Source organism: Mesoplodon mirus, assembly GCF_964341445.2.
Source record: "Mesoplodon mirus genome assembly, chromosome: 6".
Classification (NCBI taxonomy): Eukaryota; Metazoa; Chordata; class Mammalia; order Artiodactyla; family Ziphiidae; genus Mesoplodon; species Mesoplodon mirus.
The window spans coordinates 142944146-143077324 of NC_138982.1; the positions used below are offsets into that span (position 1 = coordinate 142944146).

The 133179-nt window shown below is 45.0% G+C and overlaps 2 protein-coding genes across 2 annotated transcripts; both read left to right on the forward strand.

The window, feature by feature from the left end:
- The first annotated feature begins 21273 nt into the window (after positions 1 to 21273).
- Positions 21274 to 107200, forward strand: BACE2 (beta-secretase 2). Its single transcript, XM_082625671.1, has 9 exons — positions 21274 to 22025; positions 56182 to 56270; positions 72843 to 73059; positions 76620 to 76748; positions 78120 to 78254; positions 80251 to 80352; positions 85336 to 85485; positions 89766 to 89934; positions 106716 to 107200. Exons 1-9 carry the CDS (start codon positions 21726 to 21728, stop codon positions 106967 to 106969), a joined length of 1545 nt encoding a protein of 514 aa, XP_082481797.1. The 5' UTR covers positions 21274 to 21725; the 3' UTR covers positions 106970 to 107200.
- Positions 36886 to 37212, forward strand: LOC309806338 (ATP synthase membrane subunit K, mitochondrial). Its single transcript, XM_082625106.1, has one exon. It carries the CDS (start codon positions 36913 to 36915, stop codon positions 37087 to 37089), a length of 177 nt encoding a protein of 58 aa, XP_082481232.1. The 5' UTR covers positions 36886 to 36912; the 3' UTR covers positions 37090 to 37212.
- Positions 107201 to 133179: the final 25979 nt, after the last annotated feature.

The window sequence follows — 133179 nt, forward strand, 5'->3', positions numbered from 1 at the left end:
CCACCACAGGGCCCCATCTCTCCTCCAGGAATTCACAGTACATGGGCTCTGTGGCGCTCTGAGTGGGCAAGACACGATCGGTGGCCACTGTTCAGTAAAAGGGCTGTATTGTTGAGACAATTGACCACCCGTCTTCAGGTAGGAAAAGCTGTGGTGAGGATTTGCTTCAGTCGCAGAAGTACGTGGCTGCTCACTTTTATTCATCAGGAAAATTGTCCAGAAACCTTCCTTTTCCAGGCCACGAGGCGAGTCTAGCCAGGCCACAATTCTGCAAACTTTGGGCAGCAGCTTTGTCCCCAGCACGATGCCAGGGATAGTGGGGCCATCCAAGACTGTGTTGATGTATCAGCTTCCACGGAGAAACTGGAGAAAAAAATCGTGAAAAACGAGTGAAAGGTGTGTGTGGAGGGTCGGCGAGGGGCCTGTGTTCTGTAGGTCATCAGAGAAACAGACAGAGAAGGAGCATCTCTGAATGGCTGCATTCGGTGTTGGGAGAACATGCACACGTGCATCAACATTTGTTTTTGGTGTCTATACCCAGAAGCCATAACTCTAGGAAGGAAGTTGAGGTCTACAGTAGAAAAAAGTCAGAAAATCTAAAATCCAATCAAAATCTACTAGTTATTGGTGACTCCAAACAATTCATCAACTATATAAGCCTCGGTTTCCTCAAAATGTAAACTAGAAATAATCATTCCTGCCCCCGACCCCTGGAGATTGCTGAGACAATCCAACTGAGTGAGTGAATTGAATGTGGATGTTTATAAACATAAATCACTGTAAAAACGCAAGGTACTTATGCTTCCCCTGAAATAAAGAGAACATTAGCATACTTGGTGTCATTATATTCACTTTCTACTCGTAGGTTTTGTGATGGTGATGATGTGCTGTAGATTGTATGGCCCCCGAAAAGCTTTATTAGACACTGATCAACGACCAAAAAACCTTTTTTCAAATATGTGATGTCTGAAAACAGCAAAATGTTTATTATAAAACCTAATAAATGCCTCTTTAGAAATATAATCCAGGGGCTTCCCTGGTGGCGCAGTGGTTGAGAGTCTGCCTGCTGATGCAGGGGACGCAGGTTCATGCCCTGGTCCGGGAAGATCCCATGTGCCGCAGAGCGGCTGGGCCCGTGAGCCATGGCCCCTGAGCCTGCGCGTCCAGAGCCCGCGCTCCGCAACGGGAGAGGCCACAACAGTGAGAGGCCCACGTACTGCAAAAAAAAAAAAAAAGAAAGATAATCCAGAGTCTACCCATTTTCATGTAGCTATCGTAAGACGCAGAGGACGTGGTGAAGCTGAGACCTTCTCTGAACTCTGGAAAGTTGTTGCTGGTGTCACTGGCCATGTGAACTGGGAAGTGGCACGTGGCCAGTTCTGAGTGCCACTGATTCCAACACCACTGGAGGCTAAGGAATGACAAGGGGTGGGGGGATGGGATGATAGCCATGAGAGGGAGGAAGGTGGAAAGGAGCGACGGGGGCAGAGAGCACAGAGGTTCCCTGGGCAGGAGAGGGCCTCTCCCCGGCCCCTGATGGATACCATTACCTCGCCCCAAAGACTGGACTCCAGCTGCACCTGAGCAGGGCACCCCTGGGCATCGGACAGGAGCAGCTGGCCCCCCCGGCCCAGTGAAGATCATGAAACATAGCATGTTCTGAGACACATGGCCATCCTCAGCGGACACTGTCCAGCCATTAGGTCAAGGTCCTGAGACTAGGTGTTTGCCTGATTTCCTTCCTGATCTTTGAGACCAAAGCGGCTGTCAACCCTTGTCCTGGTTCTCACGTCTGCTTTCCACGTATGCGACTCTGCTGGCTGCATGCAGTTACAGTGTCCCCTTTATGTCCTGGAGCACCTCACCAGGAGAGGATTGCGAAGCAGGTGACACCTGAGAGGGCGGCAGGGACAGCTGACACGCCCCCTGCCCCAGGAGCTGAGGACTTCTGGACACATTCCTGGGCGGGGGGTGGGAAAGGCTGCCAGGGCTCCCCGGAGCGGGTGTCTCTCCTGAAGGCACCTGTATTCTTCTTCTCCATCGTGGTCCCGCTGAGCAGGGAGGTCACAGCCCTGGATTATTAATTAATTAGTGTGATAAAACTGGTATTTCCAGATGGCTCTGAGCCAGGTGTTAAACCAAGCAAATGAGGTCTCTGGGAGCAGGGTGTGGACAACACGGGCCCGACGGACCTCATTCCTGCGAACCGTGCTAGGGAATGGCCCCCCAGGGCTGTCCCGTCCCAACTGGCTCCATCCTGAGACGATCTGGAAGTCCCTCTCCTCCAGAAGCAGGTCTCTGAGGACAGAAATTGACCCTAGTAATGAGGAGGTTGGTAGGTCACCGTATGGGGAAAAAAGAAAATAAGCAGCTAAGTAAGAGATGCGGTTTCTTCAACTCCACTCCGTTCTATGGCATTCACTTCCTCAGCCACTTGCTTCTGGGAATATACTCACTAGTCTGGAAATACCCCCTCTCTGTTGTTCCTTGAAAACAAAGAACGGAAACACAAGAAAAATCCTTTCATTACCTGGTACAGTGCTACACACGGACACAAGACAGGGGGAGATCAAAGCCGGGTTTGTAGTAGCGAACAAAGAGGGATTCATTGACTCAGCTGCACACAGGCAGGCACACAGCAGACAGACCAACCTGTGCCTTTTCTTTCTTTTTTTTTTTTCTTTTCAAAATATTCTAGACAGGAAAAAAAAAAGTTTGATTCAGGGAGAGGAAAAATCAACCAGGGACTGAACGGATTCCAATGGATCTGAAATCCACATTTATATTCTTAAAAGGAACCCCGGGCACAATCTCCCTGCCCACATAAGCAGGGGGCCCTGGAGAAAGTGAGCATTTACCCCCAAGGGATTTCCCAAGAGGGACCTGATTATAAACTGGCCCAGGTGTCACTTGAAATGTTTTCAACGATTTCTTCAGTTGTGAAAGTGGATTGCAGATAAGACCCAGGCTAATTCCTTCTGCCCTGGAGCCCAAACCTACATGCTTAAGAGAAGGTGCTGGTGATGGGTGAGAACGGCCAAGCTCGCCGGATCTCCCAAACCTCTGTCAATTGATCAGGAAAGAGAACTATTTGCAGACACAATGTGCTCCCAGGTTTATAAATTCCTATCATGGGATAAGCAACACTGTTCATTTTCCTCACACACAGGGCATTTCACGCAAGTTCCCTGACTGAGCTGCCTTGGCTGGAAGGGGGTGTGTGGAGAGGGGACAGGGGTCAGGGCACAGAGGGGGCTGTGACCGAACCCCTCCTCTGCAGGGCAAATGCACGGCTTCTCAGGGGACTGTCCCTCCAGAGAGCCTGCAGAGTCCCCCAAGATTAGGACCCTTGGGTTCCAAACCAGATCCCCAGTGCCCGGAGACGTTCACGGCAACCCATCTCTGCTGACGCTCTGGGCAGAGCCCTCTTTTTTTGTTCTAGAGGAGTCTGTCCGGAGTCAGAGTGCTGGGCAGGCCCAGGAGAAACCTTCACTCACGAGAGCAGATGCCCAGGGGCTTGTGGCTTATGAGCCATCAATAGGTGGTCTGTTTGCTTGTGTGTGTGTGTGTGTGTAGGGGGGGTGTGTGTGTAGGGTGTGTGTGTGTAGGGTGTGTGTGTGTGTGTGCGCCATATGCGGCGTGTGTGATGGCAGAGGGCAGGGGTCACTGTGGACTGAGGTGGTCTGGGAACCTTCCAAGTGCATTAGGACTTGTTGGTGCTCCCCAAACAGGAGGATGGGCAGAGCGCTGTTTGAACTGCTGTCAGGAAAGCCCACCCAGATCACTCTGGGCAACCAGATGCAGGGAGGTGAATACTGGTTGGTGGGTAACTGACCCCAGATCCCAGATCTCCTCTCCATAAGACACAATGATGTGAGAGTTAGGATGCGTGTAAAGCTCCTGGCAGGCAGCCAGAGCTCCAAAGAGTTGCCAGTGAAGCCCTTCATGATATTGTTAACTGTGGCCTGCAATATTCTTAGTTTAATGTTGTAAAATATTCTTGCAGTAAAATATCTTATTCAGGCATTGGAATAACCTATCCTTCCTCTCCTCTAGAGACGCACAAGTAACAAAGCCCTGAGGCTTCCTTTAGGTTTGTATAGGGCTTTACATTTTGCAAAATACTCTCAGATGAAAAATCATCTCATCCCAGTTACCTACCCACCACTTACTCTCCAGGCTACTGCCCTAACCGTTTTGCACCCTAGTTTCTGCTTCTGTGAAACAGGGTTGATTGTTTATAAACAACTTAATAAAAGTAAAGCGTCTGTACCCGTGTACACAGTGAGTTCCCAGGAAATGGTAACCAGCCTCCCAAGCTGGGCTCCTGGCAGGTTCTCTGCTTTACTTCAGATGCTTGGTCCGGAGGTTCCAGGGTCAGTCAGCCTGGTTGATAGAAGATACCCATGAGAGTGAACCTCAGAAAGCAACAAGTTCAAAAGGAAGAAGGAAGGGAGGGAGGAGGAGAGAGAGACAAAGAGAGAAAGGGAGGGAGGAAGAGAGAGAAAGAGAGGAAGGGAGGGAGGGAGGGAGGAAGAGAGAAAAAGAAAGAGAGAAGGAAAGGAAAGAGAGGGGACCAGCCGGACCATGTATGGAAAAGGTAACCAGGCCACACATGGCTCCAAGTACAAGGTAACATGTTTCCATTTTCCTCTTTGATTTCCTCCCCAGCAGAATTTCCCAGCATATAGAGTTGGGGCCAAATCCAACATCTTACTGTGTTGTCTCTGGCTAGAAGTATAATCGAAAACCATGTACTATGTCCATATCCAGATCTACTCACATTAACACTATTTCAGAGTTTATGAATCTGAACTCCCAAACAACACAGTGACTTCTTTTTTTACTGAAGTATAATTGACTTACAATATTATATTAGTTTCAGATGTACAACATAGTGATTCAAAGTCTTTATAGATTATACTCCATTTAAAGTTGTTATCAAATATTGGCTATGTTCCCTGTGCTGTACAACATACCCTTGTAGTTGATTTATTTTATACATAGTATTTTATACCTCTTAATCCCCTACCCCTATCTTGCCCCTCCTCTCTTCCCTCTCCCCACTGGGAGCCACCGGTTTGTTCTCTATATCTGTGTCTGCTTCTGTTTTGTTATATTCATTTGTTTTATTTTTTTTAGATTCCATTTGTGGTAACATAAGGTATTTGTCTTTCTCTGTCTGACTTATTTTACTAAGCATAATACCCTCTAGGTCCATCCATGTTGTTGTAAATGGCAGAATTTCATTCATTTTTATGGCTGAGTGATATTCCATTGTGTATTTATTTATTTATTTATTTATTTATTTATTTATTTATTTATTCCAGGGATGCAAAGATGGTTCGATATCTGCAAATCAATCAATGTAATACACCACATTTAAAAAAGGAAGGATAAAAACCACATGATCATTTCAATGGACATGGAAAAAGCATTTGACAACATTCAACATCCATTCATGATAAAAACTCTCATTAAAGTTGGTATAGAGGGAACATATCACAGTGACTTTTGTAAAGGCGTTTTAGCGCAAAACTATATAACATGGGAAATAGGTGTAGTAAGAAATAAATGGACTTAAAAGAATCATGCCTTAGAAAAGTGTTTAACATACATATATTCTGGGAATCAACTGGGTTTACATGACATGTGTAAGATGAGTTATATATATCCTAAATATTTAGTGACAGAAATGATGAAAAATAATCTCATCAATCTTTTGCCAAAAATTAGAAGCTTCAGTGCCCACTCACTTGAAAGTGACTTAAACCCCCATGACATCATTTTTAATCAAAGTTTTATTTAGTAGGATATTCTTGTTAATATCAGCAGAAACCAAACAAGAATTTTGGTGTCCTCAGCTTGTTCTTCTAGCCTTTCCTTTAATATTTATTTTTATTGAAGTCTAGTTGATTTACAATGTTGTGTTAGTTTCTGGTATGCCGCAAAGTGATTGCTATACATAGTTTCCATTATAGTTTATTACAAGATATTGAATATAGTTCCCTGTGCCATACAGTAGGACTTTGTTGTTTACTTCTAGCCTTTCCTTGATAGATGTTTCTTTTGGTCTGCACCCGGAGTGTCTCCCGCCCAGGAGAAGATGAAGAGTGGGTTACAACCACATGTCTTGGGCCCAAGGCACCGCCATTTTCATAGCTTAGTAGACAATTCAGCTCAGCTAAGAACTAACACAGCCTCCCACTCACGAGAGCAATATCACTGGAGAGTGGCCAGCAGAGCAGAGGTGACCCCAGCAGTGCACCGAGTGCAGCCCACGGCGGCAGGAACCACATCAGCCAGGAGAATTTTTAAGGGCTACCCAGGCTGTAGGACATGTTGGGACTCTAGGAAGGAAGAGGGGCCCTGGGGGCAATCGTGGGACTCCTTCAATTCTTTCCTCCCTCCTTCCTTCCCTCCTTCCTTCCTTTCTTCCTTCCTTCCTTCCCTCCTCCCTCCCGCAAATACGCACTGAGTACTTACAGCATGCCAACCTCTGTCCTAGGCATTTGAGATGTGTTAACAAACAAAATAGGCAAAGATTGCTGCCCATGTGGCGTTTATGAGCGGTGGGAGGGGGGTACGCAGGGAGATAGACAGTGAGCAGTAACGAGCAAACAGAATGAGTGATTCACTTGTCTGGTTTGTTATAAAGTGACAAGTGCTATGGGAAGAGAGAAAGAAGGAGGAAGGAAGGGAGGGAGGGAAAAGAAAGGAAGGCTGGAAGACAAAAAAGTAGAGGCAGGCAAGGGTCAGGGAGCACCTGGGCCAGTCTGGGAAGAAGTGGGTGGTTGTGACTGGGAATAGAGAGGTAGCCTTGAGCAAGGGCTTGAAGGCAGTGAGGGCGTGCAGCATGAAGCTGTCCAGAGGGAGAACACTCCAGAAGGAACAGGCAACAAAGAGCCCTAAGGGTGTAGCGCATCTGAGCATTCCCTGGAATAGCAATGAGGCCGGATGCCCCGAGGGTTCCAGGAGGAGGGGCCTCCCCAGAGGGCCTCGCAAGTCACTGCAAGACGTGAGCCCCTGGGAACCATTGCAGAGGTTTGCACAGAGGAGTGACATGATGTGACATATTTTAACAAGGTCACTGTGGCAGCTGGGCAGAGAACAGACTACGAGGACAGGTGTGACAGCCAGGAGGCCAGCTGGGAGGCTAGGGCAGGTGGGAGATGATGGTGGCCCAGACCAGGGACCAGTGGAGGAATGCGAAGTGGGCGGTCAGTTTCTCATAAATTTTGAAGGTGGAGTCAGATGATTCCTGATGCGTGCACGTGGGGTGTGAGGGAAAGAAAAATCAAGGGTGTCTCCTGAATTTGTGGGTTTGAACAGCTAGAAGAATGGGTGGGATATTAACTGAGGTGGAGAGCACAGCATGTAGACAGCTTGGGGGAGGGGTGAGGGGAAGGGTAATAAAGCAGAAGTTCACTTTGATCATGTCGAACTTGGGATGTCTATTAAAAATCCCAGTGGATTGTCAAGGAGACAGAGGCTCTAGGGCCCTAGTGTCGGGAGTCGAGGAGAGGTCTGAGCTGGAACTGAAAACACACGTGATATTTCAAGCCACGATCTGGATGAGACCCCACGAACACAGGAGTGGACCAAGGACGGTACCCCGGGATCTCCAACACTAAAGGGTTGGAGAGGGAGGAACCAGAACCTGAGAAGGAGAGAACAGGGAGAATAGAGGAAGAGCAGGGCAGAGATGGCAGAGAGATCAGTAGAAAAAAGAGTGAAGGTGGAAAGGTCAGCCCTGAATCAAACACTTCTGAGGGCCCAGGTCAGATGGGACCTGAGAACTCACCAGCTCCCTTCTGGGGCTCGGAGCCAAAGATCATTTTCATACCCTTGGTTGTCCTTCCTGGGTTGTGCAAGATCGTCCCTAGGGTTCATGCTTGGTTTTCCTCAAGGGACTCCATCAAGTTCAATGTCCAATGTGGTGAAAACAAGACTCAAGGATAGGAGCTTATTTATTTAGCCTTGAGCTTCGAGTACAAAATGCCCCAGCCCAAGGTTATCGCAAAGAGCTCGAAAAAGAAAGCCGTTGCAGCCATCACATCCCCAAGCAGAAAGGCAAGTTCACCACCCTCATTCGTAAATAGAAAGCCACCAGCCTTCAAGACCCGATAAGGCAAGGTTGCTTCCATTTCACGGGGTGGAGGTGGGGAGAGCTTGGCTCCACGACACCCTGATAAACTACAGATGTGTTAACAGTAGTTTCTTTCAAAACTAAATAAAAGCTTCACTCAGATGGAAGTAATCTACAGGTACTGATGAAAGAAAAGCCTAAGGAAATATATTGCCCTCAAATTCTTCCTGAAGCTATGCAGTGAATCTGTTACTCCAGCCTGGGGGCCAACATCCTCTCCACCTGCCATGTGGCAAGTTCCTTAACTTGCCGGGGTCTCCATTGCCTCACCTGTAAACTGGGGGTGATGATATTCGCTGCCCACTGTTGCTGAAGGATTCAATGAGATAAAGTGGGTAAGAGCCTGGCATATGGCAGCTGATGAATAGTAACCATTATAATGGTGATTGTCTGACTTTAAACACTTCCCAAGAAGATAAGTTTCGCCAGAGGTCCTCATCCCCCAAGCCCCCAGGAAGACCAGAAATCCAGTACTGAGGGCTCTGTATCCACCCTCCCTGACCAAAACCCCTGAGTGACTCTTACGGGAGGGTAACCCAGGTGAGAACACCTGGCCCCCAGGTGTGTGGGAGAGGTCGCTCTTGACCTTTTCTCCTCTTCATGCAGGGAAGTAAGGCCCTTTGCAGGAGTCTGGATGGCTGAAGGGAGCTCCTGAGTGCACTGTTGGCTTGTGATTCAAATCCTATTCTTGTGGTTTAAAAACAAATAGTTACCATCTCACTCTGTACACAGGTCCACATCCTGCTCTTTGCCCAGAGACAGAAGTCTCCTGTGACTTTCTTTTTCAGGTGCTTTCTTATTGGCTGTAGGCTCGGCCCCTGTCCACCTGAGGGGGAGAGGCCCCAGCCTCCCAGAAAAAAGCAAACAAACTCCATCCTCAAGACCCAACCCAAGCCAGTCAGCCTGGCCGGGTCCACCTGCCTGGCTCACTCAGGGACAGGGCACCACACCCGCCTGCCCCAGGTCTTTAGAAAGGGATTTCCTCCACAGGACATCATGGGGCACAGGTTTGTCACCAGGGCAGGAGTGTCAATATTCCAAACCCAGAGTATATGTTGAAAGGGTTTCTGATAAGTTTTTATAATGACATAAATGAAGTTCTATGTTTTTAAATTTAAAAAAAAAAGTTTAAACACGGTTGAACCTGTATTTTTCTATCACATCAATAATAATAATCATTGTTATTCATTAAAATAAAAGCTAGTGACTATCAAGCAATTAAAATGTGCTACCTCTGGATGAAGTGATTGGCATTTGTTATGTACTAATTTCATTGTCTCCAGTGAAGTGGGTTTTCTCTCCCATTTTACAAATAAGAAAGGTAAGGCAGTGTGAAGATGGGACACAGTAGAGAATCCTGCATCAGGAGTCAGTCCTTGTTGTGGGACCCGGGGCATCTCCCCTCTCTCCCCAAGTAACCCTTCCCACACCCCCTCCCACCATCCCCACCCTAACCCAGGCTAGACCCCTTCCCCCTCATCCCCGCCCTGCCCCTCCCCGCCTAAATGAAAGAGCTTGGCGAAATAATCAGGACACTGGGTTCTCGGTTGTTGAGCGGTTTTATTTTTTCACATCCTGCCTCCTCTGCTTCGAGAATCCTTCCTCAACAATTGCGTTAAGACTTTCAGTCCTATTCTCAACAGCTGTTCAGATTCAGCTCTGAGTTTTACTGCATCACTGGTCACTGTCTCTTATACACTGCGCCTTCCTTTTCTTGAATTCCTCCTTCTAATTCACTTTTTCCATTTGGTTGATGTATTTCATGAGTAAGATCTTTTTCAGAAGTGGCAAAGGAAGGCACACCACACTCCCCGTTCCCTCCCAAAGGAAAGAGAATCCTGGTGTTACCGACAGACCCAGTTGCTTACCGCTCAAAAATCAATCCTCGAGAGAGGCAAAGGTAGGTAGAAAGGAAGCTTGCTTTTTTTTTCTTTTACGTATTTATTGGAGTATAATTGCTTGACAATGGTGTGTTAGTTTCTGCTTTATAACCAAGTGAATCACTTATACATATACATATGTTCCCACCAGAAAGACAGCAATCTGGGGGGATGGTAGACTCAGTGTCTCCCAAAAACCACCCCTGAAGATTCTGCTCAGTCATGAAAGCTTTTAAAGGGAAACAAGGGGGGACTTCCCTGGTGGTCCAGTGGTTAAGACTTCACCTTCCAATGCAGGGGGTGTGGGTTTGTCCCCTGGTCTGGGAGCTAAGATCCCACATGTCTCGTGGCCAAAAAACCAAAACATAAACCAGAAGCTGTATTGTAACAAATTCAATAAAGACTTTAAAGAATGGTCCACATCAGAAAAAAATATTTTAAAAAAGCGGGGCGGGGCTTCCCTCGTGGCGCAGTGGTTAAGAATCCGCCTGCCAATGAAGGGGACACAGGTTCGAGCCCTGGTCCAGGAAGATCCCACATGCCGTGGAGCAACTAAGCCCGTGAGCCACAACTACTGAGCCCTCGTGCCACAACTACTGAAGCCCACATGCCTAGAGCCCATGCTCCGCAACAAGAGAAGCCACCTCAATGAGAAGCCAGCGCACATCAATGAAGAGTAGACCCCGCTCACCGCAACTAGGGAAAAGCCTGTGCGCAGCAAGGAAGACCCAACGCAGCCAAAAATAAATAAATAAATAAATAAATAAATAAATAAATAAATAAATAAATAAGCGGGGGGGAAACGGAAGTAATCTCAGTTAATCATTGAGATGGGGGGTCAGAGTGATTGCCATCCCCCACTGTGTGCAGGCTTGTTGACTTCTTGTGGTCTTTCTTTAGATGCTACCTTGTTCCTACAGTTTGTTCGTGAGTCTACTGAAGGGGAAGCTAGGGAAGAGATCTGGCCATCTGTTCATTACTTATTCTTCATTTCTACTTCTCTGATCTACAGAAAGAATCCAAAAGTTAGGCAAGGTATTGCGTGAGCAAAAGATTTGAAAAGTGTGCTTCGGTCTAAGATGAGTAGAGTATGGGGGTGCCTAGTTGAAGGTTAGTGACATCATTTCAGTTCTACCTTCCTGAAACTTGTGACATGAAAGTAAAAGTCCCCTAGATCCCCTTCCCCATAAATCTATCCTTTCGTGGTCGCCACCTCCTCATCTCTTTACTCTGGGTCTGCCAACCATTCCCTGACCTACATTGAGCCGCTCTTTTACACCTCAGATTTCAGCTGTGTCCCTTTTGCCATGTACTGCCTCTATGAGTTTTTCTTTTATTCTCAGAAATTATGTTTTTATCTCCAAGAATTCTTTTTTGAGCTCCACTTGCATTTTTTTTTTAACAGTAAAAGCTCTCCTTCCCTTCTTAGAATAGCTCCTGAAATCTCCCTCAGGAACAAAGTCTTAGAATTCTGTGTGAAGTTCTCCACTGCCCCCTCCGATCAGTGGAGCCCCTTCAGCTGCTGGTTCTCCTCGTGTGTCTGGGAACATCTCACTGTCTGCACGTATTGGGAAGTAAAAGCTAAGACTGATGAATCTTGGTAGTAGTACAGGTTCTCTCTGTAGCCAGTTTAGTGGGAGTCCTTGGGAGAGGAGAGAGTGGGATGGGGGCCGGGTGTCAGCTGATGTGCTTCCTCTTGGGGATGGAGCAGGGGCAGGGTGGGCACAGGTGCCCAGACCTAAGAACCAGGGTGCAGGGGGTGGTGCGATTTTGAGCCGGGGATGGGGGATGGGCAGTGCCTAGGGGGTCCTTGAGTTGCAGGCCACAGCTGGACAGTCACCCTATATGTGACGCTCTGGTGGAATTTCTGAGATTTTTAATGAGTTTTCTCCCATAACTGGTCTGGGTTTGCCCACCCCATTTCCAGCGTCTCTGCTGGTGGGATTTTATTGGTGTCTCTGCAGTGTCAAGACAAGGGCCCGGGAGCTCAGGGCAGGGCCCGGGCATGCTTGGGCATTCCACTGCTGCCTGGAGCCCTGCTCCCACCTTTGACAATGGCATCCTACAAGGAAACGCAGCACTGCCCTCTGGGTCCCCACTGTCTGCTAGGACCTTGCCAGACCAGATGTCCCACATCACACAGCAGGCCACCCATGGGGGCAATCTGAGGTCAAGTGCCAGGGTTAGCTGCTCTTTGGAGACAAAGGGCCTTTCTGATTATTTGCCTCTAGGGGTCCTTTGCCTTCACTCCTCCAGCCCCACCCCGATGTCTCACATGGGCTGCTGCACCCTGAGCTTGCGGGGGAGGGCAGTAGGGAGGGCATTCTGTGCCCTGAGCTTGAGAGAGAGGGTGGTTTCTGGGGCCCATGTTGCTTTTTTCTCCTGTGCGAGATGAAGCTGATCTGATTGAAACTGTACCAGCCAGGGGCTCTGAAACTCCACCGGGCACGGGAATCTGCTGGGAGGGGGAGGGGTAGATCATGCGGTTTCCCAGCCATTCCCCACACCCACTGCAGTCTGACTCACATTTTCTCCTGCCCTTTCTTTCTTATTCTTTCTCCTTCACTCCCTCCCTTCTTCATGCTTTTACTCTTTTCCTCCCACAAACTCATAAATCCACATAAAAGACAGTCCCATTCTCTAAATGGCCCCTGTCAAAACAGATGCTTTTGCAGGCGCTAGCTTGAAATTTTCTTCCTCCAGACTTCTACCAGGAAAGAGAAGCGGTTAAGTCTTTCAGACGGTGACCGAAGTAAAAACAGCACATTAAAGAAGACGTTCTTGCAGAGAATGAGTCGGTCTGTGGCCGGCAACCTACTTCTGATTTCACCACTCAAGGACTCTGCCTGCATTGGCACGAATATTAATTAATTACGATGATGTAAAAGTCACCGAACTTGAAGGAGCTCTGAACTCCAGAGCTTCGCTGAATGCAGCAAAGATTCCACCCTCTCACCTGTGCCATCATAACCAAATGAGTCCCGGTCTCTTGAATGAGAAATGGAAACCGGTCCTAGTGCAACGGGAAAAGAGCAGCGAAGTTGCAGAGGGGGAGAGAGGGCATCCCAACCACACCCTAGAGCCGAGTGACAGGAAGGATGACCGTGAAGATGGGCACTCCCCCAAATCCCAGATGTACACAGCCAAGGGGACAGAGTCTTAAAATCCAAGACAATATTTTGCCGGAAGGTACAGCATTTCTTGAGTGGCTACTATGTAGCAAAGACTTCCACAAGTGTTGTCAATTTCACCAACGCTAATCATAGTAAGATACCTCAGCAGAAAGAACCACTATTTCATGCACCACTGAGAAAAAAAAATGTTACCGTTAAATCATTATAGGATACTTTCTTAGCACTTAGGTATTTTAATGCCTAGAAAAGAGGTTTTTGGCCCAATTTAGGTATGGCTATATAAACATAAAATATAGGTGAAATAAGCTGGTAAGTTATTCTTAAAATTTTTCATACTCCAGCCAACTCTCCCGAATCCTTTTTGGACTTAGTCATCAATATCTGTGTTTTTCCCTACAATATCAATCTCTGTGCCATTATGAAGTGATACAGTTTCCTAAGAGTGGTGTGTTAGTTTCCTATTGCTGCTGTAACAAATGACCCCAAACTTGGTGGCTTAAAACAGCATGAATTTTATTATCTTAAACTTCTAAAGGTCAGAGTCTGACTTGGATCCCACTGGGCTAAAATCAAAGCGCCAACAGGGCTGCTTTCCCTTCTGGTGCCTCTGAAGGAGAATATTTCCTTGCCTTTACAACTTTCTCAGGTCACCTGAATTCCTTGGCTTGTGGCTCCCCCCTCCTCCCTCTTCGAAGCTAGCAACATTGCATCTTTCTGACAGTTCTTCTGTAATCATGGCTCCCTCTGACCACAGCTAGGAAATTGGGATAATCCAGGCTGTTCCCCCAAGCTCAAGGGCCTTAATTTAATCAGGTTTGCAAAGTCCCTTCTGTCATATAAGGTAACTTATTCACAGGTTCCAGGGACAAGGACATGGACATCTTTAGGGGACCATTATCCTGCCACCCCAGGGGTTTCCTACTGTGGTCCCCAGGAATCCCCCAGCCCCTGACACCTTTTTGCAAGCATTTATGCTGGGATTTCTGGACGTTAACAACAGAAAGTTTTAGACAATCCCAAGACTCATACACTTTTCTCAAATGATCCTTAAGTGGTCTGGCAACTGAAATGCCAAGGACAGTGGTTTCCACTCACGGCACAGGAATCATAGCCAAATGCATGCCTTCTCAGGTGACTAGCATCTGCATCCTGGCTTTGGAGCGGTTACAACGTGAACAAAGAGAATCAAGGGAACTTAATAAAGCAAGCAAAACCATACCGATACACAACTCCAGGGGGTGCCAATCATGCTGATTCGATGAAAACACACCCTTGGAGGAGGGTGTTTCCTTAGAAACCAAGGCTCAGAGAGCAGAAGAAAGCTGTCTGAGGATGTTCCAGTGGTCTGTGGCAGAAGCGGATCCCAGGTCTCTGGGCGCAGAGTCTTTGTGCCTTCCTTTGGCTGTTACTTCCACATTCATTCAAAGAGCAGGGCTGGCGGTGGACAAACATTTGGAAACCTCCACGAGTTTGGCAGCCTACCTTTCTAGGTAGAGCCTTGCCTAGGTGGAACCCAGCTGATGTAATATAATACTGATGGGCCTTATTTATCCAAGTGATGTGTTCCTGAAAGTGTACATGACTTTCTGTAAAGCCATGACCTGTTGTAAAGGCATGAGGGAAGGTTGGTATAAGGAAGTCGGAAGTGAGCCCTTACTTCCCTGTGTCCCAAGATCTGCCTGATGAGTCATTTTAAGAAGACAATGTATAAAATAATGACATTTGCAGCAACATGGATGGACCTAGAGATTATCATACTAAGCGAAGTAAGTCAGAAAGAGAAAAACAAATACCGTATGATATCACTTATATGTGGAATCTAAAATATGACACAAATGAGCATATCTACAAAACAGAAACAGGCTCACAGACATAGAGAACAGACTTGTGGTCACCAAGGGGGAGGGGGAGGGGGAGGGGGGAGGGAAGGATTGGGAGTTTGGGATTAGCAGATGCAAACTAGTATATATAGAATGGAGAAACAACAAGGGCCTACTGTAGAGCACAGGGAACTATATTCAATATCCTGTGATGAACCATCATGGAACATAATCTTTTTAAAAAATGTATATGTATGTATAACTGAATCACTTTGCTGTACAGCAGAAATGAACACAACATTGTAAATCAATTATACTTCAATAAAATTAAAAAAAAATAAAGAAGGCAACGTGGTTTAGGAAAAAGAGCATAGGCTTGTGCAGTTTATGGACTGGATTCATATCAGGTTGGCTATTTGCTGGCCGTGATCTCAGGCTGACCTTCGACTCTGCCTGGGTGCCCTTCTCCATGGCCTGAGCACAGGATGCCCACCTCGGAGAATAAGTCAGAGGATGTGAGTTAGAGCTAAGAGCATCCAGGATGTGGTGGGAGCTCAGTGCTCCTGTCCCTCAACGTCCCCTCATAAACAGGGACATCCACCACCCCCGCCTCCCACTGTTTGAGGATCAAGGTGAGATGGGATTTGTGGCTCAGCTCTGAAAGTGGACGGGCACCAGCCACGGGCAGACAGAAGCGATGGTAACCCAGATGTCTGTATACAGTGTCCTAACGTGAGCCTATCATCCTTCTTCCCTAGGTTGCGCAGATTTAACTTCTCAACATGAAACGCTAAACTCTCCTTTTCAGTGCCCCTTGCCATCACCCTCATGGACTCCTGCCGTGACCTCCAAATTGGTCTCCGTCTCCAGGCTCACCGCCCCCAACTCTCCTCCACCCAGAAGCTGGAGTGGTGTCTCCAAAAAAGAAGTATATTTACAGTCTGTCTGTGGTCTCTGATGGAAGGGGCTGTCTGGTCTTATCGATCCATGTGGCTCTGGCTGTAATGTGGCATCTGACACAGAGGGACACTCAACGTATGTCTTTTAAAGGCGCGATGTGGATCCGTGGACGCTGTTGGTAGCCTCTCCCCGGCAGGTGTTCCTCTGGAGGTTCTTCCCAGCTCGACCATCCTGTGATCTTCAGAAAATCCACATCAAAGGGGTGGCCCAAGCCCCGTGACGAAGAGCACAGGATCTGAAATCAGAACTCAGATTTTGAAGCTGTGCCTCAGTTGTCATCTGTAAAATGGGAATAATAATGATGCCTGTGGATAGGGTTAGTTATTAGGATTATGTGTTTCACTGAGACCCCTGCCTGGTACTTTCCCCACCAACCCATATTATTTTGAAACAAACCTCATTTCTTTCGTAAACACTGCAGCATATGCCCCCACTAGATGAGAACTACACACACACACACACACACACACACTCAACGCCATTATTACATCTAAAGTGTTGATAATTCCACAACATCATCCAACTAGTGTTCAAATGTCTCTGTCTCATAAGTAACTTTTTCAGTATGTTCAAATCAGGATCCAAATAAAGTCCCTAAATTGCAGTTGATTGATAAGGGTCTTGGGACTCCTGTGATCTAGAGCAGGGTTAGCAGACTTTGTCTATAAAGGGTTAGGCAGTAAATATTTTAGGTTTTAAGGGCCATACAGTCTCTGTTGCAACTACTTCAGCAAATAGGTGTGGCTGTGTTTCAACAAAGCCTTATCTACCAAAACAGGCAGCAGGCCAGATCTGGCTCCCAGGATACGGTTTGCCAACCTGTGGTCTAGAGGCTTAATCAGACTCCGGTTTGATTTTTTGACCAGAACGTTTCACAGGCAGCATGGTGGCCTCGCATCAGGAGGCACAGAATGCTGTGCGGTGTTGTCAGCCGTGTATGCTCAGTGCCCAGATCCATTCATTCTTTAGGGGCTGCAAAAGGACAACAGTCTAATTCAATCATTCCTTCACTTATTAGCTGCAATACTTCTATAAAGAGAAATTTCCCTTCATCAGTTATGTGGTTCCACTGAGGCGTGGTTTGTACAAGAAAGTCAAGATAATAAATGCTCGATTCTTTTCCTCTCTCTGCCAGTTTTTAAAAACAATGAATTGGGTTCCTCAGCATTCTTCAAAGATAAACAATGGACTTTTTAAAAGAACATTATGAACGAATAAGTTTCAACATAATTGAAGTGTTCTGAGACGTTGCAATTACTACTTTTAACGATGTTTAAATTGTTGCAGCTCTGCCCTAGCTCTTGATAGGACCTCAGGAATCTTTGATAACATCCTTACTTTCTGGTATGACAAAATGTCCCAGGGTCACCTTGTTGGGTTTCTGTTCCAAGCCTGGAGTCAGCCTTCTCCAAGGAGGCCTGGTGTAGAGGGAAATGATAGTTAGAAACCCTAATTCAGCCACTGCCGATGCTCATGTTTTCTAGGTCTTTCCAGTCAACACAGCAAGGAATCGTTTTTTTTAAATGTGAAAGACCTCAGGGATGCATACTGAAGTTTCCAAATCAATTCAGGATTATGAGGGCACTCAGCCTCTTCAATCTGACATTTTATCTCATTTCTCCCAGGCTTAAATTCCAGATTCTCCGGGAAGCTTTGAAAACTAGCAATTCTGGAGCCTTGCCTCAAGGCGCAGGCAGGATCCCTAGTGATTCTAGTGAAGAGTCAGGCTTGAAAATGCCAGGCGTGGATGAAGAGCCCAGTGTGCAATGCTGCCAAGGGGGTGGGTAGGGATAAGGCTGGAGAGTTGTCCACAGGGACAGAGCCTGTCAATGTGTGGGCGGAGAGTGGTAGGGGAGGAGTGAGTGGGGGAGGGGAGGAAGTGGGGATGAGCGGTGCAGGCAGCATTTTCAGTGGGAGGGGCATCAGGAGCAGTAGCCGCAGAAGGGCAGGATCGGGACAGGTTTAAAAAGCGAGAGAAGAGGAGCCTTTAACTTCAACTTTCATAAGTTGCTGAGAAGGAGCCTGGGGGCAGGTGGGAAATGAAGCCGCAGGAGAATGAAGAGATAAATCCACAAGCTTCCTCTGGGCTGCAGGTGGCCTGGGTCCCCCTCCTGCTAAATCTGGGGGGGCCGCCGCTAGGATAAAAGAAAGCGCCCCTCGATCTAGTCTGCAAACTTAAGGACCAGCTCTTATTTTGCCTTTTCCGCCCAGTTGTTGACACAGTGCCTGGTACAAAGGACTCTTTATATGTTGAAAAAGACTTAAGATGCAAACATAGAAACCAAAGAAAGCTAGTGCAAAACAACAGTTCTCAAAGTGTGGTCTGACCCTTCAGGGGTTCCTTGAAAAACTCTTTTTATGATAATACAAAAATGTTATTTGCCTTGTTCATGCTCATTCTCTCCTGCCTGTTGGTAGAATTTTCTAGAGACTTCGTAATAGACTGAATGTACCATAGAAGCAGATATGAGAATCCAGCTGACTCCTATTAAGGCAGAGAGGAATTTGCAAAAATGCAAAATAATGTCACTTCTAATTTTTCTCAGAAGTTAGTTTTCATTAAAATGTTATTGACGGGGCTTCCCTGGTGGCACAGTGTTGAGAGTTCGCCTGCCGATGCAGGGGACGCGGGTTCATGCCCCGGTCCGGGAAGATCCCACATGCCGCGGAGTGGCTGGGCCAGTGAGCCATGGCCGCTGAGCCTGCGCATCCGGAGCCTGTGCTCCGCAACGGGAGAGGCCACAGCAGTGAGAGGCCCGTGTACCGCAAAAAAAAAAAAAAAAAAAGTTACTGATATTGCTGTGTGATGGATTTTTACATGAATTACTACATATTGTTAAAATGTCTCAGTTCTATTTCTTCATTTGCTGACTACTGATAGATATGATCCACATAAACAAAAGCTCTTTGGGGTCCTCAATTTTTAAGAGTGTAAAGGGGGCCTGAGACCAAAAAGTCTGAGAACTGCTGTTATAAAAGGAACTCAGAGCTAGTCCTAAGAGCCAGGGAACATCAACATATGCATCGATGACAATCTTTCTGGCCAAGCGCGCCTCGTATTCCTGGAAGGAATCCCTGGTGAGCTCCTTGGGCTGGGGGGGTGAGACCCTTCCTCACTTCCTGCTGTCCAGGGACACGATGATGGTGTTTGCTCTTTGCAAGGAGGGAGGGCCCATCTCACTGTAGGGCTTTGGTTTTCCTGAATGGACCAAGGAAGTGTATGGCTGAAAATGGAGGTGCTCAGGCTGGAGGGGGGAGAGAAGGGGGGAGAAGGAGGAAGGAGGGGGAGGGGAGGAGGGGGAGGCTATGGGTGCGGTGAGGGAGCATGGGCCAGTCTGGAGAGGATGCAGGGCTGCTATCAAGGAGCGAGGGTGTCACCTCCTCCCTCCCCACTGCATGGGTCACCAACACAAAGAAGCCATGGAAAGTGGCTTCTTTCTTGGAGAAGCCCTTCAAGGATGCTGTAAAAGAAACCCGAAGCCAGCCAATGGGAAGACGGCCACACATGATTTCAGTTAAAACACCTGGGAGGTAAAATGATTGTTTCCCAAATCCAGCCAACACCATAGTTCTGAGGAGAGATCGAGAACTCTAAGACCATTCATAGAAACAGAGACCACAAAGGGTACGGTCACGTCCCTTCTGCCTGCATCATTTTCTGACGCGGCAGCTCTGCCCTCCGTTAAAACTGCACAACTTTCTCTGTGACTATACCTTACTGCACTTGACTCAGAAACCTAAACTAGCCCTCTTAAAATGAAAAGCTCATGAATACTCATACTAGATGGAGTCAGGAGTTTCCTGAAGGACAAACCTTAATTAGACTGGGTTTTTAAAAACTTCTCTTGTGCTGTTTAATTACTAGAGCAAATGTCTCTAATGTTGCAACTTACATGTCACGTAGCCTATATGTCAATGTCCTTAATAAATTTCATGGGCTTTTTACAAGGTTACAGTCTTCTGAGAGCTGTCTGGAAACCCCTCAAGACTGGACACTGAGGAGTATAAACAACCATTTTTTAAAAAAAGATTACACTTCTTCTACAACCTTGAATTTGAAATGTGAATATATGAATGTAATAGTTCTGGGATAACTATGCAGATTTATGGGGAATATCAACTTAGGTTATATCACAGGACCCAACCAGGCCTTTCTCTGTGTGGCTGGGGATTTGTTAAAGTTGGGATATAGTTTGGGGAAATGTGATTTATAGTTAAAGCCATCTGAAAATCAATACAGCTGAAGATCTCTGACATAAGGGTCCCTTGCAGAGCTAGACCTGATTCTAAAATTGGGAAGACAGCAATAAAAATCAAATCTTGAGTAGAAGTCACTGGAAACTGCACGGATGAGGGAAGCTTTCCTCCAACCTCCCCGCTGTTTGAAGATGGGCTTGTTTTTTTTAAAAAACAGCCAACGCAATTCAGCTGGAGGAGGTAGAGTTTTCTACTTCGTGTTTCCGTAGAAATCGATGGACTTTAGCTTATGGAATTGTCTCCCCTGTGTTTCGTATCTAAACTAAAATAATAACCCTTGTGGCTCGCATTACTGAATGCAGCTCTGGGTCTTGGTGTCTGTGGCTAAACAAGTATTAATTAGATAATCCGCGGAGAGCCCGGGTAAGTGGGAAGGGGTCGGGGCGGGGGGTGGGAAATGGAAGCAGAGCTGTAAATTCAATGGCCCTGACTTTGGGTGATGACTGCAACTTGCTGGGTGGACTGAGGGAGTCCTGGGGCAGGTGAAGGCGCAGCTACGGGCAGCATCGCATCCGCATTACGGTCGAGCAGGGGGCGGAGAAGCCCAGGCTCAAAGCCAGCTGCGGACGCCACCTCCCCGGCTCAAACGGTGGGAGCAAAGGGAGAACCGAGGCTGGTGCAGCTACAGCAGCCAAGCCCCCTACCTCCCCCGGATTTCTAGAGAGAAGTCTTAAAAGCTCTGGCGTCCTCCCCGGGCTCCCGCAACCCTTGCCTTTCCCAGCCTCCACTCAGACCTCTTCAAAAATCACTCAGGGGCCCCCGAAGTGGGGACGGGGGATGGGCAGGAACGGGGGTGGAGGGGGTGGGTACAGAAGAGGCCCCGAGAAGCAGCAGGACCCCGGGGTGTGTGTGTGGGGGGCTGCAAGGCTGCAGGGATGTACTTGGCGAGGGGAGGCGCAGACTCTTTCACTCCTAGAGATGCTCGCGGCTTTTCTGCGTTTCCCTACGCTTCCCTCTGACCCCCACGTCACCCCTGGAAGTCCCCACCACTAGGGGGCCAGGGAGCACCGGCGGGGCAGCCGGGCGCGCGCGGCCAGGGAGCCGGTTCAGCCCCTCGCTGCCCCTTTAAGGGTTCCCGAAACTTTCCCCCCTGGTATCCGATGAGTCTCGTCACATCCGTTGGCCGTGGCAGCCGGGGCGCGTTCCGAGGAAACTGGGGACTCGAGTTTCCCGGAGAAGAGGCGCGGCCCGAGACGAGCGAGGGTGAACAGGGCAGGCCTGGGTGGACCCGGGCGGACCCCGCGCCTCGCTTTGACCTTGGCCGGGGAGGGGGGAGGGGCCCGGCCCTTGCGGGGCAGCCGCTGCCCGCCAGAGGGGGCAGCGGCGACCAACTTGCTTAACTTGGCGCGGGCTGGAGCGGCTCGGGCGCCTCCTCCCCGGTCCTCCTCCCGTCCGCCGCCGCCGCCGCCGGCCCCGCCGCGCGCCCAGCCCTGCCCCGCAGCCCAGCGCGCCGCAGAGTAGCTGAGCCGCTGTCGCCGGACGGGACGGGCCCGGCCAGGCGCGCCCCCCGAGCCCCGCCGCGGGCATGGGCGCGCTGGCCCGGGCGCTGCTGCTGCCGCTGCTGGCCCAGTGGCTGCTGCGCGCGGCCCCGGCGCCGGCCCCCGCGCCCTTCACGCTGCCTCTCCGGGTGGCATCGGCCAGCAGCCGCGGGGCGGCTCCCACCCCTGGGCCCGGACCCCCCGCCGAGCCCCGCGCGGATGGCCTGGCGCTCGCCCTGGAGCCCGCCGGGGGTGCAGCCAACTTCTTGGCCATGGTGGATAACCTGCAGGGAGACTCTGGCCGCGGCTACTACCTGGAGATGCTGATCGGGACGCCCCCGCAGAAGGTAGGTCGGTACGCGCTCGCCAGCCCGCTCGGACCGGGCGCCCTGCAGCCGGGGGCTCTTGGGGGCGCCCAGGTGTGCCTCCACGCAGCTTAGCGTCGCCCCCAAAACAGCAGCTGTCCCCGGAGAGCAGATCTTGGGGACGCAGAGGGGCTCCGGGCCGGGAGCCGGGGCGCGCGCACTCGGGACGCGGAGCGGTGGCAGTCCTGCCCCGGGCGCAGCCGGGGGTGTGTGCAAGCGCTTCAGAACTTGTTAAGCTCTCCCTCTTCGTGTGGCTGCGAGGCGGGAGACCTGTAACTTGCCTCTAATGGGATTGCCTTCTGGCGAGCGACACGTCTTTTCAGCGAGGAGACCTTGCGGTGGTCCCAGGGAGCGATGCTGCTGTTACCGGGGGAATCACTTAGCGTTAATATTCCCGCCCCCTACCCCCTCGCTGTCTCATCGCTAAGGAGGCTCGTGGACGGCCTCCAAAGGCGCAGTACCCTTTCAAAGGGATTCTTGCTTTATCTCAGCTCAAAGCAACCCTGTCCAAGGAGGCTCGCTCGCTGGCTGCCCGCGGAGGGAGTAGCGTTTCCCCCGCTCCGCTTTCCTCTCTCGGGGTTGGCTGGTCAGCTTCCTCCGGGCTGGCCCTGCTGCTCAGCCCCTCTGCTCCGGTCAAAGAGTCTACACACGTGTGGGGAACGTGTTAAATGCAGTAAAGGGACCGGGAAAAAAAAAAAAAAAAAACGCGCTGAGCCAGGCTTCCGGGGACCAAGAGGTCTCCCAGTGACAAAATAGAAATAAAATCAAACAGCGATCTTATCCTCGTTTTCAATTATTAGCACTTTTTGTAGCAAGAAACAAATGTGCCCAGGCCCGGTCATCTTAAGAAAAACAAAATCCCAGGAGTTGGTTTGGCCCCCTCCTCCTTCCTTCCAAACTACCTAATCTGTGAGTTGAAGTCAAGTTTTTCTTATCCATTGAATACAGTGTCTGAAGATACTTTATTTTTAACATTGTCATTTGGGTTTTAATTCAGCCATGATTCCCCCATAAATAGCACATACTCATGACTTTGGTGTAATTCTAATTAAATTATTCAAGACTTTCTTAAGAGGAAAGACATGCCATGCTAATCTCTTTAAAAAAAGAAACTCTACTGAATAACTTCTATACTTGTTTAATTAGTTTAAAAAAGAAAAGCCTTCAAAAGTGTATTTCGGCTCAAAACTTTGATTCTAGTTGCCTTTCATCTAAGCACTATCTTTGGCATCTCCTCGGGTGGATGGTGGCTGCAGAGCAGGGGGAGGGCCGGGGGGGTGGGGAGAGAGTCAGCTGAGGAAGCTTAACTTGACAAGAGGTTGGAGCTGGTAAAAGCCACCACGTGAGAACACGCGCTGGTGGTGAGAACCTGGTACATTTCACTTTTTCCCAAGATTTCATGAGATAGTATGAACCTCTTTTTGTGGCCTAAGGGTAATCTTTTGGAACAGGCCTTAAATCATTCACCACTTGGGAAATGTGTGCCTTGATGTTTTGAGTGGAAGGGAATTCTCTCAACTAAAGTAAAGTAAATTTGGGCAGTTTGGGTCCTGACGCCCGTCTTCCTCCAGAGAGGAGGGGAAGGGAAAAAAGCATCTAGAAGAATGAGAAAATATTTCTGTTGGGCTTGCAAAAAAACAAACAAAACAACTTTTCTAGATAATAGTTTGTCTTTATTAATTAATCCAATGATCTTTACTCTAAAATAATGAAGTTTAATGAATTAACAAGAATGTATTGAGCATTTTATGCTGATATCTTTACCTTGGCCAAGGAAATAGTTCATTCAAGGTTAGTTCTCAGTGACCCATTCGCATGTTTCCAGGGAGGGCTGTTTTTAACAATCCAGATTTAATTTTTACATTTGACGGGAAGTGAAGTATTCTGTGCCTCCTTCTTGGCCTGCTTTAGTAATAAGCTGCTTTATAGCAGAATTCCTGTGTGCGCTTTCCAAATGGCTACTGTAAACTCTTAGGTGTTAATGACGAGTGCATCAGGATTCATTTCTTGCCTACCTCCCCCTGAAACATCTCCGACCACCAGCCAGGTATTTGCAGCAGGCAAGAGGGGTCAGCCATGGGGTGACTTCTGAACTTGAAGGAAGTTTTTTCCTGCTCTGTTAATCGCCAAGAATCATGCATATGTTCTCTGTTGACTCTCTGAAGCCTAAAATAAAACTTGCTTAGGTGGAGAGAAAAATGGAACTGTACATTCAAGCAGTAAATAATCAAGAATTTTTTGAAAATTAAATAATAGTCATAGCTAGTGTGAAGGGTGCCCCTTGTGGCTAGCACTGTGCTGTGTGACTCATGTGCCATTGCAGGAAATCCTCACAACAGCTCCAAGTTCTTACCCTGATTCAGGGGATGGGACAACTGAAACTTGGAGAGGTTGAATGACTTTCCCAGGGCAGCGGGACAAGGAAAAAGGAAAGCACCAGAAGTTGAACCCAGGCAGCTGAACTCCAGAACCCAAGTTCTCAATGACCTGGCAGATACCTGGTCCCTTCCCTTCCTCCCTTCTGACTTCTTTTCTTTGGTTTTTGGCCTCCTGTCACCCTTTTCAGCCAGAGATCCCTGAACCGTACACCCCAAGGTATTAGGAACTTAACATGTGACACAAACTGGACTCTCCCAGCCCCTGCCGTTCCCTCCATCGAGTCCCCATCCTTCCAGGCAAAGCTCAAGGCTCAGCGTCATGAATAATTGGATCCAGGTGTGCATAGGAGCGACCGTGTGGGAAGATTCAACAGGAACCAGAACCCCACCATCCCTGCTCTCCCATGGGAAAGGCAGCTGTTGGAAATGTGCTCCTTCCCTGAATGCTTTCATCAAGAACAGGGGTCCCTCATTCTCCCTGACACCCTTCAAGACATCACAGTCATGTGCCCCGAGGGCCGTGTGTGAGCAGCCTCACGTTGGCATGGAGATGAGTGCCGGGGCTCTGACACCATTATGTGACTTCTCTCTAACAGTGGAGAACCAGCAGCTGCTTGAACCGTGTAATTTGGTCTTCTTAATAATAATAATGGTGTTCTAAAGTGATTATAATTACAGCCATTTCCATTATCTTTTTTTAAAAAAAGACTTCCACGCTAACACAATAAATCCAACTGAAGAAGCTGAAGGTCCGAGGCTATGTACCTGGTAATGGCTTCAAAAAGTCTTTTGGGGTTTCTGTTGAAAGATTTTCTGTCATCGCCACTAATAGAGATAAAACAGACAGCAAAATGCATCTCGGATTTAAACGCTGGAATGTATGTAAAGAGCTAACGAATTATTTGGGGGGTTCACATTTTAATCATGGCACGTGGGCTTACTTGCTTCTTAGTACACAGTTATCTGGAAGATTTTGGATTGAAGATATGTATCTGTCATATACAATTTAAAAGTTTGTCTTCTTCAGAATAAGCCACCCAGTGCCCTCAAATTACATTAATAAGCTCACTGCGGGGGAGGCTGAAAAAGGGTCAGCAAGAAGAAATTTGATGGAAAAAATTGAGATGGTAAACGACTAAGGACAATGAAGAAAGAATGGATCACTGGGATGGAAAGAGCCAGAAAGTCAAAGCTCGGTTCCCACTAGCTCCTTTCGGCAGGGGAAAGGTGCCCTACCCGAGCTTTGGAGCAATAATTCAACATCAAAGGCTTTATTATGGAGGACTGTGAAAGGCCAAGCCAAGGAATCCGCTCCAAACAACTTGGAGAGACAGAGTCTGAGGAATCGTTAACAACTGTGTATTAATAGCTAAACTTGATTTCAGGCTTATCGGGTTCTGGACACCATGCTAAGCGTTTTGCCTGGATCACTTCATTTTCTCTTCACAACAGCATGTACATGCTGAAGTACGTACGGTTATTTGACTTGGTTTTCAGATGGGGAAACTGAGGCTCAGAGAGGCCAAGTCCTTTGTCCCAAGTCACACTGATGACTGCCTGAGCCGGCTTATCCATCAGGTCTGCCCCGGTCCACAGTCTAAGCACTTCACCGCTCTGCATGCTGCTATTTGAGTCGCAGTGACTTTTTTTCTTCAAGAACCATCTTGATTTACCTGTGAATGACTTGGGGGTAGTGGGAAGCGTCCTGGACCCACTGCAGGGTCCCAGATCCTAGTGGCATTACCTACTTGACGATGGGCAGGTGGCAACCTCCCCATGCTTCCTTTTCCCCATTGGTTGAAGATCTTTTAAGTTCTTCTTAGTTTCCTGCAGCTGCTGTAATAAATGACCACAAACTAGGTGACCTAAAACAATAGAAACATACTCTCTCACAGTTCTGGAAGCCAGGAGTGCAAAGTCAAGGTGTCTGTGGGGCTGCTCTCCCTCTGAAGGCTCTCAGGGAGGCTCCTTCCTGCTTCTTCCAGCTTCTCGTGGCTGCAGGCAGTCCTTGGTGTTCCCTGGTTCTTAGCTGCATCCCTCCCATCTCTTCCTCTGTCTTCCTGTAACATTCTCCCCCCAACCCCATGTTTCTATGTCCAAATTTGCCGCCTCTTAGGAGGACACCAGCCTTTCGATTAGGGCCCGTCATGATCCATTCTGACCTCATCGTGGCTTGACACATCTATCAAGACAGGAACTGGGGTTTAGGACTTCAGCATCCCTTTTTTTTTGGTGGGGTTCGGGGGACACAGTTAACCCATAACAGGTTCATTCTAAGTTTATCATTCTGTGGATTTTTTTTCTTTCATTCTATCCCATCTTTTAATTGCTGATCATTTAAATTTGGAATTCAGGTATAATTTTCATCAAAGGCAGCAGCACATGGTGGTTTTGGTGTTGTGTCGACACAGTCTGTGACAAGATGTTGTGCTGGGGACAGGGCGGCGGTGGGGAGGGGGGTCGGGGAGGGGAGGGTTTGGGTTATTTTCTGTATTTCGGTATCAGTTGCCTCACTAGAGAGTAATCACTTAAATTTTTAAAATGTCTTTTGTCGTGTTGCATTAATTCTAGAGTTGCTGTGATTATTGCATAACCTGGGAAAAGCCCACTTAGACAAGCTCAGATCACTGGTATTTAAATGCCTATGACTCACAAATACTCATGTTGAAAGCTTGTGTTTCATGTTTTAGAGACTTTGTAAGGCATCTGTCACCCCTTTCAGTGGAATCTGTTTGATATGAAATACACGCCTTTTCCCCTCAAGCATCTCCAGCATTTTCTTGACTTCTGCCTGACTTCCTTTGTTGTCGGTAGGTGGCTTGACCTCCTCTGGGCTTCCTGTTTCCTCCTAGAATGATTGCTGACCCCGTTCTAACTAAAACCAAAAGGGAAAGGTCGAGGTGAGCCATTGCGACAGGGATTTCTCCTCCACGGTGGGCTGTGTCAGGCCTGAGGAGAGGAATTCAGAGGCGACATTTTCCCTTCCTCGGGGTGTGGGACAGCATGCCCTGGGATTTATTTTATATCCCAGACACTGAATGGAGCGGGTCAAGCCTGGATTCAGGGTCCACCTGGGCTGAGGATGGGGGTTGGTGGCTGTGGACTCGCGCCCCAGCAGCCCCAAGCAGAGGGCAGCAGGGGTAAGCATTGGGTCCCGTCTGATGCTGAGCAAGGCACTTCTCCCTGGAGCCTAAGAGCCTCCTTTTGGGACTAACAATGGGCCTTCTGCTTACACTTGGCTCCCCTGCCATCTGTCACAGGTTCCTCCTTGCACTCGCTCTGCTTGCCCAGCCCAGGCTGAATGTTGACAGTGGACCTCATTGTTCGTAAGAGACAACGGATACCACCTGGAAAACAGAACCCACCTGTGAGGCAGGTGGATGGCCCACCTCAGCTTCTGTGCCTCGTGCATGGATGCTGAGGGGCACGGTGTGCGTTAGGGTGTGTGTCCCATATTCTGGGCCAGTTTCCCGGGCTGCGGAGAACGTGTGTGCGATGCCTGGTTGGACTGGCTGTCATGTGGCTCTCCTTCATCCTCTCCTGGCCCAGATGGACTATTTGATTTTTTTGCCTGTCGCTACTCAATCAAAAAGTCGCTTTTTTGCTCTTGGAATTCTCAAAGAGGTAAAGAGGCTCCTGGAGAGCCGACATCACCACAGGAAGGAAACAAAACTCGTAGGTTTGTTTCTGAGTTAATGCTTGCTACCCCGCACAGGTCTCAGGTTGGACGTTTCCTAGTTTTATTATAGGGCGCATCCTATACCAGCACCTAGAAACACACAGTCTCAGCCCTGCCATTTTAGGAAGATGAAGAGGACTGTCTACAGTGTAAAGGGGTGATGCCCTGGGCCGGCTTCATCGTGCCCGCGAGCCATAAAGGGCAGTGGAAAACCTCTCCCTCCATTTCACACTAGACTGAGGACACACGGGAGGAGGGTTTACACCCATCCGGCCCTCCTAAGGACCCTGCGCACCTCCAGCCCTCCCCAGCCCCGTGCTGGATGAATGCACTTCTTGGCAGTGGGCTGAGAACGACTTCAGTTTGTCTGCCCTGCAAACCCCCTGCCAGAAACCCAAGAGAACCACCCACAAGGCAGCCCCCTCAGAAGGGGGCACTGTGGGGAAAAAGGGTGGAAACCACGGAATCAAAAAGTTTTCCAGGTGGCCTAGGGAGGGCGGGATAATCAGGTCTGACCCCCTTTCAAGGCAGGATACATCGCCAGAAGGGAAGCTGCTGCTTTGTGAAGGTGGGTGTGGAGTCCAAGCCCCGGAGGGGCATCCAGAGCCCTTTTCGCTACATCCAGCTGCCTCCTGGGGAAATTCATTAGCTTTTCCCAGTCAGACAAGCCACCAAGGAGCAGGCAGATCTGCGGTTTGTCACAGCCTTTGGGAATTAGGCGTTTCTGGTGCTGATCCCAGATGGGCTGCTTGCCAGATATTGATGTGGGCGAGCAAGTTCTTCAGGCTTTCGGGGCCTCGGTTTCCTCGTCTGTAAACAGGGGATTTCACTGGGTAACCTGAGATGCTTCCTAGAAGCTCTGACACTCAGTGATTATAATCCATTTTGTTGGTGAGAGCTTCCAGATAGCCCTAATTTTCAGCAGCTGCAGGCAGGTGCGTCCCCTGGGGGTCTATTAAGATGCAGAATCTGGTTCAGGTCCTGGGGAGCCGGGCGAGGCTGGATGCTGCTGACTCCAAGGGCAGAACTGGAGTCCTTGCTCCGCAAACCATCTGGCTGCAGGGAGGACTAAGCACACCTTGTAGGGCTGGTTACAAATACAGATTCCCAAGACCCAGGCCAGACTGACAGGGCGAGAGAGCCTGCACCGGGGCCTGAGAATCTGCATTTTATCACGCCTCTCAACTCCGTCCGCCACTTAAGCAGCAAGCCTGGCCCCATCCCTTGGACGCTATTTGGAGGCCACGAAGAGGGCTGAGTCTCCTCTGCTGGGTGGTTTCCTGAACGGAGTCGGTAGGTTCTTTCATCTTCCTAAAGGCTGTTGTCTGATTAAGTGTTAACTCTGCCCATTTAGGAAATCTACCTGTAGCAGACTGGGTTCCAGAAGCTTCCTTGCACTTGGCAGGTTGGAAAGGTGGAGTGCGCATTCTCCAGAGGAAGAGCTCTAGGGCCGTGCTGTTCAAAGTCTCTGTGCTGACTGTGTCCTTTTTTTTTTTTTTTTTTTTTTTACCCTTTGTGGTACGCGGACCTCTCACCACCGTGGCCTCTCCCGCCGCCGAGAACAGGCTCCGGACGCGCAGGCTCAGCGGCCACGGCTCATGGGCCCAGCCGCTCCGCGGCATGTGGGATCTTCCCAGACCGAGGCACGAACCCGTTTCCCCTGCATCGGCAGGCGGACTCCCAACCACTGCGCCACCAGGGAAGCCCTGACTGTGTCCTTTTTAAATTTCCAGTCTGTCCCGATCAGTCGTTTGTAAATCAATGAAAATGAATTACTTGGAAAAGGAAAGTTTAAAAGACATACACGTTTAAGAGCCGTATTTTAAATGATTAGATTCAGCGGACATCCCGTGTTCTGTTTGCGCTGATCTCAGAGTTTCCAGGGCTGCCGCCCCCATCCTGTGGTTACCTTGTTGCTGACACGTAACCATTTGTTTGTGGATGGGTGCCACCAGCAGGGCAGTCATGGAGTGCAAGTTAGGAGTTGTTACAGATGGTTCCAGTTACATTTGTTTTGCCCCCTCCTGTCTTTAGCGGGACAGTGGTCATTTTCACTAAAGCAAAAAGGAAATGTGAGTGTTGGGTTCAGGGCTTTCATCCCTCTCAAGAGGGGGTGGGTACAGACCTTTATCCTAGGGGTAGCAAGTAAGTCTAACTCAGCGGTTCCCGATCCAGGGAAATTGTATCCTCCAGGGGGCATCAGGCTCTCTCTGGAGACATTCTTGGTGTCACAGTTTGGGTGGTACCACTGGCATCTGGTGGGTGGAGGCCAGGGATGCTGCTTGACATCCTACAGTGCACAGGACAGAGCCCCTCACCCAACAAAAGATTACCTGTTCCCAAATGTCAGCAGTACCAGGGATCTGAAATCCTGCCCAGAGCAGGGAGGGAGGCTGTCCGTCAGAAGCATCTGTGTGGGCACCAGTGGGGCGGCAACAGGCCCACACCTGTGGGTCTCCGGAGCTTTGCAATCCTGTCTCGTTCCAGTGCCGTGGTTTTTCTTGCCAGATGCAGTAAGGCACTTCTAACTCGAGTGATTGGGCATTAAAGAGGTGAAAGAATTTTGAACTGGACTCAAAGGATGAGCATGCTTTATTCCTTCATTCTGTGTATTTATTAAGCACCTGCTGTATGCCAGGCCCTATCCTAAGCCCAGGGATGCAACAGTCAACTAGACGAAGATGGCCCTTGCTTTTCTAGAACCTGCGTGCTTGTTGGGAAGACAGGTTGTAAAGCAAGTAAACAGAATTTTTGATGGGTACCGAGAGACAGTACAGCCTGGTGATGGGCGTGGGGAAAGGCCCCTTTAGAAAGGGGGACCCATGTTCCAGGATGAAGCCAGGCAGGCAAAGCCTATACCAGGAGGGCATACGGCACCAGCGCAGTGGGCCACGGGAGCCGCTCCGACATGCCCGGCTTCTGGAGCAGTTCCGTATTCATCTGCTTTAAAATTGTGCTTTGAGATTCGAGTTTATTAGAAACAAGGCCTTGCAAAGTATGAAAACATTATGCTACATGCTTCTAGGTCACGTGTGTGCAGGGTGTGAGGAGTTGGGGGAGGGGAGTTAAGTATGGTTGTCAGGGAGAGTTTCTGAATAAGGAAGGAAAGTTAAACTCGGGGTGCCAGGGGCGGTGGGGTGTAGGAGACCACTTAGACTTGTGTCTTGGTTTGGGTTTCCCCAGAAACAGACTGAGACGAGCATGTGAGTTGGACGGTTCACTTGGAAGGGGATGGGGCAGTGAGGGGAGGGGAAGTGTGGGTGAGGAAAAGGTTGCAGGCGTGGGCAGTGGGCTCAGTCCCCTGGGATCTCTGAGAGGGAATGTCACCTAGACTCAGCCGTCCCAGCTGAAGGGCAAAGGAGCTGGACATTTATCATCCACTCCGGTTGGTCCTGGGTGAGGGCTAACGGGGGCAGGTTTGTGGTCCTGCAGCTGCTGGCAAGAGAAGCCGGCAGGCAGAGCCCCAGGAGACCTTAGGGTCAGGGGCACAGAATTATCAGCATCAGCACAAGGTACTGCGGCCACGGCATCCCTCCTGCCTGGAGCCGTGGCTGGCCCAGGCTGAGCTAATATTTGAGGAATAAAAGAATGATTACTCTCTACCGCTGAATGTATCTGAGAGCATCATTTTGGCCCACGAGTCACAAAGCAGAGTTTTAAAGCTCTGCTTTAAAATCCTAACTTCCTGGAGTGTTCTAGAATCTAACTCACGAAAGCCTCTGTGAGTCAGTCCGGAGCGAGCCTCTCATTGCTGCGTGTACTTTGAACTTCTTTCTGGAAAAGGAAGATGTGATGTGTAAGCAATGGGAGAAAATGGTTGGGGGGCAAAGAGAGATTTCGTTTGAGGTTAAAAACAACCACAAAAGGTCCTTTGAAAATTGAATGCTCTGAACATAAGGATTTTCAAAACCTTTTGAGTGGCTGGCGCCTTGTGATGTGGAAGAGCCAAAGGTCACAAAACTGCCAAGTTCCTGATCCAGGGACACTGACGTGTCATCTAATCCATAAGCACATTCACCCAAGTGTAGCTCCCATGTGTGCGTAAGAATTTACTACCTAATAGTTTGCTTAGAGTCTCCATAACGTCAGTTCTTCAGTATACACAAATTTCAAAAATATATAAAAGATTTTTTGTTGTCCTTTGATCAGTAAGTGTGTGTACATTTTGGCTCATTTACCCTGTAGGATGTGGGTGACGTCCATTTCCCCACCTCCTTGGTTGCTTCACCCAAATAGGAGATGCTGCAGTGCCCATTCAGGCTGGGCTGGTGGTCGGGGTGGAGTCCTCACCTTCCTCTCCACGTCTGAGCAGGGACTTCACTTGGAGCCTGCTCATCTCTGTCTTTGAACGCACGCCTTGTCATCCTGGGTTTATGAATCGTGAGGCTGGCCAGAGAACTGAGAAATCCCAGTATTTGTGTTCAGGCTTCCGGGGAGGCAGGGGCCTGCCGAACCTCAAATCCGAGCCTCATGCCCCAGCCCTGCTTCACCAGAGCTCTGTGGGGGGATCCTGGGGGTCAGCACAGCCAGTGGTCACTGGTGCCCTCTTCCCATTTCCTGCTGGTCCTTCAGTCCACACCACCTCCAATCCCCACCCAAGAGTGAGTGGAGACACAGGAGCCGGGCAGTCCCGGCTCCTCTGGCCAACAGCACCTTGATGTATCTCTCAGAGACTTTTTTCTTTATGATTGAAATATAGTTGATTTACAGTACTGTATTAGTTTCAGGTGTACAGCATAGTGATTCAGTATTTTTATAGATTACACTCTGTTAAAAGTTACTACAAGAGAATGGCTATAATTCCCGGTGCTGTACAATATATTCTGTTACTTATCTATTTTATCCATAGTAGTTTGTATCTCTTAATCCCCTAGCCCAATCTTGCCCCTCCCCCTTTCCTCTCTCCAACTGTGTATAGGCTTACTACATCTTCTTTATCCATTACTATTGATGGACAGTTGGATTGCTTCCATATCTTGGCTATTGTAAATAGGGCTGCTATGAACATTGGGGTGCATGTGTTTTCTTATTCTTTGGCTATATACTCAGGAGTGGAATGGCTGGATCATATGGCAATTCTATTTTTAGTTTTCTGAGGAACCTCCATACTGTTTTCCATAGTGACTTCACCAGTTTACATTTCCACCAACAGTGTAGGAGGGTTTCCTTTTCTCCTCATCCTCACCAGTGTTTGTTATTTATAGACTTTTTGATAATGGCTATTCTAGCAGGTATGAGTTGATATCTCACTGTGGTTTTGATTTGTGTTTCTCTGATGATTAGTGATGTTGAGCATCTTTTAATGTGCCTATTGGCCATCTATATCACTTCTATGGAAAAATTTCTATTCAAGTCTTCTTCCAATTTTTTGATTGGGTTGTTTTTTTTTCATATTGTGTTGTATGAGCTGTTTATATATTTTGGATATTATGCATTGTCAGTCATATCATTTGCAAACATTTTCTCCTATTCCAAGGGTTGTCTTTTCATTTTCTCAGTGGTTTCCTTTGCTATGCAAAAGCTTTTAAGTTTAATTAGGCCCCATTTGTTTACTTTTTTGCCTTAGGAAACAGAGCCAAAAAATATTGCTACGATTTATGTCAAAGAGTGTTTTGCCTGTGTTCTCTTCTAGGAGTTTTATGGTTTTAGGTCTTACATTTAAGTTTTTAAACGATTTTGACTTTATTTTTGTATATGGTAGGAGAAAATGTTCTAATTTCATTGTTTTACATGTAGCTGTCCAGTTTTCCCAACACCACTTGTTAAAGAGGCTGTCTTTTCTCCATTGTATTTTCTTGCCTCCTTTGTTATAGATTAATTGACCATAGGTGTGTGGGTTTATTTCTGGCTCTCTATTCTGTTCCATTGATCTATGTGTCTGTTTTTGTGTCAGTACCATGCTGTTTTTATTCCTGTAGCTTTGTAGTACAGTCTGAAGTCTGGGAGGGTGATACCTCCAGCTTTGTTCTTCTTTCTCAGGACTGCTTTGGCAATTCAGGGTCTTTTCTGGTTCCATATGGATTTTAGGATTATTTGTCCTAGTTCTGTGAAAAATGCCATGGGTATTTTGATGGAGATTGCATTAAACCTGTAGATTGCTTTGGGTAGTATGGCCATTTTAACAATATTAATTCTTCCACTCCAAGACCACAAGATATCTTTACATTTCTTAGTATCGTCTTTAGTTTCCTTCATCAATATTTATAGTTTTCAGAGTATTAAGTCTGAAAGGTAAGGTTAAGTTTGTTCCTAGGTATTTTATTCTTTTTGATGTGATTTTAAAACTTTCTCTTTCTGATAGTTCATTATTAGTATATAGAAGAACAACAGATAACTGAATATTAATCTTGTATACTGCAACTTTGCTGAATTCATTTATTAGTTCTAATAGTTTTTTGGTGGAGACTTTAGGGTTTTCTATGTAGAGTACCCTCAGTCTTGAAGCTATTTTTACATTGTCGTCTGCCTTGATGCTGTTGATAAGCCCAATGCCATTGTGATTTCTGATTTTTGTCTATGAACTGTATATGAACTATACATGAGATATTATAAATGTGTTATTATTAGACCTGGTATTCTGAAACTTCATGATGATGTCTTTTTTTTTTTTTTTTATGCTGGATGCTTGGTGAGTTTTTTCAGTCTAGAATTTCAAGACATTCAGTTCTGAGAAATTTTTTAGTAACTGTTCTCTCCTTTGGACCTCCTATTATCCAGATGCTGGGGCCATCCTGTGTGGTCTCTCCTATTTCCCATCTCTTTGTCTTTTGGTTCTACTTTCCATATTCATTTCTGCTATCTTAATTCTAATTTTCAAGAACACTTCTCTGAATGTTTCTCTTTTGATTGTGCCTTATTCTTGTTTCAAATTTGCATACCTTCTATTACTCTGAGAAAATTATGATTTTTTTTGAAGTTTTCTTTCAGCTTCCTGCCTTATCTTCTGAATTCCTTTCCTCAGGGTGTTTGTCATGGTCTCTGTGTCTCACCTAGAGGCTTTTCTCAAACAGTGGTGATTGTGGCTGTCTTTTTGTATTTAAAAGAGAAACATTACAAGGCTGATTGGAAGTTCAGGGCTGTGTGTACACAAGGTATGGAGTATGTTCTCATTATGTGTGTCCATGTCTAGTTTTTGAAACATGGCAATGGTAATGATTCTGTTACCTGACCTGTGGCAGATATTTTCAGTTGAGTGATCAAACTAAAACACTTTCCCCAGTCTCTTCTCTCCAGCCTGAATCTGTTCACTGGAGCATCCTTTGCGACTAAGGACACAGCTGTGGACAATGGGATCTAAATGGGGTCTCCTGAGGGATTTCAGGGAAAGTGTATGTTTTCCTGATAAAGGTGGCAGGTGTGGCTGGGCTTATAATTTCTCCTCCCTCCTGTGTTTGATGCAAATGCAAGGCCTTCCACAAGGGCAACCAACTTCTGACCTTGAACAATAGGTCAGGGGGAACAGCAGAGATCTGACACTGACTTTCCCTGAGATGTCTATGTAATACCAACTTTCTCAAGAGACTTCTTGATATGGAGAGAAATAAACCCCTACTTGTTTGGGCTACTCTAAGTCTATAGTTTTCTGTTTACTTGCAGCCAAAACTATTCCAAATGATGCATCATCATATCTTTGGGAGGAAATAATAGCTTAATAATAATTAAAAAATAGTTTAGGGCAATTTGTTCTTCTTTTCCTCTCCTTGAACTCTCCAAAGAAGAGAAGAACACGTCTAAAAATCTGGTCACTATTGTCTTTGTTGCTGTTATGGACAAGGCACTTATTTCCAGTGATCAAGGTGTGTCCCTCTTACAGGAATCTAGGCTTTGGTCACCCCAGAAGGAACCCCACCAGAGAGGACCACCAGAGGGAGTTTGTATGGGGTGGACCAGAGATCAGCCAACTAAGGCCTGTGGGCCACATCTGCTGGTTTCCTTAATAAGGTTTTATTGGAACACAGCCATATGATTTGTTCACACGTCACCTGGGGCTGCTTTCATGCTACAGTGACGGAGTTGAGTGCATGAGACAGACACCATTTGCCAAAGTCTAAGATCCTGACTATCTGGCTTTATATGAAAAAGTTGGCTGACCTCTGGGTTGGACTGTCAGGTGCTAGAGACTAAGGAGGGAGTAGTAAGGGCCAACGGACTAGCAGTGGTTTCTGCCCGCTGCAGGAAGCTGCAGGTGGGAGCCATCCGTGGTGGGGATGGGGAGGAGGAGGAGGAGACAGTGGTTCTAAGGAGCCCCCTGCATGTAGACATCAGCCACATCCAGAATCTACCAGCCATGAAGTCAGATAACAAAGTTCCTGCCCCTTACCTTTCCACTCCCCCTGTTTCAGTCCTGGAGAAATCTGGGGCATCATTGTGATCAAGGTGGGGAAATAGAAATAAATCCAACCCCACCTCCCCTTGCCCTCTGTATCTCTGAGCCTCAGGCAGGCCCATTATATTGGATGACAGAAAGAAGCTTCGACATTAAACGGGACGGGACTTATAATACCTAAAAATAAATTTATTGCCACAAAGCTATTAGAAAAATACAGCTTTGGCCAAGATTTCATTAAAGCAGGGGGAAGAGCAATTTACAGAGCTTGTATGAAGGCATTTGTATGACAAGAGAACTTTCTATTAAAATATTATCCCATCCTACAGAGACTATGGAGGGGAGTTTAGAAATGTCTGGGCAAATTCATATGCATTTATCCTTTGGCTCAGAAAGCCACTCCTAGGCATTTACACAAAAGTTACATTGGGGGGTCAGTTGAAGGACACCTGCAGCGGGGTCTGTTCGTTTTGGAAGGTTGAAATCATGGCAGGTCCAGAAACTGATGCCCAGTACCAATTCACTGGTATCAAAAAATATTTCAACTCTTACACTCTCACAGGGAGAATGAATTGTGTACTGGCCACATACGGAGGTATTGCTTTGATAGTTTTATACTTTAAGTTAAGGTCTAAAAAAACTCCAGCTGTGAAAGCAACATAAACGGATTCTCAACTGTACCTCATCTGTTAAGTTCCCATGCCTGAAGAAGCTCATGTCAACTCATCATGTGATACCCAATTTGTACAATAAATTATGAACCTGGAAAAAAAAGTTACACTGGGCAAAAATATGAAAAGTAATTCACAAGGCTATTCTTTGGAGTGTTACTTGTAATACCAAACGATTGGAAACAACCCAGATGCTCATGGGAAGGGGACTGGGGGTGTGAACCATGGCCCATCTGTCCCATGGAATGTGAGGCCGCTGCAGAGAAACGAGGATGCTCTTTAAAAGCTTCAAGGGAGGACAACAAGGTGGAGAAAAGAGAGGACAGTGTGCATCTAAGAAAGTGGATCCAGCGCACGCAGCTGCCTCTCTCTCGAGATTGTCCAGGGCACAAGTCTCCAACACTGAGCAGACTCTGCAGCCATATAAGCACAGCCTCTGTTCCTGCACACACTCCTCTTCTTACAGAGCCTGCCGTAGTTTTCAGGCTTCAGCACATTATTGGTCTGGTTTGTTTTTAAAGACAAGACCTCTGAAGATGAGTTACATGCCTTTATTTCCCAGAAAGCCACAGTTCCAGATTTGCTGACTTATTGCAACTCTAAGTGGCTGTCAGCAGCATGCTACTTCATAAGTATTGAAAAAAAATAACAAATATAATTAAAACATGTCCTTTAAGGTGATTTTTTTAAATATTTTTAAAAATTTATTTTGTTCTTTTTTTTTTTTTTTTGTGGCTGTGTTGGGTCTTCGTTGCTGCAAGTGGGCTTCAGTAGTTGTGGCTCACAGGCTCAGCAGTTGTGGTTCACGGGCTCTAGAGTGCAGGCTCAGTAGTTGTGGCGCACAGACTTAGTTGCTCTGGGGCATGTGGGATCTTCCCGGACTAGAGCTCGAACCCATGTCCCCTGCACTGGCAGGTGGATTCTTATTCACTGTGCCGCCAGGGTAGTCCTTAAGGTGATATTTTAACCCTGAGCTGGAAACAGCTTTTCAACAGAAACTCCTGCTATGGAGAGTCTTTTGAAGATGATACCTTTAAATGTCTCCATCATGATTTGGTTTCTACTACCAAAAATGATATAAGTTTGCTACCTATAAAAATAGTTTTGAACCCTTGACCTGCAAACTGAATTTTCTACCTGGGTAAAAATCTACCAGAGAATTTCAGCTGTTTAAGAAAAATAACAACCTAGAGATAAGTTGTACCTATGGTTGGTTTGCTGGAGCTACTTATTGACATTTGGGAAGATGAAAAGTTACCATCCACTGTCCCCATTTTACAGATGAGTAAGCAGAGGTGCAGTCACAGTGTTGAGGCAACACCCTGCATGAGGCCAGAGCCAGGATTTCAAAATGAGTGAGCTGGTCCCAGACCATGTGCTCTGAACCACTTCGCCAAGCTGCCTCTTAGCACATAAATTATGGATAGACACACATATAGGGGTTGAATCCTCAGATATATTTTCCTTGATGGGGCAGTTTATCCAAAACTTTCACTAGTCTGTGAGAATTCAGGAGCCTTGTAAGGGACGGTGGATCTGGTTGATTCAAGAGAAACTGCCCATTGCTGAACTGAGCCAATGCGTCTGGTCCTCAGGCTAGTTCTTGGAAAAGCACAGATGCTCAGAAAATAGCCATTCATTTGTTCACTCGCCAGTCTGTTCCTGACACTTGGCCTTCTGGAGAATGGACCGGCTGCCTTCTTTAATAAGCTCCTCTGCCAGAGCGGTCCCAGAATAGAATTAGACAATTGAAAGCTTTATCTAAACCATAAATATCAACTCCCAGCGGTGGTTGCCAGGCGGTGCCTGGGTGTGCATACGTACCCTTCTCTCCAACCAGCCTGTAGGAGTTACACCCCTTCAGTTTCAGCAGTGCCCACTTTTTCACGAGACAGTCTCAGAAGTCAGGGTGGCATCTGCTTCTCTTTTTCTGCCTGTGTGTGTCGGGGGGAGGTGGGTTGGCTTCCAGTGGAAAGCAGAGGCCGGAGGAGGCCGGTGGGGAGCAAGGTGCTGGGGACGCCTCTGTGGGTGCTGGAGGCCCTGCCGAGCGCACAGCAGGAGGCATCTGAGCTGGGTGCCTGGATGAGAGCGGCATCGCCCAGGCACTCGAGGAGTAGGGAGTCTTCCTGGGATGGCCCTTCTGTTCTCCGTCAGGGTGGCCAACTTCCATAACTGGGCCGCTTGAGGTCCCTTCTCTTCTGGCTTGGGATTGGGCTCCCGACCTGCCTTCAAGCCAGGATGGGAAGGTTCCCATGGCTGCTGTTGGGTCCCGTGCAGGCCCGTGCTGACCCTCGCCCCTGCCCCCCCTCCACGAGGGCCCTGCATCCATCCTCCTCCCATGGAGCCTGGAGCAGTATCCCCTCTCTTGCTGGGCTCTGGTGGTGAGGACATCGGGGCAGCTGGTGATGATGACGGTGAGAGTGACACTTGTTTATGAGTCTCTCCTAATCTGTTGAGCCTTTATATTCAGGCCTCAGTTTATTTGGTTTGTACAGTTTATTTGAATAGACTGAGCTGCACACACTTAGCCAAATGTCCAATCCGTCTTTACCGCCATCTCCTCCTACTCTGGATCTGGACATCAGTGTTCCCGTGCCCACAGGGTCTCGGATCGAAACTGCGTGGTCTGCGGGGTCTCAGGGCCTCATCCCCGCACTGTGCTGGCCTGGCCCCTGTTATGAGCTGAATTGTGCCCCCAAGATCCATACACTGAAGCCCTGACCCCCAGTACCCTCAGAACGTGACTGCATTTGGAGATACAGGGCCCCTGAAGAGTAAGAAAATGAGGCTGTCAGGGTGGCCCTAATCCCGTCTGACTGGTGTCCTTTCAAAAAGAAGAGATGAGGGTACACAGAGAGACACTGGGAGCCCATGCACAGAGGGATGAGCTCACAAAGGTGCAGCAAGAGGGCTGACGTCTGCAAGCCAAGGAGAGGGGCTGCCGGAGAAACCAGCCCTGCTGACACCTTGATCTTGGACTTCCAGCCTCCAGGACTGTGAGATGATGAATTTCCGTTGTTTCAGCGCCCAAGCCTGTAGTATTTTTGTTCTGGCCGTCCCAGAAAACCAACACCTCCTGCTTATGTGCAGCTCCTGGTGGGGGCGGAATGCATACGGCCGTTCCAGCTCTGGCCCCCGACCCCTCACTCAGATTCCACAGGTTTCCAGTGTCTCAGGCCCCCCACCCTTCCCATCCCAACATCTTGGATCATTTTATGTTGGCAGGAATGAGGAGGGGAGGACCTTCCGGGCTAGAATCGTCCCTATGCCGTAAGATCCCATCTGGACCATAAAAAATACTTGTCCTAGTAAGTCTTTTGTTCTTCAGTAAATGAATGTTAATAGGACAGAAACACACTGAACACCCACTGTGTGCCGGGCACTGTTCAGCTCTCTTCTTGCACTGAAGGTAGAACTATGAGAAACACATTTCATAGAGTTAAGTTTATTTGTTTTTTCACAAATCAAGACACATCCCCTCGGGGCCAAATCGTGACATTTGGGTGAATCAGAACATTGTGGCTTCTTTTACAGCCAGTTTTCCAGAGGCTAAGACCATCTCGCTGCCTGTCCGCTGGTCCTTCGGAGCACTTGAAACCAAAAGGATTGGGATGTTCTGTACAAAACCTGGCACTTAAGCGTCTGAGGCTTTCAGCTGTGACTCTTATGGTCTCATCTCCATCTGGGCAGTTCATTGATCTGCAAACCTGGCAGCCTCCTCCAGGGAGAGAAGATTTAAGCCTGAGCAGCTCAAATCTCCCTTTTGTCCAGAAACCAAGAAGTGTGGCGGGCGCACTCGTTAGGCACATATTAATACTCGGTGGTAAGGCTGCGAGACTCTTCTTATACATCAGAGCTCAGGAAATGGCGGGGGGAAATTTCTTTCCGAAGTCTGCACTCACACTCATTTCTGCAGGAAATCTATTTTGTCAGTGAAGGAGATAAAGTTTGAGGTAATTTTGGCAGTTTCAGACAGTAATCTATATTTTCCAAACTTGCAAGCCCAGCCTTTTTTAGGATTGTTGTCAAGGATTAAAACTTGATTGTTTTAAAACTTCAGTTGGCTGCTAACGGTCAGAGGCTCTGATTGGACACAGCAGGGTGTATTGGAGCTCTAAAAAAATCTTTATCAAGTTCACATCCCACCGTTGTCCGATGTCAGCTTTTCTATAGTTTTTAATGTATTAGGGAACTGTGAAATCATGTAATACAAGTTTTACTCTGAATTATTTTCACAGGTCTTTGTGCTAAGTGGGCAGGTGTGACTGCAATTCAGTGTTTGTTGGGTGTATCACGGCGTGGGTAAGGTTGAGTTGGCATGTATGGAAATTGATCATTAGATGATTGATTAGTGGCTTGTTGGAAGTTCGTATGGAGGCTGGATATTAATTTTCAATGGGACCCTGAGAAGCTACCGTGGTGGGGAGGGGCAGGGAGTCAGGTCATATGACCAAGGCTTGGAGGATTCCAGGGAGGTATACCTCCTGCCCACCCACCATCCCAGAGGAGGGATGCCATGGGCTCTGTGTAGGGCACACTCCACCGCACTTCAAATATTCAACAAGCTGCTTCATGGAAGAGGGCATTGCTGCAGAGGGCAGGCTAGGTCTCCTGGGAAGCAGTGGGGACTGTGAACTGTTTAGCTGACTGGAAACTCCCTGAGGACAGGCACCGAGTCCCTCTAGCTACCCCTTCATCACAGGATGGAGTATCATGCCTGGCACAGGGTAGGGCCTTAAAAAAATATTCGCTGAATTAAACTGAGCAAGGAAGAGCATTCCAAAATGAATACCCTGAACCTGTGACAAGTTAGGGCATAAGGTAATGAGCTTCGCATCTCTGAGGCATCTGGCAGAAACCAGACCACTTGTCAGGGTGGTTCTAGACAGCAGTGCCACGTTACAGGGAGGCTGGACCACATCAGTGGTCCCCATACCTGGCTGATAATTAGTCATCTTGTTAAGTGCATGAACTCCAGGCTTCATTCTCTGGATTGGAGATTCCATATGTTTTTTAAGTCCTGGAGTGATTCCAGGGGACAAAACAATGACCCCCTAAGGTTCATTTCAGTTCTTCAATTTTTGTGTTTTGTAATATCTAATCTAGTGGCTGAGTTTGGGTATTGTTTTGTTAAGGCAGTTACTATAATTCACAAGTGACTAAACACATTCAATAAATATTTGATGTGCACTGAATACTCGCCTGGCCCTTTTCTAGGCACAGAGGCTACAGCAGTGAGACATGGTAACAAGAAATCCTGCTGCTTCGAATCTTACAATTTAGTGAGGAAAGACAGACAAATCAAGTAAATGTACTGTATTTGGATGGGGTAGAGGCTATGAAAAATATTAAAACATGGGCAAAGTCACGCTGAGAGTGTGACTAATTTGTATAGGTTAGCTGGGGAAGGCACCTTTGACTTGGGAGCTGAGACCTAAAGAAAGAGGGAGTGAGGTACGTGGGGAAGGGTGTTGCCGGCAGGAGGAACAGCCAGTGCAAAGGCCCTTCTTGGGAAGAGCGTGTGCTTGTGTTAGGAGGAGCCCCAAGGAGTTTCCAGCGGGTTGTAGGAGAGGGGGTAAGAGAAAAGCGGGGGCTGGGATTGTTGTGGATGAGTGTAATGTGGTTTACTAGGTAAATTAGGCGTTTAGTTTTGGAAAAGCCAAACTGAGATGCCTTTTGTAACATCCAAGGTGGGTGGTCCAGGAGCAGCTGAACCTGCATCTGGAGTTCAAGCAAGAGGTTCCAGATGGAGACGTAAGGTTGAGAGTCACTTGGGCAGAGGAGACGTGTACAGTCTTGAGATTGGATGCAATCCCCGTGGGGTGGGTCTAGACAGAGGAGGTGGGCTCCAAGGATGGGGACTGAGACATCCCAAAACTTAGAGGCTGGGGAGGGGGACAGGGATTGGCCAGGGCCCTGAGAAGCCACAGAGATGGGAGGAGACTAGAAGATGGTGTGTCCGGAAGCCGAGGGAAGCAGAATTGTGATCAGTGACAAATCCTACAATGGCCTCAGGGAGAGGGGGGTTTAAGGGTTGACTTAGGCACGTGAGGCTCGTGGCTGATGTAGGGAAGAGCTGTTCCCACCGGGTGGTGGGTTCCAGTGGGAATAGGAGGAGAGGATTCGCCGTCAACTCTTTTAGGGGCTTCATTGTAAAAGGAGTGCAGAGAGACGGGGCCGAGGTGGGAGGAAGACGTGGGGTGAAGAAGGTTGTGTGTCATCTTTCTTAAGATGGGAAATATCACAACCTGCTTATAGGGTGGGTGTGTGGTCCTGGTAGAGGAGGGAAAACCTGATGATGTGCAGGAGAGATGGGGCAGTTGGGGGTGTATTGTCCTGAGTGGTCAATGGGGTGTGGGTCCACTGTCCGTGGAAAAGGCTGGAATTAGGAAGAGGTGGATCTGTCTCTACTTTTGCAGCATCTGTCATATTTGTTGATGATACCCAAGAGTAGTCACATGTTTGCTGGAGATTTTGCCAAGGTTAATACGTTGCAGTTTGTTTTTTTTTTTTGCTAGGTCTTAGTTTCTCCCACCTCTAAAATGTTCTGGAAGGTTTCCATGTGGCTGTTCTATACCCTAATTAGGAAAACATCTGTATTTTGCTGGCATAGACGCAAAAGAGGGATGCATCCGTCATTTCTCTTCTGGGCTAGCATTCTTTCAGACTATCTGGACACCATAAATAATGTGGAGATTTAATGTCTTTCCTGAGAGGAATTTACTTGGAAGGGTTTTAAAACATGTTTCCAGCGGAGAATGATATCTTTGATCACCATATGCCTATTAAAATATTTTTTTCCTTGTGGGTTTAATAAGAAGAAAAAAACCCAAAACCTTTTACGAACCACATAGAAATGTCTGTTTCTTAAATGGCTGAACTGAAATTAGCAAAGGGTAGCAAATCTGAAAACAATGGCATTTTGTGGTTATACATTCCAAGTTTGGGCCTCTCAGGTCAGCGTGCAAAGAGGCTCTGTAAAATGGAGACACCATTTTAGATTTTGAGAAGATGTCGTCCTAAAGGCTGGGTCACGGCATTTGACACAGAGATGCATATGAGGAATCTTAGATTATCAATCATTACTGTTAACATACCCATGCACAGTCATCACTGCTGCTAGAAGGTGTTTGTACCCTTGTGATACTTAGGACTTAAACCACAATTTCTGCTTTCAAAGCACTTGATGATAGTATTGTACGTGTATTTTCACCACACGTACATGGAGTTTATTTCAAATAAACTCCGAGAGGCTATAACCTCGAAAAGCTATTTGGCCAGGTCAGTTTCAGATTCAGTGCAGTTAGATGCAGTCCTTTGTATGCTCAAATGCAAAATAATATGGTTGGCAGTCCATTTCCCTATTAGGAAATTTACTTTCCTAATTCTTTTGTGTTTTACAGTGTTAAAATCGATGACAGTACCTTGATAAATACATCATAAGCAGGGGGAGTTTTTTTTCTTTAAGAGTGTTGATTGGAGTGAGAAACGGCTTAGAAATTAAACTTTTAATTCAGTGGAAAAACCTCAGATAAGTCAACTACAGTTATTTGTGCTTTATTCCTCACCAGTCCTATAGCCAATTCAACAGAGACTGAAACCCATTACAGAAGAGAAGGCCGGTCTTGGGTCTGAATGTTAGGTGATAAATTCCGTAAGGGGCCCATATCTTCTGTCTCCATGGCCCCGGCATGTGGTCACCACTCACTAAATATTCACTGAAAAAAAATGAATCTTCCCAAGAAAACTGAAACAGGGTTCCGAAGAGATATTTGTACACCTACATTCATATTAGCATTATTTACAGTAGCCAAAGGTGGAAGCAACCCAAGTGTCCATTGATGGATAGATGGACCAAAAAAAAAAAAAAAAAGTGGAATATACATACAACGGAATGTTAGTCAACCTTAGAAGGGAAGGAAATTCTGATACCTGCTACAACGTGAATGAAACTTGAGGACATTTTGCAAAGTGAAATAAGCCAGGACAAATACTGGATTCCAGTTACATGAGGTCCGTAGAGGGGTCAAATCTATAGAGACAGAAAGTTGAATGGTGGTTGCCAGGGGCTGGGGGAGTGGTGAATAGGGAGTTAGTGGTTTAGTGGGTACAGAGTTTCTTTTTTTCTTTTGATTTTATTTATTTATTTTTGGCTGCACCGTGTGGGATGTGGAATCTTAGTTTCCCAACCAGGGATCGAACCCAGGGACCCCTGCAGTGGAAGCGCGGAATCTTTTTTTTTTTTTTTTTTTTTTGCGGTACGCGGTCTTCTCACTGCTGTGGCCTCTCCCGTTGCGGAGCACAGGCTCTGGATGCGCAGGCTCAGCAGCCATGGCTCACGGGCCCAGCTGCTCCGCGGCATATGGGATCTTCCCAGACCCGGGCACGAACCTGTGTCCCCTGCATCAGCAGACGGACTCTCAACCACTGCGCCACCAGGGAAGCCCGGAAGTGCGGAATCTTAACCAGTGGACCATCAGGGAAGTCCCTAGTGGGTACAGAGTTTCTGCTTGAGATGACGCAAAATTCTGGAGATGGTTGGTGGTGATGGTTGTCCAACAATGTGAATGTCTTAACTCTGCTGAACTGTAAACTTAAAAGTGGTTAAGACGCTAAATTTCATGTTTTGTGTATTTTACTACAACTTACAAAATGAATCTTGATACCTAGAAAAATCGTGAGGAGTAACCACTTTACAGTAACAGTAACTTGAAAATCTTGCCTGTTGATGCAGTGAGTATATATGCTTTATCTTAATTTTTTTTCACCTTTACTGAAAATTGTAACAGTATTTGAATGTTGGGAGCCAGGATGAAGTTAATCCCATGTCTCTTCTTCTGCAAGTTCCGATCGGAAATGGCTTTCCATTCAAAGTTACCAACTCTTGAGCAAAAGGGAAAATTTAGTGAAACTCCAGAAATGTCTTGAGGGTTAAGACATTACGCCTTTGTTGAGAATCTGTTTAAACTCTTCTGAAAAATGTGCAGGAAGAACCGATTTTTAGCTAAAATGATGTCTCCTAAAATCCCTGGAAATGTGGAAGGGGTTTTGGAGGGAGTGGCTGTAGTCATCTCTTTGGGGAAGAAAAGGCTGACTTGCCCTCTGTTAATAGCACTTTCCCTATTTAGCCCTTCCCCCGACAATCACCAAAATAAGGAGACAGACCTGCTTTTGTCCTTTTTAATAGCACTTTCTGAGAAGCAGTTCGGCGTGAATTTTCCTTTCTGTGGGAAAAAGGATCATGTTTATTGGCATCAGTGAATGAGGTCCATCCAGCCTTGTGACTCTCATCCGTGTCTGTTTAAATATCCGCTTTCATTCTTCAATGGGTGGGATAGCATCCTGCCAGCAGGCAGACTGCGTAAGCTCAGAGGCTGAGGGGAACTCTGCAGCCCAGGGAGGTCCCTGGGGCCCTGACATCCTCCATAGAAAGGGCGCCCCTCATGTTCTTTCTCGCCTCCCTAGCCCGCTCCCGAGTTTGCCTGCAAAGAGGGAAGGGCTGGCCAAGCAGGTGGAAGCATCCAGCCTACCTGTCTCTGAATTGCCCCTTGCCAACATCGAGGTACTTTCTGGCTTCCAGCTCTTACTTCCAGAAGCTTGGTGGACGCGAGGCTGCTTAGAGCAGCTCCCCTTGTAGTCCGTGATGCCTGGAGACTGTGCTGCCACGTGTAGCCCTTGGCAGACTACCAAGTACCTTCTTCAGGTGTGATGGCAGCTACTCTGTGAGGTCTGAGCCCAGAGGTGAAGTGGCTCCGGCTTCTGGCCCTGGCTCTGCTGGACCAAGGGCAGCCCTGGATGCGTGGTCACACCCTTGGACTTGAGTGCAGATGTTGTCTCTATGGCTGGATTCCGCGCTTCCAATGCAGGGGGCCTGGGTTTGATCCCTGGTCGGGAAACTAAGATCCCGCATCCCACACGGATGGCTGGAGCCTTGGAATATTAAGGGAAACAAACCCAGGGTCAACTCTTACTTGTAAGGATGAGACCCAACGATGGAGACCCCCAGGAGCAGCTTTGTTAGGGCAGTGGCCTTAGAGTATTGTTTTATTTCTCAAGTGTACACTAATGCTGTTGCTTATACCACTGTTAAAAATTGTCCTCAGAGCCCAGGAGTCACTGCGACTGGGAGACCCTGGAACTCACTAAAACCCTGGGGAGGGCTTGGACCCTGAGAAAACCCAGGCTGGAGAGAGCAGAAACTAACTGGACTTACGTCTCTTGCGACAGGGTGCCCTCAGTGGTGTTTGGGCACCATTCATTCATTCAGCAAGCTTTATTGAGCACTTACTGTGTTCCAGGCACTATGCTCAGAGCTAGCGACACAAAGACACTGGGGTGAGCCAGGGAGGTGGAAGGGGAGAGAGGAACATGACCAGCTTTAGAAACATTCTGGAAGTAGAATAGATAGGACGTACCGACTCCATGGTGGGGAAGAAAAGACAGGGTGAGTGAAAGCTGCATCCCTGGCTCTGGGATTAGAGCGTTCCCGGATGGATCTCTGCCTAGTTGTGGCCAAGTGCAGGTGCTGCTGACACAGGGCACCCCCAGATGTTTCAGTGCATGGTCACGTCCCTCTCAGCATCACCTGCAGCAGGACCAGCCACGGTGCATGGGGAAAGGCTGCTAAACACACAGGGGTGCCAGTTCTGGAGCTTATGCACATTACTTCTGGGCTGCGTCCACACTAGCTGCAGCGCGGACACTTGGAGTGGAAGTCTGGTGGGGAGTTGGATGCGTGTGTTTGGCACAGTGATATATTTGAGAAGTCAGCCCTGTCGCAAGAGGAAAACAAGTCACACTGCCCCTCTCTGAGAAAGTGAAACACCCCAATGTACCAGGCACTGTTCTGGGTGTATCACGCATACATGAAGGGCATCTCCTGTGCCCCTCAGAGCAACACTCTATCATCTTACCTTACAGGTGAGGACACCGAGGCTCAGAGATAGTAGTTTACTTAAGGTTCCATGCCCAATAGGAGTGTCAACTGCAAAAAAAAAAGCATAACATAAAAGTTGAGAGTTATGTTTTATCTGGTGGACAAAACTGAGGACTGAAGCCCAGGACACAGCATCTCAGATCGCTCTGAAGAGGCAAGGGGGGAGCCGAGATATACAGGAGTTTTTGCAGCAAAGACCAGGTAGTCAGAACATCAAAATATTATTGTTAATTAAAGGAAACCAGACATCTCAACTTAACGGATTTAGTGCTTTTCTCTGTCTGGGAAGATGCAAGAGTCTGGGTTCACTGAAATCGTTCCTTTGATGTGCACCTCAGCTACCTGGGGCCATATCCTGTGCTTTCTCATCCTGAGTCTCCTCAGGGCTCACCATCAAGGAGGCTGTAATGTGATGGATTGATGGCTGTAACATCCTTTGTTTACTGATATGGCAGGTGATATTTTTCATTCACAGGAGGCTAAGCCAGGGTTCAAATCCAGGTCTAACAGATGCTAAAGCTGTTACTTTTCATGCCACTCTGCTTTAGAGAAAGTGCAGGGTGTATCCTGGGACCACAGGTAGAAAGCGAACTTGAAGCCAGCATCCCATGAATGGAATAGATGCAGCACGCTTAAGGGCATCAGCTGCGGTGTGTGATAAAGTCCCCTCCCCCCACCTTAGAAATCCAGCCTTTCCACTCATCCTAACAGGGATGGGTTGTTTGAAAAGTTAGAAAACTCCATCACAGAGCAGCCCCTCCCTCACTGTCCCATCACCCCGGTGACAGGTTTCAGCTGCAGAGGTAGTGGCAGCTCCTGTGTCCAGAAGGATTCTGATTTCGGGGTGACTTTTGGTTTCCTAGAACAAGGACCGCCACACTTAACCTTCCTACAGCCTACAACCTCTGCAGCCGGCCTCAACCTGCCAAGCCCTAAGCATTCAGTGGAAAACTGCCGCCACGTCCAGATCAGACACAGCCAAGCTGGTGCCCCCCCTCCTCCCAGCATCCTTTCGGCAGTTGAGGTTTCCCAGGGACCAGGGAAGCCATCCGCAGGTCTCTGGGCTGTGTTTTTCTAGCAAGAGCCCCATCTGCGAGGGAGAAGCACGTGCACACACACACACACATGCACACACACACAGAGCCTGAATAGATTGTATAATCAAGCCCCTCGTAGCTAACTTCGGTACATCTGTTTGTGTTAAGTGGAGCCCTTTGAAAATGATTTTTTTTTCTTTCTCTATAAAAACAACCTTAATTTTAGAACGTGGAGAAATGGCGCGTGGCAATTATTTTTGCTTCCTTCAACAAGGCGTGTTTAAGTAAATGAGATTCATTTCCAGAATTGAAGCCCCAAGAGAACCCGATTAACAAGACCAGCACCTACAATCCCATGTCACAACTGTGGGCACACGGCCCTGTGGAGCCAGGCTGCAAAGGACCCCACCGCTGTGCGTTCTGCTTGCTGGCAGACTTCAGCAGATGGGCTGCTAATGTAATTAGGAATCTTGTGTTAAGTGAGCCATCACTGAAATGATCTGCTAATTTTCCTATTAATTAACCTGCTGAAAAAGAGGCAGCGATAGCTGAGAAATCTCAGGCTGCCAATCACTAACTAGACGCGGAACCAGTTCTTCTCCTTATGGCCACCGTTTTCCTTATTACAGCAATTAGGAAATGGGTTTCTCTGGGGTTATTGCCCAGTGCATCAACCGAGAATTGAGAACGGACAGTGGGAGCCGTGCACAGCCTGGAGGTTTCCACGGGTGGTGAACCTTGGGGAGGGACCTCCTCCGACAGATGTCTGGTCTCTCTGGGGCACAGGAGGCAGGGCTTGTGTGAGTCAACCTTCCCTGGTCCTCTCTACCCGGAGGCACTGGTAGGGTCAGGGCAGCGAGGCAGGAGGGAGGAGAAGACTAATACAGGGCAGCGCTACAGGGGATCCTGGAGGTGGCGCAGGGCACACTCAGAGCCATCCGCCCAGGGATCAGGACGTGGAAGCTTCATCTGTCAGCTGTGGATTTGAGGTTCAGGGCTGTGCCCAGCAGGGAGTGTTCATTCCTGGGCACCTCAGGCCTGACATGGATGCTGGAGGGCGTTTTTTTCTTTCTTTCTTTCTTTTTTTTTTTTTTTTTTTGCAGGTATGACTAGGGCTTTACTGGGAATCAGACAGGGCTGGGAAGGAACCACACTGCACCCTGGATGCTGGAAGAGCCCCAGCAGCTGGAGTGAGTGTGGCGCCAGGTGGAGGGCACCAACGAACTCCCCTCACCCCATCATCTTGTTCCTACCTCTAGTTAGCCTTGGATATTTAAGAGGTGATCATATAGCAACTGGGAAGTTAAGTTAGCCACTCTAGCCAATTCTAGAAAAGCGAAATAAAGTACACGCACAAATGTGTCAGGAGTTTGGCCCGGTGAGTTGTCTCCAGCTTCTCGGCAGGCTTGCCTCCTTTATCAGCTTTCCACTCCTAGGTGGAGTTCATGTGTATTTCCTCCCCATCTTATGGACCAGGTGATTATCGAATTCCTATCAAAGGTAGTCATTATGGAGACTGTTCCAAAGACTAAGAAAAAGGGCTTTACCCTCAAGCAACTTACAAGCTCACTGAGAGGAAACCTGTGCACCTCAGAGAAATGAGAGGCCAGTAAAAAGCATCGGACAAGGGAGGGGGCCAAAAATCAGGGCACGCTGTCAGAGGAGAGGAATGGATCAGGGCTGCCACGGAAAGGCCTTTTGGAGGATGTAGGACTGCCTGGGTCTCAAAGACAGTGCTGTGTGTGGTTTGTAATTAACCTCCGCTCGCTGGCAGAGAGCGTGAGAGGTGGCTCATAATTGTATCAAAACAAAAGGAGGAAAATAAAACCCCATAAGATGTGCCATTTTAAAAACAAGTAAGCGGCTTCCCTGGTGGCGTAGTGGTTAAGAATCCGCCTGCCAATGCAGGGGACATGGGTTCGAGCCCTGGTCCGGGAAGGTCCCACATGCCGCGGAGCAACTAAGCCCGTGTACCACAACTACTGAGCCTGTGCTCTAGAACCCGCAAGCCACAACTACTGAGCCCGTGTGCCACAACTACTGAAGCCCATGCGCCTATAGCCCGTGCTCCGCAACAAGAGAAGCCACCGCAGTGAGAAGCCCGCGCACTGCAACAAAGTGTAGCTTCTGCTCACCGCAACTAGAGAAAACGCGTGCACAGCAACGAAGAACCAATGCAGCCAAAAATAAAAATAAAAAATAAATAAATTTAAAACAAACAAACAAACAAAAAAAAACAAGTAAGCTTTGTCTAGACAGAGCAGGGCATGGCGATATAGAGTCCTGACTGTCCCCTAAAGGAATCTTCCTGGAGAATCTGTTAGCTTCAAATCGCTCCAGAACCGGCCCTGGCCAGAGGTTCCTTGGAGTGTCATGGAGTTTGTGGCAATGGCCACCGATGACTGACCTGTCTCCCCACTTCCTGCTGAAAGTTGCGTGTGTGATCAGCACTAGCCTTTATTACTCGCTTCATAGGACTGAATTCACTCCTCTCAGGCATCCTGTGAAAGAGGTCAGTTGCCCCCTTCCCGCATGAGGGATCAGAGGGACAGGACAGGAGGAGGACTTGGTCTTGGTCCCACACCAAGCACACACTTGGTCCCAGGCCTTGTGTGCTCTGTCACTGCCCAGCAAAATGAAGAGCCACAGTGACATGAGGACAGGACTGCCCTCCTGACATGGAGAAAAATCTGTCCACCGTCAAAAGCTGTCCGGTTCCCACCCAGCAGTAACTTGTGCCTAATGGCTGTCCTTGTTTCATGATTATTTTATAAAATTTCGCTCTGCAGCTTTGAGTGGGGCTGCTAAAATTGGGGAATATTATCAAAGAAGCATCCTTCAAAGAAGAAAGTCTTCACTTAGAGGGTCATGGGATTTTCACACCTTGTCTTTCTTGTCTTCTGGAAAAGGTCATCTAAGATCTTTTGCCCTCTCCACATTTTGTGTAAAATTGGTCAGTGCACGATGCAGGTTGCTTTTATAAGTCAATAAACACATTCCGTTTGTCTGGAATGTACATTTTTCCTATATTTATTTATTTGTTTGTTTATTTTTCACATCTTTATTAGAGTATAATTGCTTTACATTGTTGTGTTAGTTTCTGCTGTATAACAAAGTGAATCAGCTATACATATACATACATCCCCATATCTCCTCCCTCTTGCGTCTCCCTCCCAACCTCCCTGTCCCACCCCTCTAGGTGGTCACAAAGCACCGAGCTGATCACCCTGTGCTATGTGGCTGCTTCCCACTAGCTATCAGTTTTACATGTGGTAATCTCCATTCAGTGGAAGTCTCTCAGTCCCCCACTTTTTCATTTATTCAACAGCTATTCATTGAGCACCTAGGTCGCCCTGGGCACTGTCCAAGGTGCTGGATGGAAAAAGGCCGCTGAGCCTCACGTGGGCCCCACTCACATGGGGGTGCCCTTTGCTTGGATGTTCTCTGGAGAAGACAGGCTCCAGTGTGAAAATGATGCACAGTGGGGACCCGCTTCTTCCATAAAAGAGCCCTGAGGTTGGCAAAAAGATGGGAGCAGTGAAAAGCCAGTGACCATCAGAATACAGGACGCTTGCTCCTTGTGGAGACAGATTTTGGTCTGCGTTCCTGAATTCTGGAAGAAATGGCACATGGGTTCTACAGGAGGCTGCTTAGTGTAGGGAAGGAAGTGGGGACTTCCAGCTCTCGGCAGACTTTCTGCATTTCTTGTTGTAAAGCAGGGATGATGTTTCTTACACGCTTCTGAATCATTTTCAGTTGTGCTTCGAAAGTGCAAAGCATATCCCGATTTTGTATGTATTTTCAGTGTCCCTTTATGGGGCTGAACGACATGTTCTGTGGTCAGGCTGTTGTGTGCACTTGGAGCTGAACCCAAGGAGACAGGAAATGATGTTGGAAATTTCTGGGATAAGGACGCAGCGGGGCATGTGCAGTGAGTGGAGTAGGGGTGAGGCATCCAGAAGGATTCTGCACGCTGAGCCTTTGCCTGTCAGTGGTTTCAGGGTGGATGCTGCAAAATTTATAGGGCAAGCAACTGTATTTTTTTTTTCCTTTGCAGTTGAGACTAGGACTTGCAAAGGGAAAATCACGGCCCTGGCGAGAAGTCAATGCGAGAAAAGTCCGTTTCCAGGTCATGGCACAGAAAAAAGGTGTCGGCAGCTCAGAGACATTACTTGAAGCCCAACTCAGAGCATTCACTGCTCTCTAGAAATCCATTCCTTACCTGGCTTTGTGGCCGCCTCATGTATCTGGGCCGTCTCTCGCCTCAAATCTTACCCTCTAGGCACAGCCGAGGTGGTGACCAACTTGGTTGCGCCGTGACTCCAAATTGAATTTTCTTGAAAGCTGGCTTCTGCTGAAACAGCTGGGGAGTATGACTGTGCCGGGCAATTAGGAGTTTTCTGTGTAAAATAATGCCATCTATGTTTGGGTGTAACTTTCTGTTTTGTGTCCCTGCCTCTGCGAGGAGGGATCACGTGCAGCATGGCAGAGGTGAGGTCGGGAGTGTATAAGAGGACTTGGTCCTGATGTGCGATGCGGAGGCTGGAGGTGGGATTCCACACCCAGGAGAGCAGAGTGAAATGTCTGCAGAGAATGGGGCCCTTATGCCCAGGACAGCGGTCCTGTGTCTGCTTTGCCTGGGGCTGGTTGTGCAGGAGCATTGTGTGTGGATGTGAAATGCCAGCCTGGGAATCGGCTGTCAGGCGGCCTGGCCTTTCAACAGGCATCCTGCTGGGCTGTTGGGTGCGTGTTTGCCAGTGAGACCCAGGAAAGTCTTGTAAAAACGTCCTGCTTTCATGACTGCCGTGAGCCTGGAATTCTGGGCTTTTTGGGTATTTTTCCTTTCTTCTTTGTCTCTCTACTACTTTCACCAAAGCAACTTTAAAAGCTCATCTTGCCTTCAGGAACCTTTTAAATCCAGGACATGGAGGCGTCACTGAGGGCGCAAGGCCATGTGGGTTACATATATTATGAGGTCAGCTTGGACTGTGTCTGCTGTGAGGACAATGAGCTTCATTCCAGTGATGGGTGAGGTTCCGGACCTTGCTGATTTCCCATTGTCCATATGTGATATTGTGAGTTATATGAAGAAACACACATTTATACAAAGAAATATGTATTTGATCTTTGTCCCAGTTCCTGGCTCAGGGCTCCTGAAACCCTTGGGACTTCCTAGGTGATAAGGGTGATAAAGGTGTCTTTTGTTTCTCATAACAAGTCCCTTCCAACCACACCTGCATTATGTCAGTGAACTGGCTATTGGAAAGCCCTGAAGGATGGGGAACCAACCCTGAGAGCAGAGAGTTGGAACTTTCAGCCTCATTTCCAGGGAGGGGAGACGGGTTGGAGGTTGAATCGGTCACCAATGGCTAATGATTGAATCAGTCATGGCTACAGATGAACCCTCCATAAAAATCCGAAATGGCAGGATTAAAACAGAAAATGTGACAGAGGAAGTGATAGGATTAAGAAAAATGTGTATCATTGGATGTAAAGGAGGTAAACCCATCTCTTAAAAGAACTGAAGTTAAGGAGATTTTTTTTAAAACATGCAGAGGGCTTCCCTGGTGGCGCAGTGGTTGAGAGTCCGCCTGCCGATGCAGGGGACACGGGTTCGTGCCCCGGTCCGGGAAGATCCCACGTGCTGCGGAGTGGCTGGGCCCGTGAGCCATGGCCGCTGAGCCTGCGCATCCGGAGCCTGTGCTCCGCAACGGGAGAGGCCACAACAGTGAGAGGCCCACGTACCGCAAAAAAAAAAAAAAAAAAAAAAAAAAAAGTGCAGAGATTCTGATATGGGTGCGCACTGAAAATCAGAGCATTTAGAAGCAGAAAGAAAGGGAGAACTCTGCCTGGTAGGACCATCTGGCCCAGCCCCATGGACCTGCAGACAGATCTCCACCTAATTTTCCTTGTCACCAACTGTTCAGTGGTACATGTGAGGACTCTGCGGCATCCCCAATTCCCCTCCTGTAAAATCCAAGTTCATACAGATTTAGTTGGTGCCCTTGGAATGTTTATGTGAAATTCAGGTGAAACCAAATCCAATCCAATCCAGGTTGTGGCTTGGGAGCTCGGGATGTTGAACATTAAAATATTTGAATGGAGAACAAGATAATATAATTTTTTAATTGCGTTCTGTCTGGAATCTTTCCGAACATCTCTGTAGTGAGGCCCTGCAACTTTCCTAGTGACTGTGTTCGTAAACGGAATTAAGAGAATTCATTTCCTAAAGTTACGAGGCGTAGAAGGGCATTTATCGTCTCTCTATTCAGTGTGAGAAGCCGCAAAACACGTTGAGCAGAAGAAGCCAGGCCTTCCTCTCGCTCCCATGACAGAAACCCCACATGATTCCCTTTAAATGATGTCCAGGAACCGGTGAAATCAATCCCTGGTAACAGGATTCAGAAAGCGGTTGCCTCTGAGAAACAGGAGGGATTGACTGGAAAGGGGCAGAAAGGGACCTTCGGGGAATAAGAGGAATTCCTGTATCTTGGTTTGGGAGAACACCGTGCCAGAACTCACCAGTGGAAAAGCCAAGATCTTCCGTTTTTATTTGTGTGTAAATGCGAACTCATTAAAACTAAAAAAAAAAAAAAAAAAAGTGGTACCTCTGACAGGTGTTCCCAGGTGCCGTGAAGCAGAGATGAGGGATGCCCAGTGCCAGGACGATTCTGGGAAAGCGTCCTGGACGTGTGGAGAGAGAGGAGGGGGTGAATGAGGATTTCCAAGTGAGATTGGAAAGGCAGGAGGAGGGCTACCCCAGCCAAGTGACAAACCCGGCCAAGAGCCCAGCGTGAAAAAGGGCTCTGCCTGGTTACCAAGTGCCAGCAGCTGAAAAAGGAAATCCCACTTATTCTCCTGAATTTACCTTCTTTTAAGGTTTAGTGCCTCTCTGAGGCTAAACTGATTCCACCTCGCCCGTGCAAGCTTCGCGCCAGACTGTGTTCAGGGTTCAGTTTTCTAACACCTTTTTAAAACTATTTCTAATCGATACAAGTTTTTTCCAAGTACTACACTGTTCTTGGTACTTAATTTTTAAAAGAAGTAGTCAAGAGTGTTGCCTTATTCAAGTAACCTGGTGGTTTCTCTGCTTTTCCCTTAAAAATAAAAGCTGCAGATACTTGTTGACACTGGAAGCAGCAACTTCGCCGTGGCTGGGGCCCCGCATCCCTACGTCGACTCGTACTTTGACACGGAGAGGTGAGTGACGGGTCCGTGCCTGGCATGGCCGGGCTTGGGGGCACCGCATGAACACTTCAGAACACACTGGGAGAAGGTCACCAAAACGCTGTTTCATTTTGAGGGGGATATATTCATGTATATATTTGTGTATGTATGTATGTATATATTTGTGTGTATGTGCATACAGTGGTCTGTATATATGTATGTATTTGTGTATGTGGAGGTGTCTGTGTGTACGTGCACATGGTGGTGTGTATATTTGTGTGTGGTGTGCAGGTGTGGCACGTGTATATGCATACGTACATGTATATATCCATTCCAGATGAATCCACAGGAGGGTTCTCCTAATAACCTTGGTGTGTTCTCATGAGCGCCGCTTTACAGAAACTCAATCAGACAGCAGTGTTTTTTGTTGTTGTTCTTTTGCCGTATGCGGGCCTCTCACTGTTGCGGCCTCTCCCGTTGCAGAGCGCAGGCTCAGCAGCCATGGCTCAGGGGCCCAGCCGCTCCGCGGCATGTGGGATCTTCCCAGACCGGGGCGCGAACCCGTGTCCCCTGCATCAGCAGGCGGACTCTCAACCACTGTGCCACCAGGGAAGCCCCAAACAGCAGTTTTGTAGTCAGACCTGAGTTGCAGGGAGGTAACCCTCTGATGTTTGTTGGGCCCCTCTAGTCCTCACTTGGAGGTGCAACTGAGCAGGGCAGGGGGCATTGGAGGTGAGTGTGAGACTGTTCCAGGCAGCAGCCTGGCGTTGCTTGGAAAGCCACCTTTGCATCGCCCTGAAGATCGGTGGCGTGGGTCAAGGTTTGGTTCACTGAAACAATTTCTGTGCCAGGAGGTGTTTCTGAGGAGAAGAATCCATGACTCACTTGGAAAGGATGTATTGTGAGCACAAAGCTCTCAGGCCTGAGGCTGCAAGCTAGCAGCTGTGGGCAGGGTTGTGAGGAAGGGTGGAGCCCAGATAGAAGTCTCTGGAATAAGGCCAGTCTGCGTGTCCAGGCCCTGGGACTCATGTGTGTCACTGTTCATCTCTGGAGGGGCCCATGGGGTCAGAGTCACTATCCCCTGGGTATCTATTGCTGCCCTAATGCTGTGCACATTTTAATTTCACATCTATTTTTGTGACCCTAGAATTTAAACGAAACAGATAAGACAAGTAAGCTGACGTGTGGTTGGCTTTTTAGGGTCGAGAGCTGGCATATCACATTTCCCTGCTGCAAATCTTCTTTGTGTCTTTCCTTTCTCACTTTCCCTACCCACAGTCTTTGGTTCTGGGGAATAAACCCCAACTTCAGGTGGGGGGAAAGAAAAAAAGGAAGGAAACATATGAGGGAAAGTAACAACTGGGAAGGTTCAGCAAATCCCGGGCAGCATCAATAAGGCAGGAGACGTTATACACAAGTGCTCATCTCTCTTCTGCCCGTGCATCTTGGTCTCCATTTTGGTGGCACAAAGGGGTCTGGTCTCCTGTGTGTCCGGCTGGAGGGAGTAGTAGTTGGTGCTACCTGGGCCCCTGGGGCTACAGTGATATCTGGTTGGCACCTCCTTCAGGGAATCTGTAGCTTAGTTGATGACTCAGCGTGTTGATAACCTTTAATCACTGAAATTCTGGATGAAACTCCTGGCTTGTGATTGCTTTGTGAAGATTAATATGTGCCCTGAAGTTGTTACTGTGACCTCAGATGCCTGTAAATTGGGGCAAGGGGTGTGCAGCCAGGGGGAGGAGGTTGACTTTTGATTGCTGGCTGCCCTTTGCCCTTTCCCACTCAAATTGTGGTTTGTCCAAATCCTCCACCCCAAACAGCCCGCCCCCCTCAGCCACTTCACCGTGGAACAGAAGTCAGTCCAAAACTCTCATTTCTATTCATGTAGCACAGAAGGTCCAGGAACCAAGAGATTGGCCCAGGTTCAGGCTTCTAGGACAAGAGGTTCCAAACTTGAGCCCTGGCACCCCCTCTATAGAGTGAGTGCTTTGTAATGCCCTGAACTGAAACGCAAAGGTAGTGTTACTTATCTTCATATGTAATTCTAAACGCACTGATGCAATAGGTAGGAGTTTGGGGGGTGCGGGGTAAAAGGAGGGAATTCACAGGAAGGTGATGAGTACCTCAATGTGTAAACACCCTGGGTAGGATACATGTGAAGTTGGAGGGTGCCTGAGGCTGTGAGCATCACCTCAGACATGCAGCGCCCAGTGCAGACTGACAAATCGGATTAAAATAGACTCAGACACCCAGAGCAGCTTGGTTTGGTGATGTGAATTTCCCAGATTGGTGAAGAATCTTAGTAAAGTTTCCCCCTGAAAATATCACCTTCCTCAATTTACACAGTAGTTGCATTCCTAGAAAACGCAGTGTATGTTAAACTATGTAAAAGATGTTTATCCTGGTGGCAAGGCAATCCCAGCTCTATGTTTTTTCCACTACAAGGCTCTTCCTAGTCTACACATCCACGCAGTTTCCCCACGCCTACTGGGGGCTCTGCCTGCCGTAGAGACAGAACAGACATCCCTGGAGCTCAGTTACATCTTTAACAGTATTCCTCCCCAGAGCAATTTTGTTTTCCATCACACATCTGTGGACACATGGTACAATAAAGCAACAGTACAGCACAGTAAAGCCAAGTTCAGGTCATGTGTATATCCACTTTACAGATTTAAATGTGTAAATCTAACACCATGGGTGGGTATTTCCTTCCCAATAGGTAAGTGGCACAGCCAGGGGTCAATAAAGGTCACAGTGTGCTTTCAACCCGGTTACCCTTTTGCTATGCAGACGCAGTTATGGAAATGTACAAGGGTAAATAATAGTCAACATTACAAATATTGTGTACAGTGTCATTTAATAAGTGTACAGTATTTAATCGATGGTAGACAACTGGCTGTCTTCCTCATTTGCCTTCTACTTTGTTCATTGGTGTGTTGAACCATGGTTCTCTTTCAGCCTTCAGTGGGACACATCCTTCTAAGCTTCCTGCTAGCAGGTTTTGGGTTCAGGTGGCAGATGGCTTTTGTCTTTCCTACTCAAAGGTGGAGCTACTCTGGCTCTTTTGCAAACCTGATTTAATGTGAAGACTCCTGAGAACATGCATACTCCTGCCCTCCTGCTAATCCCACAGAAGAATTCAGGGCTCCCTCCCAGCTTTCTGAGCTCTCAAGATTCTCATCTATTTCTCCTTTCTGAGCAAATAAAGAGAGACATAGCAGAACCTGCCAACATTCAGAAGCCCCAGACTCCCCTGCATTGTCAGTTTCATCCCATTGGCACCTCCGCCATTCAGACTTCAACCTGCCTTCCTCATTTGCAAGTATTGTTGAAATTTACTTCATCCCTTTAAAACATGACCCATTTTGGACCTCTAGCCCTGGTACTGCCTTTCTTTTAAGGAGATCTCTTCTTCAATAGGGCTATCAGGTTTCTTCTTAACTGAATCAAATGTAAAAACATCGCATTTCTGAATTTTAGGCAAGTTCTGTTCTTAAACAGCATCCTTACCAACACATGTGTTTTGTAGGCTAAATTCTTGCTTAAATTTATAGTAACCTTTCTTTCTCTCCTTTCCTGTTTCCTTCTCCGTGCTTCTCATAGGCTTATGTCAACACAGATTTATTATTATAAAGACATGAACTATAATTTACATAGTAAATTATGTACGATTAATTTGTCTGATGCTTTCAGATAACTTTAGAGTGGGCCTAAGGTACACCTTCCACCATTGTATTTGATGGAAGCCGAGGGAATGTTTTACGTCCTTTCTCAATTTTTGACAAAGGTTTCTTTTCTGAGATGTAGCTTCCCTGCCTTGTGATGTTTCTGTATTTGCTTGTCCCTCTGATCTCTCTTAGTTATAATAAGGTTTCTGGTTGGGTTTGTCAGCCTCTGATTCAAGTCCCCCAGTCTCTGGATATTCAGGTTTAATGCTTCCTGAAACATGTCCCAGTAATTGGAGATTTGACTTGGGGTACTTTGACAAGATCTCTTTGATTTATGGAATCAGACATCAGGTTACCATTAGTCATTTGGGTAGCTTTGTCCCACCCGAAGCCCTCTTTTCATGGAGGTGAATGTTCCAATGAATTACTATATGGCAAAAAGACTATCATGCATTTTTTTTAGATGTACTTCTTTTTTAGCCAGTAAAATAGCCTCCAGTCAATTGGCTTCATGAGAGAGTCAAAAGACTCATTCCCCCTGACCTTATACTAATCTGTTCAGGAAATTAAGTCTATTTTCATTAAAATGTTTCCTCCTCCTATACTCCATCTGGGGTGAAGCCCACAGAGTAACTGTAGCAAGAGAGCAATTTCTTTTCCTCAACTGATGCTTGTAAGTAGAATTGGGATACTAGAAAATTACCATCTAATTTCCTTAAGGAGGCTGAACTGGAGCCTTGAGACCCAGTGCCTCATCTTTCCGTGTGCTGATGACAGACATTTTTGCCTGATTATTTAGATAATTTCTTGAGCCTGCCCATTGCTTGCCTGTCCAGGAGAGGTCTTGCCATATTAGAGCCCTGAACCATTTGCCATTGCTGAGGATGTTGATGACCCTCCAGGATGGACGGAAGTCCCTGGGCTGTCAGTGGCCCCATTTACTCTGATCTGGTCACTTCCAGACCTTAGAAGAGCAAAAAGGGTATCTGGTCACCTGGTCCAGGTCAGCTATCCCCAAAGGTAGACCCAAAACTCTGAAATGTGCGGAAGAGCCCCGGGGAAGTCTCGGGCAGAGTTGTTCAGGAGACTCAGCATTCCCTGGGTGGGGTCGCTTGCGGGAACCAGAGCCGACCCTAGGATTCAACTCTTTTGAATTCTGCCCTTTCACCTTTTCACTGTATGTTCTCTGGGTTTCTTTAAAATAATAAAATGTTCTGTGGTTCTTTTCTCCTCAGTTCGATTGATTTCACTTTTCAATCCTGCATTCCCTGAACACTCTTATCAGAGGCAGAATGTCTCCTGAATTTGGTTTAAAGTGATTTTATTGCTGTGAGTGGACTTTTTCCTGGCTACTCACATCCTTCATGGATGGCTGTTTCTGTGCACCCAGATTGATGCTGCAAAGAAGCAGTCAACCTGGGGTTTGCTCTCAATATAGTTAATTAATATGCAGAACAGTTGAGAGCCAAAGCATTTTAGTGCCCAAGAGGTGGGATGTTAGAACATAAAGATGGAGGAATGCACTTTTTAAAAATGTCTACTCCTGGAAACTATACATTAATAACCCTCAGGATTGCTTATGGTTCATCTTTGGGGTTTCTACTCTTTGAGGTTTAGTTCACGGAGCCCAGTGAATATGAGCTAAGAATTACTTTTTTCTCACATTATCTGGAGCTGTGCTTTCTACAACGGTAGCTACTAGTCACATGTGGCTATTTAATTTTTTTTAACATCTTTATTGGAGTATAATTGCTTTACATTGTTGTGTTAGTTTCTGCTGTATAACAAAGTGAATCAGCTATACATATACATATATCCCCATATCTCCTCCCTCTTGCATCTGCCTTCCATCCTCCCTATCCCACCCCTCTAGGTGGTCACAAAGCACCGAGCTGATCTCCCTGTGCTATGTGGCTGCTTCCCCCCAGCTATCTATTTTACATTTGGTATTATATATATGTCCATGCCACTCTCTCACTTCATCCCAACTTACCCTTCCCCCTCCCCGTGTCCTCAAGTCCATTCTCTACGTCTCCATCTTTATTCCTATCCTGCCCCTAGGTTCTTCATAACCATTTTTTTTTAGATTCCACATATATGTGTTAGCATATGGTATTTGTTTTTCTCTTTCTGACTTACTTCACTCTGTAGGACAGACTCTAGGTCCATCCACCTCACTACAAATAACTCAATTTCGTTTCTTTTTATGGCTGAGTAATATTCCATTGTATATATGTGCCACATCTTCTTTATTCATCTGTCGATGGACACTTAGGTTGCTTCCATGTCCTGGCCATTGTAAATAGTGCTGCAATGAACATTGGGGTGCATGTGTCTTTTTGAATTATGGTTTTCTCAGGGTATATGCCCAGTAGTGGGATTGCTGGGTCATATGGTGGTTCTTTCTTTAGTTTTTTAAGGAACCTCCATAGTGGCTGTATCAATTTACATTCCCACCAACAGTGTAAGAGGATTCCCTTTTCTCCACACCCTCTCCAGCATTTATTGTTTGTAGATTTTTGATGATGGCCATTCTCATGGGTGTGAGGTGATACCTCACTGTAGTTTTGATTTGCATTTCTCTACTGATTAGTGATGTTGAGCATCCTTTCATGTGTTTCTTGGCAATCTGTATATCTTCTTTGGAGAAATGTCTATGTAGGTCTTCTGCCCAGTTTTGGGTTGGGTTGTTTGTTTTTTTGATATTGAGCTGCATGAGCTTCTTGTATATTTTGGAGATTAATCCTTTGTCAGTTGCTTTGTTTGCAAATATTTTCTGCCATTCTGAGGGTTGTCTTTTCGTCTTGTTTATGTTTTCCTTTGCTGTGCAAAACCTTTTAAGTTTCATGAGGTCCCATTTGTTTATTTTTGTTTTGATTTCCATTTCTCTAGGAGGTGGGTCAAAAAGGGTCTTGCTGTGATTTATGTCATAGAGTGTTCTGCCTATGTTTTCCTCTAAGAGTTTTATAGTGCCTAGCCTTATATTTAGGTCTTTAATCCATTTTGAGTTTATATTCGTGTGTGGTGTTAGGCAGTGTTCTAATTTCATCCTTTTACATGTAGCGGTCCAGTTTTCCCAGCACCACTTATTGAAGAGGTTGTCTTTTCTCCATGGTATGTTCTTGCCTCCTTTGTCAAAAATAGGTGACTTTATGTGCATGGGTTTATCTCTGGGCTTTCTATCCTGTTTCATTGACCTATATTTCTGTTTTCGTGCCAGTACCATACTGTCTTGATTACTGTAGCTTTGTAGTATGGTCTGAAGTCAGGTAGCCTGATTCCTCCAGCTCCATTTTTCTTTCCCAAGATTGTTTTGGCTATTTGGGGTCTTTTGTGTTTCCATACAAATTGTGAAGTTTTTGTTCTAGTTCTATGAAAAATGCAATTGGTAGTTTGATAGGGATTTCATTGAATCTGTAGATTGCTTTGGGCAGTATAGTCATTTGCACAATGTTGATTCTTCCAATCCAAGAACATGGTATATCTCTCCATCTGTTTGTATCATCTTTAATTTCTTTCATCATTGTCTTATAGTTTTCCGCATACAGGTCTTTTGTCTCCTTAGGTAGGTTTATTCCTAGGTATTTTTTTCTTTCTGTTGCAGTGGTAAATGGGAGTGTATCCTTAATTTCTCTTTCAGATTTTTCATCATTAGTGTATAGGGATGCAAGAGATTTCTGTGCATTAATTTTGTATCCTGCTACTTTACCAAATTTATTGATTAGCTCTAGTAGTTTTCTGGTAGCATCTTTAGGATTCTCTATGTATAGTATCATGTCATCTGCAAACAGTGACAGCTTTACTTCTTCTTTTCGGATTTGGATTCCTTTTATTTCTTTTTCTTCTCTGATTGCTGTGACTAAAACTTCCAAAACTATGTTGAATAATAGTGGCGAGAGTGGGCAACCTTGTCTTGTTCCTGTTCTTAGAGGAAATGGTTTCAGTTTTTCACCATTGAGAATGATGTTGGCTGTGGTTTTGTCATATATGGCCTTTATTATGTTGAGGTAAGTGCCCTCTGTGCCTACTGTCTGAAGAGTTTTTATCATAAATTGGTGTTGAAATTTGTTGAAAGCTTTTTATGCATCTATTGAGATTATCATATGGTTTTTATCCTTCAGTTTGTTAATATGGTGTATCACATTGATTGATTTGCATATATTGAACAATCCTTGCATTCCTGGGATAAACCCCACTTGATCATGGTGTATAATCTGTTTAATGTGCTGTTGGATTCTGTTTGCTATCATTTTGTTGAGGATTTTTGCATATATGTTCATCAGAGATATTGGCCTGTAGTTTTCTTTTTTTGTGACATGTCTGGTTTTGGTATCAGGATGGCCTCGTAGAATGAGTTTGGGAGTGTTCCTCCTTCTGCTATATTTTGGAAGAGTTTGAGATGGATAGGTGTTAGCTCTTCTCTAAATGTTTAATATATTTTGCCTGTGAAGCCATCTGGTCCTGGGCTTTTGTTTGTTGGAAGATTTTTTTTTTTTTTTTGCAGTACGTGGGCCTCTCACTGTTGTGGCCTCTCCCTTTGCTGAGCACAGGCTCCGGATGCACAGGCTCAGCGGCCATGGCTCACAGGCCCAGCCACTCTGCGGCACATGGGATCCTCCTGGACCGGGGCATGAGCCCATGTCCCCTGCATCAGCAGGTGGACTCTCAACCACTGCACCACCAGGGAAGCCCTGTTGGAAGATTTTTAATCACAGTCTCAATTTCAGTGCTTGAGATTGGTCTGTTTATATTTCCTGTTTCTGCCTGGTCCAGTCTCAGAAGGTTGTGCTTTTCTAAGAATTTGTCCATTTCTTCCAGGTTGTCCATTTTATTGGTATATAGCTGCTTGTAGTAATCTCTCATGATCCTTTATATTTCTGCAGTGTCAGTTGTTACTTCCTTTTCATTTCTAAATCTATTGATTCGAGTCTTCTCCCTTTTTTTCTTGATGAGTCTGGCTAATCGTTTAACAATTTTGTTTATCTTCTCAAAGAACCAGCTTTTGGTTTTACTGATCTTTGCTATTGTTTCCTTCATTTCTTTTTCATTTATTTCTGATCTGATCTTTATGATTTCTTTCCTTCTGCTAACTTTGGGGTTTTTTTGCTCTTCTTTCTCTAATTGCTTTAGGTGTAAGGTTAGGTTGCTTATTTGAGATGTTTCTTGTTTCTTGAGGTAGGATTTTATTGCTATAAACTTCCCTCTTAGAACTGCTTTTGCTGCATCCCATAGGCTTTGAGTCGTTGTGTTTTCATTGTCATTTGTTTGTAGGTATTTTTTGATTTCCTCTTTGGTTTCTTCAGCAATCTCTTGGTTATTTAGTAACATATTGTTTATCCTCCATGTGTTTGTATTTTTTATAGTTATTTTCCTGTAATTGATATCTAGTCTCACAGCATTGTTGTTGGAAAAGATACTTGATACAATTTCAGTTTTCTTAAATTTGCCAAGGCTTGATTTGTGACCCAAGGTATGATCTATCCTGGAGAATGTTCCATGAGCACTTGAGAAGAAAGTGTATTCTTTTGTTTTTGGATGGAATTTCCTATAAATATCAATTAAATCCATCTTGTTTAATGTGTTATTTAAAGCTAGTGTTTCCTTATTTATTTTCATTTTGGTTGATCTGCCCATTGGTGAAAGTGGAGTGTTAAGTCCCCTACTATGATTGTGTTACTGTTGATTTCCCCTTTTATGGCTGTTAGAATTTGCCTTATGTATTGAGGTGCTCCTATGTTGGGTGCATAAATATTTACAATTGTTATGTCTTCTTCTTGGATTGATCCCTTGATCATTATGTAGTGTCCTTCTTTGTCTTTTGTAATAGTCTTTGTTTTAAAGTCTATTTTATCTGATATGAGAATTACTACTCCAGCTTTCTTTTTATTTCCATTTGCATTGAATATCTTTTTCCATCCCCTCACTTTCAGCCTGTATGTGTCTCTAGGCCTGAAGTGGGTCTCTTATAGGCAGCATATATACAGGTCTTATTTTTGTATCCATTCAGCCAGTCTATGCCTTTTGGTGGGAGCATTTATTCCATTTTCATTTTAGGTATTGATATGTATGTTCCTATTACCATTTTCTTAATTATTTTGGGTTTGTTATTATAGGTCTTTTCCTTCTCTTGTGTTTCTTGCCTAGAGAATTTCCTTTAGCATTTGTTGTAAAGCTGGTTTGGTGGTGCTGAATTCTCTTCACTTTTGCTTGTCTGTAAAGGTTTTAATTTCTCTGTTGAATCTGAATGAGATCCTTGCTGGGTAGAGTAATCTTGGTTGTATTTTTTCCCCTTTCATCACCTTAAATATGTCCTGCCCCACTCTTCTGGCTTGCAGAGTTTCTGCTGAAATATCAGCTGTTAACCTTATGGGGATTCCCTTGTGTGTTATTTGTTGCTTTTCCCTTGCTGCTTTTAATATTTTTTCTTTGCATTTAATTTTTGATAGTTTGATTAATATGTTTCTTGGTGTGTTTTTCCTAGGGTTTATCCTTTATGGGACTCTCTGTGCTTCCTGGACTTGGGTGACTATTCCTTTTCCATGTTAGGGAAGTTTTCCACTATAATCTCTTCAAATATTTTCTTAGTCCCTTTCTTTCTCTCTTCTTCTTCTGGGACCCCTATAGTTCAAATGTTGGTGCATTTAATGTTGTACCAGAGGTCTCTGAGACTGTCCTCCATTCTTTTTTCTTTGTTCTGCTCTGTGGTAGTTATTTCCACTATTTTATCTTCCAGGTCACTTATCCATTCTTCTGCCTCAGTTATGCTGCTATTGATCCCTTCTGGAGAATTTTTAATCTCATTTATTGTGTTGTTCATCATTGTTTTTTTGCTCTTTAGTTCTTCTTGGTCCTTGTTAAACGTTTGTTGTATTTTCTCCATTCTGTTTCCAAGAGGTTGGATCATCTTTACTATCATTACTCTGAATTCTTTTTCAGGTAGACTGCCTATTTCCTCTTCATTTGTTTGGTCCGGTGGGTTTTTACCTTGCTCCTTCCTGTGCTGTGTGTTTCTCTGTCTTCTCGTTTTGCTTAACTTACTGTGTTTGGGGTCTCCTTTACACAGGCTGCAGGTTCGTAGTTCCCATTGTTTTTGGTGTCTGCCTCCAGTGGACAAGCTTGGTTCAATAGGTTGTGTAGGCTTCCTGGTGGAGGGGACTGGTACCTGTGCTCTGGTGGATGAGGCTGGATCTTTTCTTTCTGGTGGGCAGGACCATGTCCCGTGGTGTGTTTTGTGGTGTCTGTGAAATTATTATGATTTTAGGCAGCCTTTCTGGTAATGAGTGGGGTTGTCCTCCGGTCTTGCTAGTTGTTTGGCAAGGGGTGTGCAGCATTGGAGCTTTCTGGTTGTTGAGTGGAGTTGGGTCTTAGCATTGAGACAGAGATCTCTGGGAGAGCTCTTGCTGACTGATACTACGTGGGGCTGGGAGGTCTCTGGTGGCCCAGTGTCCTGAACTCAGCTCTCCCACCTCAGAGGCTCAGGCCTGACACCCAGCTGGAGTACCAAGACCCTGTCAGCCACAGGGCTGAGAAGAAAAGGGAGGAAGAAAAAGAAAGAAAGAAAAAAATAATAAAATAAAATAAAGTTACTAAAATAAAAAGTTTTTAAAACATATTATTAAAATAAAAAAATTAAAAATTAATTTAAAAAGAAAAGAAAAGAAGAGAGAGCAACCAAAGCAATAAAGGAATCCACCAATGATAACAAGCGCTAAAAAATAAACTAAGATAAACATAAAACCAGAAACAAATTAGATGCAGAAAGTAAACCCCAAGTCTACAGTTGCTCCCTAAGTCCACTGTCTCATTTTTGGGCTGATTCGTTGTCTATTCAGGTATTCCACAGATGCAGGTACATCAAGTTGATTGTGGAGCTTTAATCCGCTGCTCCTGAGGCTGCTGGGAGAGATTCCCCTTTCTCTTCTTTGTTCGCACAGCTCCTGGGGCTCAGCTTTGGATTTGGCCCCGTCTCTGCGTGTAGATCACCCAAGGGCATCTGTTCTTCGCTCAGACAGGACTGGGTTAAAGGGGCAGCTGATTCGGGGGCTTTGGCTCACTCAGGCCGGGAGGAGGGAGGGGTACGGAGTGAGGGGCGAGCCTGCGGTGGCAGAGGCCGGCGTGACGTTGCACCAGCCTGAGGCGCACCGTGCGTTCTCCTGGGGAAGTTGTCCCTGGATCCCGGGTCCCTGGCAGTGGCGGGCTGCACAGGCTCCTGGGAGGGGAGGTGTGGAGAGTGACCTGTGCTCGCACACGGGCTTCTTGGTGGCGGCAGCAGCAGCCTTAGCATCTCATGCCTGTCTCTGGGGTCCGCGCTGTTAGCCACGGTTCGCGCCCGTCTCTGGAGCTCCTTTAAGCAGCGCTCTTAATCCCCTCTCCTCCCGCAGCAGGAGACAAAGAGGCAAGAAAATGTCTCTTGCCTCTTCGGCAGGTCCAGACTTTTCCCCGGACTCCCTCCCAGCCAGCCGTGGTGCACTAACCCCCTGCAGGCTGTGTTTACGCCGCCAACCCCAGTCCTCTCCCTGCGCTCCGACCGAAGCCTGAGCCTCAGCTCCCAGCCCCCCCCACCCCAGCGGGTGAGCAGACAAGCCTCTCGGGCTGGTGAGTGCCGGTCGGCACCGACCCTCTGTGCGGGAATCTCTCTGCTTTGCCCTCCGCACCCCTGTTGCTCCGCTCTCCTCCGCGACTCCGAAGCTTCCCCCCTCCACCACCCGCAGTCTCCGCCCGTGAAGGGGCTCCTAGTGTGTGGAAACCTTTCCTCCTTCACGGCTCTCTCCCACTGGTGCAGGTCCCATCCCTATCCTTTTGTCTCTGTTTTTCCTTTTTTCTCTTGCCCTACCCAGGTACGTGGGGGAGTTTCTTGCCTTTTGGGAGGTCTGAGGTCTTCTGCCAGCGTTCAGTAGGTGTTCTGTAGGAGTTGTTCCACATGTAGATGTAGTTCTGATGTATCTGTGGGGAGGAAGGCGATCTCCATGTCTTACTCCTCCACCATCTTGAAGGTCCTCGTGGCTATTTAAATTTAAATTAATTAATGTTAAATAAAGAGTCGTTCTTTAGTCAAACTGTCCAGACGGTCCCGGACTTATGATGGTTTGACTTATGATTTTTCAACTTGACAATGGTGCAAAAGCAATGCACGCTCAGTAGAAACTGTACTTTGAATTCTGAATTTTGATCTTCTCCCAAGCTAGCAATATGCTGGACGATCCTCTCTTGTGATGCTGGGCAGCGGCAGCCATAGCCCGCTGTCAGCCACACAATCATGAGGGTAAACAGCTACACACTGATAACCATGCTGGACCCACATAACCACTCTGTTTTTTGCTTTCAGTATAATATTCAGTAACTTACAGGAGATATTAAATATTTTATTATAAAATAGGCTTTGTGTTGGATGGTTTTGCCCAACTGTAGGCTAATATAAGTGTTCTGAGCATGGTTAAGGTAGGCTAGGCTAACCTAGGATGTTCAGTAGGTTAGGTGTATCAAATGCATTTTCAACTTAATGATAATTTCAACTTACAAGGGTTTATCAGGCTGTAACCCCATCGTATGTTGAGGAAGATCTACAGTCACATTTCAGGTGTTCTGTAGCCACCTGTGGCTACTGTATTGGAAGCATAGGTAGAGAATATTTCTGTCATTGCAGACGTTCTATTGGACAGCCCTGGTCCAGAACACAGAAGAGCTCCATCTTTTAGAAACCTAGAAGTTTCCCCCCTCCCTGGATCATTTTAACCAAATCTTACCCAAGACTTGCCCCTTTTCCTGGAGGTTGTTAGACTTCAGAATGAGACAGTTTTGGATATTCAGAAAGAGTATCTCTATCGGAACATTTTCTAGAAAAAGTATCTTACATTTTCTAATAGCAGTCCATAGATTGAATAAAGGTAGCAAGTGATTAGATAATTCTAATAATAGCAGCTATTTTTGTTGTGTACCTGCTGTGTTCCAGGGTTTTGTTCTAAATGGTTTACAGTATTAATTCTCTTAATCCTTAATATTAACCCCATGAGGTGTGGTCCTGTACTTGTCCCGACTCTTTAGTTGAGGAAACTGAGGTACAGAGAAGTTAATTAACTTGACTTAGGGTCACACATGGCTCCTAAGTGGTTGAAGTACTCTTTGACTGCAGGCAGTGTAACTCCAACTGCCTCTCATCTCTCTGTAAATGGCACCGAAACATCCAGAAGGTTTGCCCATGAGGGAAATAGCAAGCTGGTCAGTACACTGCAGAGGACATGCTACTTAGATGGTCAGCATGGTCCATCTTATCAGTAACATTGGCAGATTCTAATGAGTTTTCTGTAGTCTGGACAGAGTAAACATAAAAAAACTTCTCAAAAGAAAGTCATGGTACTATAGAATGTTTGGGGAGATAATAATCTTCTAGATCAGGAGTTGGCAAACTAGGGCTGACAGGCCACATCCAACCTGCTGCCTGTTTTTGTAAATAAAGTTTTATTGGAACACAGACACACACATTTGTTTATCTGTCATGTGTGGCTGCTGCTTCACTGGCAGAGTGGAGTGGTAACAGAAATCATGTGACCCACAAAACCTGAAAGATTTGTTTTCTGGCCCTTCACAGAAGAAGTTTGCCAACTCTGTTCTAGATCACATTCTCTAAGCTTTTCAAAATAATTAGCCTCTTCCATTAGCAGTAGTGTTTTGCAGTCAAATGCTCTACCACTGATATAACCCCAGCAGTAGTGCAGTTTTAAACTTGAGGAATGACCCCAAATTGTCAAAAGGGACTGACAATTTAGTATTTTAATTGCTTTTCATCCTAAACATGTACGGCCCCTGCTGTGTGCCAGGCATCACTGAATTGATGCTGGCACTAAAACTTGGCACTAAAACACCAACCCTCAAGTGCCTGCATTTCAGTGACCTGACTATGCACTTTATATGTGTAATTTCTGATGGGTCCCTTAGAGCTCCATGTGCCCGGGGTCCATCCACACTTACTTTTCGGTCTGTGCCTGCCCTTGTCAGATGTCTGTACATAAAATGTTCACTTAATGCTGCTCTCTTTTTAAGATCATGGTGGAGTTAGCTAAAATAGTCAGAAAATGTTAAAATTAAATACTCTTCATATTTCGTATCCCATTATGAAGTTAGAATAAATTAAATTTCTCCAAAATGTGTCTGCCAGACATTTTAAAAATAACTTTTTTTCCCTGATTATAAAAAGTTATATATGCCGAAAATTTGGAAGGATCTAACCACAAGAATGAGAGTTTCCCCTACAAAACCCCACCACCCAGAGGTAGCACTGTTAATATCGGAGTGTATTAAACTTTTTCAAAGAAGATTCTGCCACATATACAAATGTTTCTTTTACCTTATGTTTTTACTGTGTCATTGAAAATGTCTTGAACTCAACAGCATTTTTCAGAGCTATTTAATATTCCATCATATGCATGCACCATAATTTACTAAACTATTTCCCTTTTACTGGGCATTTAGGTTGTTTCCAACCGTTTGCTGTTATAAATAAAACATAATGACTGTCTTTGTTCATGAATCTCTGTTTGCATCATGGGTGTTTTCTTAGGATCAGATTCTCAGAAGTGCAATTACTGAATTAAAGACTGTTACCATTTTTAAAGCTTATGAGATGTACCAAAAAAAAGTCATATCATCCCTGACTTAACTTTCTCCCTGACTCCTAAAAAGACCATACAATCCATACAGCAAATTCATATAATCCTATAGCAAACACTTAGTAACATGTATTAATGTTCAGAGATTTAGTGTTAAAACAAAATGAAATGAAAACTGCAAACAAACAGAAACACTTTACAATGATATGTTTGGTGATTTGACACTTCTCTTAGGAATCTGATCATTTTCCTAGGGGAAGCCTGGTTTGAGTGCCCAGATATTTGCTCAGAGATGTCCCTTGGGTTCCTGCCTATAGTCAACAGAGTTTTCAAGCTCAATTAGGTATAAGAATGACCTCACAGGATTGGACACCCCAGGGCCTTGACACCTACTGTTCTCTCTCCAGGATGCCCCTCCCCAGAGAGCCCTGTGGCTTGTTGTCTTCAGGCAGGTCTTACACAAATGTCCTCTTTCAGAGAGGCCTCAGTGACCACCCTCCCCTCACCCTGCTCTCTTCTCTGGGTGACTCATCACTCTATCATTGCCTGGAATTCTAGGGGTTCATTGGTTTACTTGCCTGTCTCTGAAATCCTGAGAGCAGGATTTCCATGTACCCCACCCATTGTCTGGTCTTGTTCATGTTATTCTGTTTCAGTAACTCTTACCCTTAGGGGTTGGGGGGTTGTCACAGTGACTTGTGTCACAGTGACTTGTCATCAGCATCCTCCTTCATGTTTTGATATGAGTATAATCAGCTTGGGGCACAGGGGCGACCTTGAGAAGGAACCTGTGACACCAGGAGGTCATGCGGGCCCTGAGGAGGGACAGCCCTGGTACTGGGGGTGTGTGGCTTGATCTTTATTCATCACGTTGGCTGTTTGTGTGAATCTGAACCCCAGGCCACAAGCTGGTGGCCCCTCTTTCTGGGCTGCCAGCCCCACCCTTTGTCACAGAGTAGCAGTGCAGGGTCCCCGCAGAGCCAGAGGGCCGGGCGGGGTCCACATCCAGTTGTGTAGTCCCAGGCCAATGCAGTTAAGTACAACACCTGGCTTACAGGGAAGGACTTGGGCGGAGGGAAGAGTTAAATTTGGGGCTACACGTTGACCCCAGTGCTCCCTTACATGTGGCGCAGAAGACGTCATTACCCAAATGTTAGCAATTATATTTTATGGGAAACGTCACCTTGTCAGCGTGAGGAGTCTTAATTATGAAGAATTGCTTACACAGACCTTCTGGGCGTAGGGCCACTGTCTTTGCAGCCATGACCGCCATGTGGTCAGAACAGGGAAAGGTGGACGGGATACAGGACACGCTGCCTCTTCTCTTTTTCCAGGTCCAGCACCTACCGCCCCAAGGGCTTTGATGTCACCGTGAAGTACACGCAAGGGAGCTGGACTGGCTTCGTTGGGGAAGACGTTGTCACCATCCCAAAAGGCTTCAACAGTTCTTTTCTGGTCAACATTGCCACCATCTTTGAGTCAGAGAATTTCTTTTTGCCTGGGATTAAATGGAATGGGATACTTGGACTGGCTTATGCTACCCTGGCCAAGGTAAGAATCATGGGTGGATCTAAGGGAATCAAGTGATGGGACAAGATTCTGAAGCCAGTCATTGGAGGCGCCAACAGATGGGTCCAGCTGTCCAAGACAGTCAGTGAGCATCACACGGTTGAAAGATCAGTGTTCGCACAATTCAGTTTATCTCTCAGCATTTTTGAAATTGAAGATGAATGGTGGCGTTCTGTGAAGCTTCCTACAAGGTACACTCATGGCATCACTTTTTTCATTTGCCTTTCGTTTATTTTACTTGTATAGTTGACAACTGGGTGTTAACAGAAGCTGAATCCGTTTGATTATGGTGTTTGCTTAGGGGCTTTTATTTGGGCAGGATTAAGATTAAACACATTTATTAAATTCATACATTCACCGAAAGACGTGACACTGGAACCTCGGCAGGAAGAGGTGTCCCACCAGGCAGAGTGCTGCCTTCCCCTCACTCTGGAAGGGGAGCACAGGCAGCCTGCAAGCGTGCCCTGGGGATCGCCAGCCACTGGAATTAGCGATGCAGCGAGGAGAGATGGTGGGACTCTCGCTCTCTTCCACGTCAGAACCTTCACAAAACAGGGAAAGCCAGGACTGAATGTTCTCCAGTCATCTGTCCTTGATCCCACCCAGAGGGAGTATGTTCATGGGCAGGGTGGGTGAGGTGGGCTGGGAAATGTCCACCCGGAAGGGATGCCAGGGGCAGGCGGATCCGATACCCGTGTGTCCCCTGGGCTCCAGGAGACCAGGGCAGGTTAGCGTACACTTGAGGAGAGGTTGCCCCTCCTGGCCTGTAAACAGGCACCCCGGCTCGGCCTCTCCTTGTTCAGAGATAGGCTTCGAGCCAGCGCTAAGTGTGGAACAAAGAATCGTGGGTGCAGAAAGGCCTGTTTTCTCTCCATAAGGACCTTTGTTCCAGCTCAAGTTTACTAGCAAGCAATGCAGGGCAGTGGTGTGAGGGGGTGGAGATGGGCCAGTAGGCAGGGGCCGTTTCCCAGCACTGTGGCTTCTCAAGGACAAAAAAGAGCCCGTGGGCTTCCCTGGTGGCGCAGTGGTTGAGAATCTGCCTGCTAATGCAGGGGACACGGGTTCGAGCCCTGGTCTGGGAGGATCCCACATGCCGCGGAGTGACTGGGCCCGTGAGCCACAACTGCTGAGCCTGCGCATCTGGAGCCTGTGCTCCTGCAACAAGAGAGGCCGCAATAGTGAGAGGCCTGCGCACCGTGATGAAGAGTGGCCCCCACTTGCCACAACTAGAGAAAGCCCCCGCACAGAAATGAAGACCCAACACAGCAAAAATAAATTAATTAATTAATAAACTCCTACCAACAACATCTTCAAAAACAAAAACAAAAAACAAAACAAAAAAAGAGCCCGTGAAGCCCTAGGCTGAGACCATTGCAAGGTGTCTGAGACCTCCCCACAAGGCAGACTTTGTAGGCCCCTGTTAGCCCCATTTTAGAGATGTGGGGACTGAGGGTCAGAGAGGTTTACCCCTTGTCTAAGGCTGTCAGAGCACAGAGCCCCCTCTACGGAGCCCAGATGGCTTCTGGAGCCGTTTTTTTCGCTCAGCACTGTAGGAAAAGCTTAATATGAGTTCCCAAACTTGTAGCAACTTACATTCCTAAATACTTTTCACTGACGATGTGACCTCAGGCAAAATGTTTCATCTTCTCGTGACTCTGAAAATAAAAGATGTGTGATTGATTTGATGCTGGTTATTTAGAGGATGGTAGCATAAAGCTAAATTATCTGGAATTAATAATATGTAAAACTTCCTTGAGAATAGACTGCTTTGAGGTTCTTTTGGGTGTCCAGACTCCCCACGTGACTTTTCATCTTTTCGCCTATGAAATTCCAAGATTGCCAACAATTGTCTCCACTTCCTTGGTTTGGGGAGGCAGTTACAGGATTTGTAGGAAGTGAAGCACGGCTAGAGACAGGACTGGCAGGGCGGTCTGGGTTCATGGCCCAAAGGTGTTTCTGAAGTATGTTCCCTGAGCACCCAGTGGGGTCACAGTGTGTGGGGGCCCCCGGCCGATGCCAGGTGCTTCTCATCAAGGATGTGGTCAGAACCACCTGTGGGGTGTCTCACACTACAGTTGCCTGCATCCAGCAGCATCCCTGCTGAATCAGGTTCTCTTGGGCTGGTCCTGGGCAGCTGTATGCCTTTAAACCTTGAAGGATCCCGAGTCTTACTGAAGAATGACCTGACAGGACAATAATAGATCCTATCCCGTGTGCCAGGCACTATTCCAAGCACTCTGTGTGAACTGACCCATTTAAGCCCCAGAAGAGCTCTGGGATGCGACTATGATCCCCATTTTACAGATAAGGAAACAAAGGAAACAAAGTCACACGGTTAGCAGGTGGGTGGTGGAGCCGGGATTCAATTCCGGGCAGTGTTTATCTCACTGCCTCTCAAGAAGGTGGACACAGACTGGGTCATCACCAGACCCAGCCCGTTTCAAAAGGGGGCTTTGTCTAATTCCTTGACCCAAACACAAAGTATTTAGACAAGGTCACATATAGAGATTGTACTGAATTCTGCAAGAGAGTCCACAGCGGCTGGGAAAGAAACAGATAGGAGGCCAAATACAAATGAACGAAAGAAATGGGAAGGTTTCTGTCTGTCTGATAACCCTCCTCTCACTCCCTCTAGAATTAGAGTTTTAGTCCTTACAGATTTTAAATAATCCTTCCTTACATTAACCGTAGATGCTCAGAAGATGCCAAGAGCATCTGTGCTGCTTCAGTTGTTTTCATCAAGAACTAATCATTCATAGTAACCAGCTCTAATCTCTCCCAGTTGTCAAAGCCAAAATCGAAACACAGGTCTGTGGCCTTCCTTCCTGACCACCAGCACCTGTGACCCACCCCCAGCTAAGACCTGTTCACAGACCATCCCTCCTTTTCAGTCCTGGAGAAATACAGCTGGTCTCTGAAGGTGTGGTTACATGTAACAGAAGCCCAGAGGACATTATTGACATAGGGCAATGGGGAATAATGAGCTTTTAAACTGCAGGAGAATAGCATCGTTCCTTTGCCGGTTGCCAGAGTTCAGTAGACAGCCGGCAGAGCTAAGCCGCCTCCCAGGGTCCGGGATCTGGGATGTGCCCTGTCCTCATGGGTCAGGCACCTGTCACTTGCATGATGGACGACTACAGCTGAAAGGGGTGAATAAAAACGCCGTTCTCTCCTTACTCTGAAATGTCTAAGATTAGAGTCCACCACCTACCTGGGTAACCCACTTCCACATCTTCTCACGCCTGCCTCACAGGGCAGTCAGGATGGTAAATGGGGCAGCCTCTTAACAGCTTCCGGAAATACTATCTTATTTTTCCAACAGAGCCGCCATCCCAAAAGGAAAAATACCAAGTCTTCGGGAGTTCTGTTGGAGGTTTCTGAATCAGTGTACTTAATCAGAAGCTTGTTTATTCCTTAGCCTTGAAGATATTAAATATAAAGAAATGCCATGTTGTATACCATGCCTGGTGCCTGCGTGGGGTCACTCCTTGTCTACAGTGCGAGTCCTGAAGCAGCTGTGCTCTTTCCCACCCCTCCTGCAGCCGTCAAGTTCTCTGGAGACATTCTTTGATTCCCTCGTGGCACAAGCAAAGATCCCCAGCGTTTTCTCCATGCAGATGTGTGGGGCTGGATTGCCAGTCGCTGGATCTGGTACCAACGGAGGTAGTCTTGTGGGTATCTTTTCGTCCTAAAGGGGGAACATCAGAGATCAGTGGGGCTGCTCTTTCTGCTTTGTTAAGACCCTGATAGAAATATTAAGACACGTAGGCATACATAGGTACTGTCAAATATTAATAATCCTTGTTTGAGAGCCCTTAAAAATGGATAAAACTAGGTATTATTTTTATCTTTCCTAATCATCCTGTCATCCCATAAGATGATTCTCATTTCTTCCCCAAATTCCTTTATTTTTTTTATCCCCATACCTTTTTTTTTTTCTTTTTTTCAATTGGGGTATAGTCGTCTTGCACTGTTGCGTTCGTCAAATCCCTTTAAAGCTTTTTAAAAAAGTGTTCCTTCGAAAGGTAACTGTTTTTGTTGGGTGTGGCAGGGGCACATGAGGACCAGTGGGGTGGGGTGGCAGGTGGGCCTTACTCTGGGGAGGGGAGGCAAAGGGAGAGGACTGTGATTTCATAAATTTGGTGAGGAGACAGGGACGCCCGTACATCCTTTCTCTTGCTCTCAACACACACACACACACACACAGACCCACACATATACACACACATGCACACACATAGCTATACAAACATACACATACACACTTACATACACACACTTATATACACACGCATACACACACATGCACACACATAGTGAAGCAGAATCAACACTGTGAGCATGCCATAACCCAAGTGTCCCCTTGATGGGCCCTGCACCCAGACGTCTAAAGTAGGAGGTGATGGGGAGAATGTACATGAAGGGCCGCCCTCAGGGTGGGTGATGTTGACCCCTTTGCTCTCCAACTATGAGAAGCAGGCTCATCTACTTTGATTGCTAACAATACACCTGCTCTCAACACCTTTTTTATCGCCTTTTCAGGGGAGAGGGTAGCCTAGATTTGTGGGATGATGCTATACAGTTGTGCAAAATGAAGTTTGGGTTAGGGAAGCTCCTTTGTTCTGCTTTCCATGCAAATATGCGGGGCAGGAAGTCATCCTCTGTCTTCTGAGGAACTAAATTTTTGTCAGTCTGTATGGTTTACAATTTTATTGCATTTCTTTGCCAGCGGCCGGGGTCGGGGGCTGGAGGGGGGGATCTTAGTATCATGGAGCTGGAACTGTATGTACTAATTTTAGATGAGGGAAACCATCAAAGCATCCTGATTAGACTAGGGTATAAAAGTCTTTGATCTTTGGATACATAGCCCCAGAATGTTCCCTGTTTAATTTTCAGGTGTATGTATTTATTTATAACATCCCAATAAATTGAAAGTACTAATTCTAGTGAAGTTTTGCCTTATAAGAGCTTGCTTCTCTGTGTAACTTGTTACATGCCTGTATATTTTTTTCTCTTATACCTGTAAATATTTTCCATCCCAGGTCCTGGGTGGAATTGAACCAACCTTGTACAAAGGAGACATCTGGTATACCCCTATTAAGGAGGAGTGGTATTATCAGATAGAAATTCTGAAGTTGGAAATCGGAGGCCAGAGCCTTAATCTGGACTGCAGAGAGGTATTTCCACTCTGTGATCTCTTTGTGTCTACTTGTCTGTGTGTGCCTGGGTCACTTAAATATTACAGCTGGGACCTGAATATGAACTCAGAGGGTACATTACATTGCAAGATAAATCAAAAGTTCATGACATTAAAAGTTACAGGGCCTTTGGAGATGATTTTATACCCATGATCCCCCCCCCCAAAAAAAATTGCTTCCCTCCAACTGCTTCTCTTATGAGAGGAATTAGCCTCAAATGGTGAGTGAAGAGAACTATCCAGAACCATATCATCTTGGCCTGATGGTCCCTGATCTCTGTTCAAGACAACGAGAAGTAAGCAGGGTTTTATCAGTGTAAAATGGGACTAAAAATAAGCAAAATGAAACCAGAAGTAAATCATCAGCTTTATCCTCCATTCACAGCTAATCCCCCTTCCCCCCCAGTATACAATTCTCACTCGAAGAAACATGTGCTCTAAAGATGTGCATGGCTTTTGATGGTGCTCAAAGGAGGCACATGTGCAGAGCTGGGAAACCACATCTCTCGTTAACCCCGTTCACACGCTCTCGCTGCAGTTTGGCTTGTTTGTGGCACATAATGACATGATTATGAGGATCTGAGGGAGACCTGGTCCTCTACAATATTTTCAGAATGGTTTACAGAAACCACCAGCATTTCATCAGCATTCATTGTACTCTTACCTGTCATCACTGCCTTTCAGTTTAACCATCACATTGTACCATAAGTTCTCGTATACACAGATGCCTCTGAAAAAACAGTCAAAGCTTGATAAAGGGATGGTCCATTCCATTGGGATGGTGTTTCAGTCCTAAGTCCACAAATCTGTTTATTGTCAAGAGACATTTACTTGCCATAGAAGAGTCCAATGATAGAATCAGATGAGAGGGCCTAAAATAAAGCACAGACTCCGCGCGTGTGTGTGCGCGCACGTGCGTGTGTATGTGTTTGTGTGTGAGTGTGTGTTGGAGAGAGTAAGCATTTATTTGGAGGTTTGATTCTCGTTTTCCTGGTTCTTTTCTGCCCCCCACAATCAGCCAAGCTTGCCACACAGAGCAAACGACAAAACCCAGAACATCCCACCCCCCAGCATTTCAGTGTGCGAGCTTTTCTTACACATACAAGTGCGAACAAACTAGATTATATTTAAATTAACTTTGTTTCTAAACTGAAATTCGTTTTACATTTGAAAAAAATATGAATCAGTGGCTGTATTTCAGTTTCTCAAAATTCTTCACTCCTCCCACCTGCTACCTCAACAAATCCTTATTTCCTTTTGACCTGCTTGGTGTATTTGGTCCTATGACTCACGGATTTGCCATAGAAGCAGGAGGATTCGATTGCCCACGACTCACTCCATTCCTGGGCAGCCTTGCTCATACAGTTATGTCCCTAGAGGTTGGGTGACTACCCTGGTCTTGGCCCACTGACCTCCATTCTTCCCACTCGGCCACATCGAGAATGACAGAGGCGGGGTCAGGGCTGGGAATGCCTCTGTGTGTGTGAGATTCTCTTACTGAAGGTGGCTTTGGTTCCATTCTAAATGCAAATATGGGGTGTCTATTGACAAACTGTCCTTCCCCCTCTTTCTCCACTAGCAGGGTAATAGAGTTGATTTTTCATGATTTGTATAAACGACATTTAATGTATCATTTCAACCTCTAAAGACAAATGGGTCTTCCCTCTTTGGGGGATCCTTGACAGAATGTGGCCACTTCTGAGTAAGAGAAAAACCCTGCCTTAGGCTGTTGATTTCGGTCAATGTCACTGCCCTTTCCTGGCCTCGGTTTCTTTATCTATAATGAGAACATTGGGTGAGGAGGTTCTCGGTTCCCAAGTTCTGAGAAGATGAAATGAATTGTAGCCACCGAGGAGGTACCGTGACTGCCGAATGTATGTATCACAGATCCACGGTGACGGCGGGCTGGAGCCGTGCATTGATGTGGGTTCCCTGTCGCTCATGTGCCTTCTCCCCACCCCCTCTCCCCATTCTAGTATAATGCGGACAAGGCCATTGTGGACAGTGGCACCACACTGCTGCGCCTGCCCCAGAAGGTATTCGATGCCGTGGTCGAGGCAGTGGCCCGCACGTCTCTGGTGAGTCCTCAGGATGCTGGCTGAATCTCAGAGGTCACACCAGGTCATGACCGCATACTGGGGAATACCACCACCTAGTCTAACAGTCTCCGTCTGAGGATTTTGAGGTTGTTCTATTTTAATGATTACTTACTAAGTTCACAATCTTATTCTTTGATATTAACCAGCAAATAATTCCTTCACTTTAACCTCAGAGGACTTGGATCTGAAGGTGCCATGCTTTTTAGGATTTCAAATAACATTGTAGTTAGCATAGTACTTTTTTAATCTAAAGGGGAAAAGAACCACTTGGTAATATACTATATTAAAGTAAATAGTAAACCAGGAATATGTTTGTAGCCTTTAAAGCAAACCAAAAATTGTACTCCTTTTTTGGCCTTCATCCAAGCTATGCTGGGATTGGAATTCCTCCTTCTGTAAAAGAATGAGATTCACAGAAGGCAAAGAGCAATCCACCAATGTAATAATTCTTTTATGGCCATGCTTTGAAATACAATTAAAATCATGGTCAAGGACAACATGCCTTTTGAGGGCCTGGTTAACAGTATTCCCAGTGTGACCCCAACTTTCCAGTTAGTTCAAGGCAACAGGATAGACCACAGGGCATTGAGTGGGAGGAGCGCAGCCTTAAAGGGCAAGTGGAATTGAATGTCATCTAGCTTCTGCCACTTATTAGCTGAGCGCCTGGAGAGGGTTCTTGTGCCCCTAGAGAGTCTCCGTGTTCTTGGCGTGGGGCTGTGAGGAGGGTCGGGCGTAAAAGCCTGGCACAGTGTGCTCGGTCAAGAAGAGCTTCTATTTCATGTCCAAAGCACAGTGCTACAACTGTTTGTCTCGGCACAAGATCAACGTTTCTCTCGACTTCGTGGGTGTCTTCGTACGCATCTGTTCACGCAGGGCCACCCTGGCAAAGTGACCAAAAATGAGCATTTCCTGCACAAAGTCTTTATATTGGCACTGACCCCAGCTGGGGCTGACAGTCCCACAACTCCGCTGGGCTGGCCCGATCCAAAGAATGATTAATAGGAGATGCACAGCAGTTGCTTTGTTACAGGTGATAGCAGAACAGGCGAAGGAAGAGCAGGGTTTTGCTTGTCCTGGACCCAAACTTGAAAAGTCTGAAAGTGCTGTCAGAGGAGCAGCAGGCACATCAAAAGAACGCAGAGGGGGAAAAGCAGGAAGAAACAACACCGAGGTCCTCTGTGAGCTGGAAGGTCAAGGGAGCAGCGGACAAAAAAGGCAGAGCGGTATCTGCCTTTTTTGTCCACTGCGTGTCTAATATCTGCTGAATCAGAAAAAAATGGCAGGTAACATTTTTAGTGCCCTAAATTTAGAAAATTGGCTGAAAACCAGACTGTGCTGGAAATGCAGAGCAATATGCTGCCTTTTTCAGAGTAAAAAATGTCCTCAGTGAAATTAACACGAGCACCTCCAAATTTAATATTCTGAGCTAGAAGTGTTTTACAACCGTCCCAAGGACATTCTGGCAGCATCAGCGTGTGACTTCAACAAGCCCGTGACCAGCCTGGGTCTCTGCAGAGCCCGTGACTTCAGCGGGGACCAGCAGGACTGTGGCGGAGGGCCGCTAGCACCCCTGAGGTCAGCACAGCATGTGTTCAGCAGTGCCTGACTGTAATTAAAGCACGAGAAGGAACGCGGGTACAAAATCGGTTTGCCTGGTCTAAAATTATCCTCTGATTTCAGTGCCTCCATCAGGAGGCACAGGCCTGGGGAGGATGTTTGTCTTGAGCAGGGAAAGCTCAACAAGGGTGGGAGCTGTCTCTCTCATTGTGCGTGGACCAGAGACGTGCATGTTCTTTCTCTCTGCTAGGTTCATCTCAGCCGGCTCTCTTGGCTTGGGTTTTCTTTCTTAGTGAAGGAGAGGACCGGCTTTGAAGAGTTGAACACCATACAGATGCCGGGCTCTGTTTCTGGGCCTAGATTCTTCAGATGGGATTTTAGAAATGAATGGTTTGTAGGTCCGTAGTTCTTTTTTATTATTGAAGTAGGGTTAATTTGCAATGTTGTGTTACTTTCAGACGTAAAGCAAAGCGATTCAGTTCTACATATCTATGTACTCTTATTCAGATTCTTTTCCGTTATAGCTTATTGCAAGATATTGAATATAGTTCCCTGTGCTGTATATAGGTCTGTAGTTTTAAATGAGCCTGGTGGGGAGTTCTGTGTTTGGTGGGGACCTGGGCTTCCTTCCTGCCCAGCTGTGGCACCCTTGTTAGCTCAGGCCCAGTGCTTCTCCCTCTGTAAAACCCAGAAGTAGGATGACACCTGCTGTAAATTGACTTCTGACTTTCAACTCTATGATCTGAATGTCCAGACTCTCCCCCAGGACACAAGGCTTGTCCCCCGGGGAGGCTTTCCAGACTTGCAGGCACCTCTTTGGAGGCAGACGGCCCCCCATCCAGTCCTGAGCTGTGCCTCTTAGGCAAGTTACTTGGCCCCTCTGAGCCTCTTTCTTCAGCTGGAAGTTGGAGCTCTGTGCCCTCTGTGCAGCCCTAGCCCGCTTCACTTTTCCTGGAATCCAGCAAAATGACTGCCCGGCCCCTTCTCAACTCATCCAGCAAGGGGTTCTTCCCTGTGATACGTATTTCAAACTGGCTTCATTCTTATAAAATGCACAAATCTATGAAGGCCAGCATTAGAGACTTTGCAGATCGGCACTGACAGTTTCAGTGGGGAACCTATGATTGGTGAAGAGACCGCAGGAGCTTCCTCCCGGTTGTCTGCCCCGAAGGCGGCGGCACACGCCTGCCTGCGAGGTCCTGAGCAGGCAGCTCTCATTCCGTATTCATCCGGGGACACCCGGTTTTCTCACTTCCTATCTTCCTTGACCTCTGCAGCACCCCCGCTCACCTTCCTTACCTGTTCTCTCAGCTTCCCGTAACACCCTCCTCCCAGGACTTCTCATCCCTGTGTTCCTCCTCATGGGGGTCTCCTTTGCTGGTCCCTTTCTCAGGGTGGGCTATGCCCCTCTCTTCTCCCTGTACCCTCTCCTAAGCGATCCCATCCATGGGCACACCATCACTTCCCACCCATTGGTCATTGACTTTCAAATGCATCTGTCTAGCCCAGGCTGACTCCCTGTGACCTACACAAATCCCGCTTGGATGCCTTAATCCCACCCCATGTGCCACAGCGCTCAGACCCCTGATAAATGACCTCTGATAAATGCACGATGGTGCCCCTCGGTCCTTCCCAGCCTCGTGTCCTGCCCCTTCCTGTCCTCAGCCCAGCCTCCACGGCCACCACGTTGTCTAGTGGGACAGGTTCCACGCTCTGCCTGCTCTCCCCACCACAAATCCCTGACGCCCACCTGCCCCTCAGCTCATGTGCTTCTTCCTCAGGGACCTTGACAGATACCCCTTCCTCCCAGTCAACACTCTTCCAGCTCCACCCCACATCCCCGTCACATGCCCTCCTAGCTCCGCCCCGTCACATGCCCTCCTAGCTCCGCCCTATCACGTGCCCTCCTAGCTCCTCCCCATCACATGTCCTCCTAGCTCCTCCCCGTCACGTGCCCTCCTAGCTCCTCCCCCGTCACATACCCTCCTAGCTCCTCCCCGTCACGTGCCCTCCTAGCTCCTCCCCCGTCACATACCCTCCTAGCTCCGCCCCGTCACATGCCCTCCTAGCTCCTCCCCATCACATGTCCTCCTAGCTCCTCCCTGTCACATGCCCTCCTAGCTCCGCCCCATCACATGCTCCTCTAGTTCTGAGCTGAGCGGTGCAGTGTGCTGGGTATGTTAAAAGAGACACATCCAACATAGTCCTTCCCTCGGGGAGCTGGCAGGAACAGCGCAGGCCTGCTCTGGAAACTTCACTGGGCCTGCTGAGAAGGCACAGAAGTAATCTGTAATCAACTTGCAGATTCAGCAGTTAGCGGATAAGCATGGTTGGCGTTGCCCTTCTGGTCCCCGGATGAGAGGCACAGGTGAACAAACATTCTGCATTCTCGGCCATTCCTTTTTTTACCCACGAACATTCCCGGAGTCTTTCCTGGGGGCCAGGTGTTAAGGCTGTGAGGAGGAGTTGGGGGAGCAGACAGCACCCCTGTGTCGTTAGAGGAATCAGATTCTAGTGCAGGAAACAGAAGTTAACCAATCACACCAAGAAATTTAAAATTAAAACTGCTACAAGGAGGAGAGATGTATGGTGGAGTACCAGCACTGGGGGGGGCAGTCAAGGAGGGCTTCCTGGACAAGGTGGCATTGGAGGTGAGATCTGGGGGAGGAGAAAGATGTTCCAGAAGAGCAGGGAGCCCCCGCAGGGCTCTGCACCAGTAGGAGGCTTACTGGGCTCAGGGAATTTATAGGGAAGTTGATGCCCAAAAGGGCCTTGAGCACCACATTGAAGATCTGGTCTGTCTTCTAAAGGGTATTGCCTACTACAGTGTGACCTTGGGCGAGTTATTTCATTTCTCTGAGCGTTGGTTTCCTCATCCGTAAAGTGGAGGGGATGATGTCACTGCCCTGATGTGGGTGTTTGAGGATTAAAGTACTTAGTGCTGCAAAGTGCTCCTATCACTGCCTGATACCAGTGAGTCTTCCACGTGCCTCGGTAATTTTGTTTGTTTGTTTGTTTTGCTGTACGCGGGCCTCTCAAAGTTGTGGCCTCTCCCGTTGTGGAGCACAGGCTCCGGACGCGCAGGCTCAGCGGCCATGGCTCATGGGCCCAGCCGCTCCGCGGCACATGGGATCCTCCCGGACCGGGGCACGAACCCGTGTCCCCTGCATCGGCAGGTGGACTCTCAACCACTGCGCCACCAGGGAAGCCCTGCCTCGGTAATTTTAATAATTGTGATTTTGTCATCGCCATCACTCTTTCAGAGGACTGATGTCTTGCTTTGCGTCCAAATTAAGCAGTGTTTAGCGCCATGGGCCTCTGGCAAGGTAATGAGGAGAGCTGAGAGCTGCTTCCTGTGTTGTGCCAGACTTGTCATTGTTTGTTATGTGATCTTGTTTTGTCTAGATTCCAGAATTCTCTGATGGTTTCTGGACGGGGTCCCAGCTGGCATGCTGGACAAATTCTGAAACACCTTGGTCTTATTTCCCTAAAATCTCCATCTACCTGAGAGACGAGAACTCCAGCAGATCATTCCGCATAACTATCCTGCCTCAGGTATGAACTTGGACTGTGTTTCCTCTTTTTAACATGGAACGTGCAAAACTAAAGCCCTTCATGCATAATGAGTGCATTTCAATATCACACCTGTATTAGGTAGCAATTGCCACGATAATGCTGCGTAACAAACAACCACAAAATCCAGCGGCTTTAATCAGTGAGCTTATATTTCTGCTCGTGAGTCTGGGCAGGTCTGCTGGTCTCGGCTGGCTTGCTCACATGGTCTCTGGTCAGCTGGTGGTTGGCCAGGGATAGGTTGGCCTTGGCTTAGGATGATCTCCGACGGCCACACTTGAATATCTGGTGCTCGATTGGTGGAGGGATGGGGCCCTTGTCTCTCACCACCCGGCAGCTGCCTCAGACAGTGGCAGCAGGATTCTGTGAGAGAGAAAAGAAACCTGCAGGTGCTCCTGAAGTCGAGGCCCTGGGACTGGCCACCACCTCTTGCATATGTTTCCCAAACCAGGCCAGGGGCAGCCCAGATAACCGGGGTGGGGACGTAGACACCACCTCCCAATGGGAAGAGCTGCAAGGTCACATCACAAGGGTGTGGCTACAAGGAAAGTTAAGAATTGAGGCCATTTTTGCAGAATCTACCACAACATCAATATATGTTTACTTCTGATTCATTTATGAATACAGACTAACACTGGATGCTCAGAGATGGAAACATCCGTTTTTCCATATTCAGTAAATCGTTGATTCCTCCTCCATCCTAAGCATCTTGTTACATAGACCAAGTTCCATCTTCCCCCATCATGTGTCTCACCTCTTCCTCCCCCTCTCCATCCCCAGAACCCTCACTCACATCCCCTCTCACTACCACCTCAGGACCCTCCAGCATGCCCTCCACACACCCCCACCCTCTCCTCCTTCTAAAACTATCGCCAGATTCATCTTGCTAAGCCACAGCTCTCCACCCCACTACTGCAGTCCTGGAGGCCTCATTTGCCAGTGTGGCTCTCCATGGCCTCACGGGACCCGTGCTGACTCCCCAGCGTATTTCCTGCTGCGCCCTTGACCCTCCACTCTTGGTGGCTCTCCTGCAGCCCTGGGTGCCCGCTGCCGTCTCCTCGCCTTTGCTTCCGCCACCCCCCCTGCCTGAAATGCCCCCTCCTCCCCACTCCATCTGTGTATCCACATTCTTCCCATCCTTTAAGACCCAGTGCAAACAACCCCTCTTTGTTGAACCTCTGCTGAGCAGAATGACCCATTTGTGAGCTTGCCCTTCAAACTCATAATGCATGTTTTCTAGTCTACTCCGCTGGCCCGGGATCATATCTTCAGGGTAGAGTTTATGCCTTTGGCTTTTTCGTTTGACTTGTTTTTTCTCTCATCACACACACACACACTTATATTTCTTCCCCCATTCAATTCTTAATTCCTTGAAGATGAGAACCATGAGATTTAAAGATCATCCTTCCTTCCCTAGCACTGCCATGTGGTAGACGGTGGTGCATAACAACAACTGTTTGTTGAATAGACAGATCAATGTGTCTTTGTTGCAGTTTTTGCTGAATTTGGGATAAAGGCGTGGGACTGGGGGACAGGGAAAGAGGAATAATTTCCGAAGAAAAAAGTAAATGATAATTTGGCTTTTCCCCATTCTCAACTTTATATGGGGGGGAAATGCATTCCAGAAATGGAGAGTTGTAGGGGAAAGGATTGAAAGCTTTATGAGAAATACAGCCCAAGAGAAGACACAAACGCTGAGAGCCGGAAGCTTGGGTTATATTCTCAGCACTGCCCTTGACTCACACTATAACTCTGAACAAATCACTTAGCCCTTTCTGTGTCAGTCTCTTTAATTATAAAAGAGAAATAATAATACTTGCCAAAGATGTTTTCAGAAGAGTGCAATATCCTTGGATGAACAGCACTGCATAGAGTGAGGTTAGAATGATATGTTTTCAGCATCTTTAAAATAATGTGCTCTTGATGATTAAATTTTGGTCAGCCCAACAGCAAAATGTGGACGTTATTTCATCACTGCGATTTGTAACAAAAGTTGAAACCCAGCTTGAGGACAGAGGTGAATGTGAACTGGAGAATAAATGGCATGTGGGTTGAGTCGACAGTCAGGGACTCATAAGAAGTAGGAGGAAAGCAGGCATGCAGGGGGAAATCTATAATTATGTCCAGGGCAGGCAGAGCTGAAGGTCCGCTGGGGACCGTCAGCCACTTTTAGGGCTGAGCACTGGGTGAGCGTGAAGATATAATGAGGGGTGTTTGGGAGTGTTGCATTTAATTTGCATAACTCTGGATAAGAATTCAGTTTTATTCTCACTTCTGAGACTGTAGATATCTTTTGTCTAATTTTGACATGTCCACATTTTCACTTTTTAAAAATCTGCTTTCCCGTGTTTTCCTGATTTCTTATTCACCGTCCCAATCCCGTTTGCTTTCCATTGCCTTGTTGAGAAAGGATGGCAGTTATGAACCATTACCCGATGAGAACCTCACAAGCCCACCCCCGGGAACAGCGCTGGGGGTCCCCTCCTCACACCCCAGCTTTGCCCAACTGAAGCCCTTCCTAACATTCAGGGCAATCATCAAGGCTCCTTGTCACCAAAGTTTTAGAATGAGGCCCCTACCCAGGACCGTTCAGGCATCAGCAGCAGTAGATGGGCGATTGATTGCTAGTGCAGAAGAGTCATGCCAAAAAACAGTGTGTCCATCCCCAGACTATTTTCCAGAAACACATGGGCTGAATCCTATTTGGCCTGTCTAAAAAAGCAGCCCCCAAGCCCAGCCCACAGGCAAATTCTGATTTTTCTTCATATAATCCTAAAAACGTAAATAGTTTCAGTCTAAATACCACCGGTTTGTCTATTTGTCCTATTTTAGTTAGAAGGCAGGCATTTTATTCTGAGACCCAGCAATACTGGAGCTTTCCCAACATGTTACAGAATTTACAGTCTTGAATTTTTATTGGAAGTCAGCTGGCACGCACACAGGACAGAGGGAAAGATACAAATTCAGTTTGCATCATGTTTGTATCCGTGTCATCATTTGCATTTTATTTGGTGATTTTGGGGGGGTTTATTATGGAATTAATTCATTCAAAGGTAGGAATGTGTGTGTGTGTGTGTGTGTGTGTGTGTGTGTTCTAGGACCTGCTTACAGAGCCCTAAATGGAAGTGTTTCGGTGGTAGCCAAGTGTATCCGCCACCTTTTCTTAATTTACATTGACCCTCAGGAGAAGTTGTCTATTTCAGCACACTGCTCAAGCTCATTCATTTAATACCCATTTGCTGAGGCCCCACTATGTGCCCGGCATATACTAGATGCCTAGGTGCCAAGACTATAGTTAAGAATAGGATGGGGGGCTTCCCTGGTGGCGCAGTGGTTGAGAATCTGCCTGCTAACTCAGGGGACACGGGTTCGAGCCCTGGTCTGGGAGGATCCCACATGCTGGGGAGCAACTAGGCCCGTGAGCCACAACTACTGAGCCTGCACGTCTGGAGCCTGTGCTCCGCAACAAGAGAGGCCGCGATAGTGAGAGGCCCGCGCACCGCGATGAAGAGTGGCCGCCGCTTGCCACAACTAGAGAAAGCCCACACACAGAAACGAAGACCCAACACAGCCAAAAATAAATAAAAATGAAATTAATAAACTCCTACCCCCAACATCTTCTTTAAAAAAAAAAAAAAAGAATAGGGTGATTCCTTGCCTTGAGGAAGGGTTTACAGACAGACATCCATCAGTGCAGGGTTCTAACTGCTGGACTCACCATCTGGACATGGCAGCTGCTTTGATGTCCAGCAGGGTTATGACTCTGGGAACAGTCCTGGCGTGTCCTTGCTCACCTTCATGCCTTGAGACCCCTTTCCCTCCGGTCTTCCCTACACGTGGCAAGTGCACTGATGTTCTTCTTCCTCACGTGTCAGTTTGATCATGTACGTTTTGATCATGCAGGGAGCGTGTGCTGTTACTCATCTTTGTATCGCTGGTACTAAAGACAGCATCTAGGCCTTACTAAGGGCTCCGTAAGTGCTGAGCACGTAGATGACAGATGGATGGACGGACAGATAGACATCTCCTGGATGGGTGTACCTGTGTACAGTCAGAGGTGGTGTGCATGTTCCTGTCACTTAAGTAGTGTTTATCACCAGGCACATGGTCCCAGCTCCTGGATGTCAGGGCTGGTGGCATCCTCTCCATTCTCCGTAGCTCCCAGGGCACCTTGGAGAGTCTGAGCACATGGCAGCCTCAACAGTTTTGTGACATGTTGCCTGATTTGTGTTTTTTCTTGTTTGCTCCTTCCTCTTCAACAGCTTTACATTCAGCCCATGATGGGGGCTGGCTTGAATTATGAATGTTATCGATTCGGCATTTCACCTTCCGCAAACGCGCTGGTGATTGGTGCTACCGTGATGGAGGGCTTCTATGTGGTCTTTGACAGAGCTCGGAAGAGGGTGGGCTTCGCAGCCAGCCCCTGTGCAGGTAAGCAATGCTTGAATTGGACAGGGGGCCCTCACAAGAGCACCTGATGTCAGATAACTGACTTGGAATCAGTTCTTGATGATGAATCAGTTGCCATTGAATTCTTTCACTCATGCCTGTCTCAGAGATCAAAGTCGTATCCTCAAAGGGTACTGGGGGATTGCGGAGAGGAATAAGTGAGAATAACCCATGTCAGACTTTTAGTCCAGTGCTTGACACGTGGCAAATGTGCAATAAATGTTAGTCATTGCAGTTATCTCTCATATTAAACTTAAAACGGCATCTCATACCAGGAATAAAAATACTCTGTGGGGCCTTGGGGATGAATTACAGTTTTTGGACAGTAAAAACAAAATGAATAAAAAAGAAAATGCATAGATAAGCTGTGTGTATTTTCTTCCTCAAAGATATCCTCGTTATGAAATCAGAGGTAAATGCCTGTCATTGCTATTTCTAGAATTTCTAAAATCGTGAGTGCATTTTTCTCATAGTATTTTTTTGAAGAGATGCTGTGAGGGTGACACAGCAGCATTATTCGGTGAAGTCTAGCTTGAGGATTGGGTGGATCTTCAGAGAAACCAGGAGAGCACAGTAAAGTTGATAGGATGGTTAAACCCCTTCCACTTGGAAATGTCACAGAGTTAGCAGCTTGCTTGAAATGAAGTGTTCCCACAGCACACGATTTAGAGGGAGAATCAGGTACTTCTGACTGATAGCCCGAGCTAGCAAGGAGAAGGCAAATCACAGAAGTGGCAGGAGATGGGGTCACTGGAGAGATGGAGAAAGCGCGTGCACCAGGGCGGAGGCCGAGAGAGATGCCGTGCTCAGGATAGCGTTTCAGAGGACTGAAAATGTCCCAGTACGTTGGCTTTGGGGTCAGGAACAGAAGGGAATCCCCAAGTTGTACTGGTAACATGCTAAGGGGGAGAACAAGAAATGTGAGGTAGAAAAAGAACTGACAACAAAAAGATATAACAGAAGAAAATCAAGGGTTGTAGTGAAATACAAGACTGCCATGTAGTGAAGGAAAGGAAATATGAACTTGATGAAGAAAAAAGCCTTAGACATTAGATGTAGTTGTATGACAGGCAGGGATGCTGGCTGACCATGCTGGTAGCCTGTACTTGGACCAGACCTTCACTCTGACCTAAAACCAGCTGGGGGGTTTGGAGGCAAACAGAGGAGGTGAGGGTACACAGGCAAAATGCCAAATGATCAGAGCTGATTTATTCAGGAGGTGAGGTTTCAGTTCTTATTTCTTACTACCTAAATCGTGGTCTTAAAATAGAGGCCCAGTAAATAAAGCAGGTAAGTGATGCTTCATATTCTTGTTTCAACATGCTGTCTATTCCCACGAAGTAAAATAATTTGGAGAACAGAAAAAGAGAAATATTCAATGGAAACATTACGTATTAGGCCAATTCATATTCTATATAAATAAAATCATCTAACCCCAGGTACATATTTGATATCTGGCAATATATCTTCTTAAATATCAGTGCAGATTTCTTTGTGTTAGTGAACAGGCTTGGAATCCTTGAGACTTGACGTTTTCTCTTTATCTTAGTCATGAGTGAATGTTTACCTTTTAGCTGTGTATGAACTCTTTCAACCTGTTAGATTAGCACTGAAAGAGAGCTTTCTCTGTGGCGTTACCTGGGACTGTACCACCTGGAACACCACTGTATCTCCCAGCTGTGACTCTTCCGCTTCTTCTAACCCAGAGGATCTAAGAACTACAGCAATTTCCCCACAGTTTCCGTTCTCTTGTTAAATACCATTAAAGTAGAGGCTACGCTGGCCACAGCTGTTATATCATCCACTTCACTTAATACCTCAGAGAGCATAATCACCGTATGTTTCCCTAGTGAATTACTGTTGGAAATAGTTTAATATTAAGTGTCTCTAAGCAGACCGTCTCTTGCACTTCATCATGAATTCTTTGTTAGGTGCTCTTATACAATTCTTTGTGGCTATTTTTTTTAAATGTACTTAAGGTCTTGGTACTTAAACATTAGATTTTACCAGCAGTGGGAATATACTCTGATATGTCTCCTCTTTAGTGCAAATTGTTTAGCCATTAAAGTAATTACTTCCCTCAGGGCAGCAATTAGGAGCTAGACAGTGGTCTAAGTAAAGCACCATAGTAAGTGGAAGAGATATCCTGCCTTTCTTTTTCTTTTTAAAAGTGTTTATTTTTAAGTTATAGCATGTTTTAAATAAGAAAACGTTTTCAATTGCAAGAAAACATGTATTGTGTACACACTTGGGAACACCCAGATTTAACAAATGCTAACATTTTGTTATGTTTTCTTCAAAATTTTTTCATAGAAATAAACATACATATAGCCCCATGCCACTGCCTTCCCCAGAATTACTCTTTATCCTGAAATCTGTGTATATTCTTCTCCTAATTACCACACACTTATAATTTCACTTCGTAGTTATAACTACCTTGGATTAGTTATCCATTGCTGTATAACAATTACCCCCAATTTAGCAGCATTCCATGGCCTTGTGCAGGTGCCTAGGGTCAGGAATTGAGAGGGGGCCTAGCTGGTGGTTCTGGCCCATGGTCTCTTGTGAGCCTGCAGTCACCCGAAGGCTGGAGGGTCCACTTCCAAGTTCACTCACGTGGTTGTTGTCAGGAGTCCTCTTTCCTCACCATCTGGACCTCATCCCCGGCCTGCCTGAATGTCCTCAAGGTAGGACATTGATCGCCCCAGAGCAAGTGATCCCAGAGAGAGAGAGAGAGAGAGAGAGAGAGAGAGAGCACGCAACAGAGTCCCCAAAACAGAAGCCCCAGCCCGTTTATAACCTAGTCTTAGAAGTGCCGTACTATCACTTCTGCCTACTCTTCTGGTCACACAGAGCAACCCTGGTTCTATACTACTTGGGAGGGGACTACACAGAGTAGATATCAGGCAGCAGGGGTCACTGGGGGTCATCTCAGAACCTGCCTACTGTATACTTATAAATGAGTACCTATACCAAAACGTAGGTTCGTTTGTTGTGGTGTTTGGGCATTTTTAAATTTATATGAATGCCTTAGTGCTGTGCCTATTCCTTGTCAGCTTGCTCTGATTGCTCAGCTTTACATTTGGTAGAATTTCCATGTTGAAATGAGTACTAGGTCATTCATTTTGACCGCTGTGTAGTATTCTATTGTGAGAATGTACCCAGCTTACTTACCCACTCTGGCCTTGAGTAACATTTGGGTTGTTTCTGATATTTCAACTGTGTTGAACATCTTTGTGCACGTGAGTGAGATCTTCTGGAAATGGAATTTCTAGGTGATTTGTTATGCCAGCCTTCAGTGTTACTGCCTGCTGACTAATTTGTCTTCCAAGTAGCTGGACCACCAAAGTTATACAAGAGTTTTCATTCCCTCAAAGTATTCTCATATTTGTTTTGTTTTCTTTTTTGCCAATATATGTGTGAAATAGTGCTACATTTTAATTAATTGCTCCTGAGATGACATAACTTTTCATATGTCTATGGGATGGTTAAGCTTTTTCTCTGATAGTGAATTTTTCTATTAACAGCTTGTGCACATTTTTCTAATTATTTTTTATTGACATACATAAGTTCTTTATATATTTTAGATACTAATTTTCTGAGTTATATGCATGACACATATTTTCTCCTAATCTCTCTGGCTTTTCTTGGGTTTTGTGTCTTTTATTTACATCTTTAATTTAATGAAGTAAAACTTACTAATCCCTTTTTATAGCTTCTATTCTGTACTTTGAGAAATTCTTCCTTTCTCTAAAAAAATAGAGATTATTTTTCTTCTAAAGGTACTTTATACTTCTGTTTCATTTTCTTCTAAAATGTGAAGTAGGAATCTAATTTTTATGAGGCCACTGAATTTTTTCAGCATCATTTATTGAATATATGTTTTCCCACTGATTTTTTCAATATTTTATTGTAAAAAATTTAATATACAAAAAAGACTAAAAATAATATAATAATGTCCTGCATACTGACCATCTAGACTTAATTTTAACATTTTGCCATGTATCAGTATGTGTGTATATATATATATATATATATTTTGCTGAACCATTTGCAAATAAGTTTCAGATATCATGACATTTCACCCCTAAATATGTCATTGTTCATCTCTTAAAAATAAGTACATTCGGGCTTCCCTGGTGGCGCGGTGGTTGGGAGTCCGCCTGCCGATGCAGGGGACACGGGTTCGTGCCCTGGTCCGGGAGGATCCCACATGCCGCGGAGAGGCTAGGCCTGTGAGCCATGGCCGCTGAGCCTGCGTGTCCGGAGCCTGTGCTCCGTGATGGGAGAGGCCACAACAGTGAGAGACCCGCTTAAAAAAAAAAAAAAAAAAGTACGTTCTCCTACCTAACCATAATATCAATATGACACCTAAAAAGGTAACAATATTTACCTAATATCATATAATATCTAAGCCATATTCAAATTTCCCCAGTTGTCCCAAAAATGTTTTTCTTAGCTTCTATTTTTTTTTGAAGGCCAGTTGTATTATAGAATGTATCATACTCAGATTCATCTGAGTATTTCCTGATGGTATCATTTAACATTTTTGTTTAAGATAATATTCATATTTCCTGGAAACTTAGGACTAGAGGCTTGATTAGATTCAGGTTAAATATTTTTTGCAAGGTACCTACTGAATTTTAATAATTTCTTTGTCGTGTATATATATCTGGGTCTATTTCTGAGCATTCTATTCTGTCGCAACAGGGATAGTTGTGTATCTCTGTGCTATAACATATGGTTTTAACTTCTGTAGTTTATAATAAGATTCAATATCTGGTAGGTGTTTGACTCTTCTCCTTATTCTTCTTTAAAATTGTCCTGGCTACTTTTATCCTGTTACTTAGCTTGTCAAGATCCCTGAAGAATAATATTGAGATTTTGATCAGAACTACATTGAATTTATAGATTAACTTGAGAAGACATCAAATTTCTACTGTATGAGTCTTTCCCCCATGAATGTGCTAAATCTCATTTGTTTAGGTCATCTTTGATGTCCTACAGCAAGGTCCTGTGGTTTTCTCTAAAAAGGTCTTACATGTATACTTATTACTAGATACCTCTTAGCGCTTACTGTTATTATAGATGAGGTGATTTAAAATTGTATTTTTGAATGGATTATTTGGTATACAGGCTTTCCATTTTATTGTGTAGTAATCTTCTGTCCAGCTGCCTTGCTGAATTCTCCGTTTTTTAAATAGTTGTTAGAATCACTTGGATTCTCTTTGGAAAGGTAGATGATCTGCAAATAATATGCTTTTTAGCATTTCTAATCTTTTATCTTTTAGTTATTTTTCTTTTTCTGATGCTTTTAGAGACACTATTGAATAGAAAATAGTGATGGACATTTCTCCTTACTTTAATGGGGGTGATTAAAATACTTCACCATTGGGCTTCCCTGGTGGTGCAGTGGTTGGGAGTCCACCTGCCGATGCAGGGGACACGGGTTCGTGCCCCAGTCCGGGAAGATCCCACATGCCACGGAGCAGCTGGGCCCGTGAGCCATGGCCGCTGAGCCTGCGCGTCCGGAGCCTGTGCTCCGCAACGGGAGAGGCCACAACAGTGAGAGGCCCGCGTAACGCAAAAAAAAAAACTTCACCATTGAGCATAATGGATGGGTTAGGTTTGTGGAAGTCCCTTCCAATCCTCAATTAAGGGATTCCTAGTTGCTGACGTTGTTTAGTATGAATTTTAAAAAGCTGCTCAACAGTTTCTACCAATGTTAAAAATACTCCTACTCAATGACCCGGCAAATTTCACTCTTAGCTATATGCAAAGGAGAAGTGAATGTGTATGTCCACTGAAAGACTTGACCAGAAACAGCTTTATTCATAAAACTAACCAAAGTGCTGCATTCATGATAATTACATAAAACTATCATTTTCATCAAACTAAACACAGTCCAAAGTCCTTCAAAGGAGAATTGATAAATAAATGGTCATCTTTCCAGTCACTGGGACACTACACAGCAATTTTCTTTCTGCTGCAGAATGTACTTTAGGATTTCTCTTATAAAAGTCCGTGAAAGGTAACTTTTATTTTGCCACACCTCTTGAATCATAATTTAGCTGTGTGTGGAATTTAGGTCAACCGTTTTCCCTTAGTGTTCTGGAGATGCTATTTTATTACTCTCCTGCCATCATAATTGCTGGTGAAAGACTCCAGGGAGCTTCAGTTGTTATACCTTTAAGGGTAATCTATTCCTTCTCTCTGGGTGCTGTTGAGACTTCTTTTATTTTAAATTTTTAGCGTTCTGAACTTTCACCATGATACATCTAGATAGAGATTATTTTTTCATCTTGCTCAAGACGCATTGTGCTCTCTGGTTCTGATAACTCATGTTCTTTGTCATCAACCCTAGGAAATTCTCAGCTGTATCTCCACACCCATTCTCCTACTCTCGTCTAATCTCCTATGAAATAAATTTTGGGAGTTCTCGTTATTTCCTCCATAACCCTTGACCGTTCATTCATATTTTCTTTGCTGCATTTTGTGTAGGTTCCTCAGGCACATCTTATATTGGTCTAGTTCTCTCTTCAGCTGTGTTCAATCTATTTAACCTATTCTGTGAGTTTTAAATTATATTGACTGTATTTTTCATTTTCAGAAATTCTGTACTTTCTCAAATGTACCAGTTTACTTTTCTGTAGTGGCCTGTAATAATTTAGCTGTGGCTTGTATTTCCTTTATCTCCTTTATCATTTTTTATTTAATTTTAAAAAACGGCTGGGTAATATTCAAAAGGTACAGTGATTTATACAGCACCCCACTCTCTCAGATTCAGTCACATGAGGACATACAATCTCCCCTCGTTATTACTTTCTTGAGCCTCATGCTCTCCTATTGTATGGGTGTTTCCTAATCTGTTTAATTAATCTTTATTGATAGGCATTTATGTTGTTTCTCATCTTTTGTTGTTACAACAGTGCTTCAATGGACACCGTTCATTTATGTCTATTCACGGATAAGAAAGTATACTTCCAGGTTGGATAAGTAGAAGTAGAATTACTGGGTTGAAGGGTATATCATTTGTAATCTTGGCGAATATTGTCACGTTGCTTTCCATGAGGTTATACTCGCTTATACCTGACTATACCAGTTCTCTAGCAATGTGTGTGATGGCCTGTTTCTCCAGTCAGACTCACCAACATAGTGACGCACTTTGGGGGATTTTGCCAATCTGATAGGTGAAAAAAGATCATCTCAGTGCAGTTTTAATTGTATTGCTTTATACGGGTGAGGTTGAGTTTCTTTTCATATATCTGAGGGTGTTTGTTTTTCCTTTTCTGTGATCTATCCACTCCTGTCTTTTCCCCATTTTTTTCTGTTGGGTTTTTAGTTTTGGGTGTCAGTTTGTAAGAGCTCTTTATGTCTTCATTTGTCTGGAGGAAGAAAGGCTAAACTTCATATCTCAATGGGAAATTATTTTTAAACTTTGCTTCTGATGAATTTTAGTGTAAAAAATGTTTACTTTTATGCATGTAAATATATCAGTCTTTTGCTTTAAGTTTCTTGGGTTCAATGTCCCTTTTAAAATTACCTTTCTCACTAAAGTTATTTTGTGAGTTACTTAAGTATATACTTCTAAGTTTGATTTCCCTTGGCATAGAATGTGCAGATTAAATCTTTTCTCCCCAAGATGACTACCAGATTGTTTCTGTAACATTTATCAAATGATCTATCTTTTCTTGACTAATTTGAAATCCCACTATTACTGCACACCAAATTCGAGTAAATATTTGGGAGATATGTATTAATTTCTGGGTTCCCTATTTTGTTCCATTGATTTGTTGTATAGTATTAGTTTCCTTTTATTGTTCTTTTTTCAAAACTTCCCTGGTAGTCTTAATTTTCTTTTTCTTTATGAACTTTTTTTTTAACATCTTTATTGGAGTATAATTGCTTTATAGTGGTTTTTATGAACGTTTCAATCAGCTTGTTTAGTTAAAGAAATAATGTTGTTGGTATTTTAGTGAGTTTTTAATCCCTTTAAACACAGCTGTTGTATAAGGCAAGCAGATTGTTGTATTTTGTATCACTGATAGAGAACTAATCTCCTTGTTTTTGTGTCTGCTGACTGTTCTCTCCTCATGAATGTTTTTTCTCACTTGGTTTGTAATTTTTTATTGTGAGCTTATCTTTAGTGAGAGTATTTTGTTTTGTTTTGTTTTTTCCAATCTGAAAGAGTTCAGTGCACTTTGGGTTGTAAAAATGTTCCTATAAAGCAATTTGCATTTTTCTGTTGAGTGTTTTTCAAACCATGAGAAGTATAGTGTTTCTACACCAAGTTGTGTAAATTTAGATGCCAGCCATGATTTAGGTATTGGTTTTGAGGTTCTGTTTCTCATGGGACAGTCTTTCTTGCACTCAGCTTCCATCCTCCTCAAACCTCAGACAGAGTCAGGCTTCCTTGTTGGTAGAGTTTTCCTGGCTTCCTGTACTGATGTGCCAGACTTTTGCTGGCATGTCGTCTCTAGCACCCATGTCCTTGGTGCTGGGGTCAAGTCTTCTGTCTACCCCCAACTCGTTGGGAATTGGAACCTAGCCCTAAGGCCTATTTCTGAGCTCAGCTACAAATTTAAAATTAAGGGTTGTTTTTGTCCTCATTTCTGTGTGTTATAACAGGAGAGAGTTCTACCTTTGCACCAACCAGAACTTGAAAATCTTTGGGAGCTACCCTTCTCCCCTAGAGTCTTTATTTTGGTTTTCATAATAATCTGTGTTTGTCAGACAACACTTAGCTTATGGGATTAGGCTTCTCTATAAGGGTTGGGGTGGGAAAGAGGGCAGTGAGTGGGAGCTCTTTGATTAGAATCTCCTGGGGAGCTTTTTAAAATATGCATGGTCTACATCCTCACCTCCTTTTTCAGCCAAGGTATACAAGAATGGTGGTGGGTGGGTGCGTGATGGGTATTTTGGAAGAAGATCCCCAGATGCTTCTCTTCTGCTGCCCCTGCTTCTCCTCAACTCACCCTCCACTCCTACGGACAGTCACTATTCTAGTCTCAGATCAGAGCCAGATAAACAAGGTGGCAGTCGTGGTGTGTCATGGAGATGGCCAGCCTGGGTCTGCAGCACATAGTCGCACATACCTGGAACAGGTACCAGGGACTGGAGCACATTCACCTGCCTCTCTGTTGCCTGGACCAAATGTCCTATAGCTAGGAAAATAGTAGCGTGTTAAAATTGACAACTTTCTCTTAATGTATCCAAAGCTTCTGAAATACCACCCATCTCTTTTTATAGATTGAGACATTTAGCACCCAAGAACTGTATAGATTTCAGCTTAGACAATTTGAGACACATCATGGATTGTGGCAGTCGTTTAACTGTGAATTTTCTTTGTGGCAGGTTGAAACTGGATATTCTGGTTCATGTTTAAAAATAGGAAAGTTAGCTATTAAGAACAGAGTCTCAGAGATATGCCTCTGCCATCTACTTAGAGTACAACCAAAAGATGCCAAAGCCAAGGGCCCCCAAAGACATAGATTAGGCAGCACTGCTTCCTCATTTTACAGAAAAGAACACTGAGGCTTTGGGATGGTAAGTGGCTTCACATGGTTTCAGAGCAAAACGATACTGAATCCATTGCACCAGTCCTATAACTCCAGGACACTCTTCCAGGTAAACCACGTCCACTCAGAAAGCATCTCAGTACCAACTAATCCATGGGAGGGGATGGGTCACTTCATTTTGTATGCTGTGGTGGAAAAGACCTGACTACTATAATTTTTATAGTTGGTAAAGGAGCTGTCTTCCTCAGGCACTCATTATCAGCTGGGTCCTGACCTTCTAGGAGACAAGACAGAAAATTCATAATTAAAATTTTAACCCAAGCCCTTGATGAAAGAATTTAAAGTAACAGTGTATTAACAGCTGACATTTAGTAAACACTGACCTTAGTCCAGGCACCCTGCTAAGTGCTTAACTCCTATTGACTTGGTTATCTATACAACCACACTCTGCTATTATTGGCTTCACTTTACAGATGGGGAAACTGCGGGGCAAAGAAGTTCAGTAACTTGACCAAAATGACACAGCTCATAAGCAGCAGCTAGGACTTGCACCCCAGGGACCATGCTGTTAGCCACGGCACACTATGGCCTCTCATAAATAGATCCAATGTGAAAAGTGAAAATCTGTTCTGTGACCACAGAATTAGTAGTATGTGTAATAAATGCAAATCAGTGAATGGCATTTCTAGAAAATATTCTCCAGAAGTAATTTTAAATCAACTTTCCTTTAACATTGGGTGGCTGGTTAGCAAATGTGAGAAGGCTGTTGTTTCCAGATAATACATTATGTCTGACAACCTTAAATTGGGGCTAGTTCTCAAAAACTTTTAAAAAAACACATAACTTTTCTGATTATAAAAATAATACATGTACGTTAAAGAAAATTTGATGATGTTGGGTTTTTTTTTTTTTTTACTATTTTTATTGTATTTGTATATATGTACAGATGGTCCTAGATTTATGGTGGTTTGACTTGAGATTTTTTGACTTTATGATGGTGTGAAAGCCATATGCATTCAGTAGAAAGCTTACTTTGAGGTGTGGATTTTGATCTTCGGCTGAGCTAGCAATATGCTGTCGATGCTCTTGGGATGCTGGGCAGCAGCAGCCTCAGCTGCCAGTCAGCCCCACAATCTCCAGGGTAAACAACCGATGACACGCTTAGAACCATTCTGTACCCAGACAGCCATTCTGTTTTTCACTTTCAATACAGTATTCAGTAAATTATAGGAGATATTCAACACCTTATTATAAAATAGGCTTTGTATCGGATGATTTTGCCCACCTGTAGGCTAATGTAAGCATTCTACTGTACGTGTTCTGAGCACGGTTAAGGTCGGCTAGGCTCAGCTATGGTGTTCAGTAGGTCAGGTGTATTAAATGCATTTTGACTTAATGATATTTTCAACTCCTCATGGGTTTACTGGGCTGTAACCCCATCTTAAATCTAGGCAGATGTGTGTGTGTCTCATATATGGAAACATGTATAAACTTGGGCGTTCCACTTGAAGAACACTCCTAAAATACTAAAATCCCTAGGTACCGAGCAGAGCTGGTGTTGGTTTTGTTTTTCTTTTTTAACCTAAATGCAATCATTTCACATGTGTTATTCTTTGACATACTTTTTTGACTGCCTTGTTCTTTTGATTTTTTGAAAGCGTCATTGAGATATTATTGGTATGAAATGAGCCATTTGTGTTATAGGGTACAATTTGGTAAGTTTTACATTAGGTGTGCCACCTAAAAAACATCCCCACACACAAGATGACAAACATTTTCATCATGCCCCAGAGTTTCCTCGTACTTTTCTGTCCTTCCTGGCCCCCAGCCCTTTTTTTTTTGGCTGCATTGGGTCTTTGTTGCTGCATACAGGCTTTCTCTAGTTGCGGTGAGCGGGGGCTACTCTTCTTTGCGGTGCGCAGGCTTCTCATTGCAGTGGCTTCTCTTGTTGCAGAGCACGGACTCTAGGCACACGGGCTTCAGTAGTTGTGGCACATGGGCTCAGTAGTTGTGGCTCGCGGGCTCTAGAGCGCAGGCTCAGTAGTTGTGGCCCACGGGCTTAGCTGCTCCGCGGCACGTGGGATCTTCCCGTAGCAGGGCTCGAACCCATGTCCCCTGCATTGGCAGGTGGATTCTTAACCACCGTGCCCCAGGGGAGCCCCTCTGCCTTCTTTTGAATTGAGCCTTCTTTCCCCCTTGTTTATTAGCTGTGACTCTTTGCTATGTTATTTTAGTGGCTCTAGGGTTTGTAGTATCCACCTTTACCTTATCACATCTACCACCTCCTGTAGGAGAAGAACCTACACAGTGTACTTCCCTGTCTCCCCTCTGTCATTTGTGCACTTATTATCATACATATTACTTAGATGTGTGTTACAAACCACCCAATATATTATTATTTTTGCTTTAATCAGTCAGTTATCTTTTTAAATATGTAAACTTAGAAATGAAGGTTTTATAATTGCCTACATAGTTACAATTTATCGTGTTCTTTTCTGTGTGTAGGTCCAGTGTTTCCACCTGATTTCATTTTTCTTCTGCTGGAAGGGCTTCCTTTAGTTCATTTTATAGTGCAGCTCTATGGTGATGATTTCTTTCTTTTTTTCAGCTTTATTGAGATATAATTGACAACTAAAAGTTATACATATTTAAGGTATACAGCTTGATGTTTTGATATATGTGTACATTGTAAAATGATTACCACACTCCAGCTAATTGACATGTTCATTGCCTCACATAGTTAATAGTTTCTTTCTTTCTTCCTTTTTTTTTTTTTTTTTTTTTTTGGTAGTGGTAAGAACACTTAAGATACACCCTCCTGGCAAATTTCATGTATACAGTATTGTTAACTATAATCACCATGCTATACATTAGACCCCACACTTAATCATCTTGCATAACTGCAACTTTGTGTGCCTTAACACCTCCCCATATTCCCACCCCCCAGCTCCTAGCAACCACCATTCTACTCTCTGAATCTATGAGTTTGACTTTTTTAGATTTCACATGTAAGTGGATCATGCAGTATTTGTCATTCTGTGTCTGGCTAATTCCATTTAGCATAATGTCCTCCAGGCTCATCCATGTTACACAAATGGCAAGATATCCTTATTTTTTAAGACTGAATAATACTTCATTATGCATATGTGTGTCTGTTTGTGCATGCGCGTGTGTGTCTGCCTATGATAAATTCTTTCTGCTCCTGTATGTCTGAAAACATCTTTTTTATCTTCAGTTTTGAAAAATATTTTTGCTTTGTGTAGAATTCTAGGCTGGCAGGGTTTTTCCCCCTGGTATTCTAAAGATGTTGCTCCACTATCTTCTAGCTTGTATTATTTCTGACATGAAATCTTCTGTAATCCTTTTCTTTGTTCCTTTGTACATAATATTTCTTTTTCTCTCTGCTTTAAAGATTTTTCTCTTTATCACCGGTTTTGAGCAATTCACTGGTGTATTCATGTTTCTTATACTTGGGGCTCTTTGAGCCTCCTGGATCTGCGGGTTTATACTTTCTATCAAATTTGGAAAATTTTTGGTTACTGTTTCTTCAAATATTTTTTCTGTCTCCCATCCTCTCCTCTCATTTAGGTGGTCCCATGGTTTACTGATTTTCTATTTTTTTTCAGTATTTTGCTCTTTGTTTCATTTCGATAGTTCCTATTGGTATGTTTTCAAGTTCACTTGTCTTTTATCTGCAGTGTATTATCTGCTATTAACACCATTCAGTGTATTTTTCATCTCACGTAATGCAGTTTTTAATCTCTAGAAATTTGATGTAGGTCTTTTTTTTTATACAGTTTGTATGTCTCCGTTTAACATGGCTAATACTTCCTCTAGTTTCCTGAGTGGAACAGAGTTATAATAACTGTCTTAATATCTTGTCTAATAATTCTGTCACCTGTGTCATTTCTTGCTAAGTTTTAGTTGATTAGTTTTCCCCTGCTACGTATTGTGTTTTCCTCTTTCCTTGCATCTTGGTAATTTTGTATTGGATGCCAGACATTGTGAATTTTACCTTGTTGGGCACTGAATATGTTTGTATTCTCTAAAATACTCTTGAGATTTGTTCTGGGTCACAGTTAAGTTCCTTAGAAAGAGCTTGATCCTTTTTTGTCTTGCTTTTAAGCTTTATCAGAGGGATCAGAGCAGTGTTTAGTCTGTGATTAATCTTTCCTATTACAGAGGAAAGACTTTTAGTACTCTAAGTACCCTGTGAATTGAGTGAGTTTTTCTGGGTTTTTGTTTGTTTTTTTCACCGTGGGAAACAGAGTGAACAGGAAATAATTGGCAATAGGCATTATTCTCAGCCCTGTGTGAACTCCAAGCACTGTTTCTTTTAATCCTTCCAAGTGGTTCTTTCACTGGCCTTCATTCACTTTAAGGTCAGCACTCAGCTGGAGGCTCAGGGGAGGCCCTCTGGAGATGTGTGGCATTTCTCTGTGTAGTTGTCTCCTCTGCATTCCTCTCCGTGCAAACTCTAACAGCCTTTGCTTCTCTGGATTTCTGCCTCTGTCTCCCCAACTTGGGGAGACCACCATACTCCGCCAGTGTCACCCTTCTCTGTGCCACAACCCAGAAACTCTCTCAAGGCAGTAAGAAGCGCACCTGTGCGGCTCACACCTGTTAGGAAACATCTGTTTCCTATCTCTCAGGATATACTGTCTCTCCTTGTTCAAGTTTTAATATCTTCAGAGTCTTTTTTTCATGGGTTTTTTTTTTTTTTTTGTCTATTTTAGTTGTTTCAGGTGGGAGGGTAAATCTGGTTCCTCTTCCATCCTGTCTAGAAGCAGAAGTGGTTTCAGGTGATTTTTCATTCCTTTGTGCTTTGCTCTATTAAGATATTGTCTTTGCACTAAGCATGTTTCACTCTCATAATTGCATTTGTTAAAGCTTCTCTATTTACAAAGTAAATAAATCTTTGAAAAGACAAATGACCTACTGTGGAAAGACATTTGCAGCAAAAAGTTTTTTACCATATAAACGACTCTTACAAATCCATGAGAAAAAGACAGAAATTATAGTAGAAATAGAAATGGCCAGTGAGTGTATTTTTCAAATGGTCCCCCAACTAGTAATCAAAGAATTGTAAACATTATGATCTTGGATTGAGGACCATCATTCTTCCTTATAGATGCTGGTGCGAGAGTGGGAAGTGGCACCCCCATCCTATGCTGGTGGGCATGTGTGCACAGTGGCTCAGCCTTTCTTGTGGGCATGTTGTCAGCATATATCCAGATCCTAAAAGTGAGCCTACCTTGACCCATATTTTACTTTATTTATTCATTCTGAAACATAATAAGAATATGGGCAAAGATTTAGGTACAATATGTTTCATATGTCGGTGTTTATAATGGTGGAAATATTGAAAACCACTTAAATAGTCACAGATAGGGACTGATAAGCAAATTCGATACATCTATAGTTTGGTTTTTTTGTGTAGTCATAAAAATAACATTGTGGAAAATTAAGTGATATCAAAAGATTTTTTATCACATGTAATGTGAACATACAGTGTATGAAACAGCATGTGTCACATGATCCCATCTTTGTTTAAAAAATGGATGCCTATGATTATACTCTAAACTATGAATATTGACGTTTCTGAGTGGTGAATTTATGAGTTTTTATTTCCTTATTTACTTATATTTTCAATTTTTCTACTGTACGTATGTATCGCCTTTGTAATAAGAAGAGTGGAGTTATTTTTTGTTATTTAAAATGTTTGTTAAATGCTATAGGCCAGGTATTGGCAAACTTTTTCCACGAAGAGCCAGATAGTAAATATTTTAGGTTTTTGAGCCAGATGGTCTCTGTCACAACTGTCCCACTCTGCTGTTTTAGCACAAAAATAACCATAGACAATACATAAATGAATGAAAGTGGCTGTGTTCCAACAAAACTTGATTTTCAAAAGGACCTGGCAGGCTGCCGGTAGCTGAAGATGCTATAGGCACTTGGGTGTCTGGATTAACTGAAGGCCAGCATCCCTCTGTTCATAGGTGTTTGCAGGCTTGTTCCTTGCTTTTCTCTCCCAGCACATTTAGAAAAAGCCATGGATCCACATTAACAGAATCCACATTTGTAACAAGAAAATGTAACCTCTTTGCAAACTATTTGAGTTTGTCTTTTCCCGCATTTTAAACCATACTTTTAACTATTATTCCATTGTTATTTTGACTTTTTCTTTCCTCAGTAAAAAAAAGATCTTACTTGGCAGGTCTTAGGATCTTGAGGCTTTACTTACAGGAAAATTAATGCTTAGCAATGTTATTTTCTGGCACCTAAATATTCATTTCTGCAGTTCAGTACAGGTAAATGGGTCATGAGGCCTTTTTCTTTTTCCAGGTAAAACTTGAGATGCCAAGCAAATTCTGTACTTCTGAAAGGAGCAGATCAGGCTAGTGTAGACAAATGAAATACTGGCAATCCCCAGCCTGCTTCAGGAAATCACTTCAACTTCCTTCTCCAGGAAGAACATTTTTCAAGAGTCAGTTTGCAAAAGTCACGGGATGAATAGTAGCCGTGTTTTCTCTTGGTTACCAGTTATGTCCTGAATCTGCGGTTGCACTCACTAACCACTCTTGATTCTGGGCCCCGTGTACACTGGAGATGTGACATAGGACAAGAGTGCAGTGGGGAAGGGTCTCCTGGGCCAGGCTTATCCAGCTGGTCTTGGAACCCATTAGGAATGTGGGTCAGGCTGATGTGAGCATGTTACCTGGTGGGGAATCCACCACGGAGCATGCACTCAGGTTGACTCCACAGGGGAGATCCCTGAGATTCTGGCGGGTGGGGCTGAGTTTTCTGTTCTAGATGCTACTTCTCTTCCTACTTCCTTGCCCTACTCTTCCTTGCTCATCTCCACCGAGGAAGCACGACCACACAGCTCCTAACAGGCTCTGACTGACACACTCTCACCTGCATAGCACTCCAGCCTTGCCAGCCTCCTTGAATCACCTGACGCTTCCGCATGGGCCCTTCTGCACATTGCTCCCCACCATGTGGGTCCAACACCTGCAGACCTTGAAACATGCTGTCATTCCAGTGCGAAGGGGACCGGACCCTCTGAAGGGACATGGCCACCGAGACCTCCCTTGGTGTGTGCTCAGATGCCTGGGCCCTTGGAACCTGAGTGCCGATGTGACTTGGCTTGGGCTGATAAAGCACAGGTTATCTCTTTTGTCACGTGATAGAGATGGACTGCTCATTTCATAGCTGTGGATTTTCCCCCTTCTGTCTCCCCAGAAATCGCAGGTGCTCCAGTGTCTGAAATTTCTGGGCCTTTCTCAACAGAGGACATAGCCAGCAACTGCGTCCCTGCCCTGCCTTTGAATGAGCCCATTTTGTGGATCGTATCCTATACTCTCATGAGTGTGTGTGGAATCATCCTTCTTATCTTAATCATCCTGCTGCTACTTCCGTTCCGGTGCCGGCATCTACCCCCAGATCCCGAGGTCGTCAATGATGAGTCCTCTCTCGTCCGGCATCGCTGGAAATGAAGAGAAAAGCCTAACCTCTAGCAACCTTGAACTCAAGGATTATGACAATTCAAGGGGCAGCAGGCAGGGGTTATAAGGCAAGGTTTCTTCCTGTGTCCATTAATCTTAAGTCTCTGTTCTGCTCCCAGATGCCTTCCAGATTCACTGTATTTTGATTCTTGATTTTAAAGCTTCCTCCTCTCCTACTTCCAAGGAAAATGATAATAAAAGACACCTCATTCATAATCAAAACAGAGTGAATTGGGCTTCAGGCTTTATGTAGCTGGTTATGCCAAACTATCTAGGTGTGCCACCCCCCCACCCCACCCCACCCCAAAAAAAGAAAAGAAAACCAAGAGCCTTGCTTGTTTGGCTTGTTCTCTCCTCCCTCCTATCTCTGGAGAAATAAGTGCATATAGTTTATAACTCTTCTTAGCTAATGGGAAGCTTTTTGTATTAGTCACATTTAAGGGTATTTTGTACCAGGCTCGGCCTGTGTCAACGTGGTACAAGAAGGCTCACAGTATGACTGCAGAAGAAGTCTGGGGCCTGATGGTATAACCATCCTGCCCCTTTCTGAGTTGGACAAAGAGCAGCAGGCACCTTTTCTGGGTCTCTCTGTGCTCTGAACAGGAGCTGGACTGTACTAGGGAGAGATGATCACTCAAGTCTTCACCAGCCTCTTCTGAAGATGGAAGGCCTTCGAGTGGGAAGGAAACCTACTCTTTGTACTCAATACTTCCATAGTATTGTGGGTATAAAAGTAAAAACTACCTCTGTTGAGACTTTTTCCCAGGGTCCTGTGCCTGATGGGGGTACAGGCAGCCTGGTTCCAGCCGCTGCCCTCACCTACTAAAGAATCCTCTTTCCAGCAGGCGAGACATAATAGGTGCTGAACCACACTTCAACCTGGAGACGTTCTATCACCAAGCTGGTTACCATCACATAAGCTTACTATTACTTAAAATGAACAAACACTGTATTAAGGAGAAAAACAAATTCTCTTTCACTAGCTTAATTGTTTCTTTTTCCAATTCTCCTCTGAAGGTAGGTTGCTGATTATTCTTTTGTGAAATAGAGAAATGGCTAAATACCCATACTCCTGAGCAGCTGTCCGAGGAAGGAAGGCACAAGACAAAAAAAGATGCTAGGGAATTTCTACTTTTTCCTGTGCTTTGGAACCACGTGCTTCTCTTTGCAGGACTCCCTAGGCTTGAGCACGCCCATCTGAAACAGCTTAACCAAGTCCGTCAACAGTTGACCTACATGCGTCTTCCCTTTGGCGTGTTCAGTCTTTGGTGATGAGTTGGGTGTGCAGTGGTATCCTTATTTGGGGAAATCCACACTTGCTGTCATTTCTTTGAGGGCTTTGGCAAAAGAAAAGCAGATGGCTTTAATGTGATGTCATTAGAAGAAGGGTTTAAAGCCAATATCCCTTCTGTCACCGTGTGCCAAGTTCAGGGTTCCCTTTGCATTGCTATTGGGATGGGTTGGATATATACTACAACCCCATTGGAAGGGCTAACTGAAGTATCTCCTCTGGCTGGAGTGTTATGTGTGTTCAAAATAGGCTTCCTATGGATGTTTCAGCCACCTGCCTTGCACACTGTCTCCCCAGGTCACCTCCATATTGAGAAATAGGTGACCAGGCCAAAGAGATGTGGAGCCACATATACATGTCTTGGTGTCCTTACAGACTCTCCAGAAACCACAAGAATCTGTGGGATTCTTGTGAAGAAGGTTTGAGTTGTGTCTTAGAACATGGATCTTCTGTGTTCTTCAAGATTCATTCAGGCATGGCCGTGGTGGGAAGGATGCCCTCTTGAAATGGGATGATAGGAGATTCTGTTATCAGAAGCTCATTATCATTTCCACTCTCAGCTAGTTGAGAGGTAAGAGTTTCAAAATACATTTCAGAGATAGAAATCTCTGGAATTCCAGTTCTCTTTTTGCCCTCTTGGCTTTTTCATGGGTTCCTGTTTTGTGGGCCACTTTACCTAGATGTGAAGGCAACAACCCTAGACAGTGCCTTCCCCTTGGTGTGAAAAATCCAAACCCCTGAAATAAAAGGAGAGAATTGCAAGTATGACCCGGTTAGTTTTGCTACTTATTTCTTCACTCAGGCATATTCTGTTTCATTTTCCTGTGTTCTGTTTCCAAGCTGGGGACCATTTCTCTAGCTGCAGACTCACAGGCACTGTTCCCCAAACACTTGATAACAGCAAGTTAGATTTCAAGCTTGGGTATTTGAATGAAGTTTGCTATAATGCTCTGTATTTCCTACCAAATTTCTCTACTTTTTCATCTAAGATGTCATTGGATGTGACATTTTAATGGAAATGCTTAAATTACAAAAGCATAACTTAGCAACAAGAATGAAATAGACAATCGAAAGTAGGACATTCTCCTGGCATACCTTGCTGCTGAAAATTGGACCCTGAGTCAAAACCCTGTTAGTGACACTCAACTCCTCCAGTTATGTAAATTGATACTTGGCTTGGCAAACCTTCAAGGAGGCTTGCTTTGAACAGGAAAGGGGGTAGCGATCCTTTGGGGGTGTCATTTTTACCTCACAGCACACTGTGGAAGGTTATGGAAGATGGTCCTCTCCTGAAAGACGAAAATTAGCATTAGGTTTTTGTCAAAATTTTGTCAACTCTCTGATGGGAAATGGATGCTTCCACATGAGCAATTTTTTTTAATAGGCTGATGCTTTATATTCTTGATAAGTTATTCAGAAGCCTGAAATGAAATCCTGTCTTCAGAAACTGAAACTGTTTATGAAAAATAGTAATGGATGGGGATTGATTCTATTATTTTCCTCTGGAATTTAAAAGAACCACAAGTGATTGGTGTCTGGTCACTATGGCATTTACCATGGTGAACAATTTTGTATTTCTCATGAACCAAAAAACAAGTACCTGGCATTAAAGTAACAGATTCCTTTTGTGTGGCAACAGGGAAGGTCTCCCTGAATGCAGTCCACTCCCAAACTTTTGTAAGGATTTTTTTTTTTTTACCTGATTCTGTGTAACGCAGATGTTTAGGTCAGAGATAAATTTGGGGTCAATTACAGTTCAAAACTATGAAAGTAACTCACAGTAATGCAGCATTAACAACTTCACAGAGCTTTGGGTAGTAGATTTTGCAAAGCAGTTTTGATTTGGGAATTCTGTCATCTCCTTTAAGAGGAGAGGAAGAATTATTTCTTTATTTAATAGGTTCTCCTCTCAAATGGAAATTTGTTAAATCCCTCTTACCACGTCCCCACCGGTGGAGTTGCCAGGCATGGTTCAGTTCCAAGTTCTGGCCTAGTGCCACTTGAAGTCATTGGAAATAAATCACTGCCCGACAGCCTGTTCCATAAACAACAATAATTGAGTTTCATAGACTTTATCCTTATTAGTAGAAACCAAATAATTGAGTGGACTTCCAGTTCATTTTTCTCTTGCACAAACATATTAGAATTTATTACAGAACTGTTCAGAGGGAAAACTTGCCACTGAGTTTGTGTTTTTTTTTTTCTTTTTTAGTAAAAACAACTAAACACCATAAAATGTAAAATTATGGGTTTTGCCAAGAGGGATACTAGATGTCTAGTGCAAAGAAAGCTCCACACAACAGAAGTTATTGTGTACATTTCTAGTGGGTTTTAAGAATTTCAGAATTGAACTTATGGCAGTTTACCAATTAAATAGCAAGATGGAAAAATACATTTTGAGAGTGGGGAGGAAAAAATAAAAATATAATCGGAAGTATGCTAACAAAATAAGCAGAATTCGCTCTTTTGGAAAAGTAGCTTCAATTCCAGGAATCCTCAGATTTCTTTTACCCTTAAAGCTGCTGAAGCAGTTGGAGATGTGATTTATTTCACACAGCCACAAACCCCAAACTTCAAGGACATTCAAGCTGGAGTCGTGTGTCAGATGTCAGCACAGAAACAGTGAGAAAAGGTGGCCCCTTACGCTTACACCGATCCCGGTGAAGATGGGGGCATCCAAGGAACACAGAGTAGGTGATGGTTAGGACTGGGAAAATTCTAGAACCTGGGAAGGGTGGTGGGGTAAGAAGTCGTATCCCTTGCTCAGCAGATGACTGCAAAGGTCTGGACAAACTGAGAACAACACAGGATGTCGCAGGAAACTCATTTCCCTGAGTTTTTGGCACGGCCTGCATTTTTTAGGAATTTTCCAAAGGAACCCCTCAGGATGCATAATTTGTGAAAGAGAAACTTGCTTTGCAGCCATCACCTGTGTTCTAACGAAACGAGACACCTGAAGTCCCAAGCAGGACCCTGTCCTTAGGCTGTCGGTTCAGGGTTGTGCCCTGGGAAGTCCATAGGGCAGGGGTCAAGGGTCTGGAGCCAAAGGGAGGTTGGCAGAGTTTGGGATCTGAGCATCTGGGGAGGCCTCCTGGCTGCAGCCACCCTGGTAGTTGCACTGAAAGCCAGAAAACTCAGACATGGCCATGTCCACCCAGCCCTGCTGGCCAGCCCACTGACTCAGAAAGGGTCCTGCAGCTTCTTGACCATAATCCTTCTTTGGGGACACCTGCTGTCAGATACACTTCCAGAAAGAAGGGCTTGAGGGCAGCAGAAGGCTCCCTTGGGGCACTGCTGTCCCCACTGAGAGCCTGGGCACCAGCATCCTCGAGTCCACGCAGTCGCAGAGTGCACGCCAGTCCTCATCAGAATCCGTGCAGCTCCGGGCTCCCTGGGAGATGGTGAGAATGCCTTCCCTGTGGGGGGTGGGGGGGTGGCGGGTGTAAACAGCCTGATGCCCCAGGTCAGCAACCTTGTGAGATGTGGTCGTGAGAGCAAAGCCAGGCCTCCTGGTGATGCAGTGTGTCTGCAAAACCTCAAGTTAGTAGGATCAAGTAGGAGCGTCACAAGGACAAGATGTGACCAATCAGTACAGTGTCTTCCCCCCATCTCTCAGCTTTCTCTGGGTTTCTTATAATCAGATATTGCATTACAGACGTCCAGTGTTTCTAAACTACACTGTCCTGTGTGACCTCACAGCACACGTGCTCTTAAAGGACACCCAGTGCCTAAAGGCTGGCAAGAGGCACATGACGGTCCCAGATGAACTCAGAGGCAGCCCACAGCAAGAGTGACTCCACAGCACGTGAGCTTCGGTGCTCAAGGGCCTCCATGTGTCCCGTAAAGCCTTCGGGTACTTGTTAGGACACCACTGGCAGAATGGTGACTCTGGATGTGTCCAGCTAGCGTCTCAGGATATAGGAGAGGCTGTGATGGTACAATATCTGTCTCACCTCTAGATATCGGCTGGTCAGGGCTGGCCAGTAGCCTGGGAGCAGCAGTGAGAAGAGGGCAGCTCTTTTTGCAGGTGGAGAGTTATCTGTAGAGGACCACCTGGGTAAAGTTTAAACTGCACGTAACACACAGGTGTACCCCACACATAGCAGTCTGAATAGAATATGTTTTGCCAATGTAGATTTATAAATTATATAATTATACATTATAGATTTATAAAATAGATTTTGAATGCAAGCACAGCTGTCGTACTAATGATATCACTAAAAGGAGATTGGAGGTCTTAAAAATCTTTGAAACCTAGCCTAATTTGACCCTGATGTTTTTCCATACAATTTCCTTCCTTTTGGTTGGAATAATTGTGTTTTTATTCATGATGCACCACGCATGGATCAGAATCGCATGAGAAGGCAAGTGTCTCCAAGAGGGCTTATTTTTTTCTTTTTAAATGCTCCATGTGAGGGTAGTTGAAAGTTTCCTAACATAAGTAAGGTTTCAGCTTGCTTCATTTCACCCGTTGAAATAAAATTTCACCTGCGCCTCACGCCCTGGTAGTCAACGCTTCTGAGTGAAAGCTAAGAAAACCTTCAAAAATTATCTCTGTGAGATAAAAAATAAGCAAAGCTAATTAAGGATTTATTCACTTCTAATGAAAATCACCAAAAATAAACTTCTGTAACCCCAGTTTCTTTTACAGTTTTGTGTTCTTTGCTGCTAGTATTAACAACCTGGAATTGTTTTTTCTCTTTTCCTAATTGTGGATGTAATGTTATACATTCTTATCAGTGAGGCTGGAAATTCTGTTTAGGGTTGGAATTAGCATAATAGGGAAAAGAATGAATGGGATTTACCATGTACTAATATGAGATGAATTTTTGTCATCTAGAATGATGCATTTCCTACTATATCTGTTAATTCGCACCATTAAATATACTTAAAATGTAAAATCCCTATGTTCAGTCACTTAAAGCAGCCACTCATTTTTTTCTCAAAAAGGGTGACTTTTCCCCACCAGCAGTGTTTCTCTTTTGGCTGAAGAGCTGCAAGCCTTGTATTCTAAAAAAAAAAAGTCCTGAAAATAGTTCTTTAGAAAATGTACTTATGTGTGTATCTCACATTTACATCCTTTAATACACAATGCTTAAGTGTAACCCGTATTTCTGAAAATGCTTCAGGTTATTTTATATTTCCCTTTTGAAATTTTCCTCTATTTTTAGTATATCATGTTGATTTAAATCAAAGTCGTGATAGGACCAGGAGCTGGACTACAGAGGTGTTCGTGCTGTCTGAGAAGATGCTATCTTAGCTACTGACCAGTATTCAAATTGTTATGCACCTCAAAAGTGGAATTTTCTACAATAGTCTTATTTTTCTACCTGTCTGTTCCAATTTGAGATATGTACCATTGAAAAGGAGATAAAAGAGCTTGGTTTGTTTGAATAAATAATACTTCCAACTTGTTGGGTTTGGGATTTTTTTTTTGAATACTTGGGTCAAGTCACACTTCTGAAATTACTGTCGGTGACGTGTCACGCTCTGCTTACCTCCCCTACTTTAATGTCGGTTCCTGGAAAGTATCCAGAAGAAAACCGAATGAAGGCAGGGGCCAAGTCCAACCGTTAAGGTATACAGTAGGCTGGAAATGGGAGAAGAGAACCGTCCCGGGGAGGAGTGGAGAGAAACTGCCTATAGAAAAGCCCCCCAATAAGCACATCTAAACAGTCAAGAATTTAACAGGGCTGTCATGCGGGGACTGGAAACGGCTGGATTGGGAATGCTCCGGACCCACTCCCACAATCACCCAGCGAGGAGATGGCATTCTCCAAATCCTACAGATGAGAAACCAGCTCCAAGTCACATGCCCAGGAAAACACAAGCAAAGGGTTTGCCCTGGGAATGGACCCAGCTTTGTCCACCTCCAAAAGCAAAGCTTCCAGGACTGCACTACACTCTCCCGCCCAGGTGCCGTGCTAAATCACACCTTCCAGAAGCCTAAGGATCCAGCCGATGGGTCAGTCTCTAGAGAGGGGTGTGCGCCAACTCAGGCGAGGCAGAAATACTTTATGGAGACGGACATCATCCCTGAGCCGTGAGCAACACTTGAAAAGTACCCTTCTTTCAGGGACTAGACACTTTTTGGTTGACAATACCCAGACAAGGAAAAAAAAAAGAGGGTCAGACCATTAGGAGGGGAAGCAATAGTTACTGGAGAAACAGAATAGGAGGTATAATTTCTAATAATAAAGGAGATTATTGGATTTCAGTTTTCACTTTTTTCTATGCTAGATTCCCAGGTTTATGAGTTTTGCGATCCATCAGCTGTGGGTGGCATTGCAGATGTGATTTTTCATGATTGCCACTAGGTGGTGCTGTTGTGAAACTTTGCGGAATGACGTTTGTGTCATTATTTTTTTCATCCTGTGTGGTTCACAGACAACTTTTATCCACTGTGTCTGTAATTAAACTACATCCAGCAACTATCAAGAGTATCCACTACTCCATTTTTCTCCAAAATAGACTCTGCCAAATATACTGGCCAGATGTGCAGTAAATCTTGGAGGCAGTCCCCAAATACGCATCTCCTGCCGTGGCGGGAGAACTTGGCTGTGTCAGAGAAGTAAACCGAGTTAGGGAGATGCAGAAAAGTCCCCACGTGTGGTGGCAGAGCCCAGACTGGAAAAACCAGCTTGTCTGATTATCAGACCTATGATCTCAACCATTAAGCTACTGTCTTGGTAAGGTTGAAAATTGGAAATTGAAAGGAAAGTTATTTTTAAAAATTAAAAAGATGTATGCTAAGAAAAAATGCTACCAAGGAAAATATTGGGGAAAATATTTGTCACAAATACAAGGAGAGAAGCTAACATTTATTGAACAGCAAATCCTGGCATCTTAGATGCATTATGACATTTCACCCTCAGAATTCCCCATCAGGTACACATTGTTACTACAAAATATTGTAGGCAGGGGGACCAGAGATCACAGATTCAGAGAAACTGAAGGGTACAGAGAAAGGAAGGTCTCAACCCGATGTGTCATCGTGGTAAATAAATAAAACTGAAAAGGTCCTTCACATGTAAAAATTGCATACAAATAAATATTCTGATGCTTTGAAATCTGGGTCCTTGCTGACCCTGGAGAGACAGGACTCCCAGGGCTGGCCAACTCCCAGAGAGAGCAAGCCACTCACCTGCAAGCAAACAACTCACCTGGGTGTGTGTCTTTCAAATACAGAGCAAACAATCCAGAGCCTGCATCCCTAAGATCTCCTTTACCCTTTATGGACTGTCACACTCTGGGCCACCATCCACTGCCCTCATCACCCCAGGGTCAGGTACCAGACGATTAAGGACAGCCCCCATGCCCCAGAGCCTGCTGAAATTATTCAGTCTGGGCAGTCCTAACCCTATTTCCCCTGCCTTGCCCATTGCTTCCTGTGGAAACGACAATAAATGCTCTTGCTCTCTCCCCTCCTCCCCCTTCTGCATGCTCCCTTGGCCTGGTGCTTCCCTGAGTGGCCCATACGGGACACTGTGCCTCCTGTCTCTAGGGATCTGTGAGTAAAACAAACTTCTTCCTTCATGACAGTCATTTCTGCTGCTGCGTGTCTTACCTCATTAAAGCAAACCCAAGGTACCCTTAAGCACCAAAGAAAAAGAACATGAGAGCCCGTGAGAAAAACATGCAAAAGCTATGAACAAGAGCTGACAAATATGGTCAAGAAAGCTGCAAGTGTCCAGTCTTAAGGATAAATGGTGAAGTAGCTAAAAATCAAATGAACAAAGTTTTCAATGACAAATAAGCTGCCCAAGTGGTGAGCAATCTCCTCTTCTGCTGATGAGAAGTGTACATTGGAAAAATCATTTGAGAGAGCCCTAAAACATCCAAGTCATTGCGGAATCAATACTTCTTTTAGAAATCTATTCTAAAGAAACAGAAATGTGGGCAGACAAGGAAATAGTGTAGAGCGAGAAAAGCAATTTGCTGAATAATATGCCAATACGGCATCCATTTTTGAAGAGAAATATATTAACGTGAATGTGAGGGCATAAACTATGAGTCTAGGGAGTATATGAAATTCACACTAACCTGTTACCCCAAGAAGTGGGGATCATGAATGGAAAGGGATGGCTTAGGGGTTTTTAAATTAATTTTTATTTTAATTCAAGTAACACATTTACATCATTATTAAAAATTCAGATAATCTCAAGAGAGGGCTTATCACAAAAAAACAGTGGTTACCTGCCTCACCCCTACCCACCTTTAGATGCTGCTTGCAGAGGTAGCCTTCAGTCTTGTTTGCCCTGGTACTTAACTTCCATGTTTCTAAACGACCTATTCATGCTGTGTTTGCTACATGATCAGCCAACAGACTTGATTCTGTTGATTGAGTAATTGCCAACCTGAGCATTTTCTAAATTGCTACATTCACTAGGGCCATTTCTGCCCCTTTCGGATTCTATGTGAGTGTCTGCTTCCACACCTGTGCCCAGTGTTTTAGTTACTGTCACTGTTGATGTGTTTTTTTGTTGTTGTTTTTTGGTTTTTTTTTTTTTTTTTTGCAGTACGCAGGTCTCTCACTGTTGTGGCCTCTCCCGTTGCAGAGCACAGGCTCCGGACGCGCAGGCTCAGCGGCCATGGCTCACGGGCCCAGCCACTCCACGGCACGTGGGATCTTCCCGGACCGGGGCACGAACCCGTGTCGCCTGCATCGGCAGGCGGACTCTCAACCACTGCGCCACCAGTGAAGCCCATGGCATATATTCTTATTTCCCTCTTTTTTCCATAAAAAGGTAGCAAACTATCTGTGCTGGGCTGCTTTCTTTCAAAAGGAAGAAAACATTCATGTAGTTTATCTTGGAGATCGCTCCATACATTTTTCCAGATTCATTATTCTCTGTTTAACCAGTCCCATGTTGACAACATCTGGGTTTCCCATCTTTGCTCCTACAAACGTTGCTGCAATGAATAACCTTATACAAACATTATTACGTGTACAGATCCATCTGTAGGATTCATTTCCAGGAAGGGAACTGTGAATCAGAAGACACCTACATTTGTCATCCTTACAAGCACTGTCCAATTGCCTTTCTAGGGATTGGTCCAGTTGACACTCCTACAAGTAATCGATGACTGAGCCTTTTTCCCTGTTTTCTCGTCAGGAAGTTGAGTATTACACTTTCAAACGTTTGCCAAGCTAATAGGTGGAAAATGATATTTTAGTGAAGTTCTAATTTGCATATCTTTATTATGAGCAACTTCAGACGTCTTCATATAAGTAAGAGCCAATTGGAATTCTTTTTTTATGAACTCTTCGCATCTCTTGCCCACTTTTCTATTGGACTGTTGGTCAATTTCTAGGGAATCCTATATATTGGTATACATGTTACAGGGTTCATATATGAAGGTCTCTTTGTACTCGCTCTCTGACCTCGGTAAATTACTCAACCTTTCCTGCTTGAATTTCCCAGTTGTGAAATGAGGTTAGTAATAATTCTCAGGGTTGGTGTACAGTTTAACTGAGCTGATCTTTTTAAGTGCTTACTTCAATGCCTATCACATAAGAAGGACCGTATGTGATGATTAATTATTTTAAGGGGTATGATTATCAGTTGCAGTTTTTGTTTCCAGTTTGTCATGTCCTCTGGCTTTGCTTATGTTGGTTTTGGGGTTTTCTTGTTTTTGTTTTTGCCTTTGAGAAAGGTGTATACACACACGTATTCAAATTTACTAAACATTTTTTACTGAGTCTTCTGGATCTGAGTCTGTTAGAAAAGCCTACCCAACTCCAACTTTATAAAGAAACTTAAAAACATGTTTTCTTCTAGTGTGTTTATGGCTTGTTTTTTTAAACATTTAATCTTTAACCCATTTGGAATATATGCTCGTGCGGGATGTGGAGTATGGTTTTTCTGTCGGATGGTTTACCCAGTTATGTCAACACTATCTATTAAATAGTTCATCTTTTCTACTGGTTTAAAATGGCATCACATACTTAATTGTTGTGTGTATTTGGGTCTGTTTCTGAACTTTCTTCTTCCATTTATATTTCTTCTCCATTGGTCTGTCCCATCTCTTGCTGGAACTCTGCTGTTTCAGGTGTTAAAACTTTAAGCCTTTAACATTTTTTTTGTGTGTGTGTGGTACGCGGGCCTCTCACTGCTGTGGCCTCTCCCGTTGCGGAGCACAGGCTCCGGACGCACAGGCTCAGCGGCCATGGCTCACGGGCCTAGCCACTCCGTGGCATGTGGGATCTTCCTGGACCGGGGCACGAACCCACGTCCCCTGCATCGGCAGGTGGACTCTCAACCACTGCGCCACCAGTGAAGCCCCCGTTAACAGTTTTAATAGTCATCATGGCTACTTCATTCACATTACCCTTCTTTTTCAAAGTTATTTTTTCATATCAACACTTGAATCAGCTTATATAGATGTCCCCCCCCAAACAACACATTAGGATTTGGTGGGGATCACACATAATTTATCTTAGGGAGAGTTGACACCTTTCTGATCTTGAGATAGCCTATCCAAGAAGAGGAACTGTGTTTCTATTTGTTAATTACATCTATTTTGTTCCTTCAGAACATTTTTAAACTTCCTTGACATAGGTCTTGCCAATTTCTTATTAAATTTATTTCTAGGCATTTAATCTTTTTTGTTATTGCAAAAGAGATCTTTTCTCCCATTAAATCTTCTAACTGGTTGATTTTTTGTGAATATGAAACCTGATGGTTTCTGTGTATTAATTTTGTATTGTGCTATCTTCATGAATTCTTTTGTCTGAGCTTTTCAGGTGAGTATTTGGGGGTTTGCAGATATACAATTAGTGATAGTATCATATCATTCTTTCCAATTTTATACCTCTATTTCCCTTCTCTTGTCTGACTACATTGTCCAGTACCTTTAGTAGAGAGCTAAATAGTAAAGCGCATCCTTAATTTGTTCCCAATTTTAAACCTCTATTTCCCTTCTCTTGTCTGACTACATTGTCCAGTACCTTTAGTAGAGAGCTAAATAGTAAAGCGCATCCTTATTTTGTTCCCAATTTTAAAAACTGACACTAATGGCTGAGAAAGATACAGTTTATTATGGTGAGGAAGTATCTATCTCAGATGGTTAATTTTATGTGTCAGTGTTTCTATGAAGGTATTTTCATAGAAAATATTTAAATGATATTGAAATATATATTTAATTTATATATAATATTTAAATGATATTAACATTTAAATCAGTGAATGCTGAGTAAAGCACATTACCCTCTGTAATGTGATTGGGCCTCATCCAATCAGTTGAAGGTCTTAAGAGAAAAAGACTGAGGTCCCTGCAGAAAGAGGGAACTCTGCCTCCAGACTTCCTTCGGACTTGAGCTGCAACATCAACTTTCCCCTGGGCCTCCAGACTGCTGGCCTGCCCTGTACATTTTGGACTTGCCAGCCTCTACAATCATGGGAGCCAATTCCTTAAAATAAATCTGTGTCCTGTTGGTTCTCTGAAGAACCCTGACTCACATACCATCTCTTCCTATTTTCTTGAGAACTTTATCATAAATCTTACAATTTTGTTAGTATGTGGGATCCTTCCGGACCGGGGCATGAACCCATGTGTCCTGCATCGGCAGGCGGACTCTCAACCACTGCACCACCAGGGAAGCCCTCCCTCTTAGTTTTTGATTGATAATTTGTTTTCAGTCTGTTTCCTTGATATAAGCAGTTATGGCAATAAATATTCCTCTGAGTGCTGACTTAATTATATTATAATTATATTATAATTATAAATATATATATAAATAATTATAAATATATTTATATTTCAGACATTCTGACATATAGTGTTATCATTATTTTCTAAAAACTCTATAATTTTTTGGTTTATTTCCTCTTTCACCAAAGGAAGTCAGAGAGATTTTTTTTTTAAATTTTCCAGTGGAATTGGCTTTTTGCTTTCTAATAGTTTCCTCTTTGGTTGCTCTGGGATCAGTCAGTTTTACCTGTAACATGTCCAGCCTTTGGAACTGACTGAGATTTTCTTTGTGGCTTAATACAGGCCAGTTTCCACGTTCTATGGGTGCTCGAAAAGAGGATGCTTTTTTTCCCTCGTGGCAAACAATTTGAACTACATCCAACAATTCTACTTTACTAGGCTATGTGGGTTTTCACATCTTTCCTTTTTAAGAGGTGTTACGGGCTGCACTGTGGTCCCCTCCCCACCAAAATTCATATATTGAAATCCCAGCCCCCAGCACCTCAGAATGTACCCGTATTTGGAGATAAGGCCCTTACGGAAGTGATTATAACAAGATGAGGCCCCTGGAAGGGCCCTGACCCAAAATGACTGGCATCCTTACAAGAAGAGGAAGAGACCCCAAAGGCACCCGTGTGCAGACAGACAGCCATGTAAAGAGGCAGCAAGAGGGTGGCCGTCTGCAAGACAAGGAGAGCAGCCTCAGGAGAACCCAACTCTGCTATCATCTTGATCTTGGACTTCTGGCCTCCAAAGCTGTGAGAAAGTAAATTTCTGTTGTTTAAGCCCCCCAGCCTGTGATATTTAGTTCTGGTGGCCCCAGCAAACTAATAATACAGGAGGACTTGAAGTCTCCTATCTGCTTCCATAGAGCTCATCTAATCTGTTCTAGAAACGTTGCTACTGTCTTACTTTGTCCATAGGTATGATATTATATATTCATTAGGAATTGTCCCTTTAACAAATAAGGCAAAGTGCTCCCTTTTATATCATTTAATGCCTTTTGGCTTAAATTCCTCCTTGACTGGTATTAAGACCCCAGACCTTATGTTATTGTTTGCATAAGCAAACCTAGGAGGTGCCCAACCCTTATTTCCCACCTTTCTGAATCACCCACAAAGTGGAGATTTTCTGTCTATCCGTTCAAGAAATCTTTAAAATAGATAAGCTAAGTCCATTTACGTTCATTCTCATGACAATCGTCTTGTATCTGTCTTACTATTATGTTTTATGCTCAATTTGTATCATTTTTCTTTTTCTCTATGCGTTTTTTTTGTTTTGCTTTGTTTTGTTTGAGGGGTTTGTGTGTGTGTGTGTATATGTAGTTCTTTTATCCAAGAAAGTGTGTGCTTTTAGTATGGTGGTTACTTTTATACTTGTAGCTTATATGATGGCAGAGAGAGAGTCCGTTAGTCTTACTTTTTTTTTATTGGAGTATAGTTGTTTTACAATGTTGTGTTAGTTTCTGCTGTACGGCAAAGTGAATCAGCTGTCTGTATACATATATCCCCTCCTTTTTGGATTTCCTTCCCATATAGGTCACCACAGAGCACTGAGTAGTAGATTTCCCTGTGCTATACAGAAGGTTCTCATTAGTTATCTATTTTATACATAGTAGTGTATATATGTCAGTCCCAATCTCCCGATTCACCCCACCCCCCTCCCCCCTTGGTGTCCATACATTTGTTCTCCACGTTTGTGTCTCCATTTCTGCTTTGCAAATAGGTTCATCTGTACCATTTTTCTAGATTCCACATATATGTGTTAATACATGATATTTGTTTTTCTCTTTCTTACTTCACCCTGTGTGACAGTCTCTAGATCCATCCATGTCTCTGCAAATGTCACAATTTTGTTCCTTCTTATGGCTGAGTAATTTTCCATTGTATATATGTACCACATCTTCTTCATCCATTTCTCTGTTGATGGACATTTAGCTCCCCTCCATGGGCAATGATCAGATGAGCATTTCTTTCCTGCTCCCCCACCCCTGCCATCACCTGATTTTGCCAGTCTTAATATTCATCTTTGTACTGTGATGTATGTATACACAATTTTGATTGTCTTGCAGCTTTATTTTATGTCTTTTTGCTCTCAGCCATTGTAGATGAGAATCAGTGAGTTTATTCCACCTCTTGCCTTCCTTCCTGCTCACTTCTCCGTTTTGTTAGTTTTATTGTTTCTGCCTCGTCCAGGACACATAAAAGTTACATTCTGTTCTGTCTCCCTAACCCTAACCCACACTCTGGGTGTTACCATTACAAACCACTGGGCTAAGTGGCACCACTTGCCTCTTGATTGGCTAACGTTCTCTTCTGTCTTCTCAGAAAGGACTTAGAGAAACAATATTTCCTGAGTCCTTGCTGGTGAAAATTATTTGGCCGGGTATAAAAGCTTCATCTGGCCCTTCCTTGTCTTGAGCAGCCTGTGGCCTGGCATCACTGCTTTCTGGCTTTGAACAATGTTCGGGGGAAACTGAGGCCAGCTTTACATCCCTTCCCTACCAACTCCTCTTTTAAGTAATTTAACTTTTTTTCCCAGCTGCCCAAAAGATTCTTTTTTTATCTTTAAAGCCCTGTAACTCAAGGATGTGACTTACGCTGACCATTTGGGGTCAAATTTCCTGGCACAAGGAAAGTTCACTCTTTCTTCTGATCCATGGCTTTAGCCCCTCACTCTTTTTATGTGGACTTAAATTTCACATGTTAGATCAGCTTTGATTGCATTCTCTAGCTATCATTATTATAGGATTTTAAAATATTCCTTTATTTCCATACATTTTTACTTGCCTCACTTCTTTTTTTAATTTTCATTGTTTTATATTTTTAATTAATTTTTATTGGAGTATAGTTGATTTACAATGTTGTGTTAGCTTCAGGTGTACAGCAAAGTGAACCAGTTATACATATATCCACTTTTTTAGATTCTTTTCTCATATAGGTCATTATAGTGTTGAGTAGAGTTCCTTGTGCTATACACTAAGTCCTTGTTAGTTATCTATTTTATATATAGTAGTGTGTATATGTCAATCCCAATCTCCCAGTTTATCCCTCCCCCCACTTCCCCTTGAACCATTAGTTTGTTTTCTAAGTCTGAGTCTGTTTCTGTTCTGTAAATAAGTTCATTTGTATCATGTTTTTAGAGTCCACACATAAGTGATATCATATGATATTTGTCTTTCTCTGTCTGACTCCCTTCACTTAGTATGATAATCTCCAGGTCCATCCATGTTGCTGCAAATGGCATTATTTCATTCTTTTTAATGGCTGAGTAATATTCCATTGTATATATGTACCACACCTTCTTTATCCATTCATCTGCCAGTGGGCATTTAGGTTGCTTCCATGTCTTGGCTATTGTAAACAGTGCTGCAATGAACATTGGGGTGCATGTATCCTTTTGAACCATGTTTTTCTCCAGATATATGCCCAGGAGTGAGACTGCTGGATCATATGGTAGCTCTATTTTTAGTTTTTTAAGGAACCTCCATGCTGTTCTCCATAGTGGCTGCACCAATTTACATTCCCACCAACAGTGTAGGAGGGTTCCCTTTTCTCCACACCCTCTCCAGCATTTATTGTTTGTAGATTTTTTGATGATGGCCATTCTGACTGGTGTGAGGTGATATCTCATTGTAGTTTTGATTTGCATTTCTCTAATAATTAGTGATGGTGAGCCTCTTTTCATGTGATTTTTGGCCATCTGTATGTCTTCTTTGGAGAAATGTCTACTTAGATCTTCTGCCCATTTTTTGATTGGGTTGTTTGTTTTTTTGATATTGAGCTACATGATCTGTTTGTATATTTTGGAGATTAATCCCTTGTTGGTTGCTTCGTTTGCAAATATTTTCTCCCATTCTGTGAGTTGTCTTTTCATTTTGTTTATGGTTCCCTTTGCTGTGCAAAGGCTTTTAAGCTTAATTATGTCCCACGTGTTTATTTTTGTTTTCATTATTTTGTTATTATTTTCATTACTCTAGATGGATAAAAAAGATCTTGCTGCGATTTATGTCAGAGAATGTTCTGCCTATGTTCTCCTTTAAGAGGTTTATATAATCCAATTTGAGTTTACTTTTTTGTATGGTGTTAGAGAATGTTCTAATTTTATTCTTTTACATGTAGCTGTCCAGTTTTCCCAGCACCATTTATTGAAGAGACTGTCTTTTCTCCATTGTATATTCTTGCCTCCTTTGTCACACATTAGTGTGACCATAGGTGTGTGAGTTTATCTCTGGACTTTCTATTCTGTTCCATTGATCTGTATCTCTGTTTTTGTGCCAGAAACATACTGTTTTGATTACTGTAGCTTTGTAGTACAGTCTGAAGTCAGGGAGCCTGATTCCTCCAGCTCTCTTTTTCTTTCTCAAGATTGCTTTGGTGATTCAGGGTCTTTTGTGTTTCCATACAAATTGTAAATTTTTTGGTTTGAATTCTGTGAAAATGCTATTGGTAATTTGATAGGAATTGCATCAAATCTATAGATTACTTTGTGTAGTATAGCCATTTTGACAATATTGATTCTTCCAATCCAGGAACGTGGTATATCTCTCCATCCATTTGTGTCATCTTTGATTTCTTTCATCAGTATCTTATAGTTTTCTGAGTTCAGGTCTTTTGCCTCCTTAGGTAAGTTTATTCTGAGGTATATTTTTCTTTTTCATGCAATGGTAAATGGGATCGTTTCCTTAATTTCTCTTTCTGGTCTTTCATTGATAGTATATAGGAATGAAAGAGATTTCTGTGCATTAATTTTGTATCCTGAAACTTTACCAAACTCATTGATGAGCTCTAGTAGTTTTCTGGTAACATCTTTAGGATTTTCTTTGTGTATTATCATGTCATCTGAAAACAGCGACAGTTTTACTTCTTCTTTTCCAGTTTGGATTCCTTTTATTTCTTTTTCTTCTCTGAATGCCATGGCTAGGACTTCCAAAATTATATTGAATAAAAGTGGTGAGAGTGGAAATCCTTGTCTTCTTCCTGATCTTAGAGAAAATGCTTTTAGTTTTTCACCACTGAGAATGATGTTTGCTTGGGTTTGTCATATATGGCCTTTATTATGTTGAGGTATGTTCCCTCTATGGGCATTTTCTGGAGAGTTTTTATCATAAGTGGGTGTTGAATTTTTCAGCATCTATTGAAATGATCATATGGCTTTTATTCTTCAGTTTGTTAATGTGATGTATCACATTGATTTATTTATGTATATTGAGGAATCCTTGCATCCGTGGTATAAATCCCACTTGATCATGGTGTATGATCATTTTAATATGTTGTTGGATTTGGCTTGCTAGTATTTTATTGAGGATTTTTGTGTCTATGTTCATCAATGATATTGGCCTGTAATTTTCTTTTTTTGCAATATCTTTGTCTGGCTTTGGTATCAGGATGATGGTGACCTTGTAGAATGAGCTTGGGAGTGTTCCTTCATCTGCAATTTTTTGGAATAGTTTGAGAAGGATGGGTGTTAACTCTTCTCTAAATGTTTGATAGAATTTGCCTGCTAGGCCTCCTGGTCCTGAACTTTTGCTTGTTGGAAGTTTTTAAATCACAGTTTCAATTTCAGTACATGTGATTGGTCTTTGAGATTTTTCTTGTTTCCTGAGGTAAGATTGTATTGCTATAAACTTCCCTCTTAGAACAGCTTTTGCTGTATCCCATAGGTTTTTGGATCGTGCTATTTTCATTGTCATTTGTCTCTAGGTATTTTTTTATTTCCTCTTTGATTTCTTCAGTGATCAATTGGTTGTTTAGTAGCATATTGTTTAGCCTCCATGTGTTTGTGTTTTTTACAGTTTTTTTTCCTGTAATTGATTTCTAATCTCATAGCATTGTGGTCGGAAAAGATGCTTGATATGATTTCAATTTTCTTAATATACTGAAGCTTGATTTGTGGCCCAAGAAGTGATCTATTCCTGGAGAATGTTCCATGTGCACTTGAGAAGAAATTGCATTCTGCTGCTTTTGGATGGAATGTCCTATAAATATCAATTAAGTCTATCTGGTCTAATGTGTCATTTATGGCTTGTGTTTCCCTATTTTTTTTTAATTAATTTATTTATTTTTGCTGTGTTGGGTCTTCGCTTCTGTGCGAGGGCTTTCTCTAGTTGTGGCAAGTGGGGACCACTCTTCATCGCGGTGCGCGGGCCTCTCACTGTCGCGGCCTCTCCCGTTGCGGAACACAAGCTCCAGACGTGCAGGCTCAGTAGTTGTGGCTCACGGGCCTAGCCGCTCCACGGCATGTGGGATCCTCCCAGACCAGAGCTCGAACCCATGTCCCCTGCACTGGCAGGCAGATTCTCAACCACTGCACCACCAGGGAAGCCCTTGTGTTTCCTTATTAATTTTCTGTCTTGATGATCTGTCCATTGGTGTAAGTGGGGGTGTTAAAGTCCCCCACTATTACTGTTGATTTCCCCATCTATGGCTGTTAGCATTTGCCTTATTGAGGTGCTCCTATGCTTGGTGCATACATATTTATAATTGTTCTATCTTCTTCTTGGATTGACCCCTTGATCATTATATAGTGTCCTTCCTTGTCTCTTGTAACAGTATTTTAAAGTCTATTTTGTTTGATATGAGTATTGCTACTCCAGCTTTCTTTTGATTTCCATTTTCATGGAATATTTGTTACCATCCCCTCACTTTCAGTCTGTATGTGTCCCTAGATCTGAAGTGGGTCTCTTGTAGACAGCATATATATGGGTCTTGTTTTTGTATCCATTCAGCCAGTCTATGTCTTTTGGTTGCAGCATTTAATACATTTACATTCAAGGTAATTATCAATATGTATGTTCCTATTGCCAGTTTCTTAATTGTTTTCGGTTTGTTTCTGTAAGTCTTTTTTCTGCCCTGCCTCTTTTGTTCTCTTCTCTTGTGGTTTGATGACCATCTTTAGTGCTGTGTTCGGGTTGCTTTTTCTTTCACATGTGTGTATCTATTGCAGTTTTGGGGTTTGCTGTTCCCGTGAAGTTGTGATATAGCAGTCTGTATATGTACAAGGTTGCTTTAAGTTGCTGGTCTCTGCTGCCTAGAGAAGTTCCAGCATTTGTTGTAAAGCTGGTTTGGTGGTGCGGAATTCTCTTAGCTTTTGCTTGTCTGTAAAGCTTTTGATTTCTCTGTAGAATCTGCATGAGAGCCTTGCTGGGTAAAGTATTCTTTGTTGTAGTTTTTCCCTTTCATCACTTGAAATATATTGTGCCATTCCCTTCTGGCCTGCAGAGTTTCTGCTGAAAAATCAGCTGAGAACCTTATGGGGATTCTCTTGTATGTTATCTGTTGCTTTTCTCTTGCTGCTTTTAATATTTTTTCTTTGTCTTTAATTTTTTGTCAGTTTGATTAATATGTGTCTCAGCATGTTCCTCCTTGGATTCATCCTATATGGGACTCTCTGAGCTTCCTGGACTTGAGTGAGTGTTTCCTTTCTCATGTTAGGGAAGTTTTGGGCTATAATATTTTCAAATATTTTCTCAGGCCATTTCTCTTTCTCTTCTCCTGCTGGGACCCCTATCATGAGAATGTTGGTGCATTTAATGTTGTCCCAGAGGTCTCTGAGACTTTCCTCATTTCTTTTCATTCTTTTTTCTTTATTCTGTTTTCTGGCATTGATTTCCACCATTCTGTCTTCCAGCTCACTTATTCGTTCTTCTGCCTCAGTTATTCTGCCATTGATTCTTCTAGGGTATTTTTCATTTCGGTTGTTGTATTATTCATCTCTGTGTTCTTTATTTTTTTTATTTTTATTTTTATTTTTTTTGCAGTACGTCGGCCTCTCACTGTTGTGGCCTCTCCCATTGCGGAGCACAGGCTCCGGATGCGCAGGCTCAGCAGCCATGGCTCACGGGCCCAGCTGCTCCGCGGCATGTGGGATCTTCCCGGACCGGGGCACAAACCTGTGTCCCCCGCATCGGCAGGCGGACTCTCAACCACTGCGCCACCAGGGAAGCCCCCATCTCTGTGTTCTTTAAATCTTCCTGCTCTTTGTTAAACATTTCTTGTGTCTTCCTGGTCTGTGTGTCCATTCTTTTTATGAGATTTTGGATCATCTTTACTATCATTACTCTGAAATCTTTTTCAGGTAGATCACCTATCTCCTCTTCGTTCAGTTGTTCTTCTGGGTTTTTAATCTTATTCCTTCATTTGCAACATATATCTCTGTCGTCTCAGTTTGTCTAACTTTCTGTGCTTGTGGTCTCCTTTCCACAGGCTGCAGGATTGTAGTTCCTCTTGCTTCTAGTGTCTGCCCCCTCGTCGGTGAGGCTGGTCCAGGGGCTTGTGCAGGCTTCCTGGTGGGAGGGACTGGTGCCTGCCCTCTGGTGGATGGAGTTGGGTCTTGTCCCTCTGATGGTCAGGGCCATGTCAAGGGGTGTGTTTTGAGGTGGCTGTGAACTCAGTACGACTTTATGCAGCTTGTCTTCTGATGGGTGGGGCTGTGTTGTTTGGCCTGAGGCTTTCTGGCAGTGGATCCTGCAGGTTGTTGGGTGGGGCCGGGTCTTGGTGCTGAAGTGTGGACCTTCAGGAGAGCTCACTCCAATCAGTATTCCCTGGGGCTTCCACTATCAGTGTCCTTGCCCCAACAGTGAGCTATAGTCAACCTTTGCCTCCCCAGGAGATCCTCCCTAGGTAGGTGTAGCCCAGGTTCCTATGGAGGTACTGCTTTTTGCTGGGTCCCGGTGCATGTGAGACCTTGTGTGCACCCTCCAAGAGTGGAGTTTATTTTTCCCCCAGCCCTGAGGATCTCCTTCCCTCAAGCCCTGCTGACCTTCAAGCTAAATGCTCTGAGGGTTCTTCCACCCAATGCCAGACACTCAAGACTGTCTTGGAGGGCTATTTTTCTATGGGAGTGTCCCTTTGTAGCCTGCACGGATCTAATATTTTTGGGTGTGAGGGTTGTTTTTAGTATAGATGTCTGCCACCTCTTTCCTCCGTGTATGCTGGCCATTATCCCCTCTGATAGGAGGTGTGACTGATGTTGTGCTGACCAGAGCCTGCACTGGATATTGAACAGGGCCTCTCCTTTGCTCTGTGGTTGTCCCTGCCTGTCAGGGGCAGGGTCTGCTCCCTAGTTATTGGATTAGAGGTCCTCAGATCTGTTTCTTAGCTGTGTTTCTGATCTGTGGTGCAAGGTAGTTGGGATTGGAGCACTTCCACTGGGAGAGAAGCCACTGTTCACCTGTGGGTGTGCTTTGTTGTGTCACCTTTCACCCATTGTGCGTTGGCACTGCTCTCAGCCCCACCTTAACCATGGGCATGCCAGCAATTGGCCCTGGTGTCTCACAGACGTTGCTTTCACCAGGCCACCAGCATAGCTCCACTGAAGTCAGGTCCCAGAATTGCAGTAATCATGGATCTGGAACTGCTGTGGGCAAGATGGGAGCATCTCAGACTCTGGCCTGGCCCAACCCTCATGTGTATGTGCCCACAAAGTCTACAGCTGCTAAAGCTAGACCCATCTTGGCTATGGGAGCACTCACTGTCCATTCAGATGTTCTGTAAGTGCTGGGTTTACAAAGCTGGTCACAGGGGTGTCAATTTGCAGTTTGCCCAGCTGCAAGGAGAGATTTCAGCTTTTCCTCCTTAGTTGCACAGCCCCTGGGGCTCAGCTGTGGTTTCAGCCCCACCTCTGAATGTGGGCCACCCACAGGGGTCTGTTCCCGAGGCTGCTATGGAGCACACAATTCCTCCCCAGCAAGGAGGGGACATGGAGGTGACGGTGGCTGGGTTGTGAGAGTGCCCGCTGTGGTGGGGACAGGCTGCAGAGGAGGAGGTGGCGGCAGCTGGGGTCACAGGAGCCCCGGTGGGGATGGGTCATGCCGGGGAGCCTGCAGCCACGGGCACAAGAGAGCAGGCCCCGGCGGGAGCCCTTCCTAGTGCCTGGGGGGGCGGCTGCTGTGTGGGGGGAGACTGCAGTGGCGGCCCCACCCCTTGCACATCACTCAACAAAGGCGCTTCACTTCTACGGCAGTCTGGGTTTCCTACACAAGCATTCCCGGTTGCAGAGCTCCTCACTCCTGTCCCCTCAGGCTGTCTCCTTGCAGCCAGCAGCCGTCCCTCCCTGGGTCTGCTCTCCAAACCCCCCGTTCCAGCACCCAGCCCCTGTGCACACCAGCGGACACTCATCTCAGGCTGGGGCTCACAGGGCTGTGGCACGGACCATCTGTGCAGGTCTCACTCTGTTCTGCCTGCCACAGACCAGTCGCTGCATCTCCTCCGACTGCCGCCGAAGCTCCCCTTCTATCCCAACTGATCTCCCCGCTGGAGAGGGTCTTCCCCAGATGCGGGAGCCTCTCCTCTCCTTCAGCTCCCTCCCACCAGGGGTACAGGTCCTGTCCCACTTCCTCTCCTCTTCCTTTTCCCTTCTTCTTTCCTTTGTCCTACCTGGTTATGCAGGGATCTCTTAGGTGTCCGAGGTTCTCTGCTAGTGTTCAGGCAGTGCTTTGTGACAATTGATCCATTTGTGGATGTGTTCTTTTTTTTTTTTTTTTTTTGCAGTACACGGGCCTCTCACTGCTGTGGCCTCTCCCATTGCGGAGCACAGGCTCCGGACACGCAGGCTCAGCGGCCATGGCTCACGGGCCCAGCTGCTCCGTGGCATGTGGGATCTTCCCGGACCGGGGCACGAACCCGTGTCCCCTGCATCGGCAGGCGGACTCTCAACCACTGCGCCACCAGGGAAGCCTTGTGGATGTATTCATGATGCATTTGTGGGGAGATGAACTGCACATCCTCCTAGTCCTCCAACATCTTGACCTCTTTTTCACTTGCCTCATTTCCATCTACTGTGTTCCTACTAGGTTTTCATAAGCATTTATTTTCTCTGGGGCTTCTCTGAGTGACTTCACCTTTTTCTTCCAGGTCTTTCTTGAGTTTGGTCAGCTTGAATTTTATCTCCTCCAGTGATTTTGCTTTTTCCCTTAATCTTTGCACATCTTCATATGGGCCTCCTTCATGGAAGGAATTGCTTCAATGAGTTGTTTTTGGGTTTTTTTAAAAAAAAGATTTGTGATGGGGCTTCCCTGGTGGCGCAGTGGTTGAGAGTCCGCCTGCCGATGCAGGAGACACGGGTTCATGCCCCGGTTCGGGAAGATCCCACATGCCGGGGAGCGGCTGGGCCTGTGAGCCATGGCCGCTGAGCCTACGCGTCCGGAGCCTGTGCTCCGCAACGGGAGAGGCCACAACAGTGAGAGGCCCGCGTACCGCAAAAAAAAAAAAAAAAGAAAAAGAAAAATTTGTGATGAAACACATGCTTCTGTTCTCTACCTGCTTTCTGAAGACCCTTTTCTGGTGAGTGTTCTTCATTAGATGGTAAGTTTTGTTCCTCTTTTTGACACTTTTTAAAACAATAACACCTGTTCATGATTATGCTCGAGTTGCTGTTTTAGATCAGACACGCACTCACTCACCATGGAACTGCAGAACAGCTACTTGCTGGAGGTTCCAATGGAGCAGCAATTGTAGGTTTCACCCAACCTCCGAGTCTCACAATTCTAATATTCTCGGCTGCCAAGTAAGTGGACTGTTTTCTGGAAATGTGGAACGTGTGTTTGCAGTTTCACAGCCCCGGTTCTTCTGATTCCCCCAGGCGTGCCATCAGCCCTGCTCCCTCTCCTTCCCTTTTCCCTTGTTGAAAAGCAGGAACAGGCTTTCACACTTCAGTGTGAGCCCCTCGTGGTGGGAAATGAATGTTTTCTGGTGCCTTCTGAGGCTGGGTGCTGCTGGAACCTGTAATCACTGGCCATCCTTTATCACTTCATTCCTTCCCCGTGGCCTCTGCCCTCTCTCAGCTACTTCTGGCAGCTTCTACACATTGTTTCCACCTGCAGCTTCTCTCTCCCTCCTACTTACACTGAAAATGCAGGGTTCAGGGCATGAAGTTCATTTGTTGTTTCATTTTTCTGGTTTCTCTTCTGTGACTTCCGAGAGAAGCAGGGAGGGTTGCTATCTAACATGCCCATGTTCATACTAGATGTCTGGTCCTCCAGGGTTTTTTTTTTTTTTCTTTTTCTTTCTTTTTTTTTTTTTTTCCTTTGGTTGCAACACACTGCATGTGGGATCTTAGTTTCCGGACCAGAGGTTGAACCCCTACTCCCTGCAGTAGAAGCATGGAGTCCTAACCACTGGAGTGCCAGGGAATTCCCTGGTCTTCCATTGTTATTGTATATATTTTGATGTCATTTAAGGTTTTTGTTTGCTTGTTTGTTTTTTCTACAGGAATGTTGAGTTTGGTTATGTAAATGTTTTTAAACTTTTTAATTGAAACTTGGGTAAAGATTTAATACAAATATATTTATTGCTGTGTTGTTCAAGATGGAAAAAATGGAAGTGATCTACGAGTCCAACAGTAAAGAAATAGAGTAACTATTACACGTTCATAGGGTGGAATACTCAGCAACCATTAAAAATATACAGGCAGACTTTGGAGATGTTAACAGGTTTGGTTCCAAACCACCACAACAAAGCAAATATCACAATAAAGCGAGTCACACAAAATTTGTGGCTTCCCAGTGCATGTAAAAGTTATGTTTACACTATACTGTAGTTTATTAAATGTACAACATATGTCTCTAAAAAATATACCTGCCTTAATTAAAAAATACTTTATTGCTAAAAAATGCTAACCATCATCTGAGCCTGCAGTGAGTCGTAGTAGTAACATCAAAGATCACTGATCACAGATCACCACGACTAATATAATAGTAATGAAAAAGTTTGAGATATTGTGAAAATTATCAAAATGTGACCCAGAGACATGATGTAGGCAAATGCTATTGGAAAAATGGTGCCAACAGACTTGCTTGATGCAGGGTTGCCACAAACATTCACTTTGTAAAAAAACACAAAATCTATGAAGTGCAATAAAATGTCTGCCTGCATTTTAATAATTTAAAGGTCAGGAAATGATTATATTATATTAAAAGAAAAAATAAAATAAACTGTCTATGCAGTGAGATCAATAATTTTAAATGCACCCCTACATTTATGGAAACGCACACACAAACACATACAGAAAATATATGGTATCACTTACTTGTGGAATCTAAAAGAAAATGATGCAAGTGAACTTATTTACAAAATGGAAATAGACTCACAGATATAGAAAACAAACTGATGGTTACCAAAGGGGAAGGGGGGTGAGGGATAAATTAGGAGTTTGGAATTAACAGATACACACTACTGTATATAAAATAGATAACCAACAAGGACCTACTGTATAGCAC

Bases quoted from the DNA above. Each gene is read 5' to 3' on its own strand.
- BACE2 (XM_082625671.1), top strand. From the start codon at position 21,726: ATGGGCGCGCTGGCCCGGGCGCTGCTGCTGCCGCTGCTGGCCCAGTGG. The intron at 22,026-56,181 runs GTAGGTCGGTAC...TAAAAATAAAAG, and splicing joins TCGGGACGCCCCCGCAGAAG to CTGCAGATACTTGTTGACAC. The intron at 89,935-106,715 runs GTAAGCAATGCT...CTGTCTCCCCAG, and splicing joins CGCAGCCAGCCCCTGTGCAG to AAATCGCAGGTGCTCCAGTG.
- LOC309806338 (XM_082625106.1), top strand. From the start codon at position 36,913: ATGGCAGGTCCAGAAACTGATGCCCAGTACCAATTCACTGGTATCAAA.